The 144,179-nt window shown below is 36.3% G+C and overlaps 1 protein-coding gene across 1 annotated transcript; it reads left to right on the top strand.

The window, feature by feature from the left end:
• Positions 1-38,906: 38,906 nt before the first annotated feature.
• FAM83B (family with sequence similarity 83 member B) lies at positions 38,907-115,543 on the top strand. Its single transcript, XM_030928067.1, has 4 exons — positions 38,907-39,410; positions 96,760-96,924; positions 97,900-98,024; positions 110,170-115,543. Exons 1-4 carry the CDS (start codon positions 38,967-38,969, stop codon positions 112,469-112,471), a joined length of 3,036 nt encoding a protein of 1,011 aa, XP_030783927.1. The 5' UTR covers positions 38,907-38,966; the 3' UTR covers positions 112,472-115,543.
• Positions 115,544-144,179: the final 28,636 nt, after the last annotated feature.

The following is a 144,179-nucleotide window of genomic DNA, read 5'->3' as shown; positions in this document are numbered from 1 at the left end:
CAAGCGATTCTTCTGCCTCAGCCTCCCAAGTAGCTGGGACTACAGATGCACATCACCACGACTGACTAATTTTTGCATTTTTAGTAGAGACAGGGTTTCACCATATTGGCCAGGCTGGTCTCGAACTTTTGACCTCATGATCCGCCTGCCTCAGCCTTCCAAAGTGCTAGGATTACAGGTGTGAGCCACTACACCCAGCCAATACTATATATTCTTTATGAATGTCTACATATGTTAAAAAAAAAAAAAGTTTTGTGACTGACATGGGAATAATAAATATTAAATTGAGCAGAGTGATTACTTCCGCAGGACCATAGGTGATTGAGCTGCAGTGGGGTGTGTAGGAACCTTAGCTATGTTGGTAATATTTTATTTCTTAAACTAGTTGGTGGTTATATGGATTCTTGTTATATGATTTTTTTCTACATTTAAGTATGGCCAAAATATTTTATAGGTTTAAAAAAGAAAAAAAACAATTGTTATTAGTGTTGGGATTTGGATTCCAGAGACAATCTCAGATTGGCCCTGTCTGGATGATTCAAGCATCCTAGTCCTTTATTTCTTCCCAGTAAAACGTGGATGGCTAGGTCATGTGCTGATCACTGTGGCTGTGGGACGGGTAAGGAGATATTGTGGTTTCCAGCTCCATTACATACAAAAGGAATAGGGAAATATGACTTTTTGAAGAAAGGGATGTTGGCTAGAAAAAAAAACGGGTTAATTTTCCCTAAGCAAAGCTCATTCCTTTCTCCAGTTTATTCTCAAGCTGTCCATGTATAGATTCTTACCACACTGTAAACTGTGCCCTAAAATTTTATATTGAACCATGGCCAACACACCTGATAAGCAATGGTGGTGAAAAAAGAAAATGCTTTTGTTGTTGTTGTTGTTGTTGGAGACGGAGTCTTGCTCTGTCGCCCAAGCTGGAGTGCAGTGGCATGATCTTGGCTCACTACCAAGCTCCGCCTCCCAGGTTCACACTATTCTCCTGCCTCAGCCTCCCAAGCAGCAGGGACTACAGGTACCCGCCACCACACCCAGCTAATTTTTTGTATTCTTAGTAGAGACAGGGTTTCACTGTGTTAGCCAGAATGGTCTCGATCTCCTGACCTTGTGATCCGTCCACCTCAGCCTCCCAAAGTGCTGAGATTACAGGCATGAGCCACCATGCCTGGCCTGCTTTTTAAAAATGAAATAAATAAATCTTAATTTTTTCCTTAGGTAGTGCGTTTCAAGGTCACTCCCAAGAGGAGCATGAGGAAAGTTCCTGTGAGTGGGTGTGTGTGTTTGCACACACACATAGGTATGAAAACACCACTTCCTAGTTGTGTTTAAATTTGGATCTGAGGGTAACCCAAGTGGCTAACACTTCCCTTACTATTTATTACGATGGGTCACTGTTCTTTAGAATTTCACACCATCTTAAAGCTCTTGTATTTGCTGTCTTTTGATTTCATTTTGGTGGACTTGTTTTGCTAAAAACAAACAAAACATTTCCGTAAGACATTGTCTGTAAAGACACTCCCCAACCCCTATTCTACCATGAAAACTCCCTGCTTGTGATGATGAGCTGTTGAGAGTACTCAACCATCCTCACATTTTTCTGCCAATTAAACTCAGCCACAGACCACAGATGGGTAACAGTCACCATAGGTGGGTAACAATGGGATGAGGAAGGAGCCAAATTAAATATATCAGGGTGCAAACAACACATTCTCACATCTGCAGATATTTGCTACTGTTTCTACAAAAGTTTCATCATTGGTAGGCACTCAGCTTAAGTTTTAAGAATCAACAGATAATAGCTTAATCAAAAACATCACTGTATACTAGACTACCAAATTCTCCTCAGGGGTGGAAAACCTTTCTGGACCTGAACCTTGCCTGATTTAACCAGTTCCATATTTTCTGAAGGTCTATTATTCTCAGCACTTCACTTCACTAAAATAGGTTATTAGCTAGAGTTCTTTAGAACACAGGTAACAGACACCCATTTGTGTTTACAAATGTAGGAATGGAAAACGTGTTATAGGATGTGTGCATATCTCATCTCCCAGGGCTAAGGATAGGATCACATCCAAGCCTCATGCAGAACCTGGACCTATGAAATGAAAAGCAGTTAGGACTCAGTTTCATTTTTTGTCTTTACCTTGCCCTGTGCCTTTGTGTCCTTGTCCTCTTTCCAGATCAGTTTGCTTCCCTTTTCTATCTACATGACTATGTACAGTTACTGCACAGTTTGACTTTATAGATTCACACACATGCTGAAGTTGTCTCCAAATTCCAAGGGAAAATCTGATTGGCTTAATTGAAGATAAATGCCTTCACCTTGTCCACAAGTTGTGCTAAGTGAAAACTTAATTTGGGGGGAGTTATTTTGAAATATCAGCTGGTCTCTTTAAAACACGGTCATTCAAGATAAACTATTATAATGGAATTTTTGTCACTTAGAGATAAAAGACTATGTTTCTGTCTAACTCATCTTAGAGCTGGTCTTGGTTTTGATGTTTGAAATAGGTATGGAATGTCTGCAGTAACGATAACCATAGTAATATTGGACTTTTGTATGATAATTGCAGGTTTTATAAGCTACCCAACATCTTTTTGAGGTTAGTCAGTATTATTATAATTATGCTATATTTAGGGATATGGATATGGAGACATAGAAATTTAAGTTGCTATGCTAAGTGGTCATAACAAATCTCAAAAAAATCAGAATTTAAATTAAAATCAACTGGCTGTAAAACTTGGGCTCAAATTTAGTAATGGTATTGGAGTTCTAGTTCTATTCCATCTGGATTTTAATTTTCTTCTTACCATTTCTCATTCCAAATGCTCTAATGGCCCAGCCGTTTCTCGTAATAGATTTATTTATTTATTTATTTATTTATTTATTTATTTATTTATTTCTTGAGAGGCAGTCTCGCTCTGTCACCCAGGCTGGAGTGCAGTGGCAAGATCTTGGCTCACTGCAAGCTCCACCTCCCAGGTTCATGCCATTCTCCTGCCTCAGCCTCCTGAGTAGCTGTGACTACAGGTGCCCGCCACCACACCTGGCTAATTTTTTTGTGTATTTTTAGTAGAGATGGGGTTTCACCGTGTTAGCCAGGCTAGTCTCCAACTCCTGACCTGGAGATCCGCCTGCCTCGGCCTCCCAAAGTGTTGGGATTACAGGCGTGAGTCACTGCTCCTGGCCTAGATTTTTAAACTGAAAATTATTTGTTCTTTATGCAATAACAAACACCAATGCAATCTGTCTACAGCAATAGTATCTTATATGCTTTTGTAATTTTTTTTTGGTTAAATACTCCTCCATAATTCTCTTTTTTCAATTAACAGTCATAGTGGCCATGAATATTATTCTGCCTACATTTGTAGGTAGAACTGGGGTCCTGGCAAACATCTACTTAAATAAAAGTTTAGTGTTTTAGTGGGGATTCCTTTTAATACCTACTAGAGAAATATATTTTTAGTTTGAATACAAGGAGTAGGAAAGATAGAAAAGAGCATTGTTCAAAAATATATCTAGGCTGGGCATGGTGGCTCACACCTGTAATCCCAGAACTTTGGGAAGCCTAGGCAAGTGGATCACCTGATGTCAGGAGTTCGAGACCAGCCTGGCCAACATGGTAAAATCCCATCTCTACTAAAAATACAATAATTAGCTGGGTGTGGTGGTGGGAGCCTGTAATCCCAGCTACTCTGGAGGCTGAGGCAGGAGAATTGGTTGAACCCTGGAGGCGGAGGTTGCAGTGAGCTGAGATTGTGCCATTGCACGCCAGCCTGGGCAACAAGAGCGAAAACTCAGTCTCAAAAAAACAAAAAACAGAAAACAAAAAGGTGTATCTATATTTGTGATTTAAATATTAATATTTTCACTATAAATTATGAATAATTTTATTCTAATAACTACAGCAGTGATTAGGAGATAATTTTTTGATATTGGAATTTTGATATTGAGTAATGTAGATGTTGAATCCTTTGAAGCTCAGTTTCCTCCAGAAACAGTTGCGTGTTCTCTGAGAACCAGAAGAGTTGATCTTTTGTATAAATAAACCTAACATTATAATTATGACAGCCTCGTGCTTTGGTGCTGTGTTCATGATAGTGAGTTATCCTGACATCTGGTTTTTTAAAATGTTTGTGACACTTCCTCCTTTTTCTGTGGCTCTCACCATATGAGACACTGGCTTACTCCTTTGTCTTCTGCCATGATTGCAAGCTTTCTGGGGCTTCCCCAGAAGCCAAGGAGATGCCAGCACCATGCTTCCTGTACAACCTACAGAACCATAAGCAAATTAAACCTGTTTTCATTATAAATTACCCAACCTCAGTTTTTTTGTTTTGTTTTGTTTGTTTTTTTTTTTGTTTTTGTTTTTGAGATGGAGTCTCACTGTGGATATGCAGTGGCGCGATCTCGACTCACTGCAAGCAAGCTCCGCCTCCCGGGTTCATGCCATTCTCCAGCCTCAGCCTCCCGAGTAGCTGGGACTACAGGCGCCCACCACCAAGCCCGGCTAATTTTTTGTGTGTTGTTAGTAGAGACGGGGTTTCACCGTGTTAGCCAGTATGGTCTCGATCTCCTTTCCTAGTGATCCGCCTGCCTCCGCCTCCCAAAGCACTGGCGTGAGCCACCGCGCCTGGCCCTCAGTACTTTTTATAGCAACATAAAGAATGGCCTGATACATTAGGAAGAAAAAGTACATAGAAGCTTGTAAACCTAGAATTGAGAGTCTAAGAAACCAGGAGGCTTTCCTGTGAAAAAGAGAGTTAAGTTAAACTGTGAAGGAGGAGTTCATAGTAGGTTTGTTTTTTTCATTTTTAATATACAAGGGTGTTGATGGCAATATTGTGAATACTAGAAAAAATAATCTGGATATAAAATTCTAATCAATTAGTGCTACATATATAATATATCCTCACCAAGGGGTATTATGCACCCATTCAAATAAACAATTAGAGCTCTGTCTTTTGACATGCAGGGATTTCCATGAAGTAGTGAGAAGTGAGAAAAGAAGCATGCATTTAAAAAAGCACAGGAATGGTTCCAGAGAAAGCATTCCTCAAGAAAAAGAGAGAGGGAGTAGTGTAAAGATGAGTTTCCTAGGCATAAGGAACAGCATGTGCAAATGCCCCAAGGAAGAAGACAGCCTGGTGAAATACAGTAACTGAAAGGAGAGTAAATAGGCTGGAGCTCAGATAATGAGGTCAGGGGCTATAGGTTGAGGAGAGGTGGGAGGCATACCGGGTGAAATAGAGAAGTAGACAAGTCAGAGCATATATTTGAGAAAGCCACATTAAGAACTTTGTGTTATCCTTCAGTAAATGTTTTATACCTTGAACTATTTCCTTTTTTAACACTTAGTGATTGCATGTCATTTAACACTTAGTGATTGCTGGGGGAGCTATGCAGAGTATTCACTATATTTTAGAATCAATGACACAAAGGAAATAATAAATTCTTTCCTGGCACATAGGAAATAATAAATCCTCTCCTGTCACAAAGGAAATAATAAATTCTCTCCTGGCACAAAGGAAATAATAAATTCTAGTTTTCCACTTCACCTTGTCCCCTTTCCAGTAGTTTTCTCCCATGAATGCATACAATGTGGTTCTGTAGTTCTCAACTCCCAGGCTCAATGCCCCTTCTTGGTTTTAAAGAAATATTTTGTAACGTCGTCTTGTTACACTAAAGCAATGAAATTTATTAATAATGTAATTTAGCCTACACATATAACTTTTAAAAATAATGCTATGTCATGATTATAATGTAAATAAAAGGAATTTATAAAAAATGCTGTTTGTCATAGTATATAAACATTCATACACAAATATACTAGAAGACAGAAGAAGCTGTTGAGAGGTGAGATGACTGACCTACAGATGCTAAGAAAGAACGATGAGTTTTATTATGTCTCTGAAGCAGTTCTGTAGTGCTGTGATCTAAAAAACGATGAATACTTCTTAGCAAATGTCTACGTTAAGCAAAATATACTGTAATTGGATTCCTGTAATTTAGTATACATTAAAACCGTGCCAAACATTTCTTGTATTTGCATGTAAAATGGAGAGAAGCTCTGAACTTAGGCAATTATAAATGAATTTTTCATCTTCATTTTGTCTGGCAGGGCTGCTGTTATTTGCCCAAGACATCAGATAATTTTCCATTGTGATGGATACATCACAGGACATTGTCATTCCCAGGCCCACCATATACCAGTACAGCCCTCAATCATTGTAACATTTTTCAAAAGTTCCTTATGAATTGGTCCACTGAGAGCCACTGATCTGACTGGAAGACAAGACTCTGGAAATGTCACATTATACCAGAAGACTTCAATAACAGCTGGAAAAAATAAATAAATAAATAAATAAACAAACAAAAGGGATGTCATAAAGTCACATACAGTTGGCAGAAAAAATAGTAAAGGGATTAAGTCTTAGGCATTTTAAGGGGCCTACACCAGTCAAAGCTGGAATAAGACAATGTAGAGATAGATTTTGAACAATGACTAACCTGAAGCGAGACAGAGGAACGAGGGAGGCATTGTAGGCTGGAGGTTCACTGAGCAGAGGTGGGCAAAGGTGTGATGTAGAAATAAACATGATATGTCTGGGAGACAGTGATACAGAATTTCAGACATCCTCAAATTAGGCCTTCCAGAAAGGCAGTTGGAGTTGGCAGTTTACTGATGCTCCATTTTTGTTGTTGTTTTCTCTTTTTCTCTGTCTTAATTATAAAAAATACAAGTTATATCCCAGACCTCAGCTGAAGTTTGTGAAATCCAGTCCAGATTGTGACTCTAAGGACACCAAAAATGATCACTACTGATGTGTATTTTTGTAATTCCTACAACATATAGTAACAATGAATGTCTATGATTATGTTAGCAATGTTGGTGATAATGACCTTTCTATATTGCTATGATAAAATACCTTAGAAGATGGCTATTCATATTCATCCATAACAATGATGAGTAACGAATGACTTCAGAAGTTAGATTTAGTATTTTCAAAGATGTTAAATATTGACAATTCTCATGTCTTAACAAATACTAATAACAAAAGATGAATATTTTAAAAATTGAATAATTAAAATAATCAGTACTTTGTATGAAACAGATTCTATTAGCTCACCCTATATTCTGTTTTTACACCTAATGGCATGATTATGCTATTTGCCAGTAAATACCAGCATGGTTTTTAATGTTATTTACATGTATTATGAAAAATGTAAGCAACCTAATATTTTCATGTGTTTGATCTGCCCAAGAGAAAGAGAAGAGGAAATGCTCTCATGAGAGAATAGGATCTAATGAGTTTAGCAATTTAAAAATTAAGGACCATGATTTTCTGCTATTTTAATTAAGTCATTTCATATCTCTTTACCTCATTCTCTAAAACAATTTGTTACAATTATCTAACCTTTTACAAATGTTTGCAAATTAAAAGAAATAATTACCCAGTACTACACCATAATTTTGAAGAATGGATGAAGCACACAGTATGATAATGTGCTTTTCATCCTTCTAAAGGAACTTCGTGATGACCAAAACAGGAAAAAAAAAATTTTAATCTACAAATCTATTGAATTTTATTACATTTGTTTCCACACCTCTTTTCACAAATGTTTGTACCATCTTTTTGAACTTCAACTGGTCTTTAATTAATTGTCTACACACCAATGAACACACAAACACCAGTCAAGGAATCAAATTAACACAGGATTCCTAGTTATATTATCTGCTATGCTTTATTAGTCTTTCTATCCTCTGCCCCAACCAGTGCTTGGCATAATGCCTTTTCTTTAGAAAGCTCTCAATAAATGTATTTACGGCACTTACATAATACTTTATGAACAATTTAAATGTGAGAGATATATAAAATGATTATGATGTTCATTTCAATAATTTTCACAGTAGTCTTACACGAAATGTCATAAGACAATTAAACTAATGCGATGATTCATCTGGCCACAGGTTTAGCCAACACTGACAGGAATTTTGCTTGGTAACTTCCCCAAAGTACTTGGAGAAAATATTTGTTGTTGTTGTTGTTTTTTATTTTTTTGTGGAGACGAAGTCTCGCTCTATTGCCTAGGCTCCCAGGCTAGAGTGCAATGGAGTGATCTCAGCTCACTGTAACCTTTGCTTCCCGGGTTCAAGCAATTCTCCTGCCTCAGTCTCCTCAGCAGCTAGGATTACAGGCATGTTCTACCACTCCTGGCTAATTTTTAGTAGAGAAGGGGTTTCACCATGTTGGTCAGGCTGGTCTCGAGCTCCTGACCTCTTGATCCACCTTGGCCTCCCAAAGTGTTGGGATTACAGGCATGAGCCACTGTGCTCAGCTGTGAAAATGTTTTCGAGAGACACATCCATTTTCTTATCATTAAATATGACATTCTTTCTGTATTAAAGGCTTTATCTGCCTGAAAACCATTGTCTTGAACTGAACTAAAATACATACATTCTAAAGCTCTTGAAGGAACTAGAATCTTAGTGCTCTTTTTGTGTACAGATAATGACTGAGACCTGGTAACTAATTGAAATAGCTTCTCATACTCCTCATACTTCTAAGGATTTTTGAAGAAACATGTTTGTTGAAAACAAATCAACAACTGAAAAAAAAATGTCATTCAGAGTATGATTTCCTTCTTTCCCAATAAAGTTAGTTACTTTCTCTCTTCTATAACTCCTGTCTCGTTCATTGTTATCTATATTTATGTGTAGATATATTGTTTCTGGATTATTCTACTTTACATATATCTTATCAGTTAAATTATAAGTACTAGCTGGGCACGGTGGCTCATACCTGTAATCCCAGCACTTTGGGAGGCCGAGGCAGGTGGATCACGAGGTCAGGAGTTTGAGACCACCCAGGCCAATATGGTAAACCCTCGTCTCTACTAAAAATACAAAATGAGCCAGGTGTGGTGGTGCATGCCTGTAGTCCCAGCTACTGGGAAGGCTGAGGCAGAAGAATCGCTTGAACCCGGGAGACGGAGGTTGTAGTGAGCCAAGACCATGCCATTGCACTCCAGCCTGGGCAACAGAGTGAGACCCCATCTCAAAAAAAAAAAAAAATTATAAGTACTTTCAAGACAGGAAAAAATACCTGATTGCTTTTGAACCCCCTTGCATACCTGTTAAGTGTAACTTCATATTTCCACTAATTTGTTTGGACTTTAAATATTGTAGAATGGAAATATTTTTATAATTATTTAATAAATATTTAGATTAAATATTGTAGAAAGATGCAATGAAGATTGTAGTTTTTTCAACAGATATTGTTTTAAGAGCCTTTTTTTTCTTGAGATGGAATCTCGCTCTGTCTCTAGGCTGGAGTGCAGTGGCGCAATCTGGGCTCACTGGAATCTCCGCCTCCCAGGTTCAAGCAATTCTCCTGCCTCAGCCTCCCAAGTAGCTGGGATTACAGGTGTGCACCACCATACTCAGCTAATTTTTGTATTTTTAGTAGAGACGGGGTTTCACTATGTTGGCCAGGATGGTCTTGATCACCTTGACCTCGTGATCTGCCTGCCAAGGCCTCTCAAAGTGCTGGGATTACAGGTGTGAACCACTGTTAGTGTATTCTTCCCATCCATCCTGTTAGCTACTTTTAAAGAATTAACTGTAAAAGTCTAGTTTTAGTTTCTGTCTTAAATATAACCTATCCATTTAAAAAATAATAGAGAATGTATTAGACATACTTTTCATATGGAGAGACTGAGGTTTTGTATCTCCCTTCCCATATCATCTGGACCTTGTTCATTACTCATTATTTTCTATTCTCTGCTATTTCCTTTCCAACACAATTACCTGAGTACCTATAGCTACAGAAAGATTCCCAACAACCTGAAAATAACCTTTCATATGATTCTGCTCCTGCCTCTTCCTACTTTTCACATACATGGCCATTTTCTTTCTTTCTTCCCCTCTATTGATGACTTTTGGCAGCTTGAAAACACAGTTATAACTTGGGCAACATGGTGAAACACTGTCTCTACAAAAAAATACAAAAATTAGCTGGGTTTGGTGGTGTTCACTTGTAATCCCAGCTACTAGGGAGGCTGAGGTGGGAGGGCTGCTTGAACTGAAAAGTTGGATGTTACAGTGAGTTGAGACACTACACTCCAGCCTAGGGGGCAGAGCAAGATCCTGTCTCAAAAAAAGAAAGAAAGAAAAGAAAACCTATTTATTTCTTTCACTTTAAATTCTACATACAATCTATCTGATGCAAATCATATTGATTTTCAATCTCATTGGCTGTCAAATTGGTTTCCTCCTTTTCATTTTTACTATTCCTCCCCTTGTCATACTATTCACACTATAGTTAGGCATAACTACTCTTCCTGACTCCCTAGAATTTATACCAAAGGCACCAACTGTTAGATTAGTCAACACATCACCAGCAAGAGACACAAGTCCATATTTTTCAAATTGCAATCAGAGTTCTTCCCAATCTGATTTCCAGTATAATTAATAGTAATGGCCACTTACGTGCTTACCGCAGATCAAGAGCTGGGATGTTTTCCACATACCATATCTAATTTATAATTCTCACAACAATCTTAGATTGTAAATAATTTTGACCTCATTCTGTGAGAAAATTACTCCAAACTTTATTTCTAAACGTATCTTCCACCACAGCCATGTGGTGCCCACGGCCAAATCAGGTAATTGATTTGTGAGTTCTGGAACTTGCTTTAACTTTCATCCTCTAGCCTTTACTCTGCTCAGCATCTAATCACATGCCAATTTCATTCTCCTGACAAGTTTGCTCATCAGTCAGGACCCAACTCAAATTCTAATAGTTCTGTAAAATTCTGTCCACATTCCTCACCTACCTTCTAGGCTCCATAGGAGCCTCTAGGCTCCTATGTATTTTTCCATCCCATTAAGGTACTATGTAATTAAGGTATTTCATGCCATAATACCTTTAATGGATTCTCCCTCTCCACTTCTATTTTCTGATCTTTTATTTGCTTTTAATAATGAATACTCTAGTAGATATCCTTCTTTCTTTGTGATTTCACTTGACTTAGCACGAATGCGTATCTCAGTAAAATTAGACTTCCTGTGGGCCTCATTTTACTGTAAATATTCCTGATATTTTTAAAAATAGGATAAGTGTAGTCTCAAAATATTCATAGGTATTGCACCTTTAAGAAACATCCAGAATTATTCTCAAAGGTTGTAGAAACATGCCAGTATATTAAGTACCACACACAGAATATTAATTTAGTCAATGGATTGCATGCCAAAAATGAGGAAGAGAACTGAAAAAATACTAGAAAGTGAGATGTGAAAATTAGGAACAGAAGGAAAAAAATAAATACATAAAACAAGACAATTCTCTACATTGTTTTGAAGAAAAGAAACTACAAATCAGAAACGATTTGGAAGATTAGTTTTGTACTATCCTGGAATTTGCTTTTACTTTCCTGACTTTGGCCTTTGATGTTTCAGTATCCAGACTAATGTGAATTTCATTCTTCAGTTTAAATCAGCACATCAGTTAGGGATTAATCCAAACCTTAATGGTTTAGCATTTTCCTAAACTGTTTAATTAGGGGCCAAATAGCCATGAAAGTCATTTTTAAGGGTCAATTCGATTTTATAATAATTTATATATTATGCCAGAAGCTTAAAATATGTCTATTATTACCCTAAACTCCATTCTTACAGTACTAGGCTACATTTTAAACATTTGCTGCAAATGACTGTATCTTGAAGTCTACGTGATTACACAAGTTATTGTAAATACTCATGACAGATTTACCGAGGTGTAGGCAAGGAAATGAAAAATAAATTTTATTATTTACTGTATTTCATGTTAAAACTAAATTATACTGTCTCTACTTCAGTAACATTGCTCCGCAGTATCCCACCTAGAGTGACCTGCTTTTGACGCACATCTCCCTATTTTAAACAATATCCTTTCATCCCAAATCTATAACTAGGACAGTTGAGAGTCAGTACCAAAATCTTTGATGATATTTGAAATTCTGACCGGGCGCGGGGGCTCACGCCTGTAATCCCAGCACTTTGGGAGACTGAGGGGGGGTGGATCACGAGGTCAGGAGATCAAGACCATCCTGGCTAACATGGTGAAAACCCGTCTCCACTAAAAAATACAAACAAAATTAGCCGGGCGTGGTGGCAGGCGCCTGTAGTCCCAGCTACTTCGGAGGCTGAGGCAGGAGAATGACGTGAACCCAGGAGGCGGAGCTTGCAGTGAGCCGAGATGGGTCACTGCACTCCAGCCTGGGCGACAGAGCAAGACTCCGTCTCAAAAAAAAAAAAAAAATCTTTTACATAAAAAGGTAAATGCACAAGCACTTTTTCCTGTACTTTTCCACTCCCCACGTCTTCTCCAAGCCTAAAAACTCTTAGGCGTTGAGGAGTCTGCAGTGCGGGTTGCCCACTGGAATTACCTACTATGGATGAATCCGCCCCCACACTCTCGAGGGTGCTACAACCTTTGCTCTCACCCCGCGGTCCCCAGGCCTCTCCTCCAGCCCAGGGAGAAGCGAGGCCGGGACCACTGCCCCGCTCGGCCTAGATCCGCCTTCTTCCCAGGTGAGCGTCGCTGTCCTCCGGGATCGCTCCTCGCCCCAGCCCAGGAGCAGGGTGTCGGGACTTGTAATTGCCCCGTAGCCCCGAGGGCGGGCAGGAAAGAAAGGCTTTTTCATACTCCGCTGGGAGAGGGTTGGGTGGTTGAGTTCAGACAGGTTCCGAGCGCTTTCTGGCTGTTTGGGGTTTGGCGTGCCACGACTGGGGACTTGTGGTAACCCGTCTCCACTCCCGCCCCCTCTAGCGCTGCACCTCGGTCTCGGGGAGGCGCGGTTCGGCCCGGAATCAGCTTCCCTCCGCCGACTTGACGCTGGGCAGGTAACTCCCCTCCCCTCCCCGCCCTCGCCCAGGCGCTCGCTGCTTCCTGGGAGGCAAACCTTCGGCAGCGGGCGCGGTGTGGCGGGCGCGGTTGCGCGCGGCTTGGGGCGCTCCTGGCCGTAAGTGGGGCTCGGGCTCCCCTGCCCCGGACCACGGCGGGCGGGACCCCAGCGGGCGCAGGGTTGAGGTGCTCGGGGTGCTGGGGGGGCCCAGGGCTTCACCCGCCCCTGGCCGGCGCGGCGGACGGGAGGGATAGGGGCCTCCCCCTTGGGAGCGCGCGCGGGATTGGAAATTCCCCAGGTTGCAGAGCTCAGTTGCTTTAGTCTTTTGTACGTTTCTTTCATTGTCGTGTGGGTGCGAGTGAGTTGAGAACTTTGAAAAGTTGTCTCAGGCGGAGTCGGTTTGGGTCCCCAAAGGACCGGCGCCGCCGCTCGTGGACGCTGGATTTGTTTCCTCTTTCCCAGTGTAGGAGTGCGCCGAGGACCAAGGGAGAGGAAGCGGGAGGAGAGACCGCTGGGAAGAGTCTCGTGGGAGGAAATCCAGGGTGGAAGCGGAGGGCGTGGGGGTGGAGGGTTCCGGGAAAAGGTGGGAGACCTTAGGACGCTGAGGGGCGTGGGTGTTCTTTAGATCCGGAGTGAGGAGCAGAACTTGAAAAGACAGTTTTTTTTCACACAACCTCTTAATTGTACAGAATCCCGTTTCTGAGTGCAGACTGGTAGCGACCTGTGTTTTTCAAACTTGGGTCGGCCTAAGTCTGGGTCTGTGTGCCCTAGCAGCTCTCCAGGAGAAAGTCTGTACCTACCAAAGTTTGAGAACCACTGCTCTAGATCGTGGTGAGTGATCTAGAAGAGGAGAGTATGCCTAGAGCAGGTTGCTCCTGGAACGGGACTTGGAGACTTTTGGCCTATTCTGTGTGATATGTGGGGGGACTTGCCTGTATAAGGTGAGTGAAGAGGCAGTGGATGTGCCTGTGTTCATTGCAGGGGTTATAGGTATGTCAAGAGACATCAGTGCTTTATAGGAGGAGGCTGGGAGGTTATGGGAACACAAGTTAGCACGTTGTCTATGCTTGGAGTGGTGAGGTTATAGGGTCTCTCTGACCTAGAAGTGGAAATGAGAGCTCAGGCGGCCAGAACACTTAAGAAGAAGGTGTGCGGATGGCAAGCAGTTGAGGCTAGAATTTAATGCCCAACACCTTATGTCCAAATTCCCATTTACAAACATCTTGCCAGGTTACTGGCAGGCACCTCCCTTCCTTCCCTTTCTCATCCTAACAAGTGCAAGAGCCCCAGGAGGAAATCCATGACAGAGGCTGAATCATTGCTGACTAGCATCAGGAAAGGAGACAGTGATGAAAGGCACTTAGAAGAGAAAGCTGGGTTTTTTTTGGGGGGGTGGGGAGGTGGCGGTGGGAGGCTTCAAAATCATTGACGATGGAAGGCTGGGAGTGCCGGTCTTTGTTGCGTTTGTTTCTCTCCGTCTTCCTATAGTTCCCAGAAAAGTCCCCACACCTTCCAATTGCAAATTCCACCCCCTTGCCTTTGGGGCTCAGGCACACGTGGCGGGGGGGGGGGGGGTATACACCTATTTAGGGTGCTGGCTACACCCTCTAGAGCCTGCCTAAGGGGCTGGGTGGATCCTGCCTTTAAAGCTGGCAGGCTCTAGACCGCAGATGCTGAGAATTTATTGTGGGAAGCATTACCAATTGAACAGTTGCTGAAAGAGACTGTATAGATGCAGACAAACCACACCTCTGGTGCTGACTCAGTGATGTCTTTTACGTTTATGCCCTTGAGTTTGTGACGCTAACTGGCTAAACTTTTTTGGGATGAAGTAATTAATTTTATTAATCTTTCTATTTTATTCCCTTTAGCGTCCACTGTTCTTTATAGTTTAAGGTGGAGGTTCATTCACTGAGTATTTTCTTGACCATGACTCACCTTGCAGCAACTCACCTACTTGTTTCCCATTTAATTACATTATACAATACTGAGTTGCCAAAATGTAATGTTATTATACTTTTAAGTGTCCAGAATCTTGGGGTAAAAACTGTGATCCCATCAAAGCAGGACTCTTCCAATACATAAATCTGGTTGGATGAGACCTTTTGAAAAGAGGCCACTTAGCTTAGTTTAATTAATTATTGGTAAAATTTCAAGTTATCCTTGTTTAGCTAGTTAGGTAAGTTTGCACATCTGTCCCTTTATAAGTTGCAAAATGTGACTGTCCCATGGATGTTTCACAATTCAGCTTTTTAAACACAATGTTTTGTTTATTTTGAAATGTGCTTTTGTTCCTTTAATTTCTGACCTGGAAATGGAATGTATTTTAGAATTTTGTTGTTGAATTTATCATTTGAACATCAGAATACCTCCACTCCCCTGTGGAAACAGAGTTCTAAATGACAGTTATTCACAGCCCAGCTTTCAGGATGCCGTAGAAAAAAATTTGTACAAATAGCACTTAAACTCCATCAAGAATTAAAGCCAACAACATTTCTCTGAGAAAATGTGTTAGAGCCTTCAGTGGGAGCTTCCTTCCCACTGAGGTGTGCCAATGGGCATGGGCACTGTCTAGAATTATCCTGGCCCCTAAGGGTAGAGCAGGCTTCCCAAGGGGATTGGGAGGCGGAGTGCTGTGGGAAGACAGGAGCTGGGGGAAATGGTAGGCTCCAGTGGAAAGGATACACATGGAGGTGAGGTGGAGTGGGGGGCAAGTGGGCTGTATGCTGGGGAGGAGGGTGCACTAAGGAGGCAGGAGGCTAACATGTACAGAAGGTAGGGGTGGGGAATGGAGGGGGCAAAGGATGTTTTCGGGGGCTGTGATGCTGTAAGGAAGGTTAGCCTGGGTGGAGAGATGATCCAAATTTGAGGGATATTCACTGGGCTTGCTGTCTATGTTGGGAAGTCCTGGAATCACATGATCATGAATGGTAGGAAACTTTTCCTCTCGGGACATCTAATTACTACCCAGTTTGTCTTTTGTTTTATTTTTACATTGTCCTTAGGAGTGGGGTGAGATGTCCCCTCAGGGCATATGACATTTATCTTTTGAGCTGTGTCTTAAATAATTTGTAGATTACTCGTCCGTGGGGAGCTTAAAGCAGTCATAGTCAGCCTCTCTTGCATACTGACATAGGGTCAGGTGTAATCTCCAGGTTACTAGCAGGGGCCTATGTTAAAGAGTTTATAGAGAAGTTATGCAGTGATGATGATTATCTAATGGCTCTTAACTTTGTGCTCTTTTACACTATCCCTTTGATTAAACATATTTATTGACCATTATCTGCCAAGCAGTATGTTCCTCTCCAGGGGTAGGAAAGTGAAAATATATTCCTGGATCTTAGGAAGCTTGCAGTTTAGGGACCTAATGATGATTACAAGTACACAAATAAATAAATGGATCAAGTCCACTGATTTTTGTAGTTCCTTCCTATTCTCTGAACGTCACAGCAGACGTTGTTCGTGTTCATTAATCATTTGTGAAATTGAACATTAGCAGCCCTGGGGTTGTCATGTTTTTTGACAAAGTATTAACATCCTTTAGGCTTGCAAGTTTTTCACTGGTATTGTGAAAGGTTTAGACTATGTGGCCACTCCTGTGTACCACCCACAGTGCTCTGAAATTCTCTGTGATCACTTCTTATTGAGAGTATCATAAAATAATGTTAACTAAGGTTTCCTCACAATATCACTGTGAAGCTTATTATTTCCACTACTTTGGCCAAATTTTCATTTCAAAGGGTTTTCGTTCTTTATTTAACATCAGGTTCCTTCTTTGATTACATAAACATTACTACTTGGGTAATAAAAGGCAGTTTTCAAAGCACTAAAGAGTGACATCTTCCATCTCAATGGTGGTAATAGAATCAATCAACATGAGATGTTTGGGCTGTCATTTATATATACACACTAGCAATTATGGCTTTAATTCTTAACAGCATGTTCCTCCAAATAACCTAGTCTCATAAGACTCATTCAGCAGATTTTTTTTTTTTATTATTATTATTCCTGAGACAGTGTCTGACTCTGTTACCCAGGTTGGGGTGCAGTGGCGCGATCTCCGCTCACTGCAAGCTCTGCCTCCCAGGTTCACGCCATTTTCCTGCCTCAGCCACCCAAGTAGCTGGGACTACAAGGGCCCGCCACCACACCCAGCTAATTTTTTTTTTTATTTTTGGTAGAAACGAGGTTTCACCGTGTTAGCCAGGATGGTCTCCATCTCCTGACCTCGTGATCTGCCTGCCTCGGCCTCCCAAAGTCCTGGGATTACAGGCGTGAACCACCATGCCTGGTCTCAACAGATGTTTTAAAAGTACTATATTTTAACGGCCAGATGTGGTGGCTCACACCTGTAATCTGAGCACTTTGGGAGGTCCAAGGCGGGTGGATCACAAGGTCAGGAGTTCAAGACCAGCCTGGCCAAGATGGTGAAACAGCATCTCTACTAAAAATACAAAAATTAGCCAGGCGTGGTGGCGGGTGCCTGCAGTCCCAGCTACTCGGGAGGCTGAGGCAGAGTATTGCTTGAACCTGGGAGGCAGAGCTTGCAGTGAGCCGAGGTCACACCACTGCACTTCAGCCTGGGTGACAGAGTGAGACTCCGTCTCAAAAAAAAATTTTTTAAAAGTGCTGTATTTTTTCAAATATAACTTCTGAGTTATTTGTTAAAGATGAGTGCAATATAGCGAAGATGTTTTTAGAGTAAGTAACTGTTTACAGTGTTCCCCCGTGGTTCTTTTTTTTAGTTTCAACTCTTCCTTTCCAGTTTCATCTTTATTGGCCTTTTCATCTTTTTTGTCACATCTCATCCTTTCTACCCTCCTTTTGTCGCTTCTCTTCCTTCTTTTTTCTTTTATGCTTCTCTTCTTTTCCTTCCCATTATGTTTTTCTCTTCACCTCCCTTCTCTTTTTATCTATCCCTTCTCATTCCTTCTGATTTACTTTTTTACCTGTTCATCTTTCTTATCTCCCATTTCATACTTCTGTTTAGTTGTCCATTTCACCATCTGTTGAACTACTGATTTATTTACATTTTGTTTTGTTTTTTTGAGATGGAGTCTCGCTCTGTTGCCCAGGCTGGAGTGCAGTGGTGTAATCTTGGCCCACCACAACCTCCACCTCCCGGGTTCAAGCGATTCTCCTGCCTCAACCTCCCAAGTAGCTGGAACTACAGGCACTTGCTATCATGCTTAGCTAATTTTTGTATTTTTAGTAGAGACGGGGTTTCACTATGTTGGCCTGGCTGGTCTCAAACTCCTGACCTTGTGGTCCACCCGCCTCAGCCTCCCAAAGTGCTGGGATTACAGGCGTGAACCACCATGCCTGGCCTATTTACCGTTATTTATTTCTGTCATCTTTATCAGCACAATTCTCTACTTTGGTATTCTAAAAACCTGTACAATTAAAATTAGAAGCATATCTCGTTTTATTGCGCTTTGCTTTATTGGACTTTGCGCAATTGTATTTTTACTAATTGATGGTTTCTGGCAACACTGTCTCAAGCAAGTCTGTCAGTGCCATTTTTCCAACAGCACATGCTCACTTTGTGTCTCTGTGTCACATTTGGGTAATTCTCACAGTATTTCAAATTCCTTCATTTTTATAATATCTTTTTTGGTGATCATTGATCTCTGATGCTACTCTTGTAATTTTCTGGGGGTGTTACAAATATGTGAACATATGACAGTGAACTTAGTCTATAAATGTTGTGTGTGTTCTGACTGCTCCACCAACTGGCCATTCCCCTGTGTCTTTCCCTCTCCTTGGGCACAATATTGAAATTAGACCACTTAATAACTCTACCAGGGCCTTTAAATGTTCAAGGGAATGGAAGAGTTGCATGCCCTCATTTTAAATCAAAAGCTAGAAATGATTAAGCCCAGTGAGGAAGTCATGTTGAAAACTGAGATAGGCTAAAAGCTAGACCTCTTGTACTAGATGATTATCCAAATTGTGAAAGCAAAGGAAAAGTTGTTGAAGGAAATTAAAATTGCTACTGCAGTAAACACACACATGATGAGTGAGTAAAATAGCATTATTGCTGATGAGGAGAAAGTCTTATTGGTCTAGAGTTCAAGGCTGTTCAACCTGTGGCCTGCAGGCCGTATGCAGCCTAGGACGGTTTTGAATGTAAACTTTCTTAAAAGATTATGCGATTTTTATTGCAATTTTTTGTTTTGTTTTATTTTTAGCTCATTGGCTGTTGTTGTTAGTGTATTTTATGGGTAGCCCAAGACAATGCTTCTTTCAGTATGGCCCAGGGAAGCCAAAAGATTAGACACCCCTGGATAGATCAATCCAGCCACAACATTCTCAGTCAAAGTCTAATCCAGAGCAAGACCTTAACTCTCTTCAATTCTATGAAGGCTGAGAGAGATGAGGAAGCTGCAGGAGAAAGGTATGAAACTAGCAGAGGTTGGTTCCTGAGGTTTAAGGAAAGAAGCTGTCTCCAAAATGTAAATGTGCAAAGTGAAGCAGCAAGTGCTGATGGAGAAGCTGAAGCAAGTTATCCAGAAAATCTAGCTAAGATAATTGATGAACAAGATGACACTAAACAACACATTTTTAATGTAGGTGAAACAGCCTTCTAGTGGAAGAAGATGTCATCTGGTATTTCAGAGCTAGAGAATGCCTGATTTCAAAGGATAGACTGACTGTCTTTTTAGGGGTTAATGCAGCTGGTGACTTTTAAGTTGAAGCCAGTGCTCGTTTACCATCCCAGAATGCCTAAGGTCTTTAAAAATTATTCTTAATCTAGTCTGCCTGTGTTCTATAAATGGAACAACAAAGCTCAGATGAGAGCACATCTGTTTACAGCAAGGTCTACTGACTTTTTAAGCCTACTGTTGAGACCTACTCAGAAACAAAGGATTCCTTTCAAAATATTACTGCTTATAGACAGTGCACCTGGTCACCTAAGAGATCTGATGGAGATTAATGTTGTTTTCATGCCTTCTAACACAACATTTGTTCTGTAGCACATGAATCAAGAAGTGACTTTGACTTTTAAGTTTTATTATTTAAAAAGACATTTCATAAGGCTGTAGCTGCCACAGATAAGTGATTCCTCTAATGAATCTGAGCAAAATAAATAGAAAATCTGGAAAGAATTCCCAATTCTGCATGCCGTTAAGAACATTTATGATCCATGGGAGGAGGTCAAAATATCAACATTAACAGCAGTTTGAAAGAAGTTGCTTCTAACTCTTGTGGATGTCTTGGAAAGGTTCAAGACTTTTGTGGAGGACGTAATTGCAGATATGGTGGAAATAGCAAGGGAACTATTAATAGAATTAGAAGACGAGGCTGATGATGTGGCTTAGTTTCTTCAGTGTCATGACAACACTTTAATGGATGTGGCATTGTTTCTCATAGATGAACAAAGAAAGTGGATTCTTGAAATGGAATCTACTCTCGGTGAAGGAGCTGTGAACATTGTTAAAATGACAACAAAGGATTTAGAATATTATAAAAACTTAGTTGGTAAAGCAGCAGCAGAGCTTGAGAAGATTGACTCTAGTTTTGAAAGAAGTTTTACCATATGTAAAATGCTGTTAAACAACATTGCATGCTACAGAGAAATCGTTTGTGCAAGGAAGAGTCCATCTTTCTGACAAACTTCATTATTGTCTTATTTTAAGAAATTGCTATAACCACCCCACCCTTCAGCAACCACCACCCTGATCAGTCAGCAGCCATCAACATCAAGACAAGCCCCTCCACTGGCAAAAGGATTACAACTTGCTGAAGGCTCAGATGTTAGTTAGCATTTTTTTGGCGATAGGTATCTTTTGACTAAGGTTGTTCATTAGTGTTTTAGACATAATGCTATTGCACACTTAATAGGCCACAATATAATGTAAAGATAACTTATATATGCACTGGGAAACCAAAAAAATGTGTGTAACTCATTTTATTGCAATACTCACTTTATTGTGGTGTCTGGAACCCAACCTGTATTATCTTCAACGTATGCCTAGGTATGAAAGTCAAATTTTATTTTCTAATACAAGGCAAATTTTATTTTCTAGTAGCTAAAATATAAATAAAATTGACAATTACTCTTTAAACATTGTAAGCACAATATTCAACAATATGTTTCTAATATTTTATACTTCTAAAAAATTGTTCCTTTTCTTCACATTGGAACATATGTGCAGTGGTCATCTGATCAGGACCAAAGAGTCACTTCTTTTGGCATGTACAGTGAAGTTCATCTTTGCTTTCATTCAAATTATAAACATCCTGCCACTAACTTCAGAATTTTCATTTCTCCAGTTTTCAAAATTTATTATAAGTTCAAATTGCAATGAAATATTCAAATAAGTGTGCAAATACACGGTAAAAAGAAATACAATGATATTATTGAAACTGCATATTGACATGCTGGCAGCCCCATGTACAGTAAAATGAAATACTTAGTAATAATAGATTAAACACTGGAATTAGTAAAGTTGTTTTGAGTGTCAATCTCTCATGCAGAAAAGTTCAGGATTTTCAAATGTCGAAAGAACTAAGTAGGAGATCACTTATACGTATAATTGAAAATTACAGCATATGGCTACAATTTCTGTGTCTGTTAATGTCAGATAAAAACATCGGTCCATATACATTGAAAGAAATATAGAAAATGCTTTATTGTAGAAACACTTATTTGTATGATACTAGGCCAATTCATGTCCACTGATATCTCAATATATTATCTGAGAAATCTGTCACTTTTGGTTCATACTCAAAGCCTTACTCATAGCTCTGTTATTAACATAAGGTCTTCAAACTTTTTGAAATTCTATATTTTGTTTATGGAGTGGCTTCACTCCCATTTAGCATGTTAAATCTTGTATGTGGAAGAATTGGAATAAGTCATTTACAGGAAAAGAAGAGCGTTAAATCTCTCCAAGGTCATTAGATCCAAAATGTGATTCCACAGAAATTTCAAGTGGATCCAAAATACGATTCACCAAAAAGTGGGGGCAGGAGCACTTGAAATCCTAAGTGTGTGTGTGGATGTATCTCACCCAGAGAAAATGATTTGATAAAATCATTAATTACTTGAGTTAAAGAAACGAATCATCTTTGATTTTAATGTAACAATGTAGAAATTCCATTGTCTCCCAAATAATTCAGTTTATTTTGTATACATATGAGAAATATTTTTGATTTGTATAGAGGATGTTTAAAACTGAAACAAAGAGAAGAAAGGTTTAGATAACATAATCAATGATGATTCCATGGAAAGGGTGCCAAGGTCTTTTCACTACACTTGATCTTAGCCAAAAGGCCGAGAAGCGATAGGTCTTTTCACTTAAGATATATAGTGTTGTAGCAATTTCTAAATAATGGCCACAGCTCTTTGGGGAAAGCTTAATTGAGAGACTAAGCGAGGAACCCTGTCTTTGAAATCAATTAGAACTTTGAGCTGCAAAGGAGTGGAAAAAGCAAGATTTACTCATAGACTCACATATCCACACCCACAGGTAAACTGTGCAAAGTGATAAGTAAACCAGTGATAACTGCAATACTATGTGGCCAAGTCGTCTCCTCCCTCACTGTTATGCTGACATAGGCCTTACGGACAGATGAAAGTGAAATAAGCTGCCAGGTGCATTTTCTGGTTCAGGTGTGGTTTAAGCAACTGTGACTAGCAGAGTTCTATAAACATCAGCTTTGTCGCAGAACTGCAGTCTTCCAAGTTAGCGCCGCTGTCAGAAGAATTGAGCACAATTGTAGAGAGAGAGAGCTGAGAAACCAGGTTACTGTTTGTAGGGAAGCCACAAGTCCTAGAAATCTGTCTATGTAAATCCAGCAGCATTTTACACATTTAAAAGCTATATTTCTTTATTTCTTATTTATTAACTTCCCTCTGGGCAAATTCTCTATAAACAAGTGAAGAAGCCAACGAAAAAGGTTATTTCAAAAAGAATAAAAAGTTGAACTAGAGTGGGCTGGTTTTCTAATCAGGTTTGTTGGCAGTTTCTGGGGTAACAAAGAGAAAAGCACTTTTTTCAGTTGTGATACAGCTGTCTAGCCAGGCTTGATTAAAAGTGAATCCTAAGGGAAATGACTAATAAAGAATTGGTAGGCATTGGGATTATTTTAGATATTCTGATTATTTATATGGCTCTTTAACCACGTGAAAACTAAAATCTTTCCAGGCTAGATATATTATTAATATTTAATATTATTTGGCATTCAAACTAAATAAATTTGTGTCCACTTACACAATTGGCACAAAATTATTTCTGTTTTAAAGCCTCTACTTTATAACAGTCTGAGACTGCTTCCCTGCTACTAAATGTATGTAACAATTTTACTTTTTGTGAAAAGCTGTTCCTAACATAACAAAATATATTTTCTTAAGACATTTTATTTATAGACTTCCTCACTATTTTCTAGTTGAGGCACACTACGCTTGTTAAATGTATTTGGGAAGCCATTTTAAGAGTTCATATTGGAACATACATTTATTAGTTTTCCTACAGCATTTACGCTGCAAATGTCAGCATGTACCAAGAGTGACTTTATTGCCTTTTAGACTTAGAGGTGGGGCAGGAGGGTGCATGACGCATTCAGCATTTCACTCCATGGGGCTCTTGTTGCCTGTGGTGTTTTTGTCTAAATATGTATTTTTATAAATTATACTACATTTCTGAAACTGAGGTTGAAAGAGACTGAACCCTGCTTCCTGTGGTGTTCAGGGGATTGTATATGAGTGTTCTGAAGTGAGGAGTAAGAGGAGGAGGAGGAACGTCAAGGTGAATAAGTAAGGGGTAGGTCAATGGATCTCTAGTTATTTCTCCTTTATAATTATGCCGTGAGGGCAGAACTGAATTTACTTGTAAGAGAATAGGTCTTATCCAAGACAGTGATGATACCCAAAATATGGAATAACCAACATGATGGGGCCACTGGTAAATTAGAATGTACCGACTCAGTGGCCTTTAAGCAGCTGTTATTTTACTGAAGGGGGTACAGGAAATAGCACATAAATAAATAAATATTTTATTTCACATAATAAGTGTTATAAGTTAAAGCAGGGTAAAACGATTAAGTATGGCAGAGAGGGTGGGTTCTCTCTACAATGGGTAGTCTGGCAGACCTCGCAGAGAAGGTGGCATATGGGTAAGATAGAAATGAAAAAAAAGGAGCATTCCAGGCAGATGGAACAGCTGGTGCAAAGATTCTAAATCGGAAATTAACTCAGGATGTTAGGTGTAAAGAAAGAAAACCTGGTGCATATCCAGGGAAGATGTCCGTAAACCAACTGGATATGTGAGTCTAGAGGAGAAGGGAGCAGTGAAGTCTGGAGGTTTGCAAGTCATTCATGGATATAAGGCTGAATGGGATTTTTCTGGGAGAGTAATGAGAGAAGAGCTAAGAGAGATGGCAACTCCCAAGTCCAAACCCTGATGACAGGAAATCAACAGCTTTGATGACACTTGAGGAAAATTCTTAGTCTTCTGCATATCTCAGCAATGATTTTCAGATACCATTGGCACTAACAGTAGTCACTATTGAAAAGTCATTTCCGGCCGGGCGCAGTGGTTCACGCCTGTAATCCCAGCACTTTGGGAGTCCGAAGTGGGCGGATCACGAGGTCAGGAGATGGAGACCATCCTGGCTAACACGGTGAAACCCCGTCTCTACTAAAAATACAAAAAACTTAGCTGGGCGTGGTGGCGGGTGCCTGTATTCCCAGCTGCTTGGGAGGCTGAGGCAGGAGAATGGCGTGAACCCGGGAGGCGGAGCTTGCAGTGAGCCGAGATTGCGCCACTGCACTCCAGCCTGGGCGGCAGAGCGAGACTCCATCTCAAAAAAAAAAAAAAAAAAAAAAAAGAAGAAAAGAAAAGTCATTTCCCCCACCTATCCGACATTTTCAAGAAAAGGAGGTCCTCATCCTGTTGTAAGTTTTACCTACCTTTAGAGTAGAGTGAGGGATGCATTCTTCTTGAAAAAAGAATCTGGATTCATATTTGGATGACTTATTGGATGAACTTAAGCCTTACACTATTGTGTTATATCAAGTTTTAAAATATAGACTTCAGCTTCCCAGGGACTGCTCTGCAATTTTTAGTTACTTCAATTTCACCTTATTGATATATGAAACATACATAACCATAATTTATTTAAACACCCAATTTATCTTTTCTTGCTATTGAAATAAGTTTATATAATAACTGATATCAGAAACACCAGAAAAAATGAGTCATGCTTTATAGTTAATTTGTATCACTACTTGTGTAGAAAACACAAGTCTTGGTAATTTATCTTGTTATGATTAATGAAAATGCCCAGAAACTGTTTGCTGAATGACTTTAACATAATAAAACAATGAAAAATGCAAATTTTATGGAGAATCCCCAAAGACACTTGATACCACCTTTTTTCTTCTGACAAAGTTATCATTTGAAATTAATATTTATGTTTTTGATATAGATCTATCCATTTACCTAATCACCTTTACAGTACTCAATGCATTTCTGGTTATTCTTTCTGAAGCCCTTTATAAATGGGTAATATTTTATATTACCAAAAACCTAACCTCGATTTAACATAAGCAAATGTGTGTTCGAATATTAACAATTTCTGTATGAGTATTAAAATTCCTCCCCCCCACCGCCCCCTTCCCCCCACCGCCCTCCACGCCCCACCGCCCCTCCCCCCGACCGAGACGCAGTCTCACTCTGTCACCCAGGCTGGAGCAATAGAGTGATCTCAGCTCACTGCAACCTCTGCCTCCCAGGTTCAAGCGATTCTCCCTGCCACAGTCTCCTGAGTAGCTGGGATTACAGGCACCCGCCACCACACCCGGCTAATTTTTGTATCTTTAATAGAGACTGAGTTTCGCGGTGTTGGCCAGGCTGGAGTCCAACTCACCTCGTGATCCGCCCGCCTCGGCCTCGCAAAGTGCTGGGATTACCGGCCTGAGCCACTGCGCCCGGCCATAAGTATTATGATTTTTTTAAATTTATTTTTTAGCAGTCTCTAGTTTATACATTAGTCAACTCTCACTCTGTTGCCTTCAGTTATTAAGGCAGTATATCATGAGCTTATTTAACAATTATGTACTTACTGAGCATTTAGAATTGTGCTAAACAGACATAATCTCTGCTGTCATAGAGCTCACAATCTGGTGGAGAGGATAGAGTATGATGCATTTAAATAATGCATGAGAAGGGATAACATGTATTGGGGATTACTGTGGGAGCTCCTTTCACTGACTGTTGTACTAGCTCCCGAGAGTTAGGCATGACACTGTGTCAGTGAGCTACTTACTAAGCCCTAATTAAGTACATCTAGTTATTTTAATTTTTTTCTTTTATGGGTCTGTACCCATATGACTTTAGTTTGGATATTCTGTACTTGTTCATGTGTTGCTCTGTAAGAATTATTAAACTTAGATATGCAGGGTTTTGAATCACTAATTACAGCCAACAATCTGTGAATGAGAAAAGAAGTGGTTATTGTAAACTCAAAAATAACTGTTGAGGTACTTCTTTTAAAAAAATCTTTCCCCATTGCAAAATAATACATATTCATTGTATTGTATTATTAATGGTTTAACATTGTATTGTATATATAATGAGTTAACAAATGTTAAATACAGAAAAGTGAAAAGAAGCTTCAGAAAACCACCCTCATTATATGTGTCTGTGCATGTGTGTGTGTGTGTGTGTGTGTGTGTGTATGTGTTTTCCTTTTGTTTTTGGGTATATTTTCTCCAATTATAATTTTGCTCTTACATGATTTTGTAGCCTGCTTGTTAGCTACATAACATTGTAACAAGCTTTTCTGCATGCTATTAAAACCACTGGAGGCAGCTTTTAATATTCTTGTTTTGTTTTTGCATTTGAATAGTGATGTTGATAATGTTGCTTAGTTAACTTAGAAAAAAAACGAAGCTGGAGATTCTGGGTTGGTAAACACATTGACTTGCTGAGAGGGGGATGTGCTTAGAGAAGGCATGAAAGCTCTCCACTCCCTCTATACTGTTATACCTTGCCCTATACATTTGGTTCTTCCTGAGTTGTATCCTTTATTGTATACCATTAAAAAAATTGTCAAGTTGTTTCTAAAACATATATGGAAATGCAAAGGGACTAGAATATCCTAAACAATCTTGTAAGAGAAGTACAAAGTGGAGAACTTACATTGAGTAACTCTAAGACTGACTGTTAAGCTATAGTAACCAAGACTGTGTGATACTGACGTATGTATCAACAAAGAGATCTATGGAACAGAAGAAAGAACCCAGCAATAGACCCTCCTTATATAGTTATGTCACATTCAACCAAAGCATGAATCAATTCAATGGGAAATAGAATGTCTTTTCAGTAAATAGCCCTGTAACAACTGTATTGTGTGTGTGTGTGTATAAATATATGTACATAATCGTATCACACACCATATACAAAAATTAATTTTAGATGATTCAAAGACCTAACATTTAAAATCTAAAACTCTAAAGCTGCGTAAGGAAATGTTTCATCAAAATATAAAACTCTGTTCTGTACATGTTCATGGCATGTTAACCACAGATTTCTCTGAGCCTTGACTCATTGCTATGCTTATCCCTGACCCTCTCCAGGACTTGAGGGTATTGTGGTTGTTCATGTTATGGTCTCGAACTCATGACCTCAGATGATCTGCTTGCCTCTGCCTCCCTAAGTGCTGGGATTACAGGTGTGAGGCACCATACCAGGCCATGGGTATTGTGTTTTTTTTTTCAAATTTATTTTTTAGTAGTCTCTAGTTTGTACTTTAATCAACTGTCACTCTGTTACCTTCAGTTATTAAGGCAGTATTTCATTATTAATTTGAGATGAATTTGAGCAAATCTTTCTTAAGATGAGAGTTCAGTATTTCATTCTTTATACTGCATCAAAATGTCCCAGTATAGCAGTGGCCTAGGCTGGGCACAGTTGCTCATACCTGTAATCCCAGAACTTTGGGAGGCCAAGATGAGTGGATTACTTGAGCATAGGAGTTTGAGACCAGCCTGGCCAACATGGCAAAACCCTGGCTCTACTGACAATACAAAAAAATTAGCCAGGAGTGGTGCGGCATGCCTGTGGTCCCAGCTACTCAGGAAGTTGAGGTGGGAGGATCACTTGAGCGTGGGAGGTGGAGGTTGCAGTGAGCCAAGGTGGTGCCACTGCTGACAGAGGGAGACCCTACCTCCAGAACAAACAAACAAAAAAGAAGTGGTCTCATAAAATGAGAGGAACGGTCCATGATGTGGTCTCTTGGTTTCTTTCTGGCCCTAAATGTCATTTCAGTTTAAAAAATGATGGAAGAAGCAATGAATCCCAGGTAAAATGACCCCAAATCTAGTTGGAGTGTTTCCAGACAGAAAGGTCTGGCTGCTTGTTCTCACTGTCCAGTAACGAGATGCAGACAGACTGGGAAAGAAGGGAGTTTATTTCTGCAACCGGTTATAGGGAAAAGGCCTGAGTAACTCACCAGACCAACTTCAAGTTACAAGTTTTTTTCTCGTGCTTAGGTACATTTTAAGCTCCATGCCTACTTGTGGGAGTGTACCTACAAGCCGGAGTGTTTCATTCAGTCTATATCTACTCTTTAACTAGAGTCTGTAGTCTGGAAAGTTTTCTCTAGAGTCTTGGAAAGTTTCTTAAGTGGGCCCTGGTACAAGGTAGTGTAAGAATGCCTTTATTATTCAATCAGACGTTAGGGTCTAAGAAAACCCAGGTGGGGTCATAATGGGTTTGTTTTCATATTCCAGCCCTTGTACTCCAGTTTCTCCAGTTCTTTAATGTTTAACTTATACACACATCAGAGTTATAATAGAGGGTTAGTAGAAACTGACTCTTCTGGTGGCTAATGGGAACCTGGCTTGCCACAGAAGACCACAGGTTTTGAGAGGCTATAGGTCTATTCAGATTATATGACCAATCTGGGCTGAGTACAGTGGGTCACAGGAGGAGGGGAACAAAAGGAGAAGGTGTAGTCCAGCCTTTGAGCAGCATCAGGGTGTAGTTGGAGTGATCCAAGGCACACGCTAAAAACAGTGAGGGAAGTAACCCTTGCTGAGAAAGGTAGGACTGTGGGAAGGACACTAGGTGACAGTTAACAGACCAGAGTTCTTTCCCAAGATGTGACTTTCAGTATGTGGCCCGTGGTGTACATTTGCTGCTGCTTCCGTAAAATGAGAGGCTAGCGGATCAGCAAGTGTTTCTTCTTCTTTTTTAAAAACCTGTCATTGGCCAGGCACGGTACCTCACGCCTGTAATCCTAGGACTTTGGGAGGCTGAGGCAGGCAGATTTCCTGAGCTCAAAAGTTTAAGACTGGCCTGGGCAACATGGTGAAACCCCATCTCTACTGAAATACAAAAAAAAAAAAAAAAAAAAAAAAAAAAATTAGCCGGGCGTGGCCGCGCACGCCTGTAGTCCCAGCTACTCGGGAGGATGAGGTAGGAGAATCGCTTGAACCTGGGAGGTGGAGGTTGCAGTGAGCTGAGATCGTGCCATTGCACTCCAGGCTGGGTGACAGAGTGAGACTCCATCTCAAAAAAAAAAAAAAAGAAAAGAAAAAGAAAAAACCCGTGAAAAAAACAAACAAAAAAACCCACCTGCCATCTTGTTTTCATTAATTAAATACTTTTTATTAGTGCAAAAAATAAATAAAGCTGAAGTTCGAAGGCTGATTCTGGAGAAACTGGGAAGAAGAGTAGGAGGCAAGTTCTTGTCACTCTGGTGTAGGAAACCACAACACACCTCACTGCTGAGCAAGCTTATGAACCTCACAGATCTTTTGAGCAGGCAAAACAAATACTATTTTGGAATTCTGTTGTGAAGAATGTCTCAGAAATCCAACTGGTTATCCTATAGGACTCTCTCCAAAAGTGTGTCTTCTGCTTAATTATATGCATAAAGAGGGGTTTCAGTTAAAAACAACACAACAACAATAAAAAAAAAAAACAAAATAGAGGTACCAATTCTATTTTTATGCACCTTTACTATTAAATAAAACTCCATCTCAGATTATTACCTAACAGTTTTTAGCAGTTTTTATGGCAGATGTACACTTGAGGGCCTTCATCTCATTTAGCCCACATAGAAACCCTTCGGGGTCAGTACTGTTATTTTACCCTTTTTCCTGGTGAGCAACATGAGGCTTAAAGCCCTTAAATAACATGACTGAGGTTTTACAACCAGTAAGTTTCAGAGTAGAGGTCAAAACCTGTGCCGTCTTACCAACTATGCCGCTAAGCCAACCTGTGATTTTTGTCATTTGGTCCTTAATAATTCTACTTCTCCACTTCATATAATTGAAGACTACCCTTAGTGCGTCTCCTAGTATTCTCTTTGGACTAAATGTTCAAATTTTTCCACTATTTTTCATGACATAATGGGCTCCAAACCCTGCCTAATCCTGTGTGAATGTAGTTAATTTTTGATATAAATTAAAACCTCCAAATTTGTTGCAATTGAACTTAATAATATTCATGTTGATTGATTATTTTGCCACTTTGTCACTATTTGGAATGTCTATTTTGGCATCTAGCATATATGTTTTTTGTTGATTTTTGCAGAAATTTTAGAGAATATGTCTCTATTTACTCATCCAAATGATTACCGATCAGGGCCAGAACAAGAATACAGCACTTTGGTATGGCACAAGACACAACTTTATCAGGATAGCCTTGTAGTTTAGATGTTGGTAAAAATAATAATTTAATTTTATTTGTATTTTTAAGCCATGTATAATCCTTTGTGAATTTGAACATTCAGTATATGCTCTCTCTGTAAATGTTTTTTTTAAATGAATTTGTTTACAGGAAGTATTCAATAAATGCTTCCAAATTACATTGAATAATTGTGTTTTAACGTTATTAACATATGTTGGGTGTTTTTTCCCCCCGATATCTAAAATTCCTATAGTTTAGATCTAAGAAGGCAAATAGCAGCCAATAGAAACAAACCCTGGAATCATATTGGTATGAAAGTGATATTGCTGTCCCCTCCCTCCAGTTAAAGTAAATTGAGGAAATTAAATAATTATTAGGTATTGAGCAAATGGGATTCCTGTTTGAGATTTAGAAAATGAATTGGAAGTATGTTTGTTGTTTTTATGAGTTTGATAAGATGGGTGATTCTACTGGTAATCCACCTGTGGAGATGTTTGCATCCAACACCCTGTGACTGAGTGCGTCATGTGTTTATATGTTCTGTGACCTGCTGAATATCATACTGTGAGGATGACTGTAATCTGTACTATTGGGCCATGTTGTTATAAGTATTATTATGAAGCCAGCTTAGAATCCTTTAATGAGTTTGGATGTCAACATGAGATATCAAATTGCACTTGACAGCTTGAATATTATAGTCAATTTTTAATTTAATAGAAACTTCTTTCATGTTTTAATTGTCATCTTAAATTTCTGGTAATCAAATGAGAAGAAGAACACAATCTTAGCTGAAGAAAGAAAAGATATATGATTTTCAATTGTTGTGGACTATGGATAATGATAATCATGAATAATGATTCAGAGATGTTCTGAAACAATCCTTTATGAAACATTTTCTTACATTATGTAGATATTCATTTTGATACGTATCATAAAGTCAATTACCAAAAGAAATGACGAATTCAAGAATTTTTTCCCTCAATATATGAGTTTGCAAAGTATTTCTTAATAAAATTGCTTAATATTGAAGTTACATCAGGTAACTAGTTTAACAATATCATATAAACTACAAAAACCAATCATTTCTAAATGGTAAATTTACTTGTTAATTTAAGCTTATTTTAAAATTGTGAAGATTTCAAAATAAAAGCTTTTTTTTTTGAGACAGAGTCTTGCTCTGTGGCCCAGGCTGGAGTGCAGTGGTCGGATCTCAGCTCACTGCAAGCTCCGCCCCCCTGGTTCACGCCATTCTCCTGCCTCAGCCTCCCAAGTGGCTGGGATTACAGGCGCCCGCCACCTCGACCGGCTAGTTTTTTTGTATTTTTTAGTAGAAACGGGGTTTCACCGTGTTCGCCAGGATGGTCTCGATCTCCTGACCTCGTGATCCGCCCATCTCGGCCTCCCAAAGTGCTGGGATTACAGGCTTGAGCCACCGCGCCCGGCCAATAAAAGCATTTTTGTATGCATTTGTGTCAGCTGCCTAGTGCAGCTGTAACAAAATACCAAAAATATTGGCTTAAAACAGCTGATCTGATTCTGTTATGCTTCTAAAGTCTAGATGTTTGGAATCGGGGTGTCAGCAGGGCCATGCTCTCTTTGAAGTACTCTAGGGGAGAATCTGTTCCATGCATTTCTCTTATCTCTGCTCTTGTAGGCAATTCTTGGCATTCCAGTCTCTGCCTCTGTAGTCACATGCAGTTCTCCCTTTGTGTCTGTCTCTGTGTCCCCTCTCTCCTTACAGACACAAGTCATATAGTCATATTGGATTAGGACTAGCTTGGGTCTAATATGACCTCATCTCAACTTGATTACATCTGCAAAGACCCTATTTCCATGTAAGGTCGCATTCACTGGTACTGCAAGTTAGGACTTCAACATATCCTGTTGGAGGATGTAGTGCAAATAATAAAGCATTCAATAGTTGGAGAAAAACAGTTTAAGAGAGAGACTGGAAAATGGACTGCAGCGATGTTAGCACCTGTGATAATTTTTTATATTTGTTTCAGTCAAAATTCTGAGTTTGGATTATTGGCTTGCACATTAGGTAATTATAGCTTCAGACTTTTGATTTAAGAAAGTTTTTTTCTTGTAAATTTGTTTGAGTTCTTTGTAGGTTCTGGATATTAGCCCTTTGTCTGATGAGTAGATTGCAAAAGTTTTCTCCCATTCTGTAGGTTGCCTGTTCACTCTGATGATAGTTTCTTCTGCTGTGCAGAAGCTCTTTAGTTTAATTAGATCCCATTTGTCAATTTTGGCTTTTGTTGCCGTTGCTTTTGGTGTTTTAGACATGAAGTCCTTGCCCATGCCTGTGTCCTGAATGGTATTCCCTAGGTTTTCTTCTAGGGTTTTTATGGTATTAGGTCTAACATTTAAGTCTTTAATCCATCTTGAATTAATTTTCGTATAAGGAGTAAGGAAAGGATCCAGTTTCAGCTTTCTACTTATGGCTAGCCAATTTTCCCAGCACCATTTATTAAATAGGGAATCCTTTCCCCATTTCTTGTTTCTCTCAGGTTTGTCAAAGATCAGATGGCTGTAGATGTGTGGTATTATTTCTGAGGACTCTGTTCTGTTCCATTGGTCTATATCTCTGTTTTGGCACCAGTACCATGCTGTTTTGGTTACTGTAGCCTTGTAGTATAGTTTGAAGTCAGGTAGCATGATGCCTCCAGCTATGTTCTTTTGACTTAGGATTGTCTTGGCAATGCGGAAGAAAAAAACAAACAACCCCATCAAAAAGTGAGCAAAGGATATGAACAGACATTTCTCAAAAGAAGACATTCATACAGCCAACAGATACATGAAAAAATGTTCATCATCACTGGCCATCAGAGAAATGCAAATCAAAACCACAATGAGATACCATCTCACACCAATTAGAATGGCAATCATTAAAGTCAGGAAACAACAGGTGCTGGAGAGGATGTGGAGAAATAGGAACACTTTTACACTATTGGTGGGATTGTAAACTAGTTCAACCATTATGGAAAACAGTATGGCAATTCCTCAAGGATCTAGAACTAGAAGTACCATATGACACAGCCATCCCATTACTGGGTATATACCCAAAGGATTATAAATCATGCTGCTATAAAGATACATGCACACGTATGTTTATTGCGGCACTATTCACAATAGCAAAGACTTGGAATCAACCCAAATGTCCATCAGTGACGGACTGGATTAAGAAAATGTGGCACATATACACCATGGAATACTATGCAGCCATAAAAAAGGATGAGTTTGTGTCCTTTGTAGGGACATGGATGCAGCTGGAAACCATCATTCTCAGCAAACTATCGCAAGAACAGAAAACCAAACACCGCATGTTCTCACTCATAGGTGGGAACTGAACAATGAGATCACTTGGACATGGGAAGGGGAACATCACACACCGAGGCCTATCATGGGGAGGGGGGAGGGGGAGGGATTGCATTGGGAGTTATACCTGATGTAAATGACGAGTTGATGGGTGCTGATGAGTTGATGGGTGCAGCACACCAACATGGCACAAGTATACATATGTAACAAACCTGCACGTTATCCACATGTACCCTAGAACTTAAAGTATATAAAACAAAGCAAAACAAAACAAAACAACACAAAACAAAAAAGAAAGTTGTAATTTCTCTTTGGAACATTTTCCCACTGACCTATTAGATCAGAAGCCTTTTCAATGAATTCTCTCACATCAGAAACCAGGAACAAACTGAGACTGGGTTTGGTTGTTTTATACTGCAGATGATTAAATAGTTACAAATTGTACGATATTGCCAATGGTATGAAAAAAATCTCTTTTCAAATCTTAAAATCTCTTATCAAATTTATTACATATTTGTAGTAATTATACTGTAGCAGATTGTGAACATGTAAAATATCATCATCATCATAATAAGGTTGAAGTGCATTACCTTATTTATTCCTTAGAATAACCCAAGGAGATAAAAACTGTTGTTATTCTTCTCTTTACATCTGCCCCAACTGAGGCTTGTGGACCTGTGTAACTTGTTCAATAGCTTCATAGTAATTGATGAGGCAGAATTTTAACTTGGCAATTTGACCTTACAGATGAACAATTATCTTGTGTGCTATAGTTTTTTTTTTTTTTTTTTTTTTTTTTTTTCTATCTAAGGCTCATGACATTGCTCATCAGTAAGATTTTTTTCATTAAACTTTTTATTTTGAGATAATTGTGGTTTCACATACAGTTGAGGGCAATAATCCAGAGAGATTCCTTGTATCCTTTATCCAGTTTCCCTCAGTGTTGCTGTCTTGCAAAACTATAATACTGTATCTAACCAGTATGCTGATATTGATACTGTCAAGATACAGAATATTTCTATAACTACAAAAATTCCTCTGATTGCCTTTTTATAGCCACATCTACCTCTCCCACTGTCATTTTAAGAGTGCAGCATCTAAACAAATGAAATTATTCAGCATATATACTTGGGAGATTGGTGTTTTTTCATTCAGCATAATTCTCTGGAGATTCATCCAGGTTGTCGCATGTATCAGTAGGCCACTTATTTTACTACCAAGTAGTATTCCACAGTATGGATGTACCATAGTTTAATATTCACCTGTTGAAAGACGTTTGGGTTGTTTCCATTGTCAGGCTGTTATGAACAGAGCTGCTATAAATATTTGTGTACAGGATAAGTTTCAATTTTTCTTGGATAAATCACCGAAGTGCAGTTGTTGCATTGTATGTTAGTTGCATGTATCATTTTATAAATGAAACTGCCAAACTGTTTTTCCAGAGCAGCCCATGAATTGAAATCAATTTTTATGACTTATTGTATATCCTTTGTATTTATAGAATTTCAATGGAATTTCTACTTGCTACAAATGACCCTAAAGCTCAATATCAAATGCAATTTTTAATTTATTTTGAGGCATGGATTTGTAAGGCCACTTTTTTTTTTCTGGAATGAGTCATTTAACTGTTAGATAAGCCTAATGGTCTGCTCAGCTTACATGGCATAGTGATATCTTTTTTTTTTTTCCTCTGCTCATTAACTCTACTGTATATGATAAAAGAAGGTACTTCCTAGGAGCTTTTAATAGTTATTAATAAAATAATGCCTTATTTTTTACATATATATTTAAAGGCACACCTAATTAATTCTGTCCTCAAATAAAGCCCTCCAAATTTTCAGGGATTGAGCTGTTAAGAGTACTTTATTAAGTCTATAACTAAATACAGGTGATATTTTATTGCAATACTCACTATGCAAGTGCCATTACCTTGTAGTTCTCTGATAAAATTTGTTTATAGATGGTTCCTTCACAAGTATTCCATGCAAATAGCTCTTGTGATAAATATCTCTGGACATTGGCTAGAACATAGCCTCTCTACCAGAACAATATCAAGTATATTTAGTAGTAATCGTAAGTCTTGTACATAATATTGTACCTCATTGTTCATTCTGTTGTATTTTTTGTGTAATATAGTTTTCTGTGTGGTATCTGGCTATTGATTAGTCCTATAACTGTAATTAATTATAAATAAGTTTCACTTCTTATTTCCATTTTTTTCTTCAGATTAATTTATCTGTCTTCATGGTTTTATTTGGTTTTCATGGTCCTTTTGAGGTCTATGATTTCAGAGTTTACACAGTTCCAGAAAGAATTTTTTACAGTTGCAAAGTATTTATTTGCATAGGTATAGCTCAGAAATAAGTAGTATTTTAAAAGTACTTTATGCATTTTAACTTCCAAATAGGTAACAGGTGTTTAACATCACATATATAGGAATTCAAAAGTTACATTTTAAAAATTAAATGAATAAGTTGTCAGGAAACTTTGATTGTTTATGAACAACTAGTAGTTACCTATGACTTAAGAATTATAAATTACAGATGTGATTTATCATGTAATCACCAGATACTTGTTCCTTCATTGCTGGAATTTTCAAGTGAAAACTGTACCTCATTAAACCTTAGGAAACTGTAAGCATAAGGATTGAGTCTTTCAAGTGAATGTAAATCTTATTATTTTTTTTTTAATAAAGATGAGCATTATGTGCAAAAGAGAACTTCAGTGAATGTTGAAAGTTATTAATTCATGGTGTGATATCATAAATATGAAGTGAGCAACTTTATGAAGATTTGTCAACCTTGGCACTGTTGACATTTTGGGCGGGATTATTTCTTAATATGGATGGCTGTCTCATGCATTGTAGTATGTTTAGCAGCATCCTGGTTCTCTAATCATTAGATGCTAGTAGCCCTCCTCCTCACAAGTGATTCTATTTAAAAATGTCTCCAGATGTTGTCACATGAGGGACAAATCTTCCCTTTTGAGAACCACTGAACTTGATTGAAATGTGATTGGGAAAAATATGACATATCCTAGAATGATTGAGAAATTTATGAAAGTCTCAGGATATATCCCCATACATGTCAATAGATTAATTTTAATTAGGTAACAAAAGAAATTTTATTTCCTCAGTCGATAGCTTTTGTACTAGCAGACAAGATAGATGTTCTTCCTTTTTTTCTTGGAGAAGATAATATTTTTGCAAAACTTCACCATAATACTATTAGGGCAGGAAGACTGCCATCCCCAGAATTCAGATGCTGCCATCCCCAAAATTCAGATGCTGCATTGTGGAGCCTAGGATCCAGGTATAGTTCTAGTTGTCTGAGCTTGGATCAAATTATGACTCAAACTGAGGGCTTTCCAAAAGACAGAAGAGAACATGTTCTATTTTTATTCCTGTATCATATTTAATCTTTGGGCTTTCTGTACTGTTAGACTTTCTTTGTAAAACTTCTGAGCTCAGCGATGGGAACAGGATGGTCTCCACTAAAATGGCACCCTTTGTCTTCCATGCTTCTCAGTTATATGTTAGTTGCTGGATCTTTTCTGATCCTTGTTCCCCAGCCAAATTTATTGCTCTGTTGTCCATTCTTCAGGACTGCTCTGTATGATTAGCTTATGACTCCTGTTCCATATTTTGAGCTAAGGAGTTACTCAATGGTAATGGTTCTCTGAGCTACCCTCCCAAATAAGATTTGAATTTTGGTAGGCCTGAGACTGAAGACTGAGTCAAGTGGAAAATATAAAATTTAAAATTAAGGCAGGATTACTGACATGTATCTCATCAAGTCAGCTTTTTAATGCTTGTAGCACATCATAAAGCTGTACCTTGAATCCACACAATGGAGATTATGACTTCAAAAGACTGGAAAGTCCATCATCTGATTGAGATAGCCCATTCCAGTATCTCACACAGTGTGGAGTAGTGACTGAATGACTGAATGAAGAGCATTCTGTTGGCATTATGAGAGATGGAATGTGAGCCTGGATAGGCAGATTTTGACTCATAAGAGAAATTACTGAATTATCTTTCATGTCTTAAACTTCATCCTGTATACTCTGTCAAGTCACTGAATCGCAAGGCTCCTTGCTTCAGACCATCTCTGGAATACTCTGTCTACTTCCTCACTGGGTTTTTGAACACTGAAACACTTTCCTAGCTACCTGTCTCTTCTCCAGTCCCCTGCTACTGCCAGAATTGTTTAAAACAGAAGTTTTGTTGAATCACAAAAATTTGTGTCCTTCCATTCTTGGCTTTATCTTGTCTATTCAATTTTATCTCTTACTCCTAGTAAAAGGAACCTGTTTTCCAGCATGCCAGGTTTTTTTTCCTTTAAATTTTTTTCTTCCTTCATGATTAGTGAATGTACCAAACTCTCGTATCTCTTCTGTGCTTTTGCTTATGTTTTTTTACTTGTATGGGATGGAAATATTTCTTCTTGCCACCTGATCAGATTCTTACTCATTGCTCTGGGTCCAGCTGAAGCCCATCTCTTGCTCATGGCTGTTCATAACTCATTTGTTCCATATTGATCTCTCCTTGCTTTTATTCTTAAAGCACTGAATATAGGTGTTACTCATTTTGGCCCTTAGCAATGTATGTCTTTCTTCAAAGTGGTAACTAACATTTTGTGTGTACAATTTGCCGCCTCAACTAATTAATAAATTCCTGAAAGACCAGTGTTTTGTGCTTTTAACATTACATCTAGCATATTACTGTATGCATGACAGGTACTCAGTAGAGACATTAATGACTGGGTAGGCATTGATTGTTTTCTAATTCTCTTTTAATTTAAATTGAGATACCTTGGAAAAGGAAAATCTAACAGCAATCTGTAAGGGAAATTATTTAGCTTATTTGTGATAGATGTGTGAATTGTGGTGCTGTTAATGTCATTTTGAATTTGAAATATTTGTCATTTTGAACTTCTGGTAATGGAAATGTATAAATGAAAAAATAACAGTTGATATGTATCATAAAACATTCTATTGCAGAATTTTAACTTGATCTTGATTTTCTTCTTTTCCAATACCAGATACTTCTCACCACTGCATGAATGGACATTTGAAAGTGCCATAGCCAAACACTTGCAAGCATGGAGACCTCATCAATGCTTTCCTCATTGAATGATGAGTGTAAATCTGACAACTACATTGAGCCTCACTACAAGGAATGGTATCGAGTAGCCATTGATATTCTGATTGAACATGGGTTAGAAGCGTACCAAGAATTTCTTGTCCAGGAACGAGTTTCAGACTTTCTTGCTGAGGAAGAAATTAATTATATTTTGAAAAATGTCCAGAAAGTTGCACAAAGCACAGCACATGGTACTGATGATTCCTGTGATGATACCTCATCTTCAGGGACCTACTGGCCTGTTGAGTCTGATGTGGAAGCTCCAAATCTTGACTTAGGCTGGCCATATGTGATGCCTGGGCTGCTAGGGGGCACCCATATAGATCTCCTTTTTCATCCACCAAGAGCACATCTACTTACGATAAAGGAAACCATTCGGAAGATGATAAAAGAAGCAAGAAAGGTAATAACATTTCTATTTTGAAATGAAAAATTTGAAACATAGAAAAGTACAGAGAGTAATAACACAAATATGTATGTTAACAAAAGAATCTCTATATGTATACGCCATGTCTTTTATTTTTAGGAAATGTACCAATGATACACAGGAAGGCTCTATTTCTTATATCTTGCATATTTCCAAGAAAGTGGCATTAGGTCTTTGCTAAAGAATTTCCTTTTCTTTCTAATGTACTGAAGAGATCTCTTCTCTTCATTTCCAAGAAAGTGGCATTAGGTCTTTGCTAAAGAAAGAGATTTCCTGTCTTTCTAATGTACTGAAGAGATCTCGTCTCCCAGAAGACTGAGGCATGTTGACTGGGAATAAGATGACTTGACCTCACAATTTTAAAACACTTAAATTTTTCTTCTTCTCTGAAAGGAAGTAGTTGGTGGATATGGTGAAATTTTCTTTGTTCTTAACAGGACTGAATGCCAATTCTTGCTCTGGATGTGGTTTATGCAGTTAAATAAACCATACATGTTCTCATCTATTTTCCTGAGTTGTGTGGAAACAGTATAAAATCAACATAATAATGTAAAATTCTAAAGTAAGATTCTGAGATATTTAGCATTTTAAGGCTTTGGTGTTCTTTATCAAATATTTATATTGTCTTATACATCTCACAGATCTTATTTTAGAGCTTGGGTAAAACTGTAGAACTCTTTAATCAAGCAGCAAAAGTTATTAAGAGTTTTCTATCTACTCAGCACCATGGTAGGCACTTTGGAGACTATAAAAAAATTATATTCACCAAGCTCAATCTAGAGTTTTAAAAATGTATGGGCAAGGCCGGGCATGGTGGCTCACGCCTATAATCCGAGCACTTTGGGAGGCTGAGACGTGTGAATCACTTGAGGTCAGGAGTTTGAGGCCAACGTGGCCAACATAGTGAAACCCCATCTCTACAAAAACAAACAAACAAACAAACAAAAATAAACCGGATGTGGTGATGGGTGCTTGTAGTCCCAGTTACTCAGGAGGCTGAGACACGAGAATTGCTTGAACCTGGGAGGTGGAGGTTGCAGTGAACCGAGACTGCACCACTGCACTCTAACCTGGGCTGTCAGAGTGAGATCCTGTCTCACAAAAAAAAAAAAAAAAAAGATAGGCAAAAAGTTATAATTTTTAATTATAAAGTGTACATTTTTTAGTTATGACTATTTGATACAGATATTTAGATCTAAAAAGGACCTTAGGAGCACACATGCATGACATTGCTTTCTTCTATGCCAATAAGCACAGAAATGCTTGCAAAAGCATGCTTTTATGAAGTACATCAATATAAGACCCTTGAATTCCTCAGTGACATGGCAGTTTGCAAGACAGGCAACTAAAAGGCTAACAATCACGTAGGGAGACACAGTGTTCTGAAGCTAATGTCAAATGCAAGCTTTGCAAAAATGGGGTAATTTTTTCCCTAAACCTTTTGAGTTCAAATAACCTGTCTTTTTAGCTGTATTAACTCCTTTAACAGTATTATATTAAATAAAGTACTAATCCATTCTAGTTGTTAAAAATTAGCTATAGAATCAGGCTCACTGTAAGTGACCAAACTTTTATTGAATAAATTGAACTGTCATTCAATTTTCTGAATTGAACCAATAATTTTTTTTTAACAGTACTATCTGAACAAATTATATAGCTGTATTTTGTAAGGCAACAGTACAAAATTTGAGGATATATATGAGTCTTTCTAATGGCAAAATAATAAATGTCAAGTATTAATGTTTGCTAATTTTATTTGGGGACATGATATGCTTTTGAAGCACAGTGTTAACAGATAATTGAAATCCATTTTTGAAAATACATCAGTGAAGAAGAAGATTCTTATTGTGGTAACTTAGTAGTAATGCATGTGTCATCCTGCATGATAGCTAGTTTCCTTTGGGACATTGCATTATTATGACACAAACTGTTAATTCAGGAGATATTGTAAGTTTTTGGGCTAGCACTCACTGGGAACTGAATATCAGTCATGATCTTCTGATGTATTTTTCTTTCTAATGTGGCAGCTATGTATTTAATAAGCCTCTAAAAGTAATATCTTCTACCCGGTCACCGTCCATTGAGAACTCCCACTTGAATTAGTGAGCTGAAGAAATTGAAGTCCATACTATAAAACAGTAATGTGTGCTTCTCTTTCATAAAATCAAATCAATGTGGCATAAAAATAAGAAAGAGAATTGTGTCTTTTTTTCTACTTGTATAGCTGTATCTAAGCTGAATTCAAAGTAAGAGAATTATTTGATCTTGTAAACTGAGTATACTGTCAATCAAATATAAATTATAACAGATGACTTCAATTTGGTGAACATGGTGTGTGTGTGTGTGTGTGTGTGTGTGTGTGTGTGTGTGTGTGTGTGTTGTTTTGATTTTTTGTTTTTAACACAGAGACAAGGTTTCCCTATGTTATCCAGGCTGATCTCAAACTCCTGAACTCAAGTAATCCTCCCACCTGAGGCTCCCAAAGTGCTGGGATTACAGGCATGAGCCACCACACCCAGCTGTAATTTTTTAAGGTGTTAGGGAATATGCAAGTTTCTACCCGGATGCAATAAATATTGAAGTCTAATTGGCTATCTTTGCATGGAATATGTATTTCTCAATTATTGTGGAAGATTCTTCATATGTCACCATATCTACTTAAAGATTTTTGAAGGATTAAGTACTCTGGGAAAAAAAGTTATTGACCCCATTTTAAAGAAATTAAGATTATTTAGCTTATAACTGGACATTGTCCTGTGAAGAATTTTTAAAAGAACAAATACTTTGAAATAAAAGCTTACCAGAACACATTGCTTTTTAAAGATTAAATGTGGTTTTCATGACTATCATTTACTCAACAGATGTCTTGCTTTTATTTATTATCTTTCAGAATCAATGGAAGCCTAATAGTCATCAGGATAAGCTTTCTGTTTTTGAATTTTTTTCAGAGGATAATTTGTCTTTATTGGTAACTCAATGAATTGTCATGGCATTGTAAAGGGATGACCTTTTTTTCCATAAAGTTTTTGGATAATGTATATTTTAATGGTTAAAGTTTCTTTTTTTTTTGCTTCCAAATATCTCAGGGAGAGTCTTTTGGTAATAAACATTGTAAAACTCTACAGATAAGCCAAACCAGTAGGACTAGACACCAGCAAAACAGAACCCAGGAAAAGATCTCAGATAAAGATTTAAATCCATTTTCACTTTTGTGTTTGCAATTGAGATAAGGTACTTCTGAAAATAATGCCATTTTATGGAAAAATCTTCAACTAATGAAAAGAATATAAGTTATCTGCTTAAAGGCCCAAGCGTTTGAAGTCTGATTATAAGCACCAAGTTAAGCTTCCAGACTCTTGTGAAAGGAATTAAAAATGATTCTCAGTCTCAACTGTCTTTACTGGAAAGAGGTGAAACATTTTGTTTTTGTTTTTGAATTTCAGTAATTTATATGCTCTCATTTCTAGCTTAAGTTATATAGTTAAATGATCTCGTCATCATTTTTCTTTTATAAGCAGAATGTGATCTTCATAGTATTTCAAAAATCTATACTTTTTTACTTTTTAATTTTATTTTTGCTAATTGTCACTTAGAAATTGATTAGAGATTTTTGTTTGTTTTGTTTTCTTTCTTTCTTTTGTCTGTTTGCTTACTTTGTTTGAGAACTTTCCTTTGGGAAAATTCAATTGTAGATAATATCCTACTTGTGCCCTAAAGGGACATATTTTAATTTACTGGTTCTTTTTTTAAAACACTGTTTTTTACTTTGTGATTGACGTAATTACATTTGGGTCAACTTCGTGAAGTCTGATAGTGTCTACTCAGACTTTTCCCAGGTAATTATTTGTCTGTCAAGAAGTGTTCCCAAGATGATATATGCACATATTCCTAATTACTGTGAACTCCTCTTATGAAAACATCCCCTCTAATTACTTAAAAAAGTCATCTTTCATTAAAGTATTTTTTTTTCCTGGCTACTCAGTGGTATGTATTTACAAAGTTATAACTTCTGAGAGTCTTGAATATCTGAATGTTTAACCACAATGTTATTTGCATCTCTGTTTCCTAATTCTAGGCTAGCTTTTTTTGTGAGATGTGAATCTTACTCTTGCGAAATATGGAATCAAGACACATAAGCAAAAGTCTAGTGAGAATTAGGGCAGAGTAATTCCTAATGTGCTCTGTACCATGTTACCTGAGTTCAGGGCTTGGTTCCTCACTGAGTCACTGCTCCTGGGTGTGTCTATTATGGCCTTAGGAGTTATTAGTAATATAGAGAAATATTAACCATCAGTTGACCCCACAGATGCAAAGAGGAAGATGAACAGGTGATGGGGAATCTTCTGGGAATAAGCTGATATTATAAAAGCAGAACTGGACTAGAGACTTTGTCACCAGGACTCTAACTAGTGTGGCATTAAACAAGTCGTTGTACCTCCTCAAGTATCTTCATTTATTTAGGGAAAGATATGAAGCAAAAATGTTTTCATATTTTTAAAATCTGGTGTTCCTAACCAAATCTCCAATATTGCTTACCAACTTAAGATTATTTTGATATGTTATACTTCTTGCTGAATTAGTTCGTGATAGAAATGATTTTTATTCTCTGGTGATATGTTACTTCCATCTGCATCCCTTTGCAACCATGTCCTGCCCAGCTAAGTGATATTTATATGTTTATCTGTGCCTTCATTAGACTAGAATGATCTGTCCTGATGTTCCTAATTTTTATTAAGAATTTCCTCTCTACCCTATCCCTATCCCAACTCTCACTGTGAATTTTGTCGTTCTTTGAATTTGAGTCAAAATTGGTTTCTTCTTGGAAATATATTTTGCTTAGTTAAATTTAATGACATTACTATCCTGGAACATTAAGTTGAACATTTCTTCTGTGAATAAAATGTATGACATGTTAATATATATTTATGTTTGAGTGTGTATGTGTGAGAGAGGGCATGAGAGGAGAAGGAGGGAGAGAGAGGGAAGAAGAGATGGAGGGAAAGAGAGGGAAGAGGGAAGGTGGAAGAAAGGGAGAGAAAAGAAGGTGGGAAAGACAGGAGAGGAGGGAGGGAGAGAGAAAGAAAAAGAGATCTGGTTAAAATTGCTCTGACTTCATCCTGCCAACGATTGCTGTGTCTGTATGGCAGTACTGTGTCTGTATGGCAGTTCTGTGTCTTTAACAAGCTCCTGGTGCTATACAGAGACAACACATTCCATATCTGTTTTATAGTTGTTGAAGCAAAAAATTAAAAAAGTATGAAAAGATGAAAATGAAATTGTTATATGAGATTTCCAACTTGGTTGCACACCAAAGCCATCAGTAACTTAGGAATTTCAGATATTTTACTCTGTTGTATATTATCAGGTAAAGTCTAAGGATCATCAGTGACTTGTATTTTTAAGAGACTTTCATTTAAAAATTGACAACTGAGAAAAGAATTTGGCTTTAAAAAGAAAAAATACAGTTACTTATGGGTGTCAGTAAGTTTATCAGAGTCTTGGTGTTGCTAATACTAACCTATACCTCTATTAATAGTTGGAAAGAAATAATTTAAAATGCGAGTTATTTAGGAGTGCATATATATATATACATATATGTATATATATATTTTTTTTTTAATTTTTTTTTTTTTTTTTTTTTTTGGAGACAGAGTTTTGCTCTTTTGCCCAGGCTGGAGTGAAATGTCACGATCTCGGCTCACTGCAACCTCTGTCCCCCCAGGTTCAAGCGATTCTCCTGCCTCAGCCTCCCGAGTATCTGGAATTATAGGCACCAATCACCACGTCCGACTCATTTTTGTATTTTCAGTAGAGACAGGGTTTCACCACATTGGCCAGGCTGGTCTCCTGACCTCAGGTGATCCACCCGCCTCAGCCTCCCAAATTGCTCGAATTACAGGCATGAGCCGCCGCACCCTGCCGGAGCGCATATAATTTATCTGATTACGAGAAATGTTTTTGAGACTATTTTCTTTACTCAGCTATTACTTTTTAGTACTTTTAAATTCTCTCTCTCTCTTTTTTAATGTAAAAATAAGCCGTGAGAAACAATTTTTGTAGGGACTGCACATGGCGTGTTTAGTCCTTCTCTGAGCTTTGAGGTAGTGTTACTGACCACAGTACAGAATGCAGTTCTATATATTTGGGGATCTCTGAAGTAGAATGTTTATTTTTTGTGATTGTTTATGTTTACTCATTCTTTTCTGTCTCTGGTTTAAAATAAAAACCAAACAGTTACTTATTGAAATATGTAATATTTTCTGATGATACTCCTTTAGTAGTTTGTTGGAATGGCAAAGTTAATTGTCATCATAAAACCTTATCATAAAATACTGAGAGTTCCTAATGCCTAAACACCTAAATTCCAGAGGGGTAGAAATTAGCAGTTTTACACACTCAAATGTCTTCAGGGCTAAGCCACAAAAATAACTCTGCAAAGGAGAAAGGGCAGGTGGTATTCCAATAGGGAATGAAAGGAACATGGAAGAAGAGATAACTTGACCCGACTGAAGGCATTCTTTAGGCATTTGTTATAGAGGTGATAAGCTTAGGACCTTAGGTACACATTGAGGCATCTTATCAAAAGTTAAGTTTCATGAAAATAAGGGGATATTACTTTGCTTGTCTGTCCTCTCAATGAGATGTAAAAAGTCATGAAGGTTTGCCATGGGAGCCTTTCTGAGATGATAAGAGCTGACATTTTGACACACTGACATTTTGCATTTTAAGGATTCTGCCTGCTCTCTTACAGTTGCTACAGATCCATCATGTGGCATATATTTTTATATCAATTATTGATATCTTTAACTAGTCACTCTTCAAATTATCTTGAAAAAATTGGGCAGCTTTTATCCTAAGGACTGGAACTCACATCTTATTTTGAGTAATGAATTTATATTATGTAATTTAGTAACAGTATCAGGTAACATGTATTGAGCACTGACATGTTAGGCACTGCGCTAAGCACTCTGCATGCATTATCTTAAGCTGACCTTCATAGCAACCTTGTGAAATGTGTCCTTTTATCATCCACAGTTTTCTGATGAAAAATACTGGGTTCATGTGGTAGGTTGGTCAGTGGTAATGAAGCGGAATGAAACCAAAATGATCATAACCTGAAAGTGGTATTGATTACATATTCCTAATCAGAGGTCTTCAAAGACCTGGTTGAGAGGGTCTAAGATTGAGATCAGTGGGTGTAGATGTGGAAGCGTTGATTTCTAAATGAGTCAGGTAAAAAGTATCATGTGGTTGTTATTAGAAGTCAGAAGTAACTCAGTTGGAGCTGACAAAAGTTTATGATAAGTAGATGAGGTGATAGTACCTAGAGTGCAGACCAGGCCAGGAGACACTGAAAAGAAATGCTTCTGAGTTCAAATGTAAGGTAAATTTGAAGCAGGAAGAAAAGGAGAATCAGGTAGTGAAGTTGTCCTTTGGCCTCTGCTGGGTTCAGTTATGAGGGGAATCAGGAAGTCTTTGGCCAGCCTTATAGGTTAAAGGTATTGCAGGCCATTTATTCATTTAACAGTTATTTTTTAGTGCCAGTGATGTATCAGATACTATTCTACGTTCTGAGAATACATAGGTGAATAAAGTACCAAAGAAACCCTGCCTGCCCTTGAATGAAGTTTACCTACAAATGGAAATAATCAACTAATAAATAAGGAGTGCTAGCAGGAAGAAGCAAAACACAAATATGTTTGAGTAAAGGGAGCTACTAGTGGTGGTGGAAGGTAGCTTGCAATTTTAAATAGGGTGCTTGGAGTAGGCCTTAAAAAAGTGACATTTGAGCCAAGATTTGAGTAAAGAAGGAATAAGCCTTGCATATATTTGTGGACAGAACACAGGAGACATAGGGGAAGCTTTCTTGTTTTTTAGAAGAAGAGCAGAAGCCAGTTATTGGACCTGACAGCAAAGAGGAGAGGAGTAGAAGATGAGTCAGAGAGGAAACATGGAGGGTAGATCTTGGGGATCCCACTGGCCATTTTAAGGAATGATTCCTGTAAGTTAGGAATCTACAGGAGAATTTTGTGCAAAAGAGGGACATCAGTTTTAAACCGGCTATATTTTAACAGGATACTTCTGGCTGTAATATTGAAAATTGACTGTAGGGGACTAAGAATGAGCATATCAGATATTACTAAAATAATTCAGGTGTGGGATGATGGTATCTTAGATGGTCAGATGGTGGCAGCAATGGCTAGTTTTTAGGTATATTTTGAAGGTAGTGAAACATGGGATGTGAAATAGGTTGAACAATGCAAGATGACTTCAACATTTTTTGCCTGAGCAGTTCTAGTGATGGCGTTGTCATTTGAGGTTGGTGTCAGAGGTCCCAAAGTTGTGAGCAGGAAGCAGGCATAGAGACTGAGTTAAGGAGACTTTTAAGTTACCACTTCACCATAGCCTTTGGATTATTGATCTGTAACCCCAGCCACTGACATCTGGCGACACACATGTCTAAGTATCTCTAGATGAGGGTTCACATTGGAACCCAAATAGTGACTGACTTGGAGAATAGTCCTGACCCCGATGACCTAGTTGTAAGTAACTTGGATAAGATTCAGATGCAAAGGAGTAGGTAAATAGAGAGTATGAGATAAGAACATGACTGATTAGATGCTCTCCCAGGACCTAATAAAACAGGAGATTATCTACCCTGCTGGGAAGCAGAACCTCCCAACACATAGTCTTTTCAAACAACCTTTTACAGGCAATTATTTCGCAATTCCTTTATGCTGGATCAGGTGAGTGGAAGACACAGAAGGATAAACTGGGAAGGGGTCACGTAGGAGGTCCCTTTTTTTAACAGGCCATTTGGATGGATAGTTTTGATAAGTAGGAGATGAATGGTGGAGAGCTGGGCATTTTCAGACAATGGGGGAGTGTGAGAGAAGTAGAGTAGGGTGGAAAAAAAGGAAGGCAGAGTTGTTGAGAGAGGTTGATTAAGGCCAAATTGTGAAGGCCCTTTGATCAAACCTTGTGAAAGTGAATAGTGGAAAGTCATGAGATGTTTTTTAGTGACAGTGATGTTGTTAAATCTGATTTTGGACATATTAATATTGCGTTTTGGTTAGTTAATACATAGAGAATAATATAAGACAGGTTGTAACAGGCATTGGGATAATGGTCAGCAACAAACTGACAAGAGGCTGAAGCTGACGTTCAATAGCTAACAAAATGTCTTTTCCAGGGGAAAATATATCTTCAATTTCTTACTAGAATAGAATGTAAATATAACTACTTAATTCTGTATCTTAAGGACAGTGCCTTTTTTTTTAAAGCTATTTTTAAGATGTCTTAATTATCTGATTTAAGCTAATAAAATGTATTTCTGTACAAAAAAGTTTTAACTATCTATATACAGTTTAAGTCTACATATGCTTATTGAGTCCCAGCTATGTGCAAGGCACTCTGTTAATTCATACAGATGGGGAGAATAACCCACTTCAAGTGATTTAAAGTCTGATATTTGAGGGATATGGTAAAAGATTCATTGGAAATATATAGGTAAAATCATGTGTGTTTATGGGCATTACCCGAATGATCTATGTATTATATAGGGTCTGGATTTTTTCCCACCTGTTTACTCTTTAAGTATCAGGATTATACAGACAATTATTGAAATTTTAAAGTAGCAAATACATGATACAGATAAAATACCTCCAAAATATTTATTAGCAAATATGTTTCACCAAGGCAACAAATGTATATATAGAACGTGTCTTTTTTTTTTTCCTGAGAAGGAGTCTCGCTTTGTTGCCCAGCCTGGAGTGCAGTGGCATGATCTCAGCTCACTGCAACCTGTGCCTCCCAGGTTCAAGCGATTTTCCTGCCTCAGCCTCCTGAGTAGCTGGGATTACAGGCACACGCCACCATGCCTTGCTAATTTTTGTATTTTTAGTAGAGACAGGGTTTCACCATGTTGGTCAGGCTGGTCTCAAACTCCTGACCTCATGATCCGTCCACCTTGGACTCCCAAAGTGCTGGGATTAAAGGTGTGAGCCACCGCGCCCAGTCGAAGGTTTATTTTTTATTATTAGGGTACATATATTCCTTATAGGCAATATGGAAAAATTCCAGAAAGGGTTAAGAAAAGGCAATCGTAATCTCCCAGTAGAGATAATCACTGCTACAAATGTTAGAAATTTTCTTACCAATTAAATAAATAGAGAAATACATGTATACACAAGTGTATCTGTATGTATTTTAATATCTTATATAAATCCCTGAACTAGAATATTCATATGTGTTATATTTGAGATTATATATTTTATAATATTTTTAAAATTGCCTCCTGTCTTTTTTCACTTAGGATTTTTCTTACAATAAAATAATTGATTTCCTGTACTGAAATGCAATGGCATAATAAAATAGGGGGCAGTGGGAGCTGCTGTGTCTCCCACGGAATTTAAAAACAGTAAGATTGACTAGATGACAGTCTGCTTTTGAGAGCATGTGCTGACAACTGTAAATAATATTAGTGATAATATATTCCTTTATTACTGCCACCTCCACCCATTTCTTACTCATCCCTCTAGCCATTGGCATACCAGTGCTGATATGGTGAGAGTCTCATGGTAATATTCCTTCAGAAATGAAGAAAGCCTCATAACTGTTTTTGTGTAATCATCAGTAAGAAAAATTGGTAACTGTACATTTTCTTTTGAAAATGAGAACTTTCCTTTGGGCTGTATTAATTTCATATTAATAATCACATTTTGATTTTTTTCTTCCTTGAACTCAAACACAGGCAATAAATAAACATGAAAGGGAAAACATTGTCATTTGGCTAAATATCAATCCAATATATGCTGCTGAAAAAAATCTATAATCATAAAAAAAACCTGAGTCATAGTAGTCATATTTCAACCTGCTGAATTCTGGAGCAGTTACTGGAAAAAAAACAAAAAAAACAAAAAAAATCTGAGGTTTGTGATCATGTAGTCTTTTTACAATTGGGCAATGAGAAATTGAGAAAGTCCAAAGTCACCCGTTTGGTGACCATAAGGACTGACAGCACTCAGGCATTTGGGCTTCTATTCTAAGATTATTGTATCGTATTGCTTCTCTAGTGGGAAGGAGAAATACATTTGTTAATGACACCAGTAATAGCTAATGTTTAATGCTATGTGCCAGGGGTTTTTTGAAGCACTTTGTATGTACTAATGTATTAACACATTTATCTTCACGACAGTTCTCTAACATAGATACCTTTATTGCCCTTTTTTTTTAGAGGTGAAGAATAAAAAAGTTAAATAATTTTTTTTCTAGGCTTCAGAAGTAGAAAATTACAGGTCTGGTATTTGAGCCTGGGTTGTGGGTTCAGACAGAGCCTGCTTGGGCTTTTAACCATTATGGTGTATTACCTCTGATATAGACCACTCCAGGCAGGCTCCATGCAAACCAACTGAACATTCACAACCATGCTTTCTAGTATTATTATTATTGGATAGTATCTAGTTCTAGTATTATTGCATTTGAGTCCTGGTTATCTGCCACATGGACTCCAACTCATAAGCATGGAGTGTATGATGAGGCTTTGTGCTTTATCTTATGCCTCCCTCAGTCACTTCCACTCCAGCGCTACTGGGCCTGCTCTGGGTCTTCCACTGTAGAAGTATTCCTTCCAGCTTTTGTTCATGATTATTCACATATTTGGAGCATTCCTTCCCAACTTTTTGCCTCCAATTCATCTTTTAAAATCCATGTTAAATTATACTTGTTTGGGAAAGCTTTGTTTGATTCCTTTACCAGACTTCAGTTCGTCATCCTCTGTATTATTGTCACTTTATTTTTATTTATTTATTTATTTATTTATTTATTTATTTATTTATTTATTTATTTATTTATTTTTTGAGATGGAGTCTCGCTGTGTCGCCCAGGCTGGAGTGCATGGCATGATCTCAGCTCACTGCAAGCTCTGCCTCCCAGGTTCACGCCATTCTCCTGCCTCAGCTGGGACTAGAGGCGCTCACCACCACGCCCAGCTAATTTTTTTGTTTTCTTATTTTTAGTAGAGACCTGTTTCACCGTTTTAGCCGAGATGATCTCGATCTCCTGACCTCATGATCTGCCCGCCTTGGCCTCCCAAAGTGCTGGGATTACAGGCGTGAACCACCGTGCCTGGCCATTATTGTCACATTATACTTGTTCTTTAATATGAGATATATTCTCCATTTTGTCATAGGACCCATGACTTTTAGTAATTTAAAATTTTTTTTTTTTTTTTTTTGAGACAGAGTTTTGCTCTCGTTGCCGAGGCTGGAGTGCGATGGGGCAATCTTGGCTCACTGCAACCTCCGCCTCCCAAGTTCAAGCGATTCTGCTGCCTCAACCTCCCGAGTAGCTGGGATTACAGGTATGCACCACAACGCCCGGCTAACTTTTTGTATTTTTAGTAGAGACGGGGTTTCTCCATGTTGGTCAGGCTGGTCTCCAACTCCCGACCTCAGGTGATCCACCCGCCTTGGCCTCCCAAAGTGCTGGGATTACAGGCCTGAGCCACCACACTTGGCCGATTTTTAAAAACGAGGTTATTTTTCTTTTTAAATTTATTTGCAATAATTTTTTTATGCTGTATATGAATTATTTGTCACACACATGTTGCAAATATCTTCTGTAGCTTAGTTGTTCACTCTGATAATGGTTTTTTTTTTTTTTGATTAACAGGCGTTCTTAATTTACAGTTCTTAATTTCAATGTAGCCCAATTTTTTAATATTTTATTTTAAGGTTAGCTATTTTTGTGTTCTATCAAAGAAATATTTGCAGCGGAGTACAGTGGCGCATGCTTGTAATCCCAGGACTTTAGGAGGCTGAGGCGGGCAGATCACTTGAGGCCAGGAGTTCAAGACCAGCCTGGCCAATATAGGGAAACCCTGTCTCTACTAAAAAGGCAAAAAAGGCTGGGCATGGTGGTTCATGCCTTTAATCCCAGCACTGTGGGAGGCCAAGGCAGGTGGATCACAAGGTCCAGAGCTTGAGACCATTCTGGCCAACATGGTGAAACCCCATCTCTACTAAAAATACAAAAATTAGCCGGGCGTGGTGGCGTGTGCCTTCTGTCACAGCTACTCAGGAGGCTGAGGCAGGAGAGTTGCTTGAATCTGGGAGGCAGAGGTTGCAATGAGCCGAGAGCGTGCCACTGCACTCCAGCCTGGTGACAGAGCAAGACTCCCCCTAAAAAAAAAAAAAAAAAAGACAAAAAGAAAATTAGCTGGATTTGTGGTGCATGCCTGTGATCCCAGCTACTTGGGAGGCTGAGTCATGAGAATTGCTTGAACCTGGTGGGCGGACGTTATAGTGAGCCGAGACTGCGCCATTGCACTTCAGCCTGTGCAACAGAGTGAGACTCTGTCTCAAAAAAAAAAAAAAAAGAAAGAAAGAAAGAAAGAAAAAAAGAAATATTTTCCTTCCCCAAGATCAAGAAGATGTTCACCTTAATTGACCTCTAGACATTTTATTTTTGTCTTTCATATGATGTGAGCTCAGGGTCCATTTTGATTTCCATATGAATATGCAGTTACTGCTGTGTCATAACTCAAGTGACCACTTATATATGGGTATATTTCTGGACTCTATTCTAATTCCATTGGTTTATTTATCATTGCTGTACCAAGACCATAGTGTCTTGGTTATTACTGTAAACCTCTCCATTTGGTAGTGAGTCTTCCAGTATTGTTCTTTTTTCAGTATTGCCTTGGCTACTCTAAATCTTTTGCTCTTCTGTAGGAATTTTAGAATCATCTTGTCAACTTTCCATAAAAAAATAATGTTAGGATTTTGATTGGAATTTCATTGCATTTATAGAACAGTTTGAGTAGACTTGAACTTTACAATATTGGGTCTTCTAATCCAGGAGCAAGGTATATTCCTCTATTAAGTTGTGCTTAATTTCGTTCTGTACAATTTTGTTGTTTTCTGTGCATAGATCTCACATAACATTTGTTTGATTTATTCCTAATTATTTGTTGTTTCATCCTGTTGGAAATATTTTAATTTTTTTCTTTTTTACTAATATGGAAATGGATTTTTTTGTATATTGACATTGGGTCCAGTGACTGGATTGATACATTTATTAATTCTAATAGTTTATATATTATTTTGGATTTTCTAGATATATTATCTGTAAATAATGGTAGTTTTATTTTTCTCTTTTCCAACCCATATAACTTTCAAATCTTTTGACTGCCTTAGTACATTGGGTACGTGTTGCATTGCAATGTTTAACATAATGTTAAATGTAAACAATACTTGCTGTAAATTTTTTTTTAAAAAAACTATCATATCTAGGAAGTTCTATTCCTAAAAAGTTTTTATCATTTTATCATGTCATATGATTTTTCTCCTTTACTCTGGTAATATCTTAAGCTACGTTAATTGATCTTCTAGAAATATATCACCAGTGCAGTCCTAGAATTCATTTGAATTGGTTGTGATATTTTATTTCTATAAAGCTAGATTATATTTGCTGGTATCTTATTTATGCATTTTGTGTTTATGTTCAGAAGAAATACTGGCTTGTAGTTTTCATTTCTTATAACTGTAGTCAGCAGTTTTTAGTATCAAGATTATGCCTCCCTCATAACGATGTTTTTGTGTTTTTTGTTTTCCCAGTTCTCTGGAAGAGTTTGTGTAAGATTTCAACCTTGAATATTAGGAAAGATTTGCCAATGAAGTTATTTGTGCTTAAAGTCTTTTTTATGAGTCTAATTTTAATTCTGGGTTTAATTTCTTCAGTAGGTCTAAGGCCATTCAGATTTTCTATTTTTTTCTTGTATTTGTTTTGTTTTTGCTGTTTTTAAGTTATATTTTTTACAGGAACACCTGAGTTTTTCTTATGGATTGGCATAAAATTGTTTAGAACATCTCCTCATTGTATTAATGACTCTTGGATTTGTGGTGATGTTATCTTTTCATCCTTCATATTGGAGGCGCATTCTTTTTCATGACTAGTTTCTTGATTTCTTTTTTCAAATTTAGTGTGTTGATTTTTTTATGTTACTGATTTCTGATCTCATTATTCCCTTTTTCTCTTTTCTATTTTAAGTTGTTTTATTTTTCCAGGATTCTTAAATACTTGGACTATTAATTTTCAGTGTTTTACTTTGTAATATATGAACTGGAAAATAATGTTTTCTTTAAATATAGCTTTAGGTTTATCTTATGAGATTCAATATTTACATTTGCCTTATTATTACTTAAACTATATTTTAGTTTCAATTTTAATTGATCCTTTGGTTGCTGGATTATTCAGAAGTGTTTGTTAAATTTCCAAATCATTTTGAATTTTTATCTTTTTGTCGTTGAGTTTTATTTGAATTATACTGTGATCAGGTAATTTACTCTGTATGACTTATGTACTTTGACAATATTTAAAGTATGTTTTATGATTCAGCCTGTGTTGCATTTTGGTAAATGTTTGAGAATTTGAAAAACACAGTTAACCCTTGAACAGCATGACTTTGAACTTCATGAGTCCATTTATATGTAGATTTTATTCAACAAATACAGTAGGTCTCCATTTCCAAGGGTTCTGCATCAATAACCAAATACAGATTAAAAATACGGTATTCTTGACAGTATTCTTGGGGTGCGAAACTCGCATCTGTTGAGGGCTGACTTTTCCTAATGCTGGTTCTGCAGGATTGACTGCAGGACTTGAGAATGCACAGAGTTTGGAACATACAGAAGTCCTGGAACCAATCCCCTGTGTATTCCGAGGGATGACTATATTATGTATTCAATAGCTGTTAGGTGAAGTCTTCTGTTCCTTAGGTTAAGTTTTAGTTCTTGTATAGTCCTCCCTATTTTCACTTTGGTTTTTTTGTTTGTTTGTCTTATTGCTTGTTTTATCAATTATGTACCTGGTTATTACTAATTGTAATTATTTTATTTTTAAAAGGAATATTTTGAGACTCTTCTAAGGTACATAGAAATTTATTTTGTTTTGAAACAATTCTCTTTATCTCCTAAAAAACTTCTTTATAATTTACTCAATTTGAAATAACATAACTATTTAACTGTATAAAATTAGTATTTTATATGTGTGTATATATAAAATGTGTATATATATATTTTATGTGTCTATGTCTATGTACACACACACACATGCACACTATCCATTGTATGATATATATTTTCATCCCTATATGTTCAACTTTTCTCTGTGTAATTATGGTATGTTCCTTATAAACAGTGTATAGTTATATTATAAAAAATTAACTCTAACCACCTTTTGTCCTTTAATTGGTATAATTAGTGTATAACATGTAATTACTGATTTCTTTTACTCACCCCATCTGTTCTTTATTCCTTTTTTTTTTTTTCTGTAGGATCATTCACATAGGTTTTATTATTCAGTTTCCTCATTTATGAGCTTGTTTGTTGTGTGTTATTTATATAATAATAAATTTACATTCTTGACATTTTAGACTGTATTAGAATTTAGTATTCTTAGTACAATCTAGACAGTACAAGGACCTTTGAAAACTTTAATTCTACTAATGCCTCTCTTGCATCTTGGTCATTGCTGTCATGAATTCGATGTATGTTTTATTTCCAAGATATTTTTATTATTGTTTTAAATTATTGATATTCAGTTATGTATACATATTCACTCTAGCTGTTGCTGTTCATTCCATACTTGTTAAGATTCTGTCATCTGGGATAATCTTCCTTCTTCCTGAAGAATTCCCTTTAGGATTGCTTTTGGTACCAGTCTTTTGGCAATGAATCCTCTTGGAATTTTTTTTTTTTAATTTTTTTTTTTTATTATACTTTAAGTTCTAGGGTACATGTGCATAACGTGCAGGTTTGTTACATATGTATACTTGTGCCATGTTGGTGTGCTGCACCCATCAACTCGTCAGCACCCATCAATTCATCATTTATATCAGGTATAACTCCCAATGCAATCCCTCCCCCCTCCCCCCTCCCCATGATAGGCCCCGGTGTGTGATGTTCCCCTTCCCCAGTCCAAGTGATCTCATTGTTCAGTTCCCACCTATGAGTGAGAACATGCGGTGTTTGGTTTTCTGTTCTTGTGATAGTTTGCTAAGAATGATGGTTTCCAGCTGCATCCATGTCCCTACAAAGGACTCAAACTCATCCTTTTTTATGGCTGCATAGTATTCCATGGTGTATCTGTGCCACATTTTCTTAATCCAGTCTGTCACAGATGGACATTTGGGTTGATTCCAAGTCTTTGCTATTGTGAATAGTGCCGCAATAAACATATGTGTGCATGTGTCTTTATAGCAGCATGATTTATAATCCTTTGGGTATATACCCAGTAGTGGGATGGCTGGGTCATATGTACATCTAGTTCTAGATCCTTGAGGAATTGCCATACTGTTTTCCATAATGGTTGAACTAGTTTACAATCCCACCAACAGTGTAAAAGTGTTCCTATTTCTCCACATCCTCTCCAACACCTGTTGTTTCCTGACTTTTGAATGATTGCCATTCTAACTGGTGTGAGATGGTATCTCATTGTGGTTTTGATTTGCATTTCTCTGATGGCAAGTGATGATGAGCATTTTTTCATGTGTCTGTTGGCTGTATGAATGTCTTCTTTTGAGAAATGTCTGTTCATATCGTTTGCCCACTTTTTGATGGGGTTGTTTGTTTTTTTCTTGTATATTTGTTTGAGTTCTTTGTAGATTCTGGATATTAGCCCTTTGTCAGATGAGTAGATTGCAAAAATTTTCTCCCATTCTGTAGGTTGCCTGTTCACTCTGATGGTAGTTTCTTTTACTGTGCAGAAGCTCTTTAGTTTAATTAGATCCCATTTGTCAATTTTGGCTTTTGTTGCTGTTGCTTTTGGTGCTTTAGACATGAAGTCCTTGCCCATGCCTATGTCCTGAATGGTATTACCTAGGTTTTCTTCTAGGGTTTTTATGGTATTAGGTCTAACATTTAAGTCTCTAATCCATCTTGAATTAATTTTCATATAAGGAGTAAGGAAAGGGTCCAGTTTCAGCTTTCCAGCTTTATGGCTAGCCAATTTTCCCAGCACCGTTTATTAAATAGGGAATCCTTTCCCCATTTCTTGTTTTTCTCAAGTTTGTCAAAGATCAGATGGCTGTAGATGTGTGGTATTATTTCTGAGGGCTCTGTTCTGTTCCTTTGGTCTATATCTCTGTTTTGGTACCAGTACCATGTGGTTTTGGTTACTGTAGCCTTGTAGTATAGTTTGAAGTCAGGTAACTAGGGGAACACTTTTTTAATTTTTTATTTCTCCTTGACATAATAGAGCTTCTTGAATATGTGCCTTAAGGTTTTCCTGCTGTTTTGAAAATATATCAGCTAGGATCGCTTCAAATACTGCTTCTACCTTTTATTTCTCTTCTTCTTCTAGGAATTCTAATTACAGGTCTGGCATACATTGTTTGGTTTGTTTGTTTGTTTGTTTGTTTAACCATGTTCCATCTATCTCTTATTCATTTTTGTGTTTTTTATAATTTTCTCTCTCTGTACTTCATTTTGTGTATTTTCTACATAGACATCTTTCAATCACTAATCCTCTCTGCAGTTGAGTCTAATTAACTATTAAACCCATCTGTTGAGTTTTAATTTTGCTATTGACATTTGTCAGTCCTATAATTCTCATTAATCTGTATATTCAGTTCTCTGTTGAAATTTTCTTTCTTGGCATCTATTGTCTTCAATACTTCAATAACAGTTATGTCAGAGTCTGTTTTTGATAACACCAATATCTGCATTACCTGTAAGCCTGTTTCTTTTGTCTGTTTTTATTTTCTTATTTTAAGCATTTCCAACATTTTAATGGATGGAAAACATCCTGCCTTTTATTTTTTTCTTCCCGTGTCTTACTTTCCCAACATTTATTTATGCAGTGCACATAATGAAACATGATTTTCACCATTATCCCAATGAAGTGTTGTCTATTTAAGCTACATATGATAAATCCCTGTGTTTAAAATAATGCTACTGCAGAATATTGGCTCCAAGACCCCCACACCCCTTCTCCTACCAACCTGGGATACCAAAATCCCTGAATATTCAAGGCCCTTATATAAGATGATATGGTATTTGCATATAACCTACATACATCTTCCTGAATACTTTAAATCATCTCTAGATTGGTTATAATACTGAGTACAAAGCAAGTGCTGTTTAAATATTGCTATATTGTATATCAAAAATTTGTATTTTTTAATTTTTTTTTTTAGTTAAATATTTTCTGGAAACAGAATCATGGATACAGAGGGCTGACTGTATATGTATACATATGAGGATATATGTGTAGACTTTTCATTTTCTTACTTCATAAACTTAGAGAATGATCTCCAAGTTGTTGATACACACTTACAAACGGTTAACTCTATTGGAAACATAGTAGAGTTTAACTACTCATGGCTTTAAAGCCTTAAAAAATTAATTATGGGTGTGTATTTTTTAAATGGGATTATAAATATCCTACGGACATACATAATTTAGTAGTAAAGTTCTTGATAGTTTTAAGTTTTATATTTTAACCATTTATGTTCAACTTCTTTTAAATATATATATGTGTATATATATGTAGTCATGATCTATTCAAAACATGAAAAGAACAGCCATAAATAAAACCAAATACAAGAATTTTATCACATCATATTCTTTACAGCTATTCTAGAAAATAATTGTATCGTAGAAGGCATAGGTTTGGAAAATGTAATGTCAAAAGTTTTTTGAGTATATGTTCATTTAATCTGATTTTCAAAATTATTTGACACATTGAAATAAGAAATGCTATATTGAAAACCGAGTACACCAACCTTTTGCTAAGTTACATTTTGATAATTTATTTCAATTCTTAACAACACAAGTTGAAAAACTGCAACTAATTCCCCAAATAAAAGACTGCCTTGTCAGCTGCCTTTTTCTATTTTTGTAAAACTGGACCAATTCTCATTCAATCAACAGAGTTTTTTAGGATTTTTTAACATAGTTTCACAATATTAAAATTCCTGGAGCTCAAAGTTATAGATTTCCCAAAGCTTAGTTTCATGTTAACTTGTATGTCCATATTATTTTATTTTTAAGGGTGAGATCAAAGAAATTAAGAGTCCAAACAATTATTTTAACATAATAGTACAGGAAATGTGACCCAAAGAATGCACTCATCAGTTACACATGTGAAATATCTCAACTTCAAAAGCAGAAAAAGTCCATTCCCTGCCCTCCCCGCATCTTCCCCCAGCACTTGCCACGATCACAATAGAAGAATTCTATAGATTGCAGTAACCTGTGTATCACTGCATTAAATTTATGTAGTCAGTGAGAAGAAACAGTGATAAGATCAGTTTAAAAATTTATACATTTGGCCGGGCGCGGTGGCTCAAGCCTGTAATCCCAGCACTTTGGGAGGCCGAGACGGGCGGATCACGAGGTCAGAAGATCGAGACCATCCTGGCTAACATGGTGAAACCCCGTCTCTACTAAAAAATACAAAAAACTAGCCAGGTGAGGTGGCGGGCGCCTGTAGTCCCAGGTACTCGGGAGGCTGAGGCAGGAGAATGGCGTAAACCCGGGAGGCGGAGCTTGCAGTGAGCTGAGATCCGGCCACTGCACTCCAGCCCGGGCGACAGAGCGAGACTCCGTCTCAAAAAAAAAAAAAAAAAAAAAAAAAAAAAAAAATTATACATTTATCACGTGCATTCACATTGTAAACTCGACTGAACCTTTTTGTTCTCCTTCCCTCAACAAATCCCTGATGTTTAATAGGGGACGTTCAGAATGAATTTTAAACTTCCCCAGTCTCAAAAGCCTAATCTCAGCTACCATTTCTTCTAATTTGTTTTCTTCAGAGAAAAAAATAAAGTTGTGATCTTGAGCCTCCTGAGATTCTATTTAATTTTTATACCTTTAATTTGTATTTATGGTTACTTCTCCTCTGTGTTCCATCATGACAGTCCTCTGGAGTGAGTTGCTTGCCTCCCTGCTGCTAGTGTCTCAGGTTATTATTCCTTTTCCCTACCTTTTAACCATTATACATTTGAAAGAAGTAGTTTCCATAAAGGGCTCTACTTCCTTACTTCTCTTTCCTTCTAGTCCCTGCAGTCTGAATTTTACTTTCCTTCCTCTCCTAAACTGTGTCTCATAGGCTACTGTCATCCACATGACCAAGACATGCCTGCTACCTTGTAATATCCTTTAGTCTCTTCCACTCCTCTGTAAGTAGTTTGCCTTTAGTTCTCTTACCATTGGTTTCTGTGATATTTCTCTCTTTGTTCTTTTCCTGTCTCTTCAACTGTTGTTTCTTGATTTTCTTTGCTCTTTCCATCTGTTGAAAGTGAATGTTTTAAAGACTTTTAGCCTTGGGTCTATTCTCTCTCTACATTTTATTACTTACTGCTGCTTTCCACCTTCGTACTTTGGCACTATTGCTATTTACAACCTGATGTGGCCTGTCTTCTGAACATTAGCCTATGTAATTCTAGCTGATGGTCCAGCATCTTTACCTGTGGCCCACTGGTCTATCAAATGCAGCATGTCCAAAATAGTAGTTAGAAGTTTGGAAAACATACTAAACTTTTTCTCATCCTCTCTCTCTGTTAAAGGCATCATCGCATTCTTAGATGCCAAGACTACAGTATCTTGGAATCACATAATGATGCATTCTTCTCTCATTGTATGCCTTCACTTTTGTCATTAGGCAGTGGGTTTTGTTTCTTTTTTTCTTTTTTTTTAATATAGAAATGTTTGGTTCTCATTATGTTGTCCAGGCTGGTATAGAACTACTGAACTCAAGTGATCCTCCTACCTCAGCCTCCCAAAGTACTGGGATTATAGGCATGAGCCAGCATGCCTGGCCACAGGCACTGGGTCTTGGAAATTGCCATGTCTTCCTCCTTCTAATGCTCTCCATTGCCACCATCCATGTTCTGCCCTCTACATTTTATAATTAATTACAACAGTATCCTTAAATTATCTTGCTAAAGAACATTTCTGCTTTCTCCAGTATTCCTATAGCCACTTGCCTGAATGATCACTGATCATGTGATTCTTTTATGAATATAAATCTCTGTATCTTTGCATTCTGCAAGTGCCACAGAAGCCCTGACTTCATCCAACAGCCTAGCCTGCCTTTCAAGATTTAACATGCTACTTTTTTCTGCCTCTGAATCTTTTTATTTTTTAAAAACTTTTATTTTAAGTTCAGGGGTATATGTACAGGTTTGTTATATACATAAAATCATGTCACAGGGGTTTGCTGTACAGATCATTTCATCACCCAGGTATTAAGCCTAGTATTCAGTTATTTTTCCTGATCCTCTCCCTCCTCCCACCCTCCAATAGACCCCAGTGTATGTTGTTCCTCTCTATGTGTCCATGTATTCTCATCATTTAGCTCCCACTTATAAGTGAGAACATGCGGTATTTAGTTTTCTGTTCCTGTGTTAGTTTGCTGAGAATAACGGCCTCCTTCTCCATCCCTGTTCCTGCGAAGGACATGGTCTCATTCTTATTATGGCTGCCTCTGAATCTTTCCTTTCCCTTTTTTCTTCCAAAAATACTCTTCTCCATCTCCTCCTATTAATATTATATATATATATATATAATATAAATTATATATTTATATTTATATTTGAACACCAAATTTAAATGTTACCTGTGATAATTTTAAAATACATTTGCAACACTTCAGCAAACCTCCCTCCAAAAGGTGGAGCCAATTGTCTCCCTCTTAAATGTGGATGGGGCTTAGTGACTCCCTTCTAATGAGTAGAACATAGCAGAAGTGATGGCATGAATCATGGGTTATAAAGGTATCATCATTCCCCCTTGCTTTCTTCTGGATTACCCACTCTATGGGAAACCAGCTGCTGTGTCATGAGGTGACTCAGCAGCTTATATGGAGGTTGTTGCGGTGAGGAGCTGAGCCCTCCCACCAACAACTGTGTGAATGAACCATCTTGGAAACAGATACTCTCTCCCAGTCAACTTTAGATGACTGCAGCTTTGATTCACAAGTGACTCTGCATTGGCACCATCCAGTCAAGCTCCTCTCAGGTTCCTCACCCACATAAACTGTGAGATTATAAGTGTTTGTTGTTGTAAGCCACAAATTTTGGGAACAATTTGTTATGCAGTAATAGATAACTAATACAGTATATTTTCGAGAAGATCTGGTCTCTATTAGTAAGATAATATTTCTCCTGAGAATTTTTTATTTATACCATCAACCTGTTCCTTGCCACAGTCTATTCATATTGTGGTTATTTGTTAATACATTTTATAATTTTGTGTATTAGGGCAAATTTTTCCAAGTCTATACTGTTTAATGAAACATGTAAATACATAAAAGCTCAAAATATGAGCCAGTCTGGTTATGTGTTTAGTATCTTAATACTTCATTTTTTGGGATATTTCTAGATATAAATGTTTATCATCACCAGGTGGTTCTTAAATGACTTCCTTATCTTAAGCTTCGTATTTCTGTTTATGCTATATGTCCAATATACATGAACCAATTAAAGAATTATGATTCTACTGCATTAAGTTATATATAGAGCCAGTGTCTAAATCCAAATTCAGACACATGAATATATATCTATGTGTGTATAGATAGATAAACATAGATATATATATAGACATACAGGGGAAATGATTCTTTTTTTAGAAGAACCTTCTTAAGTTTAGTGCCAAAGAGTTTCCTTTGATACTATTTATATGCAGAGAAATATGAAAGGAACCTCCAAAGAGTAATTTATAGTGCACATGTATATATGTGTGAGGTCTCAATATTTATTACTATAGCCATTCTACTTCTTTCCATTTTGGAAGTGATTTGACATTCTAATCACTTGAAGTGTTATAGGTGATAAAAGATCACTGGTTTCTTCTCACCTTATTTTGCCCCGAGTCAGTATGTTTTATTATGGTCAGAGATCAACACTCTTCATTATTCCATGAAGTAAACTGTGTTCCTTTCCACTTGGTTCTTTATACTTTTCTGTAGAGGCTTAACTTAAGGATGAGGGAGAAGAGTTCTTTCAAAGCTTGTATTTAAGTGTGTCTTTGGGCTTTCATTACATAAATGCTGTATATGGGTACCAGTGGCCTTCAGGGATTGTAGTGTCCGTTGATTTAAGTGGTTCTTGCAAGTGTTCTGTATCTGAATTCAGGAAGCAGTGAATCTGGCAAGAATTTACAAACTGATGTCCTGGGAACTTTTTTTTTTTCTTCTTACAGAATTTGGTAAGATGGTACATTGGTCTATTTGGATTCTGATGAATCTCTTGCTTTTGTTTAGTATGATAGTCTCATAGGTAAATTGGGGAAATATGATATGCATTCTCTAACTTATTTGTGTGATGTCTGCTAAGAAAATGCATACTCATGCCATACAAAATGTACACATACAATCTAGTTTATGCAGATATCTTATACTTGAGAGAACATAGTTGAAGAGATTTTAATTAAGAATATATGTCATCTTAGGTAACCTTAGAAATAGAACTCCACGGGGTTTGGCCTCTACCATCTGGTGTTTAACAAATTTTGATTTTTACTCGAATAGAATACAAAACCTGCTACTTAAGTTTTTTTGTTTAGTTGATGACATATTGGAAAGGGTAGCAGGCCCTCAGAATTTAGGATTCAATTACAAAATGGCTTCTTTGGTCAGAAAACTTAGAAGCAGGGACAAATCTGATATTGTGGTTTTTGAAAAGACACTGTGAGGCAGCTTAGGGCAGTGGTGGAGAGCATGAACTCGGGATCTAGACTGCCTGGCTTTGAATCTCATCTCTACCACTTAGCTTTTACAGTGTCTTACGTATGATGCTACACATACCTCAAAGAGTCTTTCACTTGATCTTTGAAAACATTGTGGGTGAGATATTATTTTCCCATTGTTCACACAGAGACTGAGATTTCAAGAGGTTAAGTAATTTGACCAAGGTCAGCAGCTGACTCCAAGACTGACACCTAAGTCTCTGACTGCAAAGACTTGGTCTTAACTCATGCATTACCAGGGGTGTTAAAAGTACTGTATTGTATAGATTCTGTAACTCAGAAAGGACAACATCCAAACCTGTATCCAAACAACAACATCCAAAACCTGTATCAGTGAGAAAAACATTACAAAGAGATATTGAAGAAATTATTACTATTGAGTATGAAGAGAACAAATTTGGTTTACCTAGAAAAGCCATGGTCTTGGAAAGGTCTTGGAACAGATTCAATAGCATTTCAAGGTCTCCTCAGTCTTTATTATTTTAGCCTTGCATAAAATTCTATTATACTTCCTTGGGACTTGTACATTTATTTTCATAAGACATATAGTGTCTTTTCCATATCCTCAGGTAGTTGTGCCAATTTCTGCTTCTGACTTTTACTACTTTTTAAACTTTTTAAGCAGTATCTTTTAAGCAGTATTACTTGTACAACCATTATCTATTCAAACACAGTTATTGCATCAGAGTTTTAACACACATTTACATATCAAGCATCATAGATTCTGAAACTAAATATGTGAAGTTGACATTTATAGTTTTTATATTGTATGTAGTATGTATGTTATATATAATGATTGTTTTTGTTGAGAGGGGCTTCAACTGAATTAGGGAAAAATGGGTTCTGAAACCAGTAACCAGTAATATGGCATAGGTTTGTTTTGTTTTGTTTTGTTTTGTTTTGAGGTGGAGTCTTGCTGTGTTACCCAGGCTGGAGTGCAGTGGGGTGATCTTGGCTCGCTGCAACCTCCACCTCCCAGGCTCAAGTGATTCTCCTGCCTCAGCCTCCTGAGTAGCTGGGAGTACAGGCATGTGTCACCATGTCCAGCTAATTTTTGTATTTTTAGTAGAGACGGGGTTTCACCATGTTGGCCAGCCGGTCTCAAACTCCTGACCTTGTGATCCCCCCTCCTCAGCCTCCCAAAGTGCTGGGATTACAGGCTTGAGCCACTGTGACCGGCAACATGGCATAGGTTTAAAACAAAGAAGAAAAAAACAACTATTGATAAAATACTTCATCAGTTGATCGTACCAAAAGCATAATCTTAACATTCTGCCTTTCTGGATTTGGCTACATTGTAACATCCATCTAGAATGATGCAAAAAAAACAAGAAATAAACAAATTATTCACTGAGCCGCCAAAACGGACATGCTAAATAAAAGCTTGTTGGTAGAGGAGGCCTCCTGGTCCTACCTCAGAGTTCATTTACCCCTGTTATATACATAATTCAAGTAAGTTCCCTGATCTTCTTTCCACACCCAGATCAAAGTATGAAATTGGAACACAAGAGGTCAGTCCACACTGATAAGGAAGTATTAGCTTGACATCTAAAAGGAAAACAAGCAAGAGAAATACTGTTAAGAAGCATACAAAAGAATACCGTAACACAGCACCATAAAGCAATAGAATATGGCCATTGCCACTCTCAATAGCCTTTAAAATTGTCAATGTCTCAGAGTATCTTTAAATAACACTAAATTTAAATTATGTTCTGGACACTATTTCTGAGAAGTCAGGAAAGTATCTTCTATATTTAATAGTATTTTCCATTTAAAGTTGACAGAATGAAAACAACAAAAATAATTTTATACTTAAGTCACATTTCTAAAACTGTCAGGAAAACTTTAGCCACAACCTTTGGAAGGAAGTTAACAAAAATCAATTATATTTGTTGAAAATTAAACATAATTGGATATTATAGTTAAGTCTAGATTCTTAGAGGTCATACTGGAACAGTAAGAATGCACAATACTATGAAAATACATTTGACACCATCCTGTTAGTATTTAGCTAGAATTTGTTTCTGTATTGCCTTCCCTGGAGTGCTCCTTTTCCTCATTACTGTTAATACTATTGTCATTGCCAGATTTCTTCCCTTGTCCTCTCTCTGAGACCCTTTAGGCTACTCCCACGACAAACCTGGGGACAGCTTTGCCAGCTAATACTGCTGCCACACTGGTATGGCAGTAAACCATGTTGTGATCTTAAAAAAAAAAAAAAAAAAAAAAAAAAAAAACCGTTTGGATAGTGGGGAAATCACATATGGGAGACAGTCATGGGTACGATGATTAATCTAAAACAATATTTATAATCTCCTTGCTGATAATGAAAGTCTTGATTGCATTATTATGTATTCTCAGTAGTTTAAATGTTACAAACAGGAAAGCCTTAAATGAGGTTAAAATTTCTGACATCTACTTATATATCATTTTATTCTCTATAAATAGAATATAGGGAAATAAGGCTCTAAAATTATTTTTAGAACTTTTGACAAAAATCCTAATAACAGCTTCCATCTGAAAACTGCAGATGTCTGGAAAAAAGCAAAACAACGTAGAAACCTGACTGTTAAATTAGTTGTCAAAGTCTGGTCCAAGTGTTTAATCTCTTATTGGGTAGAGTTATATTCTGGAATTTCTTAGCCACCCTCTTTCTTTTTGTCTGAACTGGTAAGATAATGATTCAGTAAAAAAGAAATTTAAACAACACAAAGATATCTAGAAGAAAAAGAATGAAACAACTCACATGCCAGTTCACCATCAGTAATGCTTTTGGCAAGCATATAGGGATTAGATAAGTATAAAATAGAAATATTGCCTGAACTATATACTTTCTAATCAGCAACCTTAATATTTAAGGACATTTGGTGTTATAATTACAACATAATCAAGTAAAACAATTACGTGGGGACAGAGAAAAGACCTGAATGAATAAGAAACATACCTGAATTATTATATATGTTTAAACTAGAATTATCAGAAAATTGAAAGAATATGATGCCATGTATACTTTTTGGTTGTATATAGCTAATACATTTTTTTTTCTCCCTCTATTCAGTAGGTCTTTCTTAGGGTGGCTAATGATATATTCTTCCTCCCCTTTTGGGGGAAAATTGCTGGCTTAAATAGGCTTTCTAAGAATCCAATATAGCTTTCTCTGGATTTCCTCTTAGAATTAATGCTTGAGAGAAACAATGGGTGCCTGACATACTTGAACCTGCCCATTGCTATTTTCTGATACTCTTCTCCATCCAACCTGTCTCTAGCTCAGAAAGAAATTCCCTGCTAGCTCCGCAACAGTGCAGGAATAACAGGATTTCCTGGGAGACTTATCACTAGCTCTGTTCAAGTGTAAAGCAGGTTTGGGCCCACTCTACATTGTTCACGGACTCAGAAATGAAGATAGCTGGTCTTTGTAGGTCACTTATTACTTGTTGAGAAATGGGACAAAGGCCACAATAAATGAAGTGCTGCCCATCATTGCTAGTTCATGAACATGGTCTTCTGGACATCCCTACCTGAGTGTTCCATAGACCCCAGACTAGGTACTTACTTCCCCAACTGAACTCCTTCCTTATCTCTACTCCACTTCCAAACTGGTTATTACCATTTATAGCTTCTGACTAGGATAATGGTATTACCGTCTAACCACTCATTCAACGTAGTAACATTGAAGTTAATTTTTAACTCGGCTCTTTCCCGTTACCTTTCCCTAACCCCATCCAAATTTTTGTCAAGACCTGTTGATTCTATCACCAGTATATACCAAATTGGTTCTGTTTTCTCTATTCTCAGTGCCACATGCTATACTTTAGGCTTGCATGATCTTTTGCTTTGACTGTTTCAGGAACCTTTTAACTTGATGGTGGTCTCTTGCAGTGTTCCTTTTGACTTCTTCTGTAAGGTTTAAAGTGTCTTTTCTATTAAGCATTTCCTGAACTTTCCAAGTTAGTTCATTATTGCCTTCCGTGCTGCCATGTATATTTTCTGTAGCACTGGATCGGGCAGTGCTACAGATCTTTGTTTATGCCTGTTGCTCCAACTAATCTTTGAAGTCCTTGAGATAGGAAACTTAGCTTCCCCATTTAACATTTTCTAGCTCATAGTAAATGCCCAGCATATTTCTTAAATAAAAATGAGAAATAGAAAAAGTGAGTTTAAATTTGTCATGAAATCTAGAGTTAGTCATATAAATAAAGTAGAAATTGAAAAGGCTCTATTAGGCCGGGCGCAGTGGCTCAAGCCTGTAATCCCAGCACTTTGGGAGGCCGAGACGGGTGGATCACGAGGTCAGGAGATCGAGACCATCCTGGCTAACACGGTGAAACCCCGTCTCTACTAAAAAAATACAAAAAACTAGCCGGGCGAGGTGGCGGGTGCCTGTAGTCCCAGCTACTCGGGAGGCTGAGGCAGGAGAATGGCGTAAACCCGGGAGGCGGAGCTTGCAGTGAGCCGAGATCGCACCACCGCACTCCAGCCTGGGTGACAGAGCGAGACTCCGTCTCAAAAAAAAAAAAAAAAAAAAAAAAAAAGAAAAAGAGAAAAAGAAAAGGCGCTATTATTTTTGAAGAGTGTTACATATAACACTTGGCTGAATGGGAGAATGGTTTCGAGATTTTTCTAAATATTTCTCTTCTAAGGATGTCAGAAATCACAAGCATGGGTAATTTTGCATTGAGATTTTAGGATTCTTTCATTGTAGTAAATGCAGCAACTCTCCACATGGATTCACAACACACATTTTATCTTTTGTTATACCTAATGACTTCAGTGTTCTCTTCAACTTGTTTCTGTCAGTGTCTTCATCTGTTCAGGACTGCTATAACATAATGCCATAAACAGAGTGGCTTTTAAACAGCAGATATTTATTTCTGACAATTCTGGAGTCTTGGAGGTCCAAGATCAAGACACTGGCAGTTTAAGTGTCTGGTGAGGGTCCACTTCCTGTTTTTAGATGACTAGCATGTTACTGTGTCTTCACATGAGAGAAGGGGTGGGGAGCTCTCTGGTACCAGCTTTATAAGGGCACTGATTCCATTCATGAGGCCTCCCACAGGCGCCACCTCCTAATATATTATCTCCTTAGAGGTTAGGATTTCAACATAAGAATTCGAGGGAAACACAAACATGGATGTTACCATAGCAGTCAGTGTTTTTTTCAATAGCTAGTGGAAATACCAGACTGAATGCTGTTCAAATGTTCATTTTCAGTTTTTTTTCTGACTGAAGGTAAGTTGAGCTCCAGGAATGAAATGACCCAGAGCATGTATTTCAATTACAATAAAATGAAACAACTCACATTAAGACAAAAAGAAAACCTGATATATGAAACAAGTTAATAATTTATCCTATGATATATAGTTTAGTGATGATTACAAAACACAGTATCACATTTCAAAGCTAAGTTTTTGTCAAAGTTAACATTTGTTATGCAAAATATAATCATGTACATGAAGTTATTGATGTACAATCGTTTCTGTAGCACACATAACCTTAATGGTGGGGCTTTCCAATGTTTAGTATTTTCATATAAATACAAGGCACAACATGAAAGCAAGAATAAAGAACCAATCTATTTTTAGATCATTGCCTTTCAGTGGGTTGGAGTGATGAGAAAAGAGGGAGACCCTATCCCACCCCATGCCGGCATATCAGGATCTCTGGGGGGCCTTTTCAAACTGCTCATTTTCTTTGGCCCCAGTAGGAAGCACCAGGTGTAATGTGAGATTTTGCCTAACAGGAGTGTATTATTCTTGAAGAATATTGAAGCAGAAAAAATGAGAGTACTGTTGGAGGAAGAAGTTAATAGCTGATCTGATTTCTGTTTCATAGTTCAAAAATATAAAAAATAAAATAACTCATTTTTAAATATTCAAAGTGAAGCATTTATTTTAAAGTTATTTGATGCCATAGATTCTGTCTTTGCTCGTAATCAAGTGAGTGTTGTTGACAGGGATAAAAAAGGGAGACCAGATGTAGAAATAAGTATGTGTCAGTGACAACATATATATATATATATATGTAACACATACACATAGGAAATCCAGTGCTTGACCTAGGAAGGCTGAATTGACTCTATAGCTTGCAGCTAAATGATGGTATGCCTCAAATAAGTTCCTTTAACAAGAAAGTGAGAGATGCCAAAACTGATGAGTATGATAGACCACCCCCTTCTACTTAGTAAGAAAGGCTGGGAAATGTGGGCACAGAACCACAAGCTCTGTATCCACATGTATATCCAATAAATAACAGCAGGCACACATGGGCTCAACATTCAAACAACTCTAATTGTGTATTCAGACATTAAAGAGTAATCATAGGTCAAAATTTAAAATTTCCCATTGGAACATGACTGCTCTTTGACACCATAAAAATGTTGTGTTACTGACAACAAAAGCTATTATCGATGTGTGGAAAGAATTGGGAATCTGTTTGTTTATCTAGCCAAGCCAGGACTCTTGAACAGACTAAAACAAGAAAGCCTGAAGGTTACATATGACAAATAACTCAGAATACAATTTACATTGATCCTGCTTTTCAGGCTGTTATCCTTGACAACTGTTGTACTCCTCCTAATACATCTACCATGTGTTCTTAGACTGTAAACACCAGTGGGACAGGGGAATTTGGTAAACTCCTGGATCAATATAGAATATCAGTAAGTAAAATTGTGTCAGGTTTACAAAGTTTCTCATGATTTAAAAAAATAACAACACCATATCGTATTATCCTCTTGAGCAAATGTGATAGGAGCCTGTTACAAGGTAAATAGTTTTATCCCTGCAAACCATTATGTTAAAGTATTTTCTGTCATGAAATAATATGTAACAAATCACATATTCACTCAAAGAAGCTTTTAAAATGTGGAGATGCAGCATTGCTATGATATAAAAAGTCAATAACTTATAGAGGTTCTTATTAAAAATTGCATTGTTTCCTTTATTTGGTTCTTTAATGTTGAAATATAACATTATAAAAGAAACAACATAAAGAAAATAAACAATATTTGCTGGCTGAAGTTATGCTGTCAAGGCACTAAGCTCTTTCTTGCAATGACCTTGAGGAAAATTTAGTATTTTACATTCAGATCATTTTTTAAACCAGATTTATAGAGAAGCAATTTAAGGTAATTAAGCACTTTAACTCTGACAGGTTGATGTTATTTAGTGACAGGTGTGTCATTTTTATGACAAACAGCTAATTTGAAGACTATATTTCCTTCCTGTAAGCCCTCTTTTTTCTCCTTTTTCAAGCCTTTACAGGTCGGCTGTCTTCCCATCCATGGTCCCTCTCACTTAGAAATCATGACTTTATTTGTATTCATAATATGCAAATTTGCTGCCATTTGCCTGAAACACTTTCAACACAGTTATTTTCTATTTCATTTAACTCAGAGTGAAGGGATTGGTGTATTAGGTCAACCATTTTTTCCTATATCTCAATGTTTTCTTTCTCACATTGACACCAAGCTGTATGTTTAAAGATAGCAGAGCAATTGTGCTCCATGATCTGACTCTAGAAAGTAAAGCTGTGTCTCCAAGTGCCCTCAAGTTCCATTTCAGAGGTGTTTGCAAATTTATAAACTATGAATTTATTTTTACTCATTCTGGATTATATTTCTCAAGCTCCTGGCCTCAAGCAATTCTTCCTCCTCAGCCTCCCGAGTAGCTGGGATTACAGCCATGGCCTACAGTGCCCAGCTCTCATTCTGGATCATATTTCCATTGTCTTTGACTCTACCAACTTCTACAGGTAGAAATTCCATAGGTCCAATATCTGCTATATGAAATTTCTTTTCTGGGGTTATGTTATTAGGAATTGTGCAGTGTCATGATTTCAGTCTTCAACTCTATTATGGTCATCGTCTTTGTGGAAGTTCTAATTAGCTTGCTTTTCTGGAGGCTACACATGCCCTCACTGATCATTATAGTTACCTTGTTTTTGATATTTTTCTACATATTTCCATATTTTTATGTTTGTCCTAAGATTAAAAGGAACATAGAATTCCAGGCAATAACTCCCCTTCTTTTGTGTAAATGTCAGATTGTTCTCATTTTATTTCCAGTACTCTATTAGTGATCCCAACATAACCTGTAACTCAGTCAGGCAGAAATAAGTCTTATTAAGACAGAATTTTTCAAAGAGTGCTGATTAGTATACTTGTTCTGTCGCTGTGTACAAGAATCTTGAAGGGTTATTTAGCTTTTAGGAGTAAAACAAAATGATTTGTTCAGAATAACTGAACCCCCAAGGTGTAAGATGACATTTATTCACTTTATTTTCACAAATATTTAAAACAAGTACATTTTGGTAACAAGAAAAAATAGAACAAGTCATGTTTAAGGTAATACTCATGTATTACAAGAAGATATATAGAAGATAATAAAAATAACCTCATATGATTTGCATATAGTTATAGATTTGTTTCTATGGATTTATTTCTTTATATTTCAATAAGTGGGTTTATATTCAGCATTCTTTGAACTTGACTTTTTAATCATTGTTTTCTATTATATAAGTGTACTGTAATTGGAATGCCTTATTATTTATTGGACATTTAAGTTTCTTATAAACCTAAGTGTAGAGAGTGTAGTGCTGAATGTGTTAAGTATATACATCTCTGTATATTTGAATCATGCTTTTCCTTTAGGATAAGTCCAAAGAGTTGGACTGACATGGCAAAAGAGTATGGCTTGGTCACATATTCACTGTAAAGAACATTGCCAGGTTGCCATTTAGGAAAATTGTCTCCATTTCTACTACCATTGAGACTTCGTGTGAATATTTCTGACACCACCTGCTAACTTTGAGTGTTGTCAACAGCTTCAATTTTTAACAAAGATGACAGGCAAAACATGGTAGTTTAATTTGCAATCATCTGTTATTGAGGTCTTGTGCATCTTTTTATATGTTTCTTGGCCACTTATATTGGTTTTAATAATTACTCTTTTGAGGTATTAATCTTTATTATTTCCTAACTACATTAATAGAATATTTCATCCTGTCTTAACTGCTATAAAATCATCTTCATAAAAATCAACTCAAATGTGTTTTTTAACTCATTATTTTTTTCTATATACCTTCCTACTGGTCTGTTTCTTATATGCCAGTAACATATTATTTTATTCTAGCATAATAGACTTTTTAATTATTTTTTTCTCTGACATTTTCTATATAGTCTCACATTTCATTTTTCAGGCAAATATTGGAATCATTGCCCCATATGCTTATGTACCACACATGTACAGAGTAGATTCTCATGTCACTTCCCAGCTCCTCCTCACTAAGATTTCATGTCAACCCTTATCCAGTATGGCTGGGAGAAACCTCTTTTGTTAGGCTGAAAACTGTCCTCTGCATCCTAGATTGTTGCTGCAGCCCTCTCATTTGGCCAGGATAATTTACTGCTTATTTTAAGGCTCCTCAGACTAATCAGTTTAAAGTCTGTTTACATATTGTTCATTGCTAAATTGTTAAGTAATGAGTCAATGTTTTTAAAAAATTATAAATGAAAGACTCTTTCTCTCCTGAAATATTTTACAAAGTAGTTGATCTTCACAGGTTTTTAATGGTGCTATAGAATGATGATCAGTACATATGCTGATATGTAGGCAGTTATCAAGTCCATCGGAGAAAACAAAACTTCTTCAAAGCAGCCAGTAGCATGATCTTCTACAAGTTCTAAGGTACCTGTGGAGTGAATCTACAGGTACTACCATTTCTATGTAGAGGTACTGTTGTCCAAGGATTAAATATTCTTCTAATCTAGATCATTGCCTCCCCCTACTTTCTAAGGCAATTTAAGGAAAACACACCTCCCATTCCTTGCCCCACTCCACAGCTCTGTTTTAATATCTCTCACAGTGCTTGTCTGCGAATGAGAGCCCATTTTTTAATAATAAATAAACATATGGATATGGCCTCACCTCTGCCCATACCAGTCATTACTATTCATTCCATGGGTGGACCAAAGATGTTCTGACTGACAGGTAAGACATTAGACTAAGAGACTCAGACACTAAGGTTAGTGGATGACATTAGCACTAGAGCTGTGAAGCCAGAACATGGTAAGAGCCAGGATTTAGCCATGGCTTCGTGAACTGAATGCAAGCCAAAGTTGGCATGGTAGGAGTAGGTAGCAAATACTACCAGCTTTGTGGAGAAGGCAAGCAGTAAAGAGAAGCAAAGAAAAAATATATTCTGAGGAGCAGGGAAAGAAGAAGAAAGACAGAAGAAAATTAGAGGGAAATAAGAGAGCAGAGAAAGAAAGAAGGAGGAGGGAGAGGACAGGAGATCAATGATCTGTAAAGAAAGGAAGGACATTTCGACAAGGTGTAAAATGATTGGCAGAGGTAGTAGGAATGGTGATTAAGGCAGGACCTGGAGGAGGTGGATAGGAGGAGTAGCTGCAGGGCACCAACTGAGAATAGTCTTCTCTGTATTTACTCAAAAGCAAGAGGTGGAGAAAAGAACCTAGGGTCAGCAGAGAGAATTTATTTGCTGCAAAGAAAATATAAGATGGTGGTGCTGTTTGGAACCACTGTTGGCCCCTGCTGTTCTGGGAATCGCATAGCATAGTGGTAAAGTCTTAGCTTTACTACTGACCAGGTGGCGGGAATCCTTAGGAAGCCAGTTCTCTCCCTAATACGAAGCTCCCAGTACATGTGCGATTGTGCTGAAAGGACTAAATTTTGAACCTGAAACTTAAAAATTGACAAATAATACTTGTATATATTTATCAGGTACAATGGGAAGTTTTAATATATGTATACTTTGTGCAGTAAATAAATCAAGCTAATTAACCTATCCTTCACCTCACATTCTTTCCTGTTTTTGTGGTAAGAACTCAACATTTTTATTCTTGGCCATTTTGGAATACAATACATTATTATGAACTATCATCAACATGCTGTGCAGTAGATCTCAAAAATTTATTCCTCCTGTCTAAAACTTTGTGTGTGTGAAATAGTCTTTACTATTTTCTTAATTACACAGTTGAGAAAATAAAAAGTTTAGAAAGGTTATGTAACTTAGCAAAGGCTAAAACTTATATGTTAACAAAATAAATAGTATTAAGAAAATTGAATAAAACTGAAACAAATATCAAGGTTTGGCCATAGGATCATAATCTTTTATGATCACAATCATAATACAAAGGAGGCAATTTCCTTTATATTAAGGAATATAATATAAGGAATATAAATTGCTTCCTTTATATTATGAATTCTCCATTTCTATTTTTCCCCATTTACCCCTCTGTAAACATGTTTTTCTCTTCTATTGGAAGAACAGAATCCCACTATTTATCCTATTTATGTTATGATTTTTCCTCTTTCTTTTCATGGTTAAGGTTCTATACAGAATAGTTTATATGTTTTCTCCCTGACACTATTCTTTTGCATTCATTCCACTGTACCTACTATTGGGGAAAAAAAAAAAAAAAAAAAAAAAAAAAACCTTATTAAAATAACCAGTGATATTCTAAATGAAGACTCTTTGTTTCAACTGATCAGCTGGTTCTATCTCTATGGAGACTGTAGATTCTATTTAAATGGCATTTTCAAAGGCCCTCAAATTACAGAGTGTCTAGTTCAATTGAAATATAAACTAGGTCATTTATACTATTAAGAGTGGATAAAAGTGCCAGAATCTGTGACAATTACCCTATATAGTTAACATACATGAAATGAATTGAGTTGGTGTTTTGGTACCTATTTTATCAGATTTTCTTATCTAAATTTAAACCAAGAAAACAATTATTATTTTTTTAATGTTTATTTATTTATTTATTTTTGAGACAGAGTCTCACTCTATTGCCCAGGCTGGAGTACAATGGCACGATCTTGGCTCACTGCAACCCCTGCCTCCTGAGTTCAAGTGATTCTCCTGCCTCATCCTCCTGAGTAGCTGGGATCACAGGCGCATGCCACTACGCCCAGCTAATTTTTGTATTTTTAGTAGAGACGGGGTTTCACCATGTTGGCCAGGCTGGTCTCTCACTCCTGACCTCAGGTGATTCGCCTGCCTCGGCCTCCCAAAGTTCTGAGATTACAAGAATGAACCTCCATGTCTGGCCGAGAAAACAATTATTTTTAGACTGAAAACTCAATCTAATAAAGTACAGTATATAGTTAAAGCAAGACAAGTTATTGACCATTCTCTCAGTTAATAGATTGTTTTTAAAAATAGTGATTCGATAGAGGATGTTGCTAAGAATATTTAAGTCCAAGTCATATGACTAAATAACAACATACTGAAATAATACATTCACAGATACAGCAGGTATTGTATAGTCTCTTTTGTTTAATATATGTTTGTGAACCCTTTTGGTTAGACATTCTTTCCTGATTATATTGAAATCCATTCTGTTTTACGAATGCCCATTTCCATTTGTTCTATTATTATAATGTGTTAAGAGTGAACAGTACCTTCAAATTTATACCTCATTACAGTTATATGGAGAAAGCCTACTTTTTAACACGTGCTATGCATCCATTATCAGCCTGTGCCTTTTCTTGAATACTAGTTAACTGTAAAATAAAACAGATGCTGGAAACGTATTCCAGCTTCTTTTGTTGTTTCTTTAGGATAGAAAAGCTATTATCTACATTAGTCTTATTATGTTTTTAATTAAAGATTATTCCTATCATTGTTTTATTCAATCAAATGGTATTTAAGAATATGCAATATTTCATAGATTATTTTATTTACGTATCTCAATGGTTTGGAAGTATTACTGTGGAAAATAACCAAACAACCACAAAGTTTTGTTAAATGTGGCTAAAATTTAAAAAAGTTAAAAAAAATTCAGTATGAGTAAGTTTTTCAGTAACATTAGTAACCATTCCCAGAAACCTAGCACTGCATCTCTTCAGTTCTCTATTCTCTTTGCTCTCACTTGATCTTTACTTTCAATTTCTATACTTAACATCTCATTAGCTTTTAACATAAGGAGCCTTCTGACAGGGTGAGACTGAGCAAGTAGAAGAGAGGTTTTGATGATATTTTCATAGAGAATGTTTTATGAAGATTTTTTTAAAAAACAGTGTCATAGAATTTCAGAGTTTGAAGGCACCTCAGAGGTCAGAGTTGACCTAATTTATGTATTTGTTCAATGTATGAATTTTTTCTGTTCCATGCAATGTTCCGGTTAAACACTGTAATGTTGCCAAATTTTGGAGGATATATTAAGATGTGAAGGAATCTTGATTTCTAAAGCTAATACATTTTTTTATATGGGCTTGGGAAGAGACCTAAGGTCATAAGTATTATGAGAACACGTTTAATTTGAATAAGTTACCATATGATTTTTATCAAAGGAATGACATGAGACAGATATGATGTAGACCTCTGTTATGAATCAAAGTCCATTTAAGGAATACAAAATTACCATTACTTATTTAAGGTTCTTCTTGGCCATAATTTAGAAGATGAAAAAAAAAGTGGGCTTGACACTTTCAAAATAGCAAAGCATCTGTTGCTGTCTAATTTGTTGACCAAATGGAGATTTCTGCCTTCTTGGGATTTCATGGAAAAAAAAAAAAAAAAAAAAAAATCTAGCAATTGCTGACAGGATGGGTGCTGTGTAGAGGATAGCTATTCTACTGATAGAAGTTGTGTTTAGTGATTTTGTTTACTCTCAAACTCCTTATTCCCTTTTCTTTTTTCTTTCCTCTATTTCTTTATTAGAAACTAAGCAATTTCTTCCATGAGCTATTGTATTTTCACTGTTGAGATTCTAACTTTGAATAGGTAGGGTTCTTTCATTTTTGAGAGTTATTCCTAAAGTATAATTCTACTACCAAGGAAAAGAGCTCCTTTAAACACTCTGAAGTCTGTCTTATAAATATTGTATGCATTTAGCATAGATGAACACTTTCTGATTTCTGGTTTATTCTGATTAGTTTTTAATTTCTAAATTAAAAAATTATTAATTATATTTTATAATTTCTCTTCATTAGAAATTATACAATTTCTAATTAAAAATGGGGTGGATTTTTCAAATAACTACCTGTAGCTATACTATTTTGCAAAATTTCTAGCAATGGTTTTTATATCTCATATCATTTATGCTTATATTAAAAATCATCCATAATGGGTCTAGGTGCTTTTATAACTGAAGCTCTCAGACTTAAGATTCTGTCCTAAACTTGCTTCAGCTATAACTCGTCTTGGAGACAATGTACAATTCAATAGTAGCTTCACGCAAATGATGGTAACATGGAAATTGCCTGTAGTTTGAGGCAGGATTCCAGAACATGGGGTACAGGTGTGCTTCAGGAATGGAACTTTGAATCATACTGTTCCTTGACCCTTCTTGTTAATGGAGCATTAACCATAAATCTGTGATCAATTTGGATTCTATGTTCTGGAACCCCTCAGGTATACCCATTTTCCCTTGATTCTGGTAGGCGGCTGGAGTCATATAGTATAATAGTAGCGTACTGATCTAGAAGAAAACTAGTTCTAGTCATGACTTCATCACTTACTCTGTGATCTTAAATAAAATTCGTTTCTATGATATTTAGCCTTTTATTGCTGATGTCTTTGGCATGTGTCTGTATTAATGGAAATAACACTACTTGTCTAACACAACTCATAGGGCTGTTTTGAGAAATTTGATTGTTACAGTACCTTGCACAATGCAAGTGTTATTATTCCAAACTTACTAAGATTCACATTTTTTACATTTATTACTTGTAGCATTTAGAATATATTTCAGGTTATACTTTATTTGAATATATGGCGGGTGACCTTTAGGAGTCCTCTAGCTGTTTCATACAGGTGTTCATGCATAAAATATTACCTAGAACCAGAAGACCAGCAAACAAAGTAATAACAGTCTGTATATTCCAATCCAACTCCCTCTTGCAATGCTGTAGATTTCAAATGAAACTATTAGTTTGGTGCAAAAGTAATTGCGATTCTTGCCATTACTTTCAGTGGTGAAACCGCAATTACTTCTGCACCAACCTAATACCATAAGAGATTTCCAAGGCATTGCTTCATTTAGAAAATTATTACAATTTTCAGGAATTCAAAAGAAAAAAATGAAATATTCATTAAATATATTTATTTGCATGTTTAGTATTTGAAAGTACTGATGCTTTGTAGAAATAACAGTGAATAATAAGTTTTATTGAGTTATATTAGTTAATTGGACCAGATACAACAATGACTTAGGTCCACACCTACCCTCAAGTAACTTATTGCCCCCAAGAAAGTAATACATAAGCAACAAGGCTGAATAAAATAAACACTCCACTGAAAGTATACCTAAACTGTAGAGAAGCATACATTAGGGTGCAGTTAATTTAGGCTCAGAGAATTGGCAAAGGCTTTATAAAGAGGCTTGCAGAGGCCTGTGCCTTTAAAGATGAGTTGAATTTTCTTAGAGAAAAAAGACTGGGATTTCCGAAGAAAGGTGCCACATGAGCATGATATTGGGAAAGTACATGACCATCAGAGCAGCACACATGGATGCAGTAAGGTGTGAAACTAAGAAGAAAAGTTAACTTTTGATAGACACTGAATATCATTGTACAGAATTTACATATGATTCCATAAATTATTTTTAAATAGTTTATCTGAAAGATAGATTGGAAATTAGAGGCCAGGAGCTGTCTCCTGAGTCCCAGGCCGTGAAAACCAGCACACTATGAGTTTCCACCTGGCTGTTTCATAGATGGCTGGAACTCAGCGACCCAAAGCCAGATGCGTTCTTTCCAACAATCAATCTCCAGATGTCTGTCATTGACAACACCGATCACTTAGCCAGCAAGAAACCTGGAAATACATTCTCCTCATGTACCCTACCATCCAATTAATTGTCAGATTTTATATTTGCCATCTAGTTTCTAAATATCTCTGAAATCCGAGTCCATTGTTCTACATCCCTGAGCATGCTGTTCTCTGTCCCCGCCCTACCAGATCTATTTTCCATCCTTCTCTGCCCTTTCAAAAGGGGAATTTCCGAGGCTGATGCCACGGACTGCATTGCCTGAGCTTCCTTGTTGCCTGCCTTGCTGGTGGTGACGAGGTTGCCCAACAGGAGGTGGCAGCAGGAGAGTAGAACACTGGAGCGGGGCAGAGTTCACTTTCTATTTGCTTGCTTGTTTTTTCTCTTGCTCCCTCACTCCTCTAGTGCCACAGTTCTGTCTTCCTTGCTGGTTTCTTTAGCATGCTCACACTTCAGTAAATAGTCTTTTCATAAATGTCTCATTTTCATAAATGTCAGCATTTAAATCTCTTAGGGGAATTTGGATTCCTGCCAGAACCCTGAATGATAGAATCCCCTTTGCCAATTAAGTTAGGTTCTCATTTCTGGACTTCTGCAATAGATTTATGATTGGTCTTTCTGTGTGGAGACTGCATTCTTCATACTGCTTTGAAGAACTGTTTTTTCCCCAAACATGGGATGTAACAACAGTTTGTAATAAGAAAATATACTATAATGATAAACATGCAACATACAATTATCACATGCATAAGATGATCTCAGCTTTGTAAAAATATACATATATCAAGATGAAAGGAAAAGAATCACTTTTCCTGGTTGTAAAATTATGGTTATTTTTCTTTTCTTAGTCTGTGTTCTATCATTTTTCTTCTGGGGGTACAGAGAGAGTGAGCATGAGAGGAATAGAGAATGACACACAGCCTGTGTGTGTGTGTGTGTGTGTGTGTGTGTGTATGTGTGTGTGTAATAGAAAAATATGTCATACATTTTTTATATAGAATGTTACCAACTATTTGTTTGTTTCTTTGTTTTTTGATCCAGATGTTAGAATTGAAAGAAATGCCCCTAACTTAGGAAGTTTGAGTTAAAGGGGGGGGGGGAAAAAAAAAAAGGCAGTCTGACATTAAGTCTAAAAAAGCAGTGAGAAGATCTTTTAATTGGATAATTAGTGATAAGGTTATCTCAGAAAGTGGGGTTAGGAGCCTGTTTTAGATGCTCACAAATTGTAGTTTACTTTAAAATTAAATATTTTATTGAATATGTTACATACTGTCATGAATTATAAATTTAGAAGAATATTTTACAAAACCCTTTTCTTCCCTCCTCTCAGATGACACAATACTTTGGGCCCCTTCTTAGTATATGGCTTTGTTGTATTTGGTAAAGTCAGTAATAACAGCTTCAGGGTTAGATTTTTTTGCTGAACTGCTTCACATTTTAGTAATTTGGATAATTTTTCCTTTGCTGTGACTATTGGGATTTTTATTGGCCATCTGATATAATTTTCTCTTGCCATTTAATCTGTTTCTGAAAATGAAGTCTCAAGAAATCCAAATGATAGGCATATTTAAATTTTCTCAAAATATTTCATTTGCCCAAATTGAAATTCTAATTTGAATGTTGCTTATCACAATAGATTTATCTTTTTAATATTATTTGTGTCCTTATGTATGAAAGATGAAATTATTCAGCCTTTGGAAATACGTGAAGTTTAAGTAAGTTTTTAAATGCCATTTTATATTTTTGGTACAATAACCACATTTAATGTATTGCTCCAAGATAACTTTTATACTTGTTTTTCTATGTTTTGCCCTCTTTGTCTCATTTTCTTCTTCTTTAATCATTATATTTCATGATCCCTCTGTTTGTAACTTAACTGTCTGCTTGGGAATATATTTATATAAAGCATGGTTTATTTTCTCAAATAACATATTTATTTAGAATATCAATCAAGTGTGATACATAAGGCTATGAAAGTTTTTGAATTTCACAAATAAAACAATTTGGTTTAATGTAATGAAAATGGTTGGAGTAAATGTGGTTATTTTAGCTTTTGATATAGGCAATCTCAATTTCAATAAAATGTCAGTTTTTAGACGTAAAATACGTAATAAACAGAAGCAACCTTCCAAATCAGAACACTGACAGTTTCTTTTTTATGAACCTGCTTTAGGAAAGGAAGTGAATTATACTTCATAATTTCCCCAGCCAAAAAAAAAAAAATTCTGATAGTGAGATCTTAATCATTACCTGAAAACTTGAAAATAGAAATTGTTAATACGAACTCTGCATCTTACAGCCCAATTGAAAAATATCTTCTAAGTTTTATAGTTTGAACTGTATATTTATATATTATTTATCTGTTTATAGATTATCTGTTTTCATTTATCATTAGTTGTTAAATATTTGTGAGAGGAATATTCAGTTAGTATTCTAAGTAATATGGCTAAAGTTGTTCAGTTTAGCTTGATGGCCCCCTGAAAATTTATTTCTCACATCTTTAGCTTTGAGAACCAATGTTTCCTACCACCAAAGGTATGCTGTCTTTCAAGTTTCAGGCTTGAAAGTGAAAAATAATGCATAATTTACGAAAGCTATTGGTGTGAAAATATCCAAGAGAAGAATGAGGAATAGTGGAGTGAAATAAACAGGAGATTAGGTAGATAGAAGTTGACTATTGGGTACAGATGTAGGAATATATTACATTAAATACAAAATTGCTACTTTACCAATTTATGACTTGAATGTAACTGCTTTATATGTAAGTTTTTTATTAAAATGGAAATTACTAAAGAATGGATAGAACTCTATTTTTGCTATGCAGTATATTTGATTTTTTATGCTAGGTTAATTAATTGTTTATACTTGACATCAAAGTGAAACAATTATCACCCATGTAAAGAATGCAACCTCTTAAAATGGGAATAGAAAGTTTTGTTTTGCCGTATTTGTTGTGTTAATTGTTGGAAGAATATTTGGTTAAAGTCAACATAAATTAAAAATAATGGCTTGAGAAATGTGAAACACCTCACCAATCTTCTCTTTACATTTGGAACTATCAATTTCTATTCTTCAAATTATATTGTCACCAACATTTTTATTCATAGTAGCCACTACTTAGTGCTTCCTTACCATGTGCTACTGCTCTAACAACTTGGTATTCATAATCTCAGTTTTCCCAATAATCCCATGGGGCAGGAAAGTACTTACTTGATTTTACAGATGAGGAAATAGAGGCTCAGAGATAATTTTCTTCTCTCAGTTTACCGCAGTAGAAAATGGCAGATCCCAGATTCAAATAGATACCCAGAGACAGACACTTGTGGAAGAAAAGGAAGTACTGAAAGGTGACTTAGGGAGAATGAGAACAAAAATAAAAAGGGAAAATTTAGCAAGAATGTTATATATGAGTTAAAGAGAGATAAAAATAGAAAAAAAAACATGAGAAGAGGAATAAGATAGATGGAGTGAAAGCTAAAATAGGTCATTGAATACATAACATCTTGTTATGGAACTTTTCCAACGTATGTATATGAAGAATCAGTTTCAGTAATTATCAACTTGTGGTCAATTTTGTTTCCTTCATATCTCCCACTCTTGCTGAATTATCTTAAAGCAAATTTCATGCATCATATATTTTTAATTTCATCTGAATTGTTTCAATGTGATTGTCTTTTTTTATATTAAAAAAACCTTTTGAAAACATACCCCATGTGTAATTATCAAACCTAAAGAATAAAAATAATCATTAATATTATCACATATCCAGTCAGTGTTGATCTTTTCCTGATTGTTACCTAAATGTCTTTTAACAGTTGTTCTGTTGAAATCCGAACAAGCTCTCGTCCACACGTTGCATTTTGTTGATATGCCTCTTAGTAATCTTTTAATCTAAAAGTTTCTCTCTCCTTTTTTGGTAAATAGTGGTGGGGTATTTTCTGTTTTCTAGGTGTCTTTTAAACATAAGATACCAATGGGTGTGTTCCTATTAACATCAGCAAAGTACTGTGTAAAACTAGAATTTATTCATGAATTATGTGTTGTATAACATTGCTGCTAGAAAGGACAAAACCTTAAGTTTATGTTACATATTAGAAATGCCAAGTTTCATGACATAATAAAAAATAACCTATTTATTTATATATTGAACCTAGCACTTACATTCTGTCTCACCCTAGAGGTCACTTTTCATCAAACCCACTGAGTTTGACTTTTTTTCTTATGCTGATTTCTGGTCTCTTCACATTCTTCTTATCCATCCATCAGTCTCTTTGGATGCTGTTTGGTCATTTGTGTTAGAACCCATCTGTCTATTAACCTGAGGAACCCCTAATCCTGAATCAAACCCACTTCCTGCTGCCTTTGCTTTCACTCCAGGCTTGATGAGCATTGCTGGAAAATGTCTAAAAAATTTGTAAAAAATGTCAACTTAAAGTTTACATTTTTGAATCTCAGTTGGGCTCTTACTGAACTTTGCCAACCCTTTAAAAATTTCTCATAAAGTCTTATTGTATTTCTCAGAGCGGCTATTCTGATCTTTTTCACTTCCTGGCAAGCCCACAATCTGAACCCTCACTGACTGCACCCAAAGGAAAACTTTACCTCCAATCATGAATGGTATGTTAATGGCATCAAGTGACAGTCCCCTAATCTGGTTGCCATTTCTCCTTTATGTCCTGTTCACCACCGAAATATGCCTTTTCATTTTTACCCATTCTCTTCTTCCCTATAGTTTTAGCATATTTGCATAACTTAATTCTAAGGCAGACTTTTTCTCCTGTGCTTACACCATATCATTGTGATGCCACTGATACCTTCTGTCATCAAGCAAATCACCTCTATCCCATTTTATTCTTTTGATGTTCACGCACCTGTTTTTATGCATAAAAATTCTCGAGTTTCTATAGTTAAAAAAAAAGCATAGATAGTTAGATGGGTGGATGTGTGGATGGATAGATGGATGAATGGTAGGTAGATTAAAAAGTAACACAACTTTTTGTCATATTGTTTTGACTTAGTCTTATGGCTTTCTTTATACACAAAAATGAAAAACTATTTTTGAATTTTAGGTTTTCTTTTAATGCTACAATAATTCTCCATGTAATTTAGGTCTCTACACCCTAGAGATTTCTATCTATCCTTTCTCTGTTGTCCATTAGAGGCAATTAGCCAATGAGTCTTGTCACATCATCCTTTACAACTTTACCTCCAACCCTTTTATTCCTGCTTTCGCCATCCACGTTGGCATCTCATGCTAGACTAGGACTGAAACCCCCTAACTCCTCTATCTACTGGCAGAAACTCATATTTCTAACTCATCCTATGTATACAAACACATTAATCTTCTCTGGTATTGTTTTAATCATGTAATTCTTTGACTATAAAGTTATGAATGGTTCACTGTTGTGCCTTATAGAATCCATAGTTAGCCTAGCATTCAAGGACTTCCCTCTGCAATCAGCCATATTTACCATTACAATCTTTCTAGCTTTATGGCCATCTCTTTCTTAATAGAATTCCATTTCCCAACAAACTGGGCCTCTAGCTATTTCTGCTGTAGTGCTGCTTTGCTGCTCAACCTTCATAAAGCTTCTGTTCCTATTCCCCAAACTCCTCTTCATGCACTATTTTACAATTTTCCTTACACAGAGGAATTTTTACTCCTTCCTCCCTCTTTCTCTTTCTGCCTGCAGTGCCATTCACTCCTTTTTTCATGACAGAAACCTGTTTGTATCACTAAAGTACAAAATAAGATAATAGCTATCTCAGGACCATGGATAATTACATTACTGAGAAAAGGCTACCTACCAAGAGGTCTTGGGGGAATTTTTTTTTTTTTTTTCTTTAGTCACTTTGCCAAAATCCAGAATCTGAACCTTACACTTAAGAATTAAAAGCCTGATTCACAGACTCATATTGACTAAGCTTGGAACGCGGATGTCTGACAAAATAATTTCATTTTACAGTGCCAATTGTAAATGCTCAATATCCTAGCAGATTTGCATTTTCCAGCTGGCTCAGTCTCTCTTTGTGGCAATATACACACTAAGTCCCAATATATTTGAAGGCTATAAAATCAGAATAAGAGGAGCTAATAGGATGTTTAAAATGCTTCTGGCTCTGATGCCATTATTAAACCAAATATACCTAGCCAATATTATAGAAAGATCAAGTTCATGCCTTTTGATACCCCTCCTCTCTTCTGGATAGTACACAGATGAACGTGGGCAGTATTTGTCTCTGTGACTCTATTTGCATGACTTACCAACCAAGTTCTACATTTTTCTACTGAAATGTCTACTTTTATATGTTATGTTGCTATCTTTAATCTGGCTATTATTACATCTTGCAGACCTTGCTGTCTGCTAAGGGACTTTGAATGCTTTCATTTGTTGACATTTAATTCTTAGAAGACAGTCTCGTTTCCCTTATTAAACAAGATCCACAGGGATGCCTCACTCACTGTAGGCTGTAGATACTGATGACACATAATTCTTAGTCATCAACAATTATTCCCTTACAGTAGTTTGTTCTACTGTGTTATGTACATTTTATGGCAAATGTCATAATGATTTGTAGTTCTATTAATGAGTCTCTCAATACTGTGTACTCTTTGAGAACAGGTGCCGTGCAGACACTGCATCCCAACCAAAATTTATTGAATACCTGAAATATATCAGTTATAACTACCTTAGAAACTAGGTATAACAGAGTAAGTACTCTCAAGCTGTACGGTTAATTATGGAAAGATCTAACTAACTCAATAATTACAAAACACATGCTTAGCAAGATCAGATATGGTTTAGTCTAACCCAGAGGTTTTATTTACAACTAAAGTTTTCACTTAACTCTAAAATGATCTTTTTTTAAATTTCCATTTTAAATATTCCCTTCCCAATGTCTTATTTACATAATTAAATTAATAATTTAATCATTTCTAATTTTAATGCATGCCTGTATTCATGATTGATGAAAATAAAAAAAGCCAGAGAAAAATTTAAAAATATATGATCTAACTTTTGCTTTCTTGTTCAGAATTTTTACTTTCTTGGTCAGAATTTTGAGTAGCTTTTCTTGGTTCAAATTAAGAATCTAAAATAATAGTTATTATAATACTAATTTTCTCCATAATAAGTTTTCTTTTAAATAGCACCAGTGAAAATGATGAATTACACATTTGGTTATAGTGCAAAATTGAAAAATTAATAGTAAGCTATTAAGAAATTAAGTAGAAAAATGTTTATTACTTTTAATGCATGGCTTAAAAAGTCTCATAAAAAATTCTTCTGTTTTAGCAAGTTGCCTTATGAATCCATCTGAAACCCTCTCTCTAACTCTTATTAAAAAATATAGCCATCAGATGTATCTGTTTTTACTCTGAATTTTGATCCCATGTCACTTAATAAATACCTGTAAAATTAAATATAACAAAATTTTAACATTTAAAAATATTGGTGATGGGTTATAGATACTCGTATTATTCCTTCAACTTTTCTGTAGGTTTGACAATTTTAATAATAAAATTCAGAATGAAGGAAAAAAATCATATATAAATATTACATTTTGATACTCATGCCTAATGAAGTGATTCTATGGTAATGAAGTATTAGAATACTATAACATACACTTAGAAAAATTATGAATGCTGGCCAGGCATGGTGGCTCATGCCTGTAATCCCAGCACTTTGGGAGGCTGAGGCAGGTGGATCATGAGGTCACGAGTTCGAGACCAGACTGGCCAAGATGGTGAAACCCCATCTCTACTAAAACAAAATTACAAAAATTAGCTGGGCGTGGTGGCACACGCCTGTAGTCCAGCTACTTGAGAGGCTGAAGTAGTAGAATCGCTTGAACCCGGGAGGCAGAGGTTGTGGTGAGCCGAGATCGTGCCATTGCACTCCAGCCTGGGTGACAAGAACGAAACTCCATCTAAAAAAAAAAAAAAAAAAAGAGAGAGAGAGAGAGAAATTATGAATGCTTCATAGTTTCTTAGGTCTATCATTAAATTCAAATACAGTTCTCCTTACATTTTTACGAATATTGTCAGAATTTGACTAAAACTGGCCCTGATTCTTCAATAGCAGCAAGTCAGAAAACACTGGGATTTCTAACTCTGTAGTAATACAGCACACATCTTTATTTTAAAGAACATCTGTGTTTGTCCATTCTAACACCGCTATGAAGAAATACCCCAGACTGGGTAATTTATAAAGGAAAGAGGTTTAATTGACTCACAGTTCTTCAGGGCTGGAGATGCCTCAGGAAACTTACAGTCATGGCAGAAGGGAAAGCAAACAGGTCCTCTTCACGTGGCAGCAGCTAGGAGAAGTGCAGAGTGAAGCGGGGGTAAGCCTCTTATAAAACCATCAGATCTTGGGAGAACTCATTCACTATCACAAGAACAGCATGGAGGTAACCACCCCCATGATTCAATTACCTCCCACCAGGACCCTCCCACAACACAGGGGAATTATGGGAACTACAATTCAAGCTGAGATTTGGATGGAGACACAGTCAAACCATATCAACATCCTTCTGACATACTGAGAGGTAGATTGTGCACAAAGTTAGGGGCATTTTAATTGTTTTCTGGTTGAACTAAATATGCTTTGGCATTGCCTCCTCTCTGTCTTCCAGCATCCCCTCAAATGGTGTAACTCTCTGCAGAGCTTCCTCTTATGCTTTGTAAGGTGCATTATTTGTGTGATCACAGAGCTAGATTATTCTAATATAGGAGAGGCTGAGGGGTCTTGAGCTCATTTTTCCACCACTAATTACCCTCCTACATCTTGGCTTTGAGGGCCCATGCTTGGGAAACTTACCAGACCAAGTTTCAAACAAAGTAACTTTTCAGGAAGTACCGAGGAAGTTAGAACATGAAAGATGATTGAATTGTTGAAATAAGTAAAAATAAAACTATGACTCATCTTTGCAGTTTCTTTTAGGCCTACTCCTCATTCTTTTTCCTCCTAATTCCTTGTAGATTTCCTTATTAGAGCAAAAGTTACTTTAAAAATCAAAGATGCTTACTTATACAGAGCTGATATAAAGATTTCCTTAAATTGGACAAAGGTAAAAACATGATTTATTTTTGTGGTATTAAGTATTTTCAGTTCTATGATATGATGCAAATCATGCGGAAATAATGTATACAAATTCCTTTCTGAATTACCATACACTAACTTTCATTTTATAGATTACTGTTGCCATAACGGAACCCAAACATGCCCTTTATATTTCCAATTGACTTTTATTACAATACTCTAGATTTGTTCCGTGCTTTCACCAAGCAAGCTATGTACAATGTACCTTTTAATCCAATTACTACTAAAAACTACTGAGATCTCATTATTTACAAAGTCTAGATAATTAGGATTATAGTTATCAAGTCTTGTTTGTATCCCCCTAGTAATATATAAATCAGTTTTGAATAATAAGTTGGCAACATGTCTAGTGTGACTCAGTTCTCATGTTTTAATATATACAAATGAAACTCTGTAATACTCTTTTATGATAGTGCTTGAAATCTATGTCTATTTATATTACTTTATCCATCATAATATGGAGTGAATGAATGGTTATTGAAAACATAAAATTTTGGAACCTGGTACACGCAAGATATTCTCTGGTTTATTTGTTTATTATATTTAGAGGTGTGTGAGACTCAAAGTCATTTCAGTGACTTTCCCAGAATCACTTAATTTATGGCAGACCAAACCAGTAGATATATAGATATGGCAGTTAGGACAGATTCTTAAATATCTGAGAAATTATTAATACATCCATAATGTAAAGCCATAAGTTAGTAAGCAATACTATAGTGCACACAGTATATTATATATAAATTTCATGCAAAATGGATACTCTTACTTAGGCTATAGAAGGATTTGGGCCAAAGGTACTTCTTTATATCAGCCTCATTTTTTTTTTTTCTGAAATCATTTAGCAGATTGCTTTTGACAGGGTTTACAGACTTGGAAATATATGTCCCTTAAGTGATCATTTCCCTTTATTTCTGTTATTGAATTCTTAAAGCTTTTCAGTTGTGTTGAATTTTGTTTTAATGTTATTCTAGCGCTCCATTAATCTGTTTTTTTTTTTTAATTTGATCTCCCTATGAGTTTTTCTTCTGTTGAAAAAAAAATCCTCCTGTCTCTATTTAGGCAATTACAAAAGAAGTCTGAATAATATTCAGTTGTGAGGGTGATAATGACAGTTGTGTGGCTAAAGAACATTAACCCAAGGTACACCTATATTTCATTAAGTATCTAGGTCATACCAAAGCATATTGCTAATAGCTCTGTATTATAATAGACTTCAAAGGGAAAAACAATGTAGGGTTCAACATAAAATATTGAAAATAGTGAAGCATATTTGTAAGGAAATGCAAGTTTTCAATGTCAACACTGTGATGAATATTTTCTATGAAATCTGTCATTTATTTTCACTTTTCTTATCACTGGTTTCCACCACACATTTTGGTTATTTGGTGCATTTATTAAATTACGATAAACATCATACAGAAGGCTTCACAATCTTATTCAATTGTATGACTCAGTAGAACTTAGATATTTTCAGTATGCATATTACTATCAGATACATTTTTCCAACACACTGTTTTGACTAGATATTCTCTTTTCTAGCACTTATATTGGTCTCCAGACCAGATGTAATAATGAATCAGATTTTCAAGATCTTTCATAATCTGTATAAATCCTGTCTAACTATATTCCTTATTTGTGAGCATAATGATCTTTGTATTTAACTTTATGTTAATTCAATAAACATTTGTTAGAACTCTCATCTTTTTTACCTTTGCCTCTGTATCTTTGCAGTACTAGCCTTTCACCTTGAATGGGTAAAACTAATTTTACTCATTATTTACTGCTTATCCATGAAGGCCTGTTTATTTCATTCTACTGTATACCCACCTTTACAACCATGTACATACAGATTATTGTTTTTTCTTTCTCTGAATTACCATTCCCGTGTATTACTTAACACTTGATTATGTACTTTCCTGAATGACCTTAAATTTTGTAATGCATATGAACTTATCAAAATATTCACTGACTATATATGTAATATATACCGTCGGTATGCTCTGGGGTCTGGGTCACTTCGGGAAAATTTAGTACTGTAAGAAAGATGAGTGAAGGCGAATGTCCTTGGGTCAGGTTCTCGGAGACCTTTAATACGAAAAGATGGGAAGTTTTACTCAGATCTTAAAAATGTCCTGGGATAGCATTCTAAAGTTTTCTAAGTCTCATGTTTCTGATGAATGCATTTATTTATTTACCTTTTCAAATTATAATGCAAGAATTGTGAATTCATGACAAGAATTAATGAAGAAGCAAGTAAATAATTTAAGAACTATATAATGTCATGGTATTTTAATGAATACCAATTAATAGAACCGGTTTCTGTATTAATATAATCGATTGATGTACCTTTTGAAAAGCCTTATACTAATCAGGCATATAACTTTTCTTCAATTATATGTAGCCATGTGGCCATGTGTGCAACACAGTGTAATTTTGATAACTAACCAAGCATGTAATAATTTCAGATCAGATTTGGCATACCTCATTTCTAATTGTTATTCTTTCCCAGGAATGTAATCCATCATTTTTTTAAAAAGTTACATTTTATTTTGCCTTTTGCAGCTTAGCTAAAAGTTACTGTAGATTTCATGTAATTTTTCCACACATCAAGTGAGAGTACAAAGAAACAGAAGCCCTGAAAAGCAACCTGGCTTCGTTGACATCAGATAAGCTTGTCAGAGATGGGTAATCTAGTCTCCTGGATCCTGATCCAGCGTATTATTTGTCATGCAAGAAAGACTGTCATTTGTTCTGCCTTTAGTGTGACAGAAACATCCATTGGCTGAGTGACTTCAATTACTTTTTGCAAACAAAACCCTTTATGTATCCTAGTAATGTGTTTTTGTTCACTTCCAAAGTCTAAAGTAATGTGTTACATGAGACTATCTGGCAAATTAAAAATAAATTTTTAGATGTGCTAATTAAAGAATACCATGTTGTACAATACTGTTTCTGTATTCAAAAAATTCTGGTAAAAAAAATTAGTACCAGACTGCACTAGACATATGTTTTTGAAAGTTATTTTGTAAAATAAATGTATAATATGGACTTTAAAAAAATCTTAATGCCTATATATCATTACACCCCTCATTAATGCATAGCTAATGCATTAAATTAATAATTTGGGGTATGATTTTAAGACTTTTTGTGTATTTGACATTATGAAAAATATTCTCAAACATGGATGAGATTGTTATCACTAGTTTCTCCCTTCATCTGGCTCCTCATACCATTTACAAACAAGAAAAAGATTGTGGGAAGCTACTGGAATGATTGAAATTGTTCTTTCTAGAGAAAATCTGATTGGAGTATGTTTCACAGGTAGTTTGAAGAATGTCATCACAGATAGAATTTGAGCATGATCCAGAATTTTGTTTAAATACTCTAATTAGAGTAAATAAAAATTATTTCATATATTATCCATAACTTTGCTCATCTTCTAATGTATTCACAGTGTATCCATTACATTATGCTGTATATTGCCGTGCACCTATTCTCAGGTCATTCCATTCCCCCTCATTTCTTTACAGTTTTTGTTTTCTGGTCTGTGTCACTCTTTTCAACACTATTCTTCTGACTACCACCTCTACTTCTATTTTTGGCTTATCATCTCTAGTATCTGCTAGTATAAAATATTCTTGTCTTTTTAATTTTTTAAACTTCATGTTATGAAAAGTTTTGAAAGTAGGAAGAATAGTATATGGAGCCCTTGTGTACAATCAACTAGCTTCAACAATTATCATTCATGGCCATGTTTTTCATCCATTATAATGGGAAGTAAATATAAGGTATGATGCTTTCATCTATAACTATATTGACATGTATATTTTAAAGATAAGATATATATTCAATCTTTAACAATAATCCTTTAATATCTAATGTTCTTTAATGCCAACAGGATCTAAAATTGATTTATCCTACCCTCATTTCACTGTTTCTCACATTCATGACATCTTCTCTCCTTTCTATATCAAAGCCCATGATCAGTCATTTCAGCCACTCCATATTATATACACCTTCAATCTCCCTGCCCTCCTTCAATTTGTTATACACTCATGGCAGAACCACAGCCATGGCTAAATCAAACTCTGCCTACTCCATTTCTATAGCCTTGCCACCAAACAGGGTTGGAGAATAACTTACAACCACATTGACTGGTCCCATATTAAATTTATGACCTGGTGAGCCTTAAAGCTAACCAGCAACCATATTATATTTTCTTAGTGTATTTTATTTTGTACTCTCCTAGATGACTACATAGTAACCTTTTCCTTAGATCTTTAAAATGTCTTCTAGAATCTTCACTCTGAGTTGAAGACCTTGCTTCCCACTACACTGAGAAAATCAAAGAACTCAGAACATCTACAGCACCACTGCCACACTGTCTCCACTGCCACACTGTCTCCACTGCCACACTGTCTCCCCCACCAGCATCTGCACTTTCATACTTGGCCCTCTGTCTTCATATAACAGATGATCAGTTACTGGTCTTTACTCTTTGTGCTATAATTTTATTTTATTTTATTTTATTTTATTTTTTTATTTACCTTTGCACTAGACTCTGTACCTTATTGTCTACTAAAAGACATTGTTCCAAAAATTCTCCCCTTCTCCACCTCACCTCCCACCTTCTCTTGCACTATTAATTTTACTCTTTACTGTAGCATTTCATTAGCATAAAGACATACTGTTATTTCTCTCACCTTAAAATATTTTTAGATTCTACATATGAGTGAGATCACGCAGTATTTGTCTTTCTGTGTCTGCCTTATTTCACTTAAAATAATGCCCTCCAGGTTCATTCATTATAACAAATAGGATAATTGCATTCCTTTTATGGCTGAATAGTATTTATTTATACACACACACACACACACACATTTTCTTTGTGCATCTGTTGATGGACACCTAGATTAAGTCTCTATCTTAACATCATGTTGTACATGATGATTACATGCAATTTTATGTCAATTAAAAAATAAAAAGTACAACCTTTTTTGATTCAGCTCAACCCCCACCTACTGCTCAATTTCTCTGCTTCCTATTATAGCCAAATTACACAAAAGTGATTTTCTGTATCTTCTGTCTAGTGTCTGCCCCAATTCTCTACTAAATGTCTTCCACTGAAGCTCTTGCTGTTCTATCTCCGCTAAAACTATTCTTGGCCTAGCTGTAGGATTGGAACCTCTCAAGTTCACCTTCCTTCTTACAAATGCACTGTCTTTATTGGTGTTCAGGGTTCCACCTGCCCTTTGTTTCCTCAGTCTCCTTTGCTGTGAATTTTTCTGGTATTAGACTTCTTAACTTGGAGTGTCCCAGGGTTCGATCCTTGGTCTTCTTCACTTTTTCTCCCTTTTCTCTCATACCTTACAGTCAATCCATCCACAAGACCTTTAGACTCAAAGATATCCAGTATCTGACCATCTCTTTTCATCCCTGACTCTACCGTCCTGGTCCTACACACTATCACCTCCCACTTCAGTTGCCCCAATAGTTGCAACTGGCCTCCCTGTTTTCCATCCTTGCTACCTTTTTTTAAAGCCTGTTCTTAACACAGTGGCCAGAACAATCCTTTCAAAACATAACCAGATCATTTTATTACTTCAACTCAAAGCCCTTTAATAGCTTGCAGTCTTATTCAGGAAAAAAAAAAAAAAAAAAAAAAGGCTTTTAATGCCTTTAAGACATTGTGATAACTCTCCCATTCTCATTTCATTCCTGCTATCTCCTTTCTGTTTTTTGGATTGCCAGAGCAGAGTTGCTGGTTTCCTCTGCCTGCAACAGTCTTCCTGAAGATATCAATGTGGATAATGTCATTTCCTTTAAATTCTATTCAAAGGACACTCTCTCAAAGAGACCTTCCCTGAAACCCCCAAACTCCTCCTGAATTTCCAGGAACCCATGATCCCCTATTCTGCTCTATTTTTTCCCCAAAAACCCTATAGCTTGTTACATAATTGACTTATTTATTTATTTATTTATTTGTTTATTTAATTTTTATTTATTTTATTTATTTATTTATTTATTTTTTTTTTGAGACGGAGTCTCGCTCTGTCGCCCAGGCTGGAGTGCAGTGGCCTGATCTCAGCTCACTGCAAGCTCCGCCTCCTGGGTTTACGCCATTCTCCTGCCTCAGCCTCCCGAGTAGCTGGGACTACAGGCACCCACCACCTCGCCCGGCTAGTTTTTTGTATTTTTTAGTAGAGACGGGGTTTCACCATATTAGCCAGGATGGTCTTGATCTCCTGACCTCGTGATCCGACCGTCTCGGCCTCCCAAAGTGCTGGGATTACAGGCTTGAGCCACCGCGCCCGGCCGGACTTATTTATTATCTTTATTACTTTTTATGTCTTTCCCCAGTAAAATGTAAGCTTCATAAGGGCAGGATTTTGTTCTTCTTGCATGGCCCATAGTAGGTGCTCAATAAATATGCCTGGCACATAGAAGGTGGACAACCACTTAAATGATTTTTCCCCTTCTTCTAGCATTATTTTACTTTTATTCCAACAATCAACACAGACTCTACATCTTAGGGACCTGTTCTTTAGGGCATTTTCCTTCTCAATTATATCACCTTTTTAATTCACTCTTTTCTTTTGCTTATATTATCTGCTAAACTAATTTTAGGCAAGTTCATTTGGCCCCTAAACAACATGGGTGTGAACTGCTTCAATCCACTTATTGCAGATTCTTTTCAACTAAACATGGATAAAATACCCCAGTATTTAAGGGGTATGAAACTTGCATATATGGAGGTCCTGCTTTCCATATACGTGGGTTCTTCAGGGTTGACTGTGGACTTGAGTATGTGCAGATTTTGGTATATGCAGAAGTCCTGGAACCATTCCCTCAGTAAACTGAGGAACAACTGTATATTTAATTTTTTGGTCTTCAAATCATCGTATACTCTTTCTCCATCTTTCATCCTTTCCTAGGTATATTTCTATTTCTAGAATAGTTTTTTCTCTGTCTCACTTCCCCTAAGACCTTTATTCTTAACAACTGTTCAAAAAATCCTACTTTCCCCTGGAAATGTCTCTTAGAAAAACAGTAACACTGGTTTCCACCTTGTCCCATTTGTCTACCTTATGGGCAGTCTTGAAATCCATGATTTGGATTTGCCCATTTTTCAAAATCTTACTAAAATGCAGATTTCCTTTAAATTAAAGCTAGGCCGGGCGCGGTGGCTCAAGCCTGTAATCCCAGCACTTTGGGAGGCCGAGGCGGGCGGATCACAAGGTCAGGAGGTCGAGACCATCCTGGCTAACACAGTGAAACCCCGTCTCCACATAAAAAAAAATACAAAAAATTAGCCGGGCGAGATGGCGGGCGCCTGTAGTCCCAGCTACTCGGGAGGCTGAGGCAGGAGAATGGCGTGGACCCGGGAGGCGGAGCTTGCAGTGAGCTGAGATCCGGCCACTGCACTCCAGCCTGGGCGACAGAGCCAGACTCCGTCTCAAAAAAAAAAATAAATAAATAAATAAATTAAAGCTAATATGAAAATGACTTAGTGTTACAAATCTGCATATAGTTATTTGCTTATTTTAATATGGTTTTATCTTCCATTTTAGAAAATGAAATGCATATTTGTATATACATATATATTACACATCTGTACATTTATGCATTTAATTTTTAAAAATTTTATCTGACCTTTACTGAAAATAAGCAGTTTCTTAATCTTTCTCTGTCAAGGATCTAACATTGTTTCATATTCTTTTCTTTAACAGGTCATTGCTTTAGTGATGGATATATTTACAGATGTGGACATTTTCAAAGAAATAGTTGAGGCATCAACTCGAGGAGTATCTGTTTACATTCTGCTTGATGAGTCCAATTTTAATCATTTTCTAAATATGACTGAGAAACAAGGTTGTTCAGTTCAGCGTCTCAGGGTAAGAATTCTGTGTTTTTTTTCTCAAGTATTTTGTGTGTCATTTTCAACTCAGTCAAATGTAAGGCATATTAAGGTAGATAAATATAAAAGTTAAAAAGAAAAAAGTATACATATTTAAGGTTATGAAATGACTGATCACAGAAAGGTCCCCTGTACTTTTTAGAATGTGACTGAAAGCACATCTTCATGAGAGTGTGTATTTGTTTGTTTATTTGTTTTTGAGAAGGAGTCTTGCTCTGCCTCCCAGACTGGAGTGCAGTGGTGCAATCTTATAGCTCACTGCTACCTCCACCTCCTGGGTCAAGCAATTCTCCTGCCTCAGCCTCTCGAGTAGCCGGGATTACAGGTGCCCACCACCATGCCCGGCTAATTTTTTTTGTATTTTTAGTAGAGACGGGGTTTCACCATCTTGGCCAGGCTGGTCGTGAACTCCTGACCCTCGTGATCCACTTACCTCGGCCTCTCAAAGTGCTGGGATTACAGGCATGAGCACCATGCCCGGCCTTCATGAGGGCTTTTACTGTGTTTTTACTGATTAATATTTAATATATCAGTTTTGCATGCACGGCTTTGAAACCAGTGACTCACAAGCATCTGTGGTTCAGCATGTATTGCTTATCAGAATCATTTTGCGTAGTATTTTCTGTTACTTTTGACTTTTTAAAAGGAAGGTTAATTTTTATTTTAGTTAATTTATGATCAAGGCATTATAACCCAAAAGGGTTTTTTATAGTCAGAGCCTGATGATTTTTGATGCCATTCTGTGTGAATGTAAAGTGAAGTCTCCTATTTAAGCTGTGTTGAAATGTATATTTTAAATGATTATTTTCCTTAAGGATTTAATATTTGGGAGTTTTTTTTTAAATTACCTGAAGTAAATTTTTTTTATATTAAGATTATATCATGGGTTTTAGTTTTCAAAATATTCTTTTCCTACCCATAATGTCTGCTTTTTATTTATATATAATTCTAGAATATTCGAGTACGAACAGTAAAAGGCCAAGATTATCTTTCAAAAACGGGGGCAAAATTCCATGGAAAAATGGAACAGAAATTTTTGTTAGTTGACTGCCAGAAAGTGATGTACGGTTCTTACAGGTAAGATCATTGTGTTTAACTTCAGTGTTAAAAATCATTTAGATGATTTATTAGTTTCAAATTTTAACATAATCAGTTAAGCTCTTTCTTAACAGTTAAAAAAAAAAAAAAAAAAAGAGAGAGAGAACACTTGCATGGGAGATTAGAGACCTAGGTTTGAGTTATGAATCTGCCACTAAAGAGCATTAAGATCTTAGGCAAATCATATAACTTCCTTGAGCTTCAGATTCTTCATCCAGAAAATGAAGACATTGACCAATATCTAAGGTTCCCTGCAGCTCTATGGTACTACAGTGGTTTTGCTCCTTATGGAAACATTGTATGGTATGAATTTAGTTACAATTGTTTGTGAAAGCATAAGTTAGTTACCACTTTAAATAATCTGGTAAATGGATTTTTCTTATTTTGTATTCTTAAGAATCTGATCAAAGTAGAACTGGCAGCCCAGTCCAGGTGAGGCTGGCTCCAGAGTGTAAGCCTGCCCTAATATTCTTTTGTAAATAAATCCCCTACCTTCAGTCCTGAATCAGATACAGAGTGAGGCTACACAAACAGGCAGATAAAAGCACCAGCAAATACCCATGAACTGCCAGGTCACTGAGGCAGAGTAGATTCATTATTAAAGACTGAGGGAAGAATCCAGAAGAGCTATGGATGTGAACACGACTGTGTAAGGCGAAACCTTTGTCTCCTGTCTTAGTAACAGAAAGCCCATGGGAAGGAAGTATCACATTGAGATGGTGGCCTTGAGCAAGTTACTTTATATGGTCGCACTTTAGGTTCCTCTGCTCTAAAATGAGGGGAATCAGAACTGGCCTCATGACATTGTTGTGAGGATTAAATGAGTTCATGCATCCCAAACCCCTAATGTTAACTATTATTTTAGGACTTGATTTGTTACTTTCTGCTAACCCTCTCTTTAAGCTCAGGACCTTTTTTAAAAAAAATGTTGTTTGGAGTTCCAAATGAAAACATATTAAGAGCAGAAAATACAACTAGTGCTTGAAATTAGTGAGTCCTTTTAAAGACTCATTATATGTGAATATATTTGTCCAGACCCACTTGGTTTTAGAGAGGTTTTAATTGAACTTTTAATTAAAATTGAGAGTTCACTTGAGTTGTAGAATGATTGTTATTTAAGCTCATCACAATTAATAGTTTCTATGGTTATTATTTAAGTTTTAAGATTATCTTTGACAGTAAATTTACTTCAACTTTGTTTTGCTGCCACTAGATATTAGTAGTTCCTAGTGTTGCAATGAGTGTAGCTGAGCTACTTTCTATTAATTTGGGGGAAAATCAAACAACAGCAATGACAAAAAAATTATATATCTGTATCTCTCTGTCTATATCAGAAGCCAGCGGCAGAATTTAAGTAACTATTTATGATAGTAACTATGGGATTCCCAGGACCATGGATTATAAAAATTCATCACAATTCTTAACTAACACCCTCTGTGTTATCTCAAGTTCGTTTTAAATACATTTCTTTAAATAATTCGTAGTTGTCAATCATTGTCCTTTTTATTTTTTTGACATTATTGTGGACCTTTCCTATTGCTAACAGTATTCGAACAGGATGTGGTAGACTAGTTATGAACTAGTTATGAACTAGTTATGAACTAGCTTGGTTACAAGTGAATTTCCTTTTGGTTTAAAAACAGCCTTTGTCCCTCATATTCTAGTATTGCTATTGTTTTCCTCATAGGCGAGTTGAAAATGCCTTCTTCTTTAATTCAGTATTCTTTGCCGTGGGATATAATTGGATTCTAAACTGCTCCCGTTCCTGGAGAGGCCCAGAATCTGTATTTTCCACAATTACACATTGTGTGGCAGCTCACTCACATGGTGATGACTTTATCAGGAAAGCATGAGGAGTTTTTCCATAACATGATACTACCATTGATGAATGTTTGATAAACCATTGTCTATAAATCAGACTGAGAGATAATTTTATAGGCTTTTTCATTTTTAATCTCATGAGCTCGATAAAAGTTACTTTCAAAAGACAAGTTGGCTGATGTTGGCAACTCTCAGCTTCCATTTTTAACCACACATAAAAATCATCACAGTTGAGGTCCATGTTGCAACCAACATACTGTTACTATTTACACTCATGGACTTATTTAAGCCATCAGCCAGGAACTCGGAATTTTTAAGTCAACTTCGTGACTAATGTCTGACAGTGTGTGTTTAGTGGAGCTGGGAGTAGATAGTTAGCTTTTTTATCCATGAAAATATTTGCATACTTTTTTAAAAAACCAAATATTACTAAAATATGTGCAGTACAAAACAGTGATTTTTGTTTTCCATCTCTAGCCAACTCGATCTCCAGATGCAGTTGCTCAATTCTTTTAGTTGGTTCTTCCAATATTTATTTCATCCCTTAAATAACATGATTATGCTATTCTTGTTTGATTTACCAATTTCATATATTATCTTGACTTTTTATTTTTGGAGAATTGTATTTCCTACCTACTATTCCTTCTTGTCTGCATTATAGTTTTATCACAATTTTTGGTTAAATGAGAAGTCCAGGTCTACATTATTGAAACTTTGTCAAAATGGATCACTGATGAGCCATAGAGTGATGTGTTTCTTTTTTCAAAACCAAGTTAATAATGGCCATTTTGTTTTTATTCATTGTCTTTGTTTTCTATTTATCTATTGCTACTTTTTTCTCCAGTTGACCACACAGATTTTGCAACACATGGATAACTTTCCCAAATGTTCAGTTACAGCCAACCATCCGTGACATCCCATCTAAACTAGCAGGTCCTTAAATTGGAAGCACACCTGGGGGCCTGATATTTTTTGTGTTTCTAAGTGATTTGATCCATGATTTCTTAAATCCCATATTTCCTCATTTTGTTTCTACGTCTCCATCTTTCTCCCAAAATTGCTCAAGGACTTTTAAGTTTAAAAAATGTATAATCCTAGGTCATTTATGGCTTAACTTGGGATGGAACTCTAAGTTGAACCATTTTTTCTCCGAATTGGTAAGGTATTGCCCCGTAATCAAAGTTGCTGCTGAGAAGTTTCAACAATTTTTATTAGTCACATTCTTTTCATGCAGCCATTTTTTCTTTCTTGAACCTTTCAGGATTTCCCTTTTTTCCCTATTAGTTTGTTTTTCTTTTTTTGAGTTTCTTGAGGTATAAAGTTAGGTTGTAGCGTGAGATCTTTCAGCTTTAAAAAAAAAGTTTTATTGATAAAAATTTGTGTACATATGGTATAGGTCGTATTTTTTATATTTTATTACATGCATAGACTAGGTAATGGTTAAGTCAGAGGAGATCTTTTCACTTTTTTAATATATGTATTTACAGCTGTAAACTTCCCTCTTAAGAGTGCTTTTGCTACATCTCATAAATTTTGATATCTTGTGTTTTTATATTCATTTGTCTTAAGGTATTTTCTAATTTCCTTTGTGACTTCTTCTTTGACTCATTGGCTATTCAAAGTTGTGTTGTTTAATTTCCACATATCTGTGAATTTTCCAATTTTCCTTGTACCGTTGATTTCTAGTTGTTTTCTGTTGCAATCAAGATAAGATACTTTGTGTGATTTAAATCTTTAATTTGTTGAGGTTTGTTTTGCCTAACCTGTGGTCTGTCTTGGAGAATGTACCATGTGTACTTGAGAAGAACGTATATTCTGCTTTTGTCAGGTGTTCTCTATTATGTCTGTTAGGTGCTGTTGGTCTGTACTCTTGTTCAAGTTGTCTGTGTTCCTTTTCATCTTCTGTCTTATTGCATTCATTATAGAAAGTGGAGAATTGAAGTCTCCTACTAATACTGTGTTGCTGTCTGTCCCCTTCAATTCTGTTAAAGTTTGCTTTGTATATTTAGGAGCTCTGAGGTTTGCTGCAGAAATACTTATAATTGTTATATCTTCTTGGTGAATTGACCCCTTTTTCATCATATAATATTCTTCTTTATCTCTTGTAAGTTTTTTTATTTTAATTTAAAGCCTGTTTTTCCTGATATTTTTATAGCAACTCCTGCTCTCTCTTTTGGTTACCAATTGCATGGCATATCTTTTTTTATCCTCTTACTTTTAGCTTATGTGTGTCCTTAGATCAAAAGTGAGTCTCTTAAAGATCGCATATATTTGGATACTGTTCTTTTTAATCCATTCAGTCAATTACAGTCTTTCGATGAGGTAATTTAATTCATTTACCTTTTAACTAATTACTGATGGAGAAGGACTTACTATTATCATTTTTTTTCCGTATGTCTTTTAGCTTCTTTGTTCTTCTTTCCCTCTTTTACTGCAGTTTTTTTGTGGGTTTTTTTGTTGTTGTTGTTTTTGCACATATATGCTTTGATTATCATCTCATTTCCTTTTGCGTATATTCTAAAGATATTTTCTTTTCAGTTATCACTGGAATTACATAAAACTTTTTTTTTTTTTTTGAGATGGAGTTTCATTTTTGTTGCCTAAGCTAGAGTGCAATGGCACGATCTCGGCTCACTGCAACCTCTGCCTCCCAGGTTCAAGCTATTCTCTTGCCTCAGCCTCCTGAGTAGCTGGGATTACAGGTGTGCACCACCACGCTTGGCTAATTTTTTGTATTATTTGTAGAAACTGGGTTTCACTATGTTAGCTAGGCTGGTCTTGAACTTCTGATCTCAGGTGATCTGCCCACCTCAACCTCCCGAAGTGTTGGAATTACAGGCATGAGCCACCATTGCATGGCCTTACATAAAACATTTTAAAGTTATAGCATTTTATTTTGAACTCTTAACTTCAATCACATATGAAAACTCCACTCCTTTATAGCTCTACTCCTCACTTTATATAACTGTTGCAACAAATTACATATTTATATATTGTATAGCAATGAACACAGATTTAAAGTTACTTTTCATATTTTTTACATTTAAATTCTATGAACCACATCTGAAATAGTACAGGTCACTTCATTTGTCTACATATTTACTTTTACTGGAGAACATTGTATTTTCATAAGACTTTGTGTTGCTCTCTACCATCCTTTTATTTCAACTTAAAAGATTCACTTTAGCATTTTGTGTACAGTAGATCTAATAGTGAACTCTCTCAGATTTCATTTGTCTGGGACAGTCTTAATTTCTCCTTCCTTTTGAAGGACAATTTTGCTGGATTTTTGATGTTTTCAGTGTTTTTCTTATAGCTCTTTGATTATATTTTCCTGCTTCATTGTAGCCTGCAAACTTTCTGCTGAGAAAGTCGCTGATAGTCTAATGGCAGCTCCCTTGTATGTGACAAATCACCTTTCTTTTGATGCTTTCAAGACTTTCTGTTTGTCTTTGACTTTAAACAGGTCTGATTATAATGTGTCTTGGTATAATTCTTTCTGAATTTATCCCAGTTTGAGTTCTTTAAAATTTGTAGGTCAATTTTTTTTCCTCAGACTTGGGAAGTTTCTGTCCACTATTTCTTCAAATAAGTTATCTGCTTCTTTGCCTCTCTTCTTTCTGAGCTTCTCATAATGCATATATTGATCTGCTTGGTAGTTCTGTAAATTCTTTAGTATATCTTTACTTTTCTTCATTCCTTTTTTTTTCATTTTGCTCCTCTGACTCAATTATATCCATGACCTGTCTTCACATTTATTCATTATTTATTCTGCCTGATCAAGTCTGCGGTTGAATCCTTCCTTCTAATGAATTATTCAGTTATTTTATTTTTCAGTTCCAGAATTTCCTTTTAGTTCTATTTTATAGTTTATCTTTATTGGTATTCTCATTCCATTGGTATATCATTTTCCTGATTTTGTTTACTTGTCTGTGTGTGTGTGTGTGTTGTTGATGTTTTTGTTTGTTAGTTTTTGTTTGTTTTTAGCTCATTGAGCATTTTTATAATAGTTATTTTAAATATTTTATCAGGCAGCTCATAGATCTGTGATTCTTTGGAGTCAGTTTCTGGAGTTTTATTTTATTTCTTATGATTGGGCTTAGTTTCCCTGCTTCTTCATATGCCTTGTAATGTTTCACTAGTATTCAGGCATTGTATAAATAATCAGTTACCTCTCCCAGTCTTTATGGGCTGTCTTTGTTCGGGGGAAGACCTTTATCATTCAGCCCAGATGCAGATTCTAGGACCTTTCAGATCTTTTCTGACCTCTTGTTCCCTTGGTGTCTGCCCATGGAACTGCAGGTTTAACATGCTGCTTACCTCTATTTTCAATGATTTCTAAACTCTGGTTCCAATCCTACCAGCACTCAGGCAAGATAGAAGCCAGTCTCTTGGGCTGCACTGAAGACAAGCCAGAATTATGATCCATAGTCTACTCTTTTATTTCCATCCTGAGGGAGGACCCCCAATCTGGGGGCTGGGGGAAAAGTTTCCCTCTGTTTGCTTCATGCTATACCATATGGGGGAGGAATAGGAATGAGCTTGCCAAACATCACAGATTTTCCAAACTGTTTGGCTGGAATACAATGTTCTGGGTGCTCTGTCTTTGCAGTTGGTCTCTAGCGTTTCACAGAGGTCTTCTGTTTCACATATTGCTGTTAACTTAGTGTCTCTCTGGGGTAAGTAGGGCCTGTAACTTTCTAATCTGCTACTTTATTCACTTTGTGTTTGTGTTTTGGGAAGTATTTTTATTTGTGGTTTGTGTCTGTTTCTTCTAGGTGCCATTTTCCAGTTTGTTTTGATCTCTGATTGCATCTAAGCTCTTAAGCTTCATAAGCTGTCTTTGAAACTTGCTTTATTCGTCTGTTAATCTTTGCTATGTGTTTATATTTAAGAACAAGGCACTGTAAAGCTGATTAGAAACTGAGCGGGGAAATGCTTATCAACATTTGAGTTTACAGCTGAATGATAGACTGGGGTCCTGGCAACTTTACAGGAGGATCCCTGACTATCAATATAAACATCACTTATCTGGGGTTTTTCGATGTTTCCAGAGAATAATCTCTTTCTCCAAAAGATTGTCAAAGGAGATGGAATTTGGAACGAAGTCAGAATATGATCCTAGCTGAAGATACTCTGGAAACAGAATGGGGAAGAAAGCTGAGGGTCTGATAAGCCTCATTCTTAGCTCACCTTTATCCCAGTCATGAGTTGTTTAAAGTTTCTGAATTCAGACTTTCTCTGGATTGGTTTCTGCTGAAGTAAACCTTAGGATTTCTGAAAGGGATAGGAAGGAGTGTTTCATGGGAAAGGAAAGAGTAGGGAACCTGGAGGCCCAACTGCTCTGTATGCGACTTTCAATCTTCCTGTTTCTCTATGTTCATGACCTTTCTAACCCACCATTTTATTACCTTATCTTTTGATCCAATGTTGAATTCATAGATTCTGCTGGGCCCAACTGGCTTATTCTCATTGGTGCTTACCTCATGCAAACTTCCTCTAAGTCAGCTACCACTTCTCCATCAGATTTCTCTATTCTAAACTTGTATTAAATACTTTCACTTGCTACTTCCCTTTTCCCTTTGCTATCTTTTTAGTAGTGTGTAGGGAAGAAAAAGAAATAAACATGCATGATAATCCGGATTTAATGTAAACCTTTTAAGTTTTCCACCAACATAAACATCTTTGCCTTTTAGTCTTATTTGATTTTGAAACTAATAATTCATTTATATTATCATTTGTTTGGTTACAACTAATGTTTTTAAGAGTTTACAATATGCCAAGCACCATTCTTAGCCCCTGGGAATGCAGTCCTAAATAAGGTATACAAGATTGTTGAGCTAAATTTTATTTTAGTAGGGCATTGGAGACAGATGATTCACAAAGGGAGAACATGCAAGGAAATGTCAGATAGTGGTAATGGGGTATTGTATAAATGAAATCAGGGGAATATGATAAAGCTTAATTAGATGGATACTTTGAATAGAGTGATCATAAATGTATTCTAAGAGCATGTCAGCCCAGGACTGTCAGAGAGAAGAGATGTATTGAAGAGGGAACAATAGATAAAAGATCCTGGAGTAAATATCTGGGGGGATAAGCAGAAAGGCCAATATGGTAGGACCACATTAATCAAGGGAAGAGCTATCCATAGTAGAATTGGAAAGCAAGCAGGGGAGGAATTATCTTAGGCCAGGTAAGGAGTCTGAAGTCTCTTTTAAACAAAATAGAAAGTTCTGTATGGAAGTGTGACATGACCCAATTTGTTTTATGCAAAGATCACTTCTGCGGTTCTGATGATTGAAAAATGAGCAAATGAGGATGCTAAGAGTCAAATTAGCTGATAATGCTAAGACTAGTGTGATAGTGGGATAGGACTGATTTGTGAGAGGTTCTGCAAGCAGAGTCAACAGGACCTTTTGGTTCTGAAAAAGAGGATATTCAAAGAAGACTGCTTGTTTCCTGTCTTGATCACCTGAAAGATGGTTGAGTCACTGACTTAAATAAGTAATACTAGGGAAGAAATAGGTCGGGGAAGGAGGAGTGCTAGATGACAACTTACGAGTCATACATGTTAGGTTTGCAAGGCCCACTAAAATTTTGAGTAGAGATGGAACACTGATTCCAGAGATGAGGAAGAGGTCAGCACTGACAATACAGACTTGGTAGTTAATGTCATAGAAATCACCTATGATAACAGAAGAATATAGAGATTCATTTCCAAGCCCCAAAGCATGTCTGTAGGTTTTCAGATTTACTTACTGAATATATTCAATTGAATGTCTTCCTGTTGCCTAAATTTTTTTTTTACAATATTATTTTCTGATTTACTATAGCAAGGAAACTTTTCCAATTGCCACACATTCATCAATACCAATATCTTCTTAGTTTCCTAACCTCAACACTTGGAAGTTGTTTTTATTTAATAACGTATGGATATTCTTTTGACATGACATCTTTTGGTTCTTTCTTCTTACTACTGGCTCAACATTTTCACTCATTATTCCAATTTCTACTTTGGTTGGGCTCTTACTTTTAAGTCTATACTGCAATAGTACTACAAATAGCTGCTGGAAAAAATAGTTCCTCAGACAGTTCTTTCTATTATAATTTATCCAAATTTGGAAACAAATTCTACATAATCAAACGTTCTGTTTTGTTTTCAAGATTTTCCCCACTAGTTCATCAGTCTCTTATATGGCTTCTTTGCTCCAGCTATATATAGTATGTTTTCTGTGTTCAACTAGAACATGACCCTTATTGTATTCTTCCCTTTTCCATATTACTCCCTCCACACAAATTGTCTTCCCACATCTTTTGTGTCTGAACTGGGAATCTAGTATGTATCAAAATACTGCAAAACTTCACATTCTTCATGGATTTCCTCATACTTGATAGTTGACTGTTCATTCCATTGCTTGCTGTTTCTAATATTTTGTATTCATACCTTTAGTCAGATTGAAAATTTCTTTAGTTACTTACTTTTGTACCATTTCTTTTAAGTCAGCCCAGTGGCATAATCAATATTCCTCCTATATCATGCTTCCTGTAGGCATGCTAGATAAAATTAAGCATATCCAAATAAGAAGTTTCTTAAATTACATGGTCCTGTTTGTGATATGTAATATTTTATGTATTTTAAATGTTTGCACATTCTTTTAGTTATTTTTTCTGCATTTTTTGTCTCCTTTATAAAAATAAGATGGTTCAATGTGGAGAGTGTCTCTTTTTTCTTTTGTATTACTCCCCATTGTGTCATATACATTACTTTATGCATAGCATAACAGCAATTCATTTATTTTTCAGCTCAGGGACTGTATATTAAATCATTAGATTTTCAAAAATGAGGTTTAAAATTTGATATGAAGTTTAAAGATAGCTGTTACCTCTAAACTCTAGGAAAGGAATTGGAGCTTCCATAAAGTACTATAAAGTCATATAAACATTAATTTCCTAAAAATTATATTTTATATTAAAAGATCCTGATTGGCATTTTGACTGGCATGGTTTCTGAGGTCTACATTTACTAATACTGTGTACAGTAAGTACAGTGAAGTCTGCCCTTTAATGATTGAGGCAGCTGGCCACAAATCCTGTTTACAGCTCTTGGCATCCTAAATTACACTTATTAAGTAAACCACAGAGATAGCGGTCTGAAAACTTATAGACTCTTAAAATTCATGCATTAGCACAACTGTATCTTACATTATATCATGTTAAAGCTATAAGGCATTATAGCTATTATGCTGTCCGCATCCTTACGTTGGACACGAGGAAAGTGAAGCCCAAGCTCGTGTGTCTACAATTCAGCAGAAGCCAGGCCTCTCGACTTTTTCTCCAACACTGGCTTTACTGCATTCTGCCAAGATGTTATATATGAAATATAATATCGGTTTTTATGCCACAAAGTTTTGACACAGATGCAAAATACACAGCAAATTTTTCTTTATTTTTTTAATGTTCTATTTTATTTATTTATTTATTTCATTAGCGTTTGGGGAACAGTTGGCTTTTGGTTACATGAATAAGTTCTTTAGTGGTGATTTCTGAGATTTTGGTGCACCCATCACCCTAGCAGTGTACACTGTACCCAGTGTGTAGTCTGTTATCCCTCACCCCTCTCCTACCCTCTCCCTCTAGTCATTATATCATTCTTATGACTTTGCATCTTCATATCTTAACTCTCACTGATAAGTGAGAACATACAATATTTGGTTTTCCATTCCTGAGTTACTTCACTTAGAATAATGGTCTCCAATTCCATCCAGGTTGCTGCAAATGCCATTATTTTGTTCCTTTTTATGGTTGAGTAGTATTCCATGGTATATACCTACCACATTTTCTTTATTCACTTGTTGGTTGATGAGCATTTAGGCTGGTTCCATATTTTTGCTGCTGCAAATTGTGCTGCTATAAACATGCATGTGCAAGTGTTTTTGATAAAACAACTTCTTTTTCTCTGGGTAGATGCCTAATAGTGGGATTTCTGGATTGAATGGTAGTTCTACTTTTAGTTCCTCAAGGAATCTTTGTACTGTTTTCCACAGTAGTTTTACTAGTTTACATTTCCACCAGGAATGTAAAAATGTTCTCTTTTCACCGCATGCATGCCAGTGTCTATTAGTTTTTGATTTTTTAATTATGGCCATTCTTGCAGGTGTAAAGTGGTACCTCATTGTGGGTTTAATTTGCATTTCCCAGATAATCAATGATGTTGAGCATTTTCTTTTGTATTTTTGTTGGTCATTTGTATTTTCTATTGAGAATTGTCTGTTCATGTCTTTGTCCCACTTTTGGTGGGATTATTTGTTTTTTTCTGGCTAATCTGAGTTCCTTGTGGATTCTGGATATTAGTCCTTTGTTGGATGCATAGTTCACAAATAGTTTCTCCCACTCCGTGGGTTGTCTCTTTACTCTGATGATTATTTTGCTGTGTAGAAGCTTTTTTGTTTAATGAAGTTACATCTATTTTTCTCTGTTCTTGTTGCGTTTGTTTTGGGGTTCTTGGTCATGAACTCTTTGCGTAAACCAATGTGTAGAAGAGTTTTTATGATGTTGTGTTCTAGAATTGTTATGGTTTCAGGTTTTAGATTTAAGTTTTTGATCCATCTTGAGTCGATTTTTGCTTAAGGTGAGAAATGAGGATCCAGTTTCATTCTTCTACATGTGACTTGCCAATTATTCCAGTACCATTTGTTGAATAGGGTGTCCTTTCCATACTTTATGTTTTTGTTTGCTTTGTTAAAGATCAGTTGGCTGTAGGTATTTGACTTTATTTCTGGGTTCCCTATTCTATTCCATTGGTGTATGTGCCTATTCTTACACCAGTACCATGCTGTTTTGGTAACCATAGCCTCGTGGTATAATTTGAAATCAGGTAATTTAATGCCTCTAGATTTCTTCTTTTTGTTTGGTTTTGCTTTGGCTATGCAGGCTCTTTTTTGGTTCCATATGAATTTTAGGATTGTTTCTTCTTATGTGAAAAATGATGATGGTATTTTGATAGGAATTGCATTGAATCTGCAGATTGCTTTTGAAAAAGCACAGCAAGTTTTTCTTTGGACTTCTGGAAAGTAGTGAATTCAAAGCCATAATTTGAGTTGCATTGATACTTAAAATGTGAATATGAGGATGGGAAGACATGTAGTGCATGTAATGATGGTAAATATTCTAAATAATGGTAGCCAAAGAAAAGTACAAAAACATATTTCAGTCATTAAGTTTTACTTTTTCTAGTAGAACTATATGTTATTATCAATCTTTTAACTTAAATGATTAAATTTTTTCCATTTTTTTCCCCCAGCTATATGTGGTCATTTGAGAAAGCTCACCTCAGCATGGTTCAGATAATTACAGGACAACTTGTTGAGTCCTTTGATGAAGAATTTAGAACTCTCTATGCCAGATCCTGTGTCCCCAGTTCATTTGCTCAGGAAGAATCAGCAAGGGTGAAGCATGGCAAAGCCCTCTGGGAAAATGGCACTTACCAGCATTCGGTTTCTTCATTAGCATCTGTTTCCAGCCAAAGAAACCTTTTTGGTAGACAAGACAAGATTCATAAACTAGATTCTAGTTACTTCAGAAACAGAGGGATATATACTTTAAATGAACATGACAAATATAACATAAGAAGTCATGGATACAAACCTCATTTTGTTCCAAACTTTAATGGTCCAAACGCAATACGTCAGTTTCAACCCAGTCAGATAAATGAAAATTGGAAAAGACATAGTTATGCTGGGGAACAGCCAGAAACAGTGCCATACCTCCTGCTTAACAGAGCTCTGAATAGAACCAATAATCCACCTGGTAATTGGAAAAAGCCATCTGATAGTCTCAGTGTGGCGTCCTCATCACGGGAAGGCTATGCAAGCCACCACAACGCACCCGCCCAGAGTTTTGCCAATCGGCTTGCACAGAGAAAAACAACAAATCTTGCAGACAGGAATTCAAATCTTCGGAGGTCTTTTAATGGAACAGATAACCATATCCGCTTTTTGCAACAACGAATGCCAACTCTTGAACATACTACAAAGTCATTCCTGCGTAACTGGAGAATTGAATCCTACTTAAATGATCATTCAGAAGCTATACCAGACTCAAATGGATCAGCTTTAGGTGACCGATTTGAGGGCTATGATAATCCTGATAATTTGAAGGCCAATGCCCTTTATACTCATTCCCGGCTTCGTTCCTCTTTAGTATTTAAACCCACTTTACCTGAGCAAAAGGAAGTTAACAGTTGCACAACTTGCTCCTCAAATTCAACTATCATTGGTTCTCAGGGAAGTGAGACACCTAAAGAGGTCCCAGACACCCCTACAAATGTACAGCATTTGACAGACAAACCCTTGCCAGAATCAATCCCCAAGCTCCCATTGCAGTCAGAGGCACCAAAAATGCACACCTTGCAGGTTCCTGAAAACCACTCAGTAGCCTTAAACCAAACTACAAATGGCCATACTGAATCAAATAACTATATATACACAACCTTGTGTGTAAATAAGCAGACAGAAAATCTAAAGAATCAACAGACTGAGAATCTACTTAAAAGGCGAAGTTTCCCATTATTTGACAACTCAAGAGCCAACTTAGATCCTGGAAATAGTAAGCATTATGTATATAGTACACTTACCAGGAATCGAGTTAGACAACCAGAAAAGCCCAAAGAAGATTTGCTGAAAAGTTCTAAAAGCATGCACAATGTGACTCATAACTTGGAGGAGGATGAGGAGGAAGTCACCAAGGAAAACCCTCCAAGTGGCACTACTACCAAATCAATTTCCATTGCTGCTTTACTTGATGTGAATAAAGAGGAATCCAACAAAGAACTCACTTCAAAGAAGGAAGTTAAGGGTTCCCCAAGTTTTTTGAAGAAGGGGTCTCAGAAGTTAAGGTCATTACTTAGCCTTACCCCAGATAAGAAAGAAAATCTATCCAAAAATAAAGCACCTGCCTTTTATAGATTGTGTAGTAGCTCTGACACATTAGTTTCTGAGGGTGAAGAAAATCAAAAACCAAAGAAATCAGACACAAAAGTTGATTCATCTCCTAGAAGAAAACATTCTTCCTCATCGAATTCTCAATGCAGCATCCACAAGAGTAAGGAAGATGTAACAGTTAGTCCATCTCAAGAGATAAATGCTCCATCAGATGAAAATAAAAGAACACCTTCTCCAGGTCCAGTTGAAAGCAAGTTCTTGGAAAGAGCAGGAGATGCCTCTGCCCCAAGATTTAACACTGAACAGATCCAATACCGAGACTCAAGGGAGATTAATGCAGTTGTTACTCCTGAAAGAAGACCAACTTCTTCTCCAAGGCCAACATCCAATGAGCTTCTACGATCTCATTCAACTGATAGGCGTGTTTACAGTCGTTTTGAGCCATTTTGTAAGATTGAGAGCTCTATTCAGCCAACAAGCAACATGCCAAATACCAGTATAAATCGCCCAGAAATAAAATCTGCGACTGTGAGCAACAGTTATGGCAGGTCTAGTCCAATGCTGAATTACAACGCTGGTGTTTATCGCTCGTATCAACCCAATGAGAACAAGTTTCGAGGATTTATGCAAAAGTTTGGAAACTTTATACACAAAAATAAATAGCTATTAAAATGCAAAATGAATGAGACTATAAATATTTGTCCAAAGAAAATTGTGGACAGTCTTTGTAACATGCCAATAGATTTTCCTAAGGACAGAATTATGGGTATGATATCTATGTTTACCAGTGTCCTCGTATAAAGTTATTTTTCTGTGTGATAAAGTTAGGGTCTGCTGCAGATAGAATTTCTCTGTAAACACATGATTTGTAAGTGGTAATGGTAAAAATAACAGGTGCATTTAAATCATTTTCTTTAGACTGAAGATTTTAAGTCTCACTTAGAAACTTATGTGGATGATGTATAGTGTATGGTGTATGGTTTTAACCATTTCCTTTTAAAAAGGTCATACTACCCTCAGTAACCCTTTATAATATGTCTTTATAGTATTTTCATATCTTCAAAAATATAAGCAAATGGGACAAAGCCTTTTTTTAAGATTAACTTTAAATTCTACAGGATAACTTGTTATATTTTATTAATATTAATTTTTCTCTGGAGCATTGTACAGCTGTTTGGGCAACAGCAGTACCTTTTAAACTTTTTTTTTTTTTTTTTTTGGCCTGAAGTGTTTGCAAAGTATCAGTCTCATGCAGTATAATGACATTCGTAGGAATTTATTTTCCTAAGCCTTTGAAAACGGTCTGGGATGTGCTTCTCTCTACACTGGACCCAGGGAGCTGTCCTCCTCTTACCCATAGGCTGCTGATTTTTTATAGTCATTCCTTACTTCACATTTAGAACAAACCAGTAGGAATTTAGAAAATCTGAATGGATTCCCCCTCCTTTTTCTTTTGTGTAAAAGCTTTTAGAAATGTAAATTTCTGCCTAAATTTTTGTTAGATTGGCATGACAATGCGAAGGGGTCCTTCTTGTGAAAATTCTTGCTCCTTTTTTTTTCTCTTTTGAGATGGAGTCTTGCTCTGTCTCCCAGGCTAGAGTGCAGTGGCATGATCTTGGCTCACTGCAACCTCTGCCTCCCCAATTCAAACGATTCTCCTGCCTCAGCCTCCTGAGTAGCTGGGATTACAGGTGCACACCACCACACCTGGCTAATTTTTATATTTTCAGTAGAGACAGGATTTCACTATGTTGGCCAGGCTAGTCTTGAACTCCTGACCTCATGATTTGCCCGCCTTGGCCTCCCAAAATGCTGGGATTACAGGTCTTGCTCTTCTTTAAGTTGTGCCAAATATGATATGACTGCATAGTGTTTTTGTAAGAATACCATTGGGAAAATGAAAAGCTGTACTGAGCTAGTTTGTCCATGATTTGAGGATGATATTCAGATTATAAGATACCCTTTGTCTTTCTTACAGTAATGAAGTATAAGCTCCATATCTGTTCCAGAGACTTTAACTTGACTTTGCTTCATTCACAAAGAACAGAATTCAAGAAGCAATGCATCCTGTGAGAAGTGTGAAGTGTTTTTACATCACTTTAAATATATTACTTAATACATTCTAAGTTGCTGTGTGGAGCAGTATACTATTGTTTTAAAAATGCAAGATTCAGACAAATTTTTATATATATATATCTCATTAAAATAATTAAAATAATGGTATAAAATATCTATGTCATTAAAATAATTTTCCATAGTGTTTAGAAACCATGAAAAAGAAAACATAGCAGGAGAAAATATGACAGGAAAAGAAAACCAAACAAAGCCAAGAACCCACAGTTAACCAAACTAGACTGACTTTGTTATTACCCATTCTTTGTTAGTATTGGATGGGGAATTAGGATAATGAGCCATTAGGCAGTTCTGAAATGGAAAGCCCTGAAATTTAGTGCAATGTAACTTTAAAACTGAAATTATATAAAGAGTAGAAGTTTAATCATGTTTAATTACAACCAAAAGCCTGTTGCCTTTTTGTACAGAAATTTCCTTAATTTCAGGAAATATAGATAGCTTATGAAAACATCCTTTTAAATAGTTCCTGAGCTCTTCCTCTTAAGTGAATTGAGGAGTACAGAATGCTTTATTTCATCATCCCCTGACAGGTAACTTAGGCTTTTGCACAGCAGATTTACTTTTCTCTGCGTTTTTTAAAAATTGTTTTTCTTGCATCTTTTTTCTTCAAAAATATCTATACTTGAGAATATGTACATAGCAACTTTCCAAAGTCTCTGTGGCCAAGAAACTCTCCAGGGATAAGACTGAGCAAGAATATAATACTTCAAAAAATTTACAGCTACTGTTTAAGTTTTAAACAGACACCATCACAGTTTGTGGATGAAATAGTTTTAGGCCATATACTTTCTGTCTTTTTCTCCCCATATTAATATTGGGGGACAGATAATATCACTTTGATGTACATTGATATTAAATTTTGGTAATGCAGTTTTTACTCTATATGTAATACTGTACATTAGTTTTTAAGCAGAAACACAAAGTAGTTCTTGGCAGATGGCTAGAGAATACTGTAAGTGACCCTGTATCCCAAATACGCAGATATCCCTCTATTACAAGTTTGGGATTAGCCATAATTCTGACAGGGCGTGTTCAGATATGGGGATATGTTGTCAGCCTACACTTGTGGAAGCAAATATCTTGTTTAATCAAGATGATGTCTAGTGTCATCTAGATAAATAATGCAAAAAGTTTAATTCTGGCTGAATTCAGCTTTACTCAAGATCCACATATTCAAGTATCGTTCCACAGATATTTCTGTGTTCTGTGAATATCTGTTAATTCTTAATGTGCCTGTGGCTAAGGGATGCAAAGTAGAATTGTTTTACACTGACTATATGTGTGACATGTACAATGCTGTTTTTTTAAAATAACTTTATCATGATATTCAGATAGATTTTGGGTTCTAGAATATTTAAAACAAAAAGGATAAAATGATAAACCAAAGAGTCAACTTGTTAACTTTTCTTTTTTAAGAGATGGGTTCTCGCTTGTATGCCCAGCCTGGACTCCAACTCCTGGGCTCAAGCGATCCTCCAGCCTCAGGTTCCTGAGTAGCTCAACATTTTATATACGTATGATATTATAAAGAAATATTCTTCCAAATGAACTTCTGTTTTTAGATCAATAAATGAATAATAAATTATTTTGTACAAACATCAATATATTGTAAGCTGTTGTTTTTTTAATCTTCATACTCTGCATTTCTGCATTCAAGCTCAGTCTTTCCCCTAGTTATTCTAGTCAGGAATTCAGATGTGGACGTATTTTTAAATATTTCTCCATGAACTTTGAAATCATCTTTAAAACATTATTTTGATTAGCAATTATATTTCATGTAGTAATTTATTCATATTTCAAATTCAGTGGCAATTCTCTTTAAGTGAAATATTATATATCCACGTTCTCTTTATTTCTATTATTACTGTAATATAGCGGTTACTTTAAATAATTTTTACTTTTTTTTTTTTTTTTCGAGATGAAGTCTTGCCCTGTCACCTAGGTTGGAGTGCAGTGGCGCCATCTCGGCTCACTGCCACCTCTGACTCCTACGTTCAAGCAATTCTCCTGCCTTAGCCTCCTGAGTAGCTGGGGTTAAAGGCACTTGCCACCTAATTTTTGTATTTTTAGTAGAGATGAGGTTTCACCATGTTGGCCAGGCTGCTCTCTACCTCCTGACCTCAAGTAATCCGCCCCCACTTGAGCTCCCGAAGTGCTGGCATTACAGGCATGAGCCACTGTTCCTGGCCTATTTTTTACTTTAAAAGATAGAGAATCTTTAAAAAAGAAAAAAAAAAAATGATGGCTGACTTCTGTATAACTTCATATCATTTGGTTTGAGTAAAATATTCTAAATGCGCATTTGTATTAGTGATATTAAGTTACAGTCTGAGAATTAGTGAATTAAGACTCAGAATTTATTAGAAAAAATTGAAATAGTATGTATTGCAAATTAAAAGTTGTGTCCTTTTAAAGGCAAATGTGCTTTTTAACTAGTTAATTATAATGAATGGTAGAACAAATGGTAGAATAAATTAATCATAAGTGCCAATGTTTAGGAAAAGCCTAGTTCAGTTAGCATAGTAAGGGAAATGGATAAGACTTCACTTTTGTGGCCATCTGAAAGGGAAGTTATCAATAGGTTCAGTTTAAGGGGTCAAAGACCATCTTGAGTAATTGGACCTGGGAAAGATGGAAGGGCACTGAAGGGGATATGTGTGTATCCTGTCCAGGGAAACACTTGACATAAGGGGAATTACCTGAGCTTCAAGCAGTGAGATACATAAGCAAGAGATATACAGAGGAATATTTCTGAGTTAACAAAGGGTTAGTATGTTAAGTTTGGACATTTCTGCTATAATATGAATGTTTCAACAATCTGGCTGATTTATTTAACACTTATACTGGGGACCTACTTTGTTCCAAGTATGTAGGTTATAGTAGGCCTTTGATGGAAAAAATAAAAATTAAAAAAAAAAAGGTCGTCTGGATAATCAGGATGATCAGAGGCTGCCAGCAAGTTTTCATACATGTTTTAAGAATACGCCAACTTGCAGCAAAAGCCTATGTTACTTGAGGGGTATTTGTTAACTTGTTACTTAATGTACTCCTAGTGCCTAAAAAAGGGTGCGTATAAAAGATACCTGATACATACCTGATGTGTGAATCTAGTCATTTCCTTAGCTGCAGTTAGGAAAAGATAATAGCCCATTAATATCCATACATTAAAATAGACATTTTATAACTACCCGAATAGGCATTTGTATTATCAAGTTCAAAGGCAATTGGTACATGAGGGAAGGGAGTGGTGATTTTGTGTTAGTCCTTTAGATTTTCAGCTACCATAGGCAGGTTGTATGGGAACCGTAATTGAAGAATGGCTCCTCTAAAATCTCTATAGTGAAGACAGCCTGGTGTCAGTAGTGACAGCGGTGAGCACCTTCACTGAGGACCTCAGAACACTCGACCTCTTGCAGCAGCCCTTGTGCTATTGTTGAACGGTTATAACAACTGCAGACACAATATACAAAATTTGACTTTGACAGAATGATCACTATTTTACTTTCATTAGAAAGGTAAATTTAGAGTCGGGCATGGTGGTGCACGCCTGTAGTCCCATCTACTCGGGAGGCTGAGGCAGAAGAATCGCTTGAACCTGGAAGGCCCAGGTTGCAGTGATCCAAGATCGCACCCCTGCACTCCAGCCTAGGTGAGAGAGCGAGACTCCATCTAAAAGAATAAAAGAGGTAAATTTTTTAAAAGTCCAACAACAAAGCCTTTTATCGGGGATTTGTTTTAGAAAACAACATTCAGTGTATATTTTAATCTGTGTGTATTTTGCTTCTAAATTTCTGTTTAGCATTTTAATAATCTGTTTGTGTCTCAATTCAATTGGCAGATTCAGTTAGACTCAATAGCCTACATTTCAGAAAGAAACTTATTTTTTCTTGTTGTTTGTGTATTTTTGGTTTGCCTATTGTTTGCTTTACACATTACCAAAATTTAATGTTAGTTAACTGCTAAGGCTAAGTCAGATAGTTATTAAGTATTCTAGTTAATTGGGATCTACCATAAAGCTAAGAACTAAATGTATTTCTATAAGTGGAAAGTCTAAAATACTTAAAGTTTGATTTCTTGTTTTCCTTCTTCAAGCAGAATATAATGTAGCTTTTTAAAGACAGAAGGAAATTGTTATGTATTTTGCTAATTCAAGTATGAAAAAATATTTTGCTTTGCAAAGCACAAAACGTGTTTCATGTGATACAAAATTAAACAATACTGGCTACACCATGTGCTTTCACAGTACTTGACATAGGAAAGGGACTTAATAAGTGCTGATCTCATTTGATTTTCAGAGGAAGAATTTGAGAGAGATTTTGCATTATAATTTAAGGCAAAAGACATTGTTTTGAAATAAAATTAGATAGAAATAGAAAAAAGAGCACAGGACAGGTGAAAGGCCTAATGTTACTTCTACCTTCTGGTAACTCACTTTTTGACACTAAACTTATTTGTACTTGGTTTCCTTCATATTAAATAAAACATGATATTTTACTTTATGGGAATATGTAAATATTAAAGACATCTATCTTACAAGTTGTACCCCTTTGAAAGGGGCACAAGGCAAATATTACCATAGATCATCATCCCTCTTGCATTGTTTTTCTACTTAGGTAAAAACAGTAATAATATTTACATTCCTAATAGTTCTCTTCACTAGACTCAGAGTTTGGCAAAAGGGTAGATTTCCAGATGCTGGAATTAAAACTAAGTATTTGAGAGTAAAATATAATTAAAAATGTCATCTAGATTAAATGTTTATGTATAAACTTTAAGGCCCATATAATCAGAGGTCAGAGACTGGCTGGAACAGAGTGATTTAGAGGTAGAGCGTGCCAGTAGCAGGTGCTGCTCCTAGTGCCCCCAAGATTGAACGTGTTCTGATGCAGCCACCCTGTGACATGCGTAGAGTAACAATGACTCCATCAGTCAGAATGACAGAACCCATTTCTTATTGTTGGAATCTTACAGACAATAATTTTAAGATACTGTAAAATATTTTAATACCTAATAAACCTGGGAAGTTATTTTTAAGTTATCTTTATCTAATGTCAGGCAATTACAAAAATGAGATTCTATGAACCTTCTACCACAATAGCAACACATCTCAGTTTGGTTAATGGCAAAATCTGTGTTTAAAGGTGGCAACCAGGATTGATTATTATACGTACTACATGATAGATTTTAGATTAGTTACAAACTTTTCCATGTTAGACTCCATATTGACTCATCAAATTCAGGCAAGTCTTTTTTCCCCCCATAATATTACTTGATGTATATAATCAAAAACTACTTATAGGTCAGTTTTTTTCAAGTGCTTACCCAATTATTTTCTTTTTACACCTAGACGTTATCTTGTTCTTATTTCTCCCTAGACCACAGTAATACATTACAGAGCTAGGATGAGTTGGTTTTTTTTTTTTTTTTTTTTTTTTTTTTTTTTTTTTTTTTTTTTTGAGACAGAGTTTCGCTCTTGTTGCCCAAGCTGGGGTGCAATGGCACTATCTCGGCTAACTGCAACCTCCACCTCCCAGGTTCAAGCAATTCTGCCTCAGTCTCCTGAATAGCTGTGATTACAGGCATGCACCACCATGCCCGGCTATTTTTTTGTATTTTTAGTAGAAACGGGGTTTCTCCATGTTAGCCAACTGGTCTTGAACTCCTGACCTCAGGTAATCCGCCCGCCTTGGCCTCCCAAAGTGCTGGGATTACAGGCGTGAGCCACCGTGCCCGGCCGATGAGTTGGTATTTTAATTCAATATGCATACTGTCAAACTAGCTAGCACACATCAAACACTGTCTTCAAAATTATGGGGTGCAGGCCTCAAGTACCTTAAAACACATCTATAGAAATAATGTAAATACATAAGAACAATTATTGAAGGGTTAGAGATTATAACACAATGTATAGGTTAAATGTATTCATTTTTATCAAGCTTTACTATTCTTAAATGTAGTAATGTAGATAATATCTATTAAATAATTCAAAAACTGATTTGTCACTATTTAGATGCCTATATGGCTTGCTAATATCAACAACTTAGTGGTAGTCAGTTTTTCATTTTCAACATATTTATTTGACCAGTTAAAATTGATTTGAGGCTTGAGAATAAGTCTGAGGTAAAACATTTATTTTATCAGTTAAAATAAGTTTGAAACTTGAAAACAGGTTTGAGGAAGTATACTTATTTGATCAGTTAAAATAGATTTGACAGTCCAACTAAGTTGACTCTCTAATCTCTTTGCCAACTAAGTTGGGCAAAAAATAAAGGCAGTTCAGTGGGACTGCATAAGATGCAACAGTATCACTAACTGGTCCAATATAAAAAATGTTTATTATTTGTTAATGGCACATCCCAGGAGGCCTAGCTTGTACCATAGAAAACAAATGACATGGGTAAAAGCAAGTGTATTTATTAATAAAAACAGAATGGCACTTAACTTTTTTAATCAGAAAAAAATGGACTGTACAAATAAAATCTAAGGAGTGACTTGGGATGCCTGGAGAATATAGGAAACTGGAAGTTTCTCTGTAGTTGCAAAGCTAAAAAACAATCTGAATGTAACACTAGAAAGTCCAGCAAAACAGAGAGTTGCAGATGATTTTACACAGAACAGAACACAGGGAAGGGTGAACGTTCAGGAAGACTCTTTTTATGCTAGGGTCAAGTTTAAACAAAGGATACAGTTTAATCATCTGAGACAATATTGTTGACAATACTGCTTATTGTTTTATCTTTAAATATGTAGAGTCAGAAAAAAATTTTTCGAAGGAAGGACAATACATGAAATCAAAACATAACTTTGTCCATAGTGTGTCTTAGTCTTCAACTGTTTAGACCAACCCCAGAAAACTCTTCTGCCGCAGACTTTATGACAAGAACCATGTGATGAAATTAGAGTAACATTAGGGAGATGCTTAAAAGATTAGGAGCTTTATGAGAGGTTAATATTTAATATGAGTTATGGAAGATTTTAAAAGTGGGCATTGGATAAGAGGGAGATTAATTCATGAAGGATTATTTTATGACATAGAACCATGTTTGCCATTACTTTTTAGCAAAGACTGAAATAAATTTAGTGGTTCATCTTTAGTAGGCTTAATTTAAATTAAAAATAGAACAGAAAAGAAAATATTAGAGTATGTCACAAATAGCAACAAGCATTTGATGTCATTTTAATTGTTCATATTTGTGTAGGCACTGGTCATGATGGAAAATGTATTTGTTTTTTAAACTTTGTTGTAGAGTATTTCAAACATACACAAAAGTGAACATATATTTGAATGAATGTTCATTATCCATCACCTGTCCTATATACCCATTGATATGGTTTGGCTGTCACCTAAATATCATCTTGAATTGTAGCTCTCATAATTCCCACATGTTGTGTGAGGGACCTGGTGGGAAATAATGGAATCCTGGGGGTGGTTTTCCCCATAACTGTCCTCATGGTAGAGAATAAGTCTCATGAGATCTGATGGTTTTACAAGGGAAACCCCTCTCACTTGGTTCTCACTTCTCTTTTGTCTGCCACCATGTAAGACGTGCTTTTTGCTTTCCACCATGACTGTGAGGCCTCCCAGCCACGTGGAACTGTGAGTCCATTAAACCTCTTTTTCTTTATAAACTACCCAGCCTCAGGTATGTCTTTATCAGCAGCGTGAGAACAGACTAATACACCCATTAAACTGTGGATAAGCATGTCTTGTCTACATTCTTAATTACATCACCATTTTGCATTATTTTGAAGCACATCTCACAAGTCATATTTGTGTTTTCAATGTATCTCTAAAATTTAAAGATTCTTATCTAATGTAACTGTATAATACCAGTACAAGTTATTTCTTAATATCATCAAAGATCCAAAAATGTTTTTCTTTGTTTGGCTCATAGTCAACATTAAACTTCACTTAAAAGACATGTCCTTAATATTACACACTGAGGATTGACTTGATATTAGATGAGGAAAATTTCTGACAAAATTTTTGAGTTAGTGTTCGACAGAGATGTAAAATGGCAAACATGGTGTACTTTAAACATGAAAATAACTTTTCCTTTACATTGCAAGTAAATGAGAAGAAAACTGGTATCTTTCCAGATTTGTAGTCCTTCCTCAAATATGTACAATTTACTACTCACTCATTTATCAACTTTACTCAAACATCACTACAATTGTTATTCATAGGTGTACTTACTAAGCATGTTGCCTTATATTGATTCGTGTAATCATTCACTGAAATTGAATGTCCATTATTTGCTAGATAACTACGGTATACTCATCATGCCTTTTTCCAGGAGCACAGTTCAATGAGCAAAGAGTCACAAACACACAACTAACATGCCATTTGAGAAGCCATAGTGGAGATACTGCATGCCAGTAAGATAAAAAAAGAGATACTCTATGTAGAGAAAAAAACATATACTGTAAAAAGAAATAAAAGCATAAAAGGGGCCATGCGTGGTGGCTCATGTCTGTAATCCCAGCACTTTGGGAGGCCAAGGGGGGTGTGGATCACAAGGTCAGGAGTTCAAGACCACCCTAGCCAAGATGGTGAAACCCCGTCTCTACTGAAAATACAAAAATTAGCTGGGTGTGGTGGTGGGTGCCTGTAACCCCAGCTACTTGGGAGGCTGAGGTGAGGTGGAGGTTGCAGTGAGCTGAGATAGCACCATTGCACTCCAGCCTGGACAACAAAGCAAGACTCCATCCCACCACCCCCCGACTCCCCAAAAAAGAGCATAAAAGGTATTTTTCTAAAACAATTAAGTTTGTGTGGTTTGAACTTAGCATTTATGGAGGTGCAAAGGAGAAACAGTAAATGATAGAAAGCAGATTTTAGAGCAAAATTGCAAGGGGTCTTACGTGCCTAGCTGAAGTAGACTTTACCTCGGAAACAGCGAGGAATTTTTGGAGGCTCTTAGGTACAGAATGACTTTTATTTTTATTTTTATTTTTGTTAAAAATAAATCTCAAGAAGTGATACAGAAGATGGACTGGAAGGAAACCTGGAGGCTTGGAGACCAACTAAGCAGCTATTTCAGTAATCCAAGAAATTTGTAATGAGTGACAAACTAATACAGTGGCATTGGGGGAAGAATAGGAGAAAAATTGAGAAATACTATACTATGGAATTGAAATAAAAATTAATAACAAATGTATTATTTTTATTTAAAAGGGGGTGAATTTTAGATAATTCCAATATTTTTATCTTGGGAAACTGCATGGTCTCCTTAGCTTAGATAAGGCATGTAGAAGGAAGAGCATGTTCAATGTGTGTTTGTGTGAAGGGTACGGGGCACAGGGATGGTGAGTCATTTGCAGTTGGATTATGTTTCAGTTGACCATGAGACACCTGGGTACCCATAATTGTATTGACTCAGTTTTACTAACATCTCCATTCACCCAATGAGAAAACTGAAGCTGAAACTCCTTTAATGGTCTCACAGGACAAGGAGCTAGTAAGTGGCAGAATTAGAATCTGAACTGAAAAAATTAGCTTTCAAAGTCCACATAAGAAAAAAAAACATATTTTAAAGCAGATTCATCTTTCATTGGATTAATTGACTGTGGTTCAAAACACATTATATGCCCATTAATGTCTTAACCACAAAGTCTGTTCAGACCAGATTTATTCTCATAAATTAAAATAGTCATATTTATCTATTTACCTCTTTAAAATTAATTTGACACATATAGCCTATAAGGTATAGATATGGTTCCTAGCAGAATGTCCTGCATATACTAAATAATAAATGTTAGAGACAGTGAAAAAAGAGGAAAATGTTTGGATACTGTGATTGTATCTGAAAAGAGGATAATGCTGAAAACTGTTCAGACTGGGCATGTTCTCCAGTGCTCCTAATATTATATCTTTCTCCTTTTCTTGCCTTAGGAACTGCAAGTTCTTTTCATGTCTAGTCCTCTTACTTCTCCCTAAAGTTTCCTTTCTCCTTATTTTCCTTTTCTTCAAAATACAAATTGCCCTCTCTGCTACATATATATCTCTCTTTCATCATCGCAAATGATCAAAGCAAATCAAACATTATAAGTGGTCAGGTTTACTTTAGTTGAACACAGAAAACTATGTGGCACCTAATTTGCCTGTGTCTGTCAAACAAAAGCACACAGCTTTCCTTATAATACACATTTCCGCAATTAAATGTTTTACTCAATTTTAATTAATGCTTTCCCTTTTATCATAGAACCAGAATAAAAAATATCATTTAAAGATTTGGTACCTGCCTTCAATGACTTAATAATATATAGGGCTATGTAGAATGACTGAGGTAAATAAATAGCTGTAATGAAAGATCCAAAGTACAGTAAGAGCCATGTACACAAAATACTAAGAGGACTCAGAGGAAGGAGAAAACATAACCTGATGAAAATTCATGCTTTACTTGCTGTTTGAAAATGACTTAGTTTTGAAGCAAACTTTGTCCAAAAAATGAATCAAAGATACCCAAAAGTAACAAAGTTTAGAAATATCCAGTTTAATTTTTAGGCAAGACATTTACTCTGTATAATTTTCTAATAACTATCTCCCTTTTCCACTTAAGGTAAATACTAGTTTAACCAAAACAGTGCTCTTCCAAGCTGTGCTATATATCTTTGCTGCAAAGTCATAAAAATAGACATCCTAAGATCCAACATAACAATCATTGGAGGACAACATGTTCCAGAATAGGCCATGAAACAAATGCAGATCAAGTGTTTCACTCCAAAGATCCTAAAACCATTGACAACATGGATGGCATTGGATACAAACGACACATTTGTTAAATCATAAGTCAACATATAATCCCCAAACTAATTATTAGTTAGCCACTGTGCCCCTGTCTACACATCTCTGCAAATATTTTTAAAAAGATATCCCTCAATCCTTCATGGCCCTGCCTGGGTGCCCTAACAGAATACAAAATAGTACTCTTGAATATTAGCAGTATGCCATTTTTATAGTTAAAAAACCAGGCTGTATGATTGTTTTAAACCCTAATATCTAAAATGTAAAATTTGTCAAGGTGCAAACTAAAATATTATAAATGCATTTAAAAGTGGATATTAAAATGAATATTGGATATTAAAATGTTGCTGTGACAGAATAATTCTGACATAATAATTTTTTTTTCATTGGTTTAATGGACCAAATCTTGCCACTAATTCTGGCTTCTGAAACCAGGAAGGGATTATTTTTTCTCTTCACTGGCAATTAACCGAATGTATAATTTTGAATAATCATTTGTAATTATTTCTTGGGCATGGTCCCCATACCTTTTATCCAATTCCAAAACCCTAGCATATGTGCTGTGCTTCTGAAGTTAGGTTAGAAGTAGAAGTGTTTATAATTTGTGGCTGGCAACCGTTGCACTTGAACTAGGACCGGAACTTCACCATGCTGTGCAGATGTCAGCAAAACAAAACACTCTCCTAAATTCAGCAGCACGCCACTTTACAGAAGTGGTAGCAGTCACCTTCTGCCAAATCTTTCTGCAATGTTCTAGATAGAAAATACAACTAAAGAGTCACTAAAATGTGATTTACTTTTCATGTGTGAAATTCACTGATTTCATAACAATCAAGCACTACAGTGACAGTGTGTAGTTGTTAAGAACATGATCTCTGGGAGCAATCAGACATGGATTTTCATGTATCTCCCCACTGATTTTTAAGGTAGCCTTAGGTAAGTTACAGAATTCTCTGAGCTTCGTTGTCTGGTAAATGGAGTCAGCAAAGCTTTCCATAAAAGGTCAAATAGTAAATATTTTAGGCTTTGTGGGCCATAGGGTCTCTGTTACAATTACTGGACTCTGTCTTATAGAGCCAAATCAGCTATAGATAATATGTAAACAAACGGATGTGGCTGTGTTTGAAAAAAACTTTGTGGACGCTACAATTTGAATTTCATGTGATTTTCACATGTCACAAAATACTATTCTTCCTTTGATTTTGTTTCAACCACTAAAAAATGTGAAAACCATTCTCAGTTTACGGATCATACAAAAAGAGGTAGCAGGCCAGATCCACGAGCCATAGTTTGTTAAATGCTGATCTATGAAATGGTGATAACAATATAGCTCCCTTACAGAATTCTTTTGAAGAGTAAGAGAGAGAAGGCAGGCGCAATTGTGAGCATTATTTTGGCCCTTACAATTTCTATTCAGGTAAGTGTGGATTTTCAAACTTGTCATCCTAGAAGCCAATTTGTATTTTTCAACTATGTTGTTATTGAGAGCAGTTTCATGTCCACCTTTAGGGATGGCTTAAGAGACTGCGTTAGACTCTCCTTCTGGCTGAGTACCTGGCAGCATGAGACAGCAGCAAAGAGAAGCACTAATGCTCCAGGTAAAATCAAATGACTTAGCTTTGTAGCCAGGCCCTTGGTGCCACAGGAATTGGATAATTCTAGGTTTCAGACAGGTCAGCAACAACACTGACGGCAATCTAATTTAGTTGATTGAACAAGGCAGCAAAGGTCACTCACATCAAAGGATGTTTAAGTCACTAAGAGGCCAACACAAAGTATCCTAGTGATGAATACATTCAGAATTAGTCAAGTGAGCAGAGATTTACAGCACAGATTCAATCCACTGGGGATCTGGCATACTATGCTCAAAAGTGCAATATCAAACATAGAGAGCAGAGATTGAGGTTGGCTGTGCAATGGTGCATATTTGAATTTCCAGTGCTCAACAAGATGCCCCACCTGCCAAGTTTACAGCAGTCAAACTTATTCCACTGGTGGAAAATATTGGTCCTATTTGGTTCAGGAAAGATGATAAAGATTTATCATAAAACATATATGAGCCAAGCACTACACTGTTATTTGCACATAAAATATTTCATTTAATCTCTACTCAACATTACACCGTATGTATTACTCCAATTTTATAAAAATAGTAATAGAGTCAGACCTTGTCTATCAGGATCCAAAACTCATTCTTTCTTAGAGCATTAGGAAAGAGAAAATTTTTCTCCTTAATATCCTCTTGTCTCTCAAAGTTCTGATGACCTACCAAAAAAATGGCTAGTAGAACTAAACTTGCTCAGTGTAAGAACACAAGGTCTCTAGGTAAAGGCAGTGCTGGTGTTCAGACTCACCTGGATTTTTGCATTTTCTAACCAGACATTTCTCTGGCTAAAACCTTCCATTGTTGCATAGTCCATGGTGTTACTTGCCACCTCCTAACTGCTCCTAACTACTGAAAAATATTGCAGTTAGAGACGGCTTAATCAAGAAGCTGATAAAAAATGAGTAGGAGAATTCTTCATAGTGTATGTGGAGAAGTGCTGGGAGCATGGCATGGTGCCTAGCTTAGGTCCCACACTCTGTTCACCAATGGTGGCCCTGGGGCTGAGGGTGGGCCAATAGGCTCCATTTTTGCCTTCAGTAGTTAGATCTGTGCCCAGTAGATGTCATCATTCATCTGGACCCCCTCTTTAACCTAAAGAAGAGGGAAGTGACTCAGAGTCTGCCCCATTGCTTCCTATCCAGAAGTTACTATGACAAAGCTTCATAGTTACCTCATGCTCTGCACACCAATGGTCTGGTGACGGCTGGTATGGTTCAAGGAAGACACAGTTAAGGTGGTCCAATTGCTGTCTTTTCAGTTCTGTGATGACTTGTCTCCTGACAAGGAGCACTGTCTGAGCAGATGTGGCACTATTAGTAAAGAAATGTGACATACACAGACACTTTTGTGTCAATAACTTTTCAAAGTACACCCAACTTTCCATCAAGCATGTCAGAAGAAAGACTGCCTGTTACCTTTTTATTTTCTTTTTAGAAAATTATGTCACAAAATTGTTGCCATGGGAAGAGACAGTCAGAGAGTATACACCAAAAATTGTAGGAAATAAAATGTTAGATATACAGGTTATTAATTAATAATACTATTGTGTTCTTTTATTTATTTTGTGAAACTTGGGATACTGTTTATTTTTTAAAATTTGCTCAGGTTCCTTTTTTCATTTCTAATAAATATACAATTTCTTTCCCTATCATTGTTCACATTTTTGTAATCTTTTCCTTAAAGGGCAGGCCCCTGAATTAAAATGCTTCAGGCACCACAAAATTTGAGTCAGCTGAGTCCAAGGGTGGGTTTCTTTCTTGGCATGCAATCGTGCCCAGCGCAATACTGCTTCTTTGATAAATAGAAAACTGGAGGGTGAGGAGTCATGTCTACTCTACTGCAAACTTTTTGCTTGTTAATATTTTTATAGTACATTTTTCTCACGCTCTGTGTTGCTAGTGGTATGTCTGTGTCACCTTCCCATATATTCCCTGCCTTGGTCAGAGATGACTTGAAAATGGGCAACATCAAGCTTGCCTATGAACATTTTACAAGTTATGACTATAGGCTTGAGATCTCTCAATATCTCATTTTCAAAATTGTTCCATGGGAATAATAGTTCCCATTCCACAGAGCTGTGTTGAATGTTAAAATTATGCAAACAAAGGACTCAGAATGTTTCTGGCTTATAGAAAACTTTCAGTAAAAATCTGCCCTTTAAGAAAAAGATTACAAAAATGTGAACAATGATAGGGGAAGAAATTGTGTATTTATTAGAAATGAAAAAACGAACCTCAGCAAATTTTTAAAAATAACATAACATAACATAACATAAAACATAACATTATGTTTATGAACATCATTTTTGTTAAACAGATCTGTGAAGGCAGGAGCTGGTTTATCATTCTTTGCATATTTACAGTGGTGACAAAATCTTCCTCATGGGAATAATTTGATAGAAGGCAACAACAAGAGAAACAATAATAAAATAAGTGGGAGCTGTGTTTGATGAAGGAGGAATGGGATGAAAGATGAAAGAGTGATGTGTGGTGCTAAAGGGGTCCATCCACTGGCTCTGAAGGCAATGCCATCCCTTATCAAAAAGGGCACTAAACATTTGAGACAATAACATCTCTTTTAAATGTTTATCCTTCCAAGGTGACCACTTTGATGAAGTTTCACAAACACATGGATGTCTAAGTTTTATTGTGTCAATAAGTAAATCAGACCTATAACTCATATAGTTCCACCTGAGTCTGCCCAGTTCTCTTGATTAGAAGGCAGGAGAGGTTAACAGACATTCTGCCAGGCACATCTTAGTGCATAAAAGAACACAATAAGACTGGCAGCCTGACAAACATTTCCAAAGAATAAATGCAAGTAATTTTGAGTTCCTGGGAAGAAAACTATTTTATAAATTCAAGGCAAACTTATATCTAACTTCCTTCCTAATGCAGTTAGAATTCAGCTTGAAATATAAAAGAACAAAAACCCAGTCCTGCACAGTGTACAGAGGAAGTCATATTAAATTATGTTTTGTTTAAAATTATGTGTCTGAATTCACAGCTATTGATAATAAGAAAAATAAATTCTTTCCATATAGTCAGATAAAATGCCCATACTGGCATTAATACAAAATAAACAAATTTCTTACTACTTGTGATGATAAATGTATTATTTGTCTGAATGTTTCTGGTTAGAAAATGCAAAAATCCAGGTGAGTCTGAACACCAGCACTGCCTTTACCTAGAGACCTCGTGTTCTTCCACTGAGCAAGTTTAGGTCTGCTAGCCATTTTTTTGGTAGGTCATCAATTATGTAGTTATGTATTAGGTTGGTGCAAAAGTCATTGCAGTTTTGCCATTACTTTCAGTAGCAAAAACTGCAGTTACTTTTGCACCAACCTAATAGTTAAAAATGTATTTCAGTATGCCAAATTAACATATCCTTCTTATTCAGAAGTTACATGTCTTTTAGCAGTTACATCTTTTGCCATGTATTTTCTCCAGTACATTAGAAAATGGCATTGCTTTTATATTTTTAATGATATAGATAAATGCACATATACAAAAAGCAAACAAAAAATAGTATTCCATAACTGAAGTAGATTTAGAACATTCTACTTATTGAGCATTTTCACATTCATTATTATGAAAATCAATTCAATTTTTAAAGACAGAGATAACAGTCCTTTGATATATGGAATAATTTAAAATTATAGTACACCATATAAAATAATCTTCATAATTTCTTGCTGTATACAGTTTGCATTTAACATTCATAATTGGGTCTCTAAAACTTAACCTGGGAAACTATCTTACTTAAGATAATTTTCTAAATTGGATAAATCTGCAATCCTCAAACTTATGACTCAAAAAGAGATCTCCAGGTGATTCTCATATACTACATTTCGAGAAACTTTTGTACTGAACCATGGCAACTCCAGATTTGAGCAGTTACCCATCATGATTTCTTCTTTTCTCTCATATTTTATTTGATGGCAAAATATGTCCACTTTTTCAGGATAAATTAACATCCACATTATGTCATTTATCTTATTGGTGTTGTCCCAATGTTCCAGTGTTGGGAAAGAATTATAAAGCAGACAATATCTTCTAATAAATAAATAATAATTATTTTTTAAATATATTAGAAGTTTTTTACATAGAATGCATTCCATGACACTAGGCAGTTTGTTGTATTGGATTTGTTGTCTATAAATTGCTCTTTTTAAGACCACACCTATGAAAAAATCAAAATGATTTTGGTAAAAATGTTTGCATTTTGGCATAAGTAAGAGATGTACTGAGCAGCATGAAATCTGTAGGTAAAATGTTTTGAACCCTTCTCTTCCACCATAGTTAGAAGTGGAGATCCTGTCAAAATGGTTACTCCAAGTTTAGGTCCATGATGATTGTATTCCCTAGAAAGCTCAGAAAAGGATCTTCTTTCAATGATGCCAATGACACACTACTCTCAGTGGATCCAGTCTGACCTGGAGTCCCAGGCAGAATCCCCATCCCGCCCCTGCAACTCAACATGAGGCAGGGAGCAGAGGGCTGGCTGGAGAAAAGGTAGGACTATGTTGAACTGTTCATGGGGTCTGCAGTCTTCAACACTATCGTCAGGATTTGGGATGCCCAGCTTAACCAACTTCAAGCTTCCTCTGCTCGCCCTGGCCGGATTTTCCCAATTGCTGTTACTCTCTTTTAACCTCAATTTCTACTTCCCAGCCCCATTTCCCTACTAGGCTCAGCCTTGACCAACTGACCCTTGATGCCATCCAATTCCTGTGTTCCTCTCCCCTAGAAAACACTGCCATGAGTCATAAACAGACGATGAATCCACCAGGTGCTCAGCATTTACATCACCTTAAGTTATTTTCCGTATTAAGATTTGAATTGATTTGTAGTTGCCACATCAGGCCTTTTGAGGATGGACCTGCCTGAGCTTCAGTTCCTTTGGACCTTCTGCATGCTGCAATTTTATTCTGAGGCATTGGGTAAGCCAGGGTCAGCTTTTAGTTTTGTGATACAGTTGACCAAGTCCTTAGCCTTTGTTTCTTACTGAGATTCCAGCAAACCTGAGCCATAGTCACCTGAGTTAATCATGTGGACATATTGATCATAACAAGATTATCATAGTGATCACATTAAGTGCCTGGCCTTTCCGTCTTCACTCTTTCTTGGAAGCCTCTGAAAAAGACACAAATTGATTTAAAACTCTTACTGAGCCCAACATAGACTTATAGTTCCTCTTAACTAACTGCTATGGAAAACTACTACCAATAGATCAACAGAGGAATAAAACCTAAATCTTTAACGACTTGTTTTCCACAGAAAGACCCTTTTCTCCAAAGGGCTCTATTTAAAAAATGTGTAGAACCTTCTTATGCAATCTTGAAAAATGTGATAGGAATTAGAGAAGATGGAAAGGGACAGAGATTTTTAATAAAAGTGATGCAAGTTAAGGCATTTCAATGATTCAAAGACCCTCAGTACAAATTAGAACAGCAATCCTCTTTCAAGAAAATTAAGAGTGATTTCCTTCTCTGAGCTTAAGTTTTATTTGATTTTTAAAGAGCATCAGGAAGGTTAAATTTCCAGGAAAATTAGAGATACAGACAGCCAGAAAGAGATATCCTACCTTTCAATTCCCTATTAAATACGACGCTAAGCAATGTGAATCTACTAGTACTAGCACTCCTTCCAGTTTCGGCTTGATTTGGGATTTGTTCTTTATCTTGCCAATTCTGAGCGGAGGCTCATGGTTCTCTCACAGTAACGGGGTATGAAACACAGATAAATGCTTGGACTTTGCAGATGTTGAGATCCCTTAAAGACACTGAGAGATTATACGGGTGAAACTGTAGACTTCCATAATTCGATCCCTTTTTTTATATGGTGCTTATTTCTTGAAAGGGGTATTAAGAGATTCATTTGCTTAAAACAAAAATTCAAAGTTTGTAATTCCTTTGCATTCTATAAGAAGGGATGAGGGGATGATCATTACATGATGGAGGTCTCAGGGCTCACTGAAATTTTCATGAGGATCTCTGATAAAAGTCTTTTCCCACAGCTCTGCATCCTTCCAAGTCCATTCACTGATTACTTTGCTTTTTTTCTAACTCCTAATAATTTCTGTTTTAAGCCAAGTTCCAAAGCTGATACAGAAGCTCTACATCTTGTATTAGTTTATAGTGAAGTTTAGGAAATCATATCTTCAGTGACTAGGCAGGTAACATGAGTCACTGAGAAATGCTAGGCATCGCTTAACTGTGAGTCCTGAGTAATGTGATCAACTGGAGAGAGAGCATCTCATCAAGTGGTAGGTGAAAAAAAAGACTAGGTGTGATGTCACATGCCTGTAGTCCAAGCTACTTGAGAGGCTGAGGTGGGAGGATGACTTGAGCCCAGGAGTTCAAGGCTGTAGTGAGCCATGAATGTGCCACTGCATTCCAGTCTGGCCAACAGAGTAAGACCCCATCTCAAACAAACAAACAAAAAATCTGTGACTAAACTCTAGCTTGAAGTCTCCTAGATTGCTGCCTCTAGTGCTCATTGAACTAGTAATTTATTCAGATTCTGTCATCATACTTTTGAGTTTTGGTTTCTCCCATTATTAGCTATGAGATTTCAACTACGAACAAATTGTGTCCTCAAGTCTCAGGGACACAATTTTATTTGGCATAGCTGCCTCTCTGTTCAGATGTAAGATAATTTTGTGAAAGCACATTATGAACCATAAAGCCATATAAAGGTGAGATATCATTTTCTCAACAATGACACATCAGATGTTTACTATCCAGAAATTAATACAATTCACAATGTTATCATAAACCAAAAAAACTGTAGGAAATACGGTCCTTTTTCTCAGGGAGATAACCTTCTTGAAGAAATAAAACTACTGTGCTGGAATAATCTACAAAAATACAAAAAATATTATTTAAATGTAAATGGTATGCCGCATTTATTCACTGGGGTAAAAAGTTATATTTATTTTCCTACACTTATTTTTAAATGGCAAGAGTTCTAAGTAGGAGTCCATCTCCCTCCAGAATTAGACTCAGTTCTTATAGAGCAGCTCTTTTATTCTTACCTACAGCCTCCAATCCTAAGGCACACCCACCTATGCTATGTACAATGGCTCCACGGGATTCCAGCAAGAGTCACACAGTGAACAAAGCCTCCGTGGCAATTTGGGTCATGGGCCAAATCCCCATCTTAAAACCAGGGTAACCCTGGTTTCATTTTATCATGGCAAAAATATTTTCCTATTTTAAATATTCAAACCTTAAAAGAAAGGAACAGGTGTTTCCTTCACAATACTTCTAGTTTTCTCCTTCATCTCTGAGTAAATTTCTGGATGCAGAGACATACAGCAGGTAAGGCAGTGCATTCATAATACACCACCATCCAACACCAGTGTCTAAGCCAAAAATCTTCACCAAAACAAACTACATCATGACTTTGGTCATGTGCTTTTTTTTGGTAGGGGTGGGGGATGGTGGGAGGTAATTACTGGGATGGCATTCCAGTGACATTTCCAAAACTGAGGACTTGATATCTCTACCACAAGAAAGAGAAACAGCCAAAAGTATTTAAAGAACATTTATGCTGGATAAAAGTAAATAAAACTGTGCAGTTTTATTTACCCCAATAATAATCAAGGTGTTGAGAAATTCAAGATAGGGAAGTGGCTAATGCTGGATAAAAATTACCGGAAAAATCATCCTGGAGGAAGTTGAAAATATAGGCCAGTAGATGTCCAGTTGGTCTTCTGAGAGATAATTTAGGCATTTTAGCAAACCCATGCTTTTGTTTGAAATTTTTCAGTGTTTTTCTGAATTCAGTATCATAAAGACTAAGGAATTTATGAAGCAGAAAAAAAAAATAAAACAATGTCTTGGGAGAGTAATGCAACATGAATGATTACCTCTCAGATTCAGGGATTTTTAAAGATATTTTGGTATTAAATCATTATTTCCCTCAGAATAACAACAAAACTAATATATTAAATACATCTGGTTTTAAATATAAAAATAGGGCTTAGATTTGTTTTAGAAAATTTCAAATGTAAGCCTTCCATTTGGAAGAGCAGCAGTGTTTACACAGGTAGGACACTCATCTGTAATTTTGGATTGGCTTAGAATAATCTCTACATGTCAAAACCATTAATTCTGCTCTCATGAACTGAATGGACAGGGCCAGAAAAAATCACTCACCATAAAAGAAAGGGCATTTTTTTTCCCAGTGTGATCCCACAAAGTCATGCTGAGGTAATGGGTTAGGACTGATTCTGTAACAGGGTTACCTCTGAAATTAGTTCCTGCAAGTCTGCCTGTAGATGTAATACTGTGTGGCATAGACATTTTAAATGTGGAAATAAACTGGAAAAAAATGCCATGTAATTTAATATAGAGATCTAAATAATAGACACTGACACTGGTTCCAAAGTGGCTTTAAAATCAAAAATCTTTCTAGGTATAATTCATAATGCATACCAGAACACTTTGGGGGATCAAGAAATATTAATAATGTATTGTTCCCAGATTTCTCACTTACTGCCTTCACAATTAAAGATTTATTTTGATGATGAAACCTATAACCCATTTAGTGAATAAGTAATGCTTAGTACCTCTCAAGTACTTAATAGATACCTTATTCAATGCCTCTTACTGAGAATTTCCACGACCACCTAAATTACCATACATATTATATATTTTTGCTTCTTTGTATTTTGGATGCAGACTTTGAAAAGAAAGCCAGGAAACTGACTCTAGCTTCATGCTATTATTTTCTACTTTGAAAGGGTTGCTACTACTTCCAAGAGAGGTTTCTCTAAACAAAAATTACAATATTAAATTAAGGAAGCAATTTAAAGAGTCACTACACATATTATCTAACATGACATTTTTGCCACTTCTCAATGATCCTGAATCTTGTCTTCCTTTGTTGCCTCTAGTGAGCCAGTGTGGTGACAGCTGCTTGGTTCTGCTCTCCCTGCATTAGGTGAAGTAGTTTATCACGTCTCCCATACGACATGATTGGAGAGGTGCTGCAAATGTCTTCCAGACTGTAATTACTCTTACCCCATAAGCCATTACTGTACCTTAAGCCTACCTTAAAATCAAGCCCTTTTCTGTAAGAAAATTTCCAACTAATTGAGAAGACAACTTGAAGCGATAACGTACTAATTCAGTACATCTTGATAATTGAGAAGATTAAGAGAGATATTCAGAATCGAGAGATAGTCTCGTTGAAGACAGACATAGATATGGCATCATTACTTGGCAAGCAGGGTTACGGTAAATTGAATAGTGTCCCCTCAAAAAGATACCCTGGCGTCCTAACCCATAGTATCTCCAAATGTGACCTTATTTGGGATCTTCACAGAGATAATCAAGTTAAAATGGAATCATTAGAGTGGGTCCTAAACTGATAGGACCAGTGTGCTTTTTATAAAAAGAACTTGAACACAGGACAGACTTGCACAGAAGGAAGATGATGCGAAGACACAGGGAGAACATGGGAAGATGGAGGCAGAGACTGAAATTGTGCTCTCACAAGCCAAGGAACACCAGGGATCCACGGCCAACACCAGAAGCTAGGAAGAGGCAAAGAGGGATTCTTCCCCACGGGCTTCCAAAGGCGCATAGATGTGCCAAGATCTTGATTTTGGACTTCTGGTCTCCAGAACCGTCACAGAATCAATGTATACTATTTCCTACACCAGCCCTAGGAAACTAATACAAGAAGAAAAAAGCTACCAGACATGAAATAAAAGGAAAGGATCCTGAGAAGTAAAGTATTTTTCAGATAACTACATTTTAAAATAGTTTCTGTTACTATGTATCAGTTTATTATCTCCTCACTGCAGATGATTTTGAAAATACCTAAGAAGATTTTAAAATTTAAAATAAATTCATCAACTAAAGAAAACCTTCCTTGACATTTTCATAAACATCCTTTTAGTTTTTGGTTTACTCATATGCGAATTTTTTTAAGTCAGAATAAACCTATATACATAATTATATTTTATTTTAAAGATATAACCTATTGTAAGCATTTCCCTATAAAATAAATCTCTGTAAACATCAATTTTAATGCCTACAGAATAGTCTATGATGTGGCTGAACTCTAATTCACTTAACTGTTCTCTCAAAGAACACTTTGTTTTTCTTCATTATACATTTTCTATAGAACATATCATCAGTTGAACATTTTTTAAAATCTAGTCATATATTTGGCTCAAATAGGTAAACATTTGGGGTATTTGAAATGCATTAGCAAGTAGTTCAATTCCAATACTCATTGGCAGTATATAATAATGCTTATTTTACCACATACTTGGTAGTGTTAAATATTCTCATTAAAATATATTTTTATGAGTGAATTTAGCAAACATAAAAGTTTCTCAGTTTTTCAGTGTCTATATTGTTTACTATTTGGATTGTACTTCTCTGTTTATTTACGTTTATCTTTGTCATTTAAATTTCCATTTAATTTTTTTTATTTATCTATTGGAATATTAATTTTTTATATATTCATATGAACACTTTTTTGTTGTGTTTATTGCAAATGTCCCCTTTGCATTACTTCATTTTATTCTATTCAATTGTTTATTTTTTAATGTAATGCAGCTTTGAATTTTTAAATAAGTCAAATCTAAAGCTGATTTTATTTCTTAGGTTTTCAGATGGTTTTAAACTTAGGAAGTTGTTTAAGGATTACCTTAACATGATTAACAGAGTACACACTCTAAACAACCCTCCCTTACTAAATGCTGAATAGTATACTTTAAAAAAAAACATACATTAGAACTAGGAATAGAAAAGTCATAACCCCAGTGGACCAGAAATGAATCACTGAAAGTTGGCAGACAACAGAATGAGATTAAAGGAGGGAGTCACCGCTCAAAAGCTATATACAAGAAAACTGATAGAAAAAATAAAGATGGTGGGCTGGGGGGATGTAGGGGGAAGTTTTTCCAAGCTTGGACATGATGCATGTGTTAAGGAGAAAGGGGCCCTGAGTCAACTAACAGAGCCTTGGTAGATGAGGCTACCTCAAAGACATGCAACCCTTCCCTGTCTCTCTAGTTTAAGGCCAAGTAGAGGTTTTCGTGGCCAGGCACAAGCCGTGAAATTGGTCATTTGGGTCAGAGAAGTATGGCAATGTACTGAAGAGCTAGAGATAGCCAGGAAGAAATGTAAAATGTAAAATTCTGTGACCAGAAAATTAACTTCTGATGTAGTTCTTTCTATAGCATCCTGCCTCTCACTAGTTTGCCCAGTAAAATGAGCACACAAGAAAAAAAAAATCTGGGCTTACTGTAAGCAACAAAACTCCATCAAGAAAAGACATGAATGTCAAGAAATAATGCCTAATGAAACAGCGTGAATAGAACACACAACTTTAGAATAGACAGAATTATCCTGAAAGTGATGAAGAAGAAATTTAACACACCTCCCAAAACACAAAAAAAAGCTAAGAATAAATTTTGCAAGTACTAAAATTTGTTAAAATAAATAAAATTAGCAGATAGAATTGATGTCAGAATGGGACTCAGATGAGTGAATTAGTGAAGTACAAGATTAAATAAAAAAAAAAAAATCCTTCCTAATTCAACCCACAAAAGACAGAGAATTAAAATGTATGAAAACAGAAGTGAGAAAAAAAGAGTGTTAGATCTAAAAGTTCCAACATATGTCTAAAGTAATTTCATTATAAATAGAATACTCAAAATTAGAAAGGAGGAAATAATAAATACTATCAGAATTGAAGAAAGGTGTGCATTAATCTTGTTAACTGGGTGCTTAACATACTGTAAATACATGAAACAAAGCAAAACTTCATACCTAGACATACTGATAACATTTCAGAAAACCCAGGATAAAGTGAAACTTACTGTGAGCTTCAAGATGAACAAAATCAGAGACTCTAAAGGACAAAGTATCACATTGACATTGGAATTCTAGTTGGCAATTCTGAATATAATTGCCAGAATTCTGAATATACGATCTGATTTTAAAAAATGGTCTGATTTAGAATTTTCTAGAACCAATGAATTATATATGTGAGGACAATATGACAGTTTCAAACCTCTAGGACTCATAAAGCTTACTCTCAAAATTCCTAGTTGAAGAAATATTGTAGGATAGATTTTTATCACAAAATGAATCCAAAAGGAAGATGAGGAAAACAAGAAACACAAAAGAATGAGGAAACTATATAGGTTATTGAATTAGACCAGAAAATTGAGATTGGTTCAGTCTGAAGATTGTAAAAAATGATTTCAGAAAGCTTTAAGAAAATTTGATAGTGCCTTAATACATCCCAACAACAACAACAAAAGAGAATTGCACATACAATAAATGAGAGAAGGCAAATTTTGCTTGAATGGAAGTGTAGATTAAAACAAAAAGATGTTTCTCTTTTGTCTACCAAATTGGAAATATATAACAAGTTTTATGATATAGGGAAACTGGAAATATTTTGTCTACCAAATTGGAAAGATATAACAAGATTTATGATATAGGGAAACTGGAAATATCACTGATGCAAGCTGATAAAGTTTTCTGGTTGGCAAGCTGTATTAAAAGTGATTGAAGTTCAATCTTTTGATATAGTGTATTATTGATTGGATTCTTTAGCTGCCAGCAACAGAACATTGGTGTGTGTGTGTGTGTGTGTGTGTGTGTGTGTGTGTGTATCACACACATAGTTAATTCTCATTATTCATGGTAGCTATGTCCCATAAAGTCACCATGAATAGCAGATATCAAATGATTGCTCCAAGGGGAAATACAGGATTAGGTTCCTGTGAGCCTGTAGTCACAAAATTTTGTCACTCCAAACACCACTTGTGTTATCTAGGTTTGTTTGCCAAAGTCTTTGAAAAATAATCCAGTCTCATCACCTTTGAAAATCTGCTCTTCTACACAACCCATTTTCTGTATGACAGTTGGCAAGTGTTTATTAATTGCCTTGCCTGCCAGTTTAACACTTTCCATGTAGCATTGCTTTTTGAAACATGCAAACCAGCCAGCACTAGCTGAGAATAGTTTAACATTTTCTTGACTATGGATAAGGTGACCATACATATTTTTGGGTTTTAACCTCACAACAATGTTGACCACTATGCTTCTTAACAATTCGTAGTCATCACATGAATCCAAACGTTTAACTACTTTTTTGTCTCTTCTATAGTTTCATTATATCCTGTGTCTATGCTACTTTAGCACCTTCCAAAGCAGCCTTGTGTGTTCATTCATGTATACATCAGTGAGTTTTCGCTTTCTTTTTCCAGACATGTGGTATTGTTGACTCATAATGTTGAACCCATGACCAACAGCACTGTAACACATGCCTGAACAAAGATTATCTAGCACACATTGCTCCTTAAGGAACATCACAGCCTTCTTGTGGTTAGAAATATTAGACAGCACTTCAGCCTAACACATAAAGGCCATTTTACACATCAAAGTCACCCCCAAAAAAGCACAAAAATGTGAAAATGGCATTACATAGACTGTGTAAGGAGCACGTTTACAGTGTGAGAGCTGGAACAAGAAGGTGGAATCCCACCCCATCAGAGAATGTATGTACAGGTGACACAAAGTTTTCAATGCCCTGTACATGTGAGGGTATAACCACAAAAGCATAGTGAATATTAATTTTGGAGTTACAGATACATTTAGCAAGCAAATTCACAAGTACTGAATAATGAGGATTGACTTGTGTGTGTGTGTGTGTTTGTGTGTATGCATGGAGAGGGAGAGAGAGAGAGATTTATTTGAAGGATATGAGTCAGCACTCATGGAGTTAAAGAAAAACTGAACAATGAAGCATAAGAAGTGGTATGAAACAGGCACATGGGGATCCAGTTGGAAGGGAATTACAGAAAGTCTCATCAGATGTCATAATAAGCATGAATCAGATTTATGGATTTTCAGTGCCTTTTTTTTTTTTTTTTCTTTAGATTCAAATTCCAGGAAGAGAGTCTGATGGGTCTTGTTAGGTCCAGGACTCTCCTCAGGTCAGGCAAAGGCTGCATACCAAGGCTGACATCTCATCAAGACTGCAAGTGTGGGACAATTGAGTTGCTATTACTAAAATAAGGTGCCATGAATTTGAAAATGCAAAAAATAACATATGTGCACCCTCTTCTCTATATTTCCTTAAATCTATACCAAGAAAACAATCATGGATTTAGGGTGGTGTTTACGTTAAAAATACTTAAATAATTTAAGTCTGAGTCATCTGTTAGTTATTTGCGCCGTGATTTGAAAACACACGTTTATGCGATTTCTGTTGCTGCATAAAAAGTTACCACAGAAAGCAGCTTAAACCATTTATTAATTATCTCATGGTTTCCATGGGTTAGGAGTCCAGGGGTGGCTTACTGGATCCGCTCCTCAGGGTATCGCGAGGCTGCAATCCAGGTGTTGGCTGGACTGCATTCCATTCTCACGATTCTCTTCCAAGCTCACGTGGTTGCCAGCAGAATTCCATTTGTGTGTATGTGTGATTATAGGAGTGAAGTCCCTATTTTCTATGATTTTATGTGATTATAAGACTATCAGCCAGGATTTGCTGTTCCCAGAGACCACTTGCAGTTCCTGGTCATATGGCCTCTCCTAGTCCCTCTCTCCACATGGCAGGTAACTTTTTCAAGACCTGCAGAAGAATATTTCTCTTCGGGGATAGTATTTTTTTTTTAAAGAACTATCTTGATTACATTATACCTATCCAGAATAATATCCCTTTTGATGAACTCAAGGGACCTTAGTCATATCTCTAAAATATTTGCACCTGTTTTATAAAGTAGGGTAATTATGGTACTAATTGCCCATCACCTCTGCCAGGTTCTATTCATTAGAATCAAATCACAGGGGAGAGGATAATGCAGGGCATAACATCAAGAGCTAGATTCTCAGGGGCATCTTAGAGTTCTATCTACCACTTTGAGGAATATTTAATTTATTGAAAAAATGTTTTATATATAATATTTAATTTAGAAAAAATCCAAAACACCGTACATAATATTAAAACAGTGTAACAATTAAAGGACAATGTAGAACTAAACTAAATATAACCAATGGCCTTCCCCTGAGTTGTATAATTGAGTGATTTTTATTTATTCTTCAAAGCTTATTTATAAATTCTATATTTTCTACAGCAAGCAAGTGATGCTTTTATAGTTAGAAAAGTTGTACCTGAGTTAAGAGCATGGATACTGGAACCAACTGACTGAATTGTAATTGAGATCTGCAATTTAAAAGTTCTGTGATTAGGGTAAACTATCCAAGCTGAGCCTTTGTTTTTGTGTTTTAAACGAAGAATCTGACTCCATTTCTGTTGTTTGATTGCTATCAGCTTTCAAGCCCTGCCACTCCTTATGGATCCTCTGCCTCCTTTCTAGAGAAAGTGATAAGGGAGCCTGAGTTTTCCCTCCTTTGGCTCTTGTAAAAAGTTTAAACCGTACAAAACCCCTAAAAGCCAAGCCGGTCTCTTGCAGCTACTCTCAAGCCATTTCGGGACTGTTTGGGAGCCTCCTCTCTCAGAAAACCTCATTATGTGAGTAACAAATATTTTCATACCCTCTGTGCATGTGTAGTGTCATCATTCTCAACAACTCAACCAACTTTTGAGTGGGGAGGGCCCATTCTGCCTCTTCAGGGTGACCACAACACTTTATTTGTGAAATGGAGTTATTAATAGTGTTGACACACTCATTTATCGTAAGGGAAAAAATTTATTAATGTATATAAAAGCACTCAAAACAGTGCCTGCACATAGTAAATGCAAGGCTCTTGTATCGGTTTGAACCCATAGAGCATGCCAGCAAACAACACAAAGTGGTGTGGGGCAACACGCTGTTTTCAATGCGAGCCTGGGTGCAGACGCGCTGAGGCCTAAAATGGCGTCAGCAACAAATGCGGACGAGGCAGGGCTTTTATAGTCTCCTGTAAACAGGCAGCGTCTCAGTCTGATATAACTGCTAGGCTGTACCCGGATGGCCTCTCTCTGGGTCTTCATGGGGTATGTGTCTTCCAGCCAGCTCTCTTCCTGCTTCTGCTATCTTGTTGATGCAAGTGCTCCAGAGAGAATCTTTGAGTAAACATTATGAAAGTGTTAACTGTAGATACTTATAAATATTATTGGCAATCTGATTATTTGCTTTATGTTGCTTATTCTGCAAACCAGAATTGTTTTACAAAAGAAAATTAACATAATATTGTATGCTATAGCAAAAATTTTTAAGTCCTTTAGAAAAGAAAAAAAATTACATGCTATATAGTGTAATGTAATTTAGAGAGTAAATTGTGTTTTCAGTCATTTCCAAAATTAAAGAAAATGGACTTCATTTATTATAATTTGAATTTTGATTATTTTTAGCCTTTAAATAACATATAATTATACACCTATTTATCTAAAACTTAAAGTTACAGCATGCTTTTACAAACACTTCCTTAATCTATGGATACGTAAAATGCTTATAAATGGGTTAGAATCAGGAATTTGTTCTTTTTAACCAGCTTCTGGAATTTATTCATGGAGATCTGTTAGGCTTCCTATTTTTAAATCCAGAGGACTATAGAATGAAAAAAATATGAGAATGATGGTTTATGGCATTAGACATTTTTATAGCAGCTTTATTCATGATTGCCAAAACTTGGAAGGAAGCAAGATGCCCTTTGTAGGTGAATGGATAACCAAACAGAAGTAGAAGTACATCCATACAATGGATACTATTTAGAGATAAAAAGATATGAGGTATTAAGCCACAAAACAACATGGAGGAGCCTTAAATGCACATTGCTAAGTGAAAGAAGCCAATCTGGAAAGACTACAGACTGTATGCTTCCAACTATGTAATGTTCCGAAATAGCTGAAACCATGGGCAAAATAAAAAGATCTGTGGTTGCCCAAAGCTCAGGGGAGAGGAGGTTAAGGATACACAGATGGAGCCCAGAAGATTTTTAGGGCAGTGAAACTGTTCTGTATAATACTGTGATAGTGGATACATGTTATTATACACTGCTCAAAAAAGAAAACTTGAAGCCAATATCCTTGATAAACATCAATGTAAAAATCCTCAAAAAATACTAGTAAATCAAATCCAGAAGCACAACAAAAAGTGAATCTGCCGTGATTAAGTAGGCTTCATCCTGGGGATGCAAGATTGGTTCAACATATGCAAATCAATAAATGTGATTCATCACTTAACCAGAACTAAAGACAAAACCACATGATCATCTCAGTAGATGTAGAAAAGACTTTTAATAAAATTCAACACCCCCTCATGTTAAAAACTCTCAATAAATTAGGTATTGAAGAAACATACCTCAAAATAATAATAGTCATCTATGACAAACCCATAGCTAACATTATACTGAATGGGCAAAAGCTGCAAGCATTCCCCTTCAAAACTGGCACAAGACAAGGATGCCCTCTCTCAACACTTCTATTTAACATAGTATTGGGAGTCCTAGCCATAGCAATCAGGCAAGAGAAAGAAATAAAGGACATCCAAGTAGGAAGAGAGGAAGTCAAACTATCTCTGTTTGTAGACAACATGATTCTGTATCTAGAAAACCCCATAGTCACAGGCCCAAAACTCCTCCAGCTGATAAACAACTTCAGCAAAGTTGTAGGATACAAAATCAACATACAAAAAGCACTAATATTCTTATACCAACAACGGCCAAATCAGAAAGGCAATACCATTCACAACTGCCACGTTTACAAAACTAAATACCTAGGACTATAGCTAATCAGGGAGGTGAGAGTTCTTCACAATGATAATAACAAAACACTGCTCAAGGAAATCACAGAAGACACAAACAAATGGAAAAACATCCCATGAACATGGAGAGGAAGAATCAATGTCATTAAAATGGCTATACTGCCCAAAGCAATTTATAGATTCAATGCTAT

Source organism: Rhinopithecus roxellana, chromosome 4 (genome assembly GCF_007565055.1).
Source record: "Rhinopithecus roxellana isolate Shanxi Qingling chromosome 4, ASM756505v1, whole genome shotgun sequence".
Lineage (NCBI taxonomy): Eukaryota > Metazoa > Chordata > Mammalia > Primates > Cercopithecidae > Rhinopithecus > Rhinopithecus roxellana.
Note: the sequence above shows the minus strand (reverse complement) of the source record. Positions and strands in the feature narration are given on the sequence as shown.

Bases quoted from the DNA above. Each gene is read 5' to 3' on its own strand.
- FAM83B (XM_030928067.1), top strand. From the start codon at position 38,967: ATGGAGACCTCATCAATGCTTTCCTCATTGAATGATGAGTGTAAATCT. The intron at 39,411-96,759 runs GTAATAACATTT...TTTCTTTAACAG, and splicing joins TGATAAAAGAAGCAAGAAAG to GTCATTGCTTTAGTGATGGA. The intron at 98,025-110,169 runs GTAAGATCATTG...TTTTTCCCCCAG, and splicing joins GTGATGTACGGTTCTTACAG to CTATATGTGGTCATTTGAGA.